The sequence below is a fragment of the Trachypithecus francoisi genome, unplaced genomic scaffold, assembly GCF_009764315.1.
Source record: "Trachypithecus francoisi isolate TF-2019V2 unplaced genomic scaffold, Tfra_2.0 Contig01579, whole genome shotgun sequence".
Classification (NCBI taxonomy): domain Eukaryota; kingdom Metazoa; phylum Chordata; class Mammalia; order Primates; family Cercopithecidae; genus Trachypithecus; species Trachypithecus francoisi.
The window spans coordinates 895,110-1,039,288 of NW_022681442.1; the positions used below are offsets into that span (position 1 = coordinate 895,110).

General features: G+C 46.3%; 1 long non-coding RNA gene across 2 annotated transcripts; it reads right to left on the reverse strand.

Moving 5' to 3' along the window:
- Positions 1 to 19,242: 19,242 nt before the first annotated feature.
- On the reverse strand, positions 19,243 to 111,863 carry LOC117064685. 2 transcript variants are annotated; one of them, XR_004429609.1, is made up of 4 exons: positions 111,366 to 111,863; positions 81,341 to 81,389; positions 50,400 to 50,567; positions 19,243 to 20,087 (listed from the first exon to the last, which is right to left on the reverse strand). It is a non-coding gene; the product is annotated as an uncharacterized LOC117064685 (long non-coding RNA). The 2 variants fall into 2 exon arrangements; XR_004429616.1 differs by lacking the exons at positions 19,243 to 20,087; positions 50,400 to 50,567; positions 81,341 to 81,389 and adding exons at positions 107,797 to 108,071; positions 108,632 to 108,809.
- Positions 111,864 to 144,179: the final 32,316 nt, after the last annotated feature.

Here is a 144,179-nt window from a genome sequence, read left to right on the forward strand (position 1 = left end):
TGAAGGAAATGAAGTGAAAGGAGAAGTTTAGAGTAAAAAGAAATGAACAAAGCCTCCAAGAAATATGGGACTATGTGAAAAGACCAAATCTACATTTGATTGGTGTACCTGAAAGTGACAGAGAGAATGGAAACAAGTTGGAAAACACTCTTCAGGATATTATCCAGGAGAATTTCCCCAATCTAGCAAGGCAGGCCAACATTCAAATTCAGGAAACACAGAGAATGCCTCAAAGATCCTCCTTGAGAACAGCAACCCCAAGACACATAATTGTCAGATTCACCGAGGTTGAAATGAGGGAAAAAGTTAAGGGCAGCCAGAGAGAAAGGTCGGGTTGCCCATAAAGGAAAGCCCATCACACTAATAGCAAATCTCTCAGCAGAAACTCTACAAGCCAGAAGAGAGTGGGGGCCAATATTCAACATTCTTAAAGAAAAGAATTTTCAACCCAGAATTTCATATCCAGCCAAACTAAGCTTCGTAAGTAAAGGAGAAATAAAATCTTTTACAGACAAGCAAATGTAGAGAGATTTTGTTACCACCAGGCCTGCCTTACAAGAGTTCCTGAAGGAAGCAATAAACATGGAAAGGAACAACCCGTACCAGCCACTGCAAAAACATGCCAAAGTGTAAAGACCATTGATGATAGGAAGAAACTGCATCAACTAATGAGCAAAATAACTAGCTAACATCATAATGACAGGATCAAATTCACACATAACAATATTAACCTTAAATGTAAATGGGCTAAATGTCCCAATTAAAAGATACAGACTAGAAAATTTGATAAAGAGTCAAGCCCCATCAGTGTGAAGTATTCAGGAGACCCATCTCACATGCAGAGACACACATAGGCTCAAAATAAAGGGATGGAAGAAGATCTACCAAGCAAATGGAAAACAAAAAAAAAAAAAGCAGGGTTTGCAGTCCTAGTCTCTGATAAAACAGATTTTAAACCAACAAGATCAAGAGACAAAGAAGCCCATTACATAATGGTAAAGGGATCAACAAGAAGAGCTAACTATTGTAAATATATACGCACCCAATACAGGAGCACTGAGATTCATAAAGCAAGTCCTTAGAGACCTATAAAGAGACTTAGATTCCCGCACAATAATAATGGGAGACTTTAACACCCCACTGTCAACATTAGACAGATCAATGAGACAGAAAGTTAACAAGGATATCCAGGACTTGAACTCATCTCTGCACCAAGCCGACCTAATAAACATCTACAGAACTTTCCACCCCAAATCAACAGAATATACATTCTTCTTAGCGCCACATCACACTTATTCCAAAATTGACCACATAGTTGGAAGTAAAGCACTCCTCAGCAAGTGTAAAAGAACAGAAATTATAACAAACTGCCTCTCAGACCATAGTGCAATCAAATTAGAACTCAGGATTAAGTAACTCACTCAAAACTGCACAACTACATGGAAACTGAACAACCTGCTCCTGAATGACTACTGGGTAAATAACAAAATGAAGGCAGAAATAAAGATGTTTTTTGAAACCAATGAGAACAAAGTCACAACATACCAGAAACTCTGGGACACATTTAAAGTGGTGTGTAGAGGGAAATTTATAGCACTAAATGCCCACAAGAGAAAGCAGGAAAGATCTAAAATCAACACCCTAACATTGCAATTAAAATAACTGGAGAAGCAAGAGCAAACACATTCAAAAGCTAGCAGAATGCAAGAAATAACTAAGACCAGAGCAGAACTGAAGGAGATAGAGACACAAAAAACCCTTCAAAAAATCAATGAATCCAGGAGCTGGTTTTTTTAAAAGATGAACAAAACTGATAGGCTACTAGTAACACTAATAAAGAAGAAAAGAGAGAAGAATCAAATAGATGCAATAAAAAATGATAAAGGGGATATCACCACCAATCCCACAGAAATGCAAACTACCTTTAGAGAATACTATAAACACCTCTATGCAAATAAGCTAGAAAATCTAGAAGAAATGGATAAATTCCTGGACACATACACCCTCCCAAGCCTAAACCGGGAAGAATTTGAATCGCTGAATAGACCAATAACACACTCTGAAACTGAGGCAATAATTAATAGCCTACCAACCAAAAAAAGTCCAGGACCAGACGGATTCACAGCCAAATTCTACCAGAGATACAAAGAAGAGCTGGTACCATTCCTTCTGAAACTATTCCAATCAATAGAAAAAGACAGAATCCTCCGTAACTCTGTTTATGAGGCCAGCATCACCCTGATACCAAAACCTGGCAGAGACACAACAAAAAAAGAGAATTTTAGACCAATATCCCTGATGAACATCGATGCAAAAATCCTCAATAAAATACTGGCAAACCAAATCCAGCAGCACATCAAAAAACTTATCCACCATGATCAAGTGGGCTTCATCCCTGGGATGCAAGGCTGATGCGACATATGCAAATCAATAAACATAATCCATCATATAACCAGACCCAAAGACAAAAACCACATGATTATCTCAATAGATGCAGAAAAGGCCTTTGACAAAATTCAATAGCTCTTCATGCTAAAATCTCTCGATAAACTAGGTATTGATGGGACATATCTCAAAATGATAAGAGCTGTTTATGACAAACCCACAGCCAATATCATACTGAATGGGCAAAAACTGGAAGTATTCCCTTTGAAAACTGGCACAAGACAGGGATGCCCTCTCTCACCACTCCTATTCAACATAGTGTTGGAAGTTCTGGTCAGGGCAATCAGGCAGCAGAAAGAAATAAAGGGTATTCAATTAGGAAAATGGGAAGTCAAATTGTCCCTGTTTGCAGATGACATGATTGTATATTTAGAAAACCCCATCGTCTCAGCCCAAAATCTCCTCAAGCTGTTAAGCAACTTCAGCCAAGTCTCAGAATAGAAAATCAATGGGCAAAAAATGACAAGCATTCCTATACATCAATAACAGACAAACAGAGAGCCAAATCATGAGTGCACTTCCATTCACGATTGCTTCAAAGAGAATAAAATACCTAGGAATCCAACTTGCAAGGGATGTGAAGGACCTCTTCAAGGAGAACTACAAACCACTGCTCAGTGAAATAAAAGAGGACACAAACAAGTGGAAGAACATTCCATGCTCATGGATAGGAAGAATCAATATCGTGAAAATGGCCACACTGCCCAAGGTAATTTATAGATTCAATGCCATCCCCATCAAGCTACCAATGACTTTCTCACAGAATTGGAAAAAATCTACTTTAAAGTTCATATGGAACCAAAAAAGAGCCCACATTGCCAAGACAATCCTTAGCCAAAAGATCAAAGCTGGAGGCATCACACTACCTGACTTCAAACTATACTACAAGGCTACAGTAACCAAAACAGCATGGTACTGGTACCAAAACAGAGATATAGACCAATGGAACAGAACAGAGTCCTCAGAAATAATACCACACATCTACAACCATCTGATCTTTGACAAGCCCAATAAAAACAAGAAATGGGGAAAGGATTCCCTATTTAATAAATGGTGCTGGGAAAACTGGCTAGCCATATGTAGAAAGCTGAAACTGGATCCCTTCCTTCCACCTTATACAAAAATTAATTCAAGATGAATTAAAGACTTAAATGTTAGACCTAAACCCATAAAAACCCTAGAAGAAAACCTAGGCAATACTATTCAGGCCATAGACATGGGCAAGGACTTCATGACTAAAACACCAAAAGCAATGGCAACAAAAGCCAAAACAGACAAATGGGATCTAATTAAAATAAAGAGCTTCTGCATGGCAAAAGAAACTACCATCAGAGTGAACAGGCAACCTACAGAATGGGGGAAAATTGTTGCAATCTTCCCATCTGACAAAGGGCTAATATCCAGAATCTACGAAGAACTTAAATTTACAAGAAAAAGTCAAACAACCCCATCAAAATGTGGGTGAAGGATATGAACAGACACTTCTCAAAGGAAGACATTTATGCAGCCAACAGACACATGAAAAAGTGCTCATCATCACTGGTCATCAGAGAAATGCAAATCAAAACCACAGTGAGATACCATCCCACACCAGTTAGAATGGCGATCATTAAAAAGTCAGGAAACAACAGGTGCTGGAGAGGATGTGAAGAAATAGGAACACTCTTACACTTTTGGTGGGAGTGTAAACTAGTTCAACCATTGTGGAAGACAGTGTGGTGATTCCTCAAGGATCTAGAACTAGAAATACCATTTGGCCCAGTGATCCCATTACTGGTTATATACCCAAAGGATTATAAATCATGCTGCTGTAAAGACACATGCACACGTATGTTTATTGCGGCGCTATTCACGGTAGCCAAGACTTGGAACCAACACAAATGTCCATCAATGATAGACTGGATTAAGAAAATGTGGCATATATACACCATGGAATACTATGCAGCCATAAAAAATGAGTTCATGTCCTTTGTAGGGACATGGATGAAGCTGGAAACCATCATTCTGAGGAAATCATCACAAGGACAGAAAACCAAACACGGCTTGTTCTCACTCATAGGTGGGAAATGAACAATGAGAACACTTGGACCCAGGGTGGGGAACATCACACACTGGGCCTGTTGTGTGGTGGGGGAAGAGGAGAGGGATAGCATTAGGAGATATACCTAATGTAAATGACGAGTTAATGGGTGCAGCACACCAACATGACACATGTATATATATATATATATATGTAACAAACCTGCACATTGTACACATGTACTCTAGAACTTAAAGTATAATTTAAAAAAATCCACAAGATACTATGTCTTTCTTTTCTTTTCTTTTCTTTTTTTTGAGACAGAGTCTCACTCTGTCACCCAGGCTGGAGTGCAATGGCACAATCTGGGCTCACTGCAACCTCCACCTTCCAGGTTCAAGTGATTCTCCTGCCTTAGCCTCCTGAGTAGCTGGGATTACAGGTGCACGCCACCACCCCTGGCTAATTTTTGTATTTTTAGTATAGATGGGGTTTCACAATGTTGGCCAGGCTGGTCTCGAACTCCTGACCTTGGGATCTGCCCACCTCGGCCTCCCAAAGTGCTGGACTTACAGGCGTGAGCCACCACACCCGGCCACAAGATACTATTTCACATCCACTAGAATAGCTATACTTTTACAAAGACAGACGATGACAAATGTCGGAAAGGATGTGGAAAAATTGGAATGCTCATACATTGCTGGTGGGAATGTATGATGGTGATATGGTTTTGCTGTGTCCTCTCCCAAATCTCATCTCAAATCATAATCCCCAGGTGTTGAGGGAGGGACCTGGTGGGAGGTGGTTGGATCATGGGGATGGTTATCCCCATGCTGTTCTCATGATATTGAGTGAGTCCTCATGAGATCTGATGGTTTGAACGTGTGGCACTTCCCCCGCCTGCCCTCCTGCCGCCATGTAAGATGCGCCTTGATACCCCTTCACCTTCCATCGTGATTGTAAGTTTCCTGAGGTCTCCTAGCCGTGTGAAACTGTGAGTCAATTAAACCTCTTTCTTTACAAATTACCCAGTCTCAGGTATGTCTTTCTCACAGTGTGAGAATGAACTAATAAAGTTGGTGTGGCTACTTTGGAAACCAGTGTGTTAGTTTCTTAAGAAGTTAAGCATACATTTACCATATGATCCAGTAATTTCAACCTTATGTATCCATACAAGAGAAGTGAAAATATACATCCACACAGAAACTTTTACATGTTTCATTGCTGCACTTTTCATCATACCCCAAAATTGACAACACAAATGTCCGTCAACTGTTAATGAGTAGACAACAGAATACAGTTCTGCAACAAAAGGGAAGGATGTCATATACATGCTAGAACATGGACGAGCCTCAAAACATGACGTCGAGTAAACAAAGTCAGACATGAGAATCTACAAATTGCATGATTCGATTTAGAAGAAATATCCAAAAGGGGCAAAGCTACAAAGAAGGAAAGTAGATGACTAGGCAGATAAATGCACACAAGGGATCATGTTGGGTGATGAAATGCACTAAAGCTGATTTGTGGTGATGGGTGAGCAACTTTGTGAATTTACTAAAAATCATTGACTTATAAACTTGAAGACAGCAACATACATAAAATGCAAAATATACCTCCATTGAGATATTTAAAAACAAACAAAAGAAGTGGTTTAAGAAAAGGTAACAAGTGTCTCTGAAAGTTTTTGAGGATCTGTGAATTGATCCAACCTGTGCTTTAGAAAGAAAACTCCTGTCGTTGTATGAAGGATGGATTGGGTATGAGAGAATGACAGTTTTAAAGCTGTACAACTACTAAATATGACACCTTTCAGTCAAATGCATAATGTGGTATGAAATGTGAGGTTACCTAAGGTCCATTTCCGAAACCCAGGTAATAGACTCGACGAGACACTCTCCTAGCTTCCTAGCCACCCCCAGCTGCAACAGAAAAATCCACCAAATCACATGAAATTAAAGAAAAGTGAAGGCTGTCAAGTGAGGACTTCCTTCTCACTGCCATCTACTCTGTTGTGACGTCTGACAAAGGCGGATGTGGGTTTCTGAATTCACTCCTCATGCAGCAAAATTCTTTTTCCTATCACAGCATATTTTACTGATGTGACAAGTTGGAAATATGATAGTGATGATGTTCTGTGCCAAAAACCATTCAGCAGGTGCCTGAACTTAGCTCACCGTTTGAAAGCTAGAGCCATCTGCCAACTGTAGGCAAACGAGTCCTGAGAAACCTCAATGTGGAGGTTAAGAGTAGGTGATGTACATGCCAATCCCAACTCTGATTTTGACAACTGACTCATTCCAATGCAAATACATTATATGAGTTAAAGGTATGATTTTTTGCAACATCAAAGCTTGTGCGAGCTTGTACAAAGGGACTTTGCCTGCCTAACAATTTCTTGCTTAGATCTCTAGAAGGGAATTGCCATGTCACTTTCCTTTCTTAAACATTCCCTTATCCTGTCCCTCAGCATACTCCAGGCCTAATGCAATCCCTCTTCAGACACTTTGCTGAAGTCATTAACATTTAGATTTTGTTCTTCACTTCCTTTGAACAACAGCTGGTTTTAAGTAATAAGCCACAGCCAGACAGAAACACGCCTTTCCCAGTTTTCATTCACACTGCCACCAGCTTTTATTCACACTGCCACCAGCTTTTATTCACACCACTAGGGAGAGATCATTCCCTCACATTTGTCTAAAATGCAACCAGCATCAATGCAGCTCATGTTTAAGGTTAAAATGAGTAAGGAATAATCTCTTCATTTGAGGAACGGGGGTGTAGGCTTCACATTGCAAAAGAGCTGTTCACAAAATAAGAAGCCATCCTTGACAAGTGGGCTGGATGGGTCTGCACTAAAAACCCCTGCACGTGGGGATAGGAAGAGGGGTGGGAGAGGAACACCACAGGAAAGGATGTGAAAATATAGGGGAGCTGACTGTAAATGCCCAGAGGGCTGCCATCTGGAAGAGTGATTAGGCTCTAGACCCCGAGTATCGAGGCTGAAGGATAGAAGCCGTGGGGGAAACGTGGCCATCAGTCTCAGGAGGTTTTTCCCAGTTGTCCAGCGTCAGTGTGTGAGTCCTGCAGGGGCCATTGAAAACAATATGTTAAGAATAGATAAGGCTCAAGGACAGTATCTCTAGCTAGTTGTACTTTTAATGAACTCTAGTAGGCACCAAGAAGGCAGACAAATAAAAAAGAACTTAGAGACAAGAAACTAAGCAGAAGGTTACATCTGGGTGCAGAAAGTTTGTCTTGCATTGTGTTATTTTTGCTGACGTGGGGTTTATGGACTATAAATAAAGTGAGGCGGAGGCTCTAGGCGCGGCCGCCATGTTCTCTGTTTGTCTTTGTCTCTTGTGTCTGTGCATTCTCCACCACCCCCGGCACGGGCCCCAATAAGTCCTTTGGAAGGGCTCACCATTCAGAAGTCACCAATGGAAATTAGAACAGCCCAGCACCGGAAAAGGTTGGATTTAAATAATCTACAATTTCTCTTCCAACACTGAGTCTATGATCAAAGATGATCTTCAATTCCTTTGAAATATTTATATTACATGATTTTATACTTTTGACAAACCTGAGCATTAAACTAAGGGAAGATTATGTCAATTGTGGATTAAAGGAGAAATAAAAATATATAATTCATGTTAGAAAGTGTGATAAAAACTATGAGTTTATCTTTTTAAAGAGGCAACAAATTATGGGGAAAATTCAAACACATATAATACTTCATGCCAGATGATTGACTTGTTTTCTATGATTTTATCATTAGACAATAGTCAAAAAGGCATTTGCCTCTAACAACTCATCAGAGATTCTTATGATCACTAAAATGCAGGCCACATTTTGTTGGTATATCCTTTTGCTAGTTTTCTAAGGTGAAGATCCTTAAATGTCATCAAATTTGCAAAAAAGTCTGTGAATTCCCAAAATGCACAAATCTCTGCATTTGGCTTTTGGTTTTGGGCAATATTGCAGACCAGACATCTCAGAAACCTTTATTCTGGGAAAAAGAAACACTAGGAATGTTGTGGACTAAACTTATCACAGGAACTAGTCCACACTGCGTACAGCACAGAGCTGGAGGGTCAGGAGGGCAGCAGCCCACCACCTCAACAGTGTGGTTTGCAGGGAAATCTGGGCACCCAAACACATCCAGTTGCCCATGTGGGGCTGCAAGGGGGAGCTGGTGTCAAAGGACATAGAAGGCCAATGGTCTGCCCAGCAGAGGGCATGGGGTTGCTGTTGGACCCTGTGGGCCCGCAGGGCTGGTCATGAGGGACCAGAGCCGAACTTGGATTGCAGGAGAGGGAGGACGTGGTTGTGGCTGCCGGATTCCCTGCATCTGCCTCTCAATCTGACCACAACGGCTTTCACTCTGTTTCCACCTTCTAAAATCACATATGACTTTTTCTTTCAGCCAATTCTATTCAGGAGTCATACAGGGAAGGGAATTATGGGACTACTTCCAGGTCAACTTAGCTAAGTTAACACAGAACAAAACCACTGCAAGGTATTCTACTACCACAACGAATCTACATGGTGCTGGAAAAATACACAAGACATTGTCTCAAGTATGCAAATGAGCTTTAAAAATTAAGGTAATACTCAGAGGCTGCCAACAAAGTCAGTATTTAAAACTAAATGAGCACCACGTCTGGCAAATACCCAGGGTAGATGCTGCCCTCCAGGGACTCGCACCCCTGCAGGGAGGCAGGATAGGAAGCCAGAACCCCTGCAGGAAGGCAGGATAGGAAGCCAGAACCCCTGCAGGCCCACATCCTGGCAGAAAATAAAAGTCAATCTCAACTTCTAAGCAAAGAGAGCAAGGGAACTTGAGTCTCCTGGCCCTGGCTCTGGGCACAACGGGACGCCGTCCGCCAGGATGTGGATGTGTTGGCTTTGAGAATTACCATCTCCCTGTCTGCGTGGCGCAGCAACACGAGCTGAGGTTCAGGTTCAAAGGGTCCCAGATAGGAAGTCTCCCAGGTTCCTGAAAGAAGCAAATCCACATCTTTCCCCTGAAAAGGGGAAGTCTCAATCATAAGGAAAAAAACCCACCAAACAACAAATAAGTAATAAAACAGGGAAATAAAGGAACTTGAGCAACAATTGGGAGAAATAACAAAAAGCAGAATCAGACCCCAAAAGTTCAGATCTTAGAATGTTACACTCGAAATATAAAATAATTATATGTTCTATGAACAAACAAAAGAGAGACAAAATATTAACAAACAATAAGAGATAAATGATCATGCAGATTTAAAAATAAACAGAAAAACTCTTGAAGAAATTGACAATATGTTAAAGTTAAAATACATGGTATTGAACAGACAATTAAACCAGGTACAGAGATAATTGGTGAATGGGAAAACAGATCTCAATAAGGTATCCAGAGCATCGCATCAAGAGACAAAGAAATGGAAAATGTGAAGGAGATGGCAGGCGAGATGCAGAAACCTAGCACACTGCTCATCAGGTGAGAAATCTAGCACGTATCTAATGGAAGTTTCAGAAAGGAATGCAAAGACTGGCAGAGAGGCAGTATTTGCAGATACAATGTCTGGGAAGCTTCCATGAACATGAAGAACATACATTCTCAGAATCACAAACACAATGAATTCCAGAGAGTAAATGAAAAGAAATCTCATTATAGCTTGCCATACAGAAATTATAAAACAGTAAAGTCAAAAAAGTGCCAGGCATGATAGCTCATGCCTGTAATCCCAGCACTTTGGGAGGCCAAGGTGGGCAGATAACTTGAGGCTAGGAGTTCAAGACCAGCTTGGCTAACATGGGAAAACCTCATCTTTACTAAAAACACACACACACACACACACACAAAATTAGTAGGCCATGGTGGAGTGTGCCTGCAGTCCCAGCTACTCAGGAGCTGAGGTGAGAGAATTGCTTGAACCAGGGAGGTGGAGGTTGCAGTGAGCGGAGATTGTGCCACTGCACTCCAGCCTGGGATACAGAGTGAGATCCTATCTCAATAATAAGAAGATCAAAGAAGGTCTTAAAAGCACCCAGAAAGAAAAGAGAAATAATCTAAATTTGGATGACAATGAGTCTGGCAGCCTTCCTCTCAGCAGCAACAATAGTGGCCAGAAAAGAGCAGATTGGTGATTTCAATATGCCAAGAGAAGTTATTCCTCGGTCTAGAGGTCTAGAGAGTCACACCCAACAAAACCCCTAGAACCAGAGCAGAACAAAGACACCTCCAGCTGACAGAGCTTGAACTTACTGGCGATAGAACCCCACAAAGGAGACTTCTTTTGGGAAGAAAGGAAGGTGATTCCAGAAGGAATTTCTGAGATGGAAAATGCATCTGTGAAAAAAGAGAACAGTAACTACGAGTAAATTAAAGCCAGCATTAACTGTGCTCTTTTACCAAAGCAAGACTAATTTGTAAAGTTAAAAATAATAGGGTACAGATTTCTGCTTTTGGAAATGGCAGATTAGAAAGTCTGAACCAGGTCTTCATTGAAACAGTGAGAAAGACTGGACAGAATTTATTTTTAAAATGCATCGAAGACACAGCATCCAGCATTGGAGGAAAAGCATGACTCAGGAAGGTGAGCCCTGGCTTTCGGATCACTGTCTTCCGTGAGGCTTGAATTTTATTCCAGAGAACAAGGCCGAGAAGACTGACAGCCCATTTTACACCAAAAATTAAATCACAGCCACCTGGAAAGGGTAGGAAACCACTTTAGCTTGACAAAATTTTTCTACCTTAATAAAATGTGTTTATGATAATAACTGAAGACTAAGAAATTGAACTGTTATTATTCACAGATGATATGATTGTGTATGCACAATAAAATGCAAAGTTATGTTCAAACAAACCGTGAACGTGAGCAGGAGAGGTCTGAAAAGTTGTTGCATACACATTTAATGTGTAAAGACCATCGATATTTCTACCGAGAGTCAGAGTTTAAAAATACGTTTTATAAAGACACTATTTACAATAATGTCAGATATATCTAGTACCTAAGAATGAATCTAATAAACAATATGCAAGACCTTTATGCGTTAAAAAATGATTGAGAGAAATTAAGGAAACACTGAAGTAACAGAGGAATAAATCATGTTCATTTGATTTAAAGGCAATAATATAAAATGTCAATTTTTTGCAAATTGATTCAAAACAGTCCAATTAAAATTACAAATTTTCTGTTGAACTTACAAGCTTAGTCTAAAATTTAAATGGGAAGGCAAAGGGCCCAGGCTGGGCTGGACGGTCGGGAAGAGGAAGAATAACGGGATAGCTTGCTCCACCTGACGTCCACATTGATTATAAAGCTGAAGTAAGTAACACAAACTGGTACTGACATGAGGATACACATGCCAATGAAACAAAATAAAAAGTGCAGAAATAAACCCACACACAACATATGCAGACACCTGGCTTATGACACAACGGCACTGCAGAGCAGAGGAAAGGATGGCATTTTCTATAAATAATGCAGGACTGATTGAAATGTAGACCTAACTGTGAAAAGCAAAACAGCATCACTTCTCAAAAATAATGTAAGATGGCGTTTTCATGGCTTGGAGTGGGGGATGTTTTCTTAAATAGAAAATAAAAAGTATGAACTATAATAGGATTGATAAGCTTGACTATTTTTAAATTACAAATTTGTGTTCATTAAAGGTCATCATTAAAGCTGAAAAGGCAAGCTGACTGAGAGAAGACATTTACAACGAACGCCATATCCAACAAATATTTCATGAAAACTTCTACCAAGAGTGTGAAAGTGACGGATAATGCAGCAGAGAAAAAATAATAGGAAAGAAAAGGCAATGAACAAAAGAAGGCATTCAAATCATGAAAAAATATGCAAAAGCTTACTCAGTGACGTTCCTAGTCAGGAAATGCAAACAGAAACCACTATCCAGTCCCTAAAAGAGCTGACATAAACAGGGTTCTAGTACCCAGTGTTGATGAGGATCTGGACAAGGGGGAATTCTCGCTTCTACTAGGGGTTTACAATGTTACAAACACTTGAGAAAACTGTTTGCTACCACCTGCTCAAGTTGAGCATATCGTGCCCTATGACCCCAAGAATTCCACTTCCTGGTATCTTCCCAATAGATACACGTATGCACTGGAACCACAAAATAAAATGTGTAAGAATGTTGATTGCTGCAGCATTCAACATTATTAGTATTGCAACAGCATTCTAAACTAGAAATAAACTCAAATGTTTTGCAATAGAATAATGGATATATGCATGTGGCTGATTTATGTAATGAAATACTACAGAGTGTGAAATGAATAAATTACTATGGCTTCACTCCACAAATTCCATCACTTGCCAAACCAGTCCCTTTTGATTATAGATTTAAATATGAATGACAAAACAATAAAACCTTAAGATGAAAATTAGCAGAAAATGGCCAGTCTCAGTGGCTCATGCCTGTAATCCCAGTACTTTGGGAGGCTGAGGCAGGCAGATCACTTGAGGCCAGGAGTTCAATCCGAGCCTGGGCAACTTGGCAAAACCCCATCTCTACTAAAAGTACAAAAATTTGCCAGATGTGGTGGCACATGACTGTAATTCCAGCTACTCCAGAGGCTAAGGCACGAGAGTTGCTTAAACCCAGGAAGTGGAAGTTGCGATGAGCCGAGATTGTGCCACTGTACTCCAGCCTGAGTAACACAGTGAGACTCTGTCTGAAAAAATATATATATATATGTCAGGTGCTCACACCTGTACTTCCCGCACTTTGGGAGGCCAAGACAGACAAATCATGAGGTCAGGAGTTTGAGACCAGCCTAGCCAACATGGTGAAACTCTGTTTCTACTAAAAATACAAAAAAAAATTAGATGGGTGTGGTGGCGGGTGCCTGTAATCCCAGCTACTCAGGAGGCTGAGGCAGGAGAATCTCTTGAACCCAGGAGGTGGAGGTTGCAGCGAGCCAAGATTGCACCACTGAACTCTAGCCCAGGCGACAGTTCAAGACTCCACCTCAAAACAAAAACAAAAACAAAAAGAAAGAAAGAAAGAAGGAAGGAAAGGAAGGAAGGAAAGAAAATAGCAGAATATCTATTAATTTGAAGTTGGAAAGCATTTTTAAACAAGAAGCAAAAACACAAAGGAAAAGAGATACATTTGATTATGTTAAAATAAAAACACCTGCTGATAAGGTACACCATAAAGGATGGGGCTATGTAGCAACAATTTTTTTATTAACAAAAATCTAGAATATATATAAAAAAGAACTTCTCAAGTCAACAAAAATATATAATCAACTCAACAGAAAAATAAGAAAAAAATCTCAAACACATCTTCTACAAAAAAAAAAAAAACCAAAAAACATATGAAAAGGTGCTGAGCTTCACTAATAATCATGGAAATGGGGAGCCAGAACCATAAAGACTATCTCACACCCACCAGCTCTGGAAATATTTTTTAAAATCTTACAGTAGTAACTTCTGACAGGTAGGAGAAGCAATTGAATTTTGGGTGGGAATGCAAAACGATGCAGGCACTTTGAAAACAAATAAGCATCCTCTCATTAAATTAAAAGATAAGCATACCCTATGCCCTCAAATACACACACACACACACATATATATATATAAACAAATTATATGTATATTATATATACACACAAATTATATATATTATATATACAAATATATATAAAATATTTGCTTATATGCAGCAGGAAACAAGTTTAAGAATATTTGTAGAAGCTATTATAGTAACAAAAACCTGAACATAATTCACTGACAGAGAAATGGGTAAACAATTTCATCCCCATTTAACAGAATGCTATAAAGCAGTAAAAATGAAGGAACGATGATTCCTTCCATTCATCACCATGGAAGAATCTCACAAACTTAACATTAAACAAAAAAGCAAACCACAAAATAATACATATAGTGCAGTGACAATTATATGAAGTCAACAATTTTGCAAACCAAACAAAATGCTGTTTAGGAATTGGCACGTGTGTAACCAAAAAAAAAAAAAAAAAAAAGAAAAAGAGTAAGGATTTGTACCCACAAAACTTGACTCTGATGGTCTCAGGAAGGGAGGATGATGCTGAGGGAGGATGATACCATGGCAGACTTCAAAGAGTTGCTAATGTTCACTCTCATTAATTGGTTGGTGGGTATGTGAGTGTTTGGTTTATTAATATTACATTATACCTATAGTATATCTTCTATATGACTTTTTCTAAAAATGCAATATTTCATAAAACATACCCACTGCATATGTGACTTGGCTTCTCCTTTGATCTCTAAATTTTCCCTTCAGTCTTTCCTTGGCCACCCCTCTTTCTATGGGAGAACCTGACACCAATGTATGTGTCCAGCACTTTGCTCTCGTGGATTTGTCCTGTTTCCAGGTTCCATTTGAAATCCAACGGCTAACTTAAAGCCATGGAGCCCTATCATCCCCTTTCCAGGTTGCGCTAGTTCTTACCTACTGCTGAAACTGATAACAGAAACATCATGAATGTTCAATGATGCGTTGAACAGCATGAAGAACGCTTTTGAGTATGGGTCTCTCTGGGTGTCGCTCACTCCCGTGGAACTCTTTCATTGCTAATAGCAATGTGAGACCCCTAGGGTGATCTCGGAGTTGAGTTTTGATGACATATTTTGAATTCCACATGACCCTCCCTTCCATACCAGTCCCAGATGGTGCACAGCACTAACCGCCTTCGTCACTGAATGTCAGGAATGCTTACACCCAAAGGTAGAAGTCAAGAATGAACTCACTTCTTCACAGGGCACACAGAGAGCCTGGATTGCCTGGGGTTTCTCTGAACCTCAGAGGTGTAGTATCTCTTGAGAATAAAAATAACAAAGATTCAAAGATGGTGCACATGTCCTAGCCAGTAGGCAGAATGAAAGTCTTCACGCTCATCACTGTTGACAGCTGTGGCAGCCCTGAGGAATCTACAAACAGCATCCTGGAAAAGAAAGGGAATGTATAAGGGAAGTAACAGGGAGGGAAGAGGGGAAAGAGAGAATGCACAGCAGCAGCAGGTGACAGGACAGAGGTAGCGCAGGCCGAAAGTTACGGTGAAAACTCTTCCTTATTTCTGTAAGTGACCACGCACAGGAAGGAGACACAGTGGCACAGGGACACAATGCCACAGATGAGATAGGGCGGCTCTGCAAAGTGTCTTGGCTCCAAGGCATCGATGTGCCTCACTCCAGGCTCTCCAAGTCTGCGTGCATCCTGGTGTAGGATGGCCACATCCAGGTGGCCAAGCAAGCTGTCCTGATCCCTGGAGTAATCATGGAGACGGCGCTGCAGACCCCCAGCCTCCCACGTCTACGAGGGATCCATCTGGAAGTGGAAGGAGCAGTGTCCTCTGTTAACTGGGTGGGATGCTATGTGCTGAAGACTGTGAAATGGACACGCGGACTTGTCAGTGGACGTGTAAGTATGGTCTGGGTTTGCCTTCCCCTTGCCGGTTCAGAGGACCCACTCCCTCTCTCTCACGTTTCTTCCATCCCCTCACTCTGCACTCCTTGCAGCGGCCTCTGAAGCCAAGCCAGGGTCCGAGGACAGCGCAAGGACAAAAGGGATCACAGAGCAGGTGTCAGGGAGATTCCCAACAAGTTTCAGGAGAGCTCTGGAAGCAACTGGGCATGTAAGGGAAACGGATATTCGGGAAGAGCTTTGTGTCTCCTTGTTTCCTGAAGCACACAAGCTGAGCAAGTCTCTCTCTGAGAACAGCTTGGATCACTGCTTGGAGATGAGCCCATACGGATATGACATCATCAGGCTATACACAACCAGTTTTATAAAAACATCGTATGTACCTCATGTTATTAAAATGGCTTTAACAGTTGCAAGATTAAACACACCTATAAGGAGATTAGTAAGGGAACCAGGTAACAAGGTCTGGACAAATGGGGCATAAAATCCCTCTTGTCACTTTTTGAGTCTGATCTGCCCTCCGAGACTTGCCCGAGTCTCCCCTTACCTTCCCCTGTCTTGTCTGCAGCCTTGGAGATTCTAAGTCACTGGATACTGGTACTCATTAACGGTTAAACAATTGGCTAGAATCATCCTCCTCCTCACAATTAACATGTTCATGCCTTTAAAAGTTTACCAATGCCCCTGGCCTGTTGACATGATTATTGTAATTATCATTTCCATTTAACACATCGGACCATCCAAGTTCAGAAGGTTCAGGAAAATTCCCCACATCTGCCATCAGTTGAAAGAAGCTGAGACTGAAACCCTGGACTGTCTGACTTCAAAGCCCTTGGTCCCATCTACAGGCCACAGGGACCAGCCTTCCTTCCCTGACTTGACTGCAGGCTCCCCTGGGGCATAACAGGATGCTGGCATTTAGCAAGGGGTTGGTCAAACAGCTGACACTAGCTAAACGCTGATTAACAGAGGTACGATGGGAAGTTTGGGAATTTTAATCCATATAGAACAGTGTTTGGTTCTTCCTTACATTTACTCATCCCAAACTGATGGTGGAGTTCTGCAATATGGACACACTTCATTAAACGCGTATATTAACCGCTGCAACTATACACTCTTTATCACTCAACTTGAAAATTGCAATAATTCTTTTTTATTTAATTGCAATAATTTCTTTTTTATTTAGGCACTTTCTTGATGGCGCTGTTGCTCTTGAAAGGCTTGCAAATGCATCTGGTTTGTAATCGTTTATATATATTCCCACTTTAAATGGACAAATGTGGTGGCTTTTTTTGTTTTTTAGAAGAAACGAATGACTAACAAGCCAACCTTTCTAAGAATTTAGATGGTGTGAGAAGGTTTTCTTTCTTCCTATAAACGGTTTATTTTTCTGGAGTCCTGTATGATACAATATTTTAGTTGATTGAAGCACAGTCGTTGAATACAAAGCTGGCCCTTTACAACCTGCCAAAGGACAAGAGTCAAACCCCACCCAAACGCACATGGACGCAGGGAGGAGAGCCCAGTGTGACTGTCCGGTTGAGTTCTGTGCCCAAAATGCAATATGATATTATCAAAGAGCCATGAAAACTTCTAATTAGAATGTGCAAGAGGACAAACTAGACTCAAAAGGAAACGAAAAATCAAATAGGCCAGTAACTATTAAATAAACAGGACAATGTTTTTGATGAATTGTCTTACAAAAATCTCTAGTCTCAAAAGTTTTGCTGAAGTCTTTCCCATTTTCAGCTGGGAGGATACATTACCTTTTCATAGGCAAAAGATATGAACAGCTCCAAATGTTAAAGTAGCCAACCCTGGCCACCATGCTCAGTGAGCCACAGTGACATATGGAGCAAGGGAAAGTCATGGGGGAGGCAGGTGGAGGTGAGGCCCTTGGAGAGGTCAGGCCACATCCCCTATGACTGGAGGGAAGGAGGAAGGAGGGGCAGGGGACACACCGATAGCCATCCTGGAACAGGATGGGAGGAAGCAGAGACTGGGGAAAGCAGGTGTTGAGAGAGCACCCCATTTGTAGAGGATCTTGAGTGCAGCTCTATCTGTTGTATTAAATGGGCTATCAGAACCCAAGGCTGAGGACAAAGGGCATCCAATACCTCAATACTTCACCTTTTAAAAGAGCTGCAAACAGCTAGGAATAGATGTACCTCATCGCTTAAGACGGGGGCTCGATAGTTCTGCTGCCTCCACCGGGGAGGGGCAGGACTCCCCTGCCCAGGCCCACAGAGGCAGCAGCACAGGGAAGGGGAGGAGAGGAGAGGAGAGTCAAGGTTTCAGAGCTTTGGCTGGGCGCAGTGGCTCATGCCTGTAATCCCAGAACTTTGGGAGGTAGAGGCAGGTGGATCAGTTGAGGTCAGAGTTCGAGATCAGCCTGGACAACATGGTGAAATCCCATCTCCACTAAAAACACAAAAATTAGTGGGGCATGGTGGTGCGTGCCTGTAATCCCAGCTACTCAGGAGGCTGAGATAGGAGGACTGCTTGAACCCAGGAGGTGGAGGTTGCAGTGAGCCAAGATGGTGCCACTGCACTCCAGCCTGGGCAACAGAGACTGTGTCTCAAAAAAAAAAAGATTTCAGAGCTTCGTGCACTCTCTGCCTAGGGGGAGAGTGGGTGGCCCCCTGGGCACAGGGATCCCAGGAGCAAGGGGCTGCCAGGAGCCAAGTGAGAGGGTGTTGGACAAGGTCGGCTGAAGCGACTCCTTCAGGACTGGGAAGGAAGCACGGGAGAGTCCCCTGCTGTGGCCCCCTCCAGGTAATTCACAGGCACCTGCCCGAGGACAGCACTGGAAGTCTGCAGTTTGGAAAGCACCAAAGAAGCAGGACAGCAAGAACCCGCTCAGCAACCAGGTGACTGAGGAACATATGACCCTTTCCCTATGCGTCCCTCCCACCCAACACACAGTGGAGACGGGGACCCAGGAAGGGAGGGAGGAAGAGTGAAAACATTGACCTGCTCCCTCGTGGCCAATGGCTGCAGCCTCACACGGCCACAGGAGGAGATGGACAGAGCTCAGCTTGGACAGTTACTAAATAAAAGTGACCGGAAATCTACTGAATTCTGCCAAACTACCAGCAAGAGGCAGAAATAGGGCTGCAGCACAGCTGAAGGCAATGATAAGAAAACATTAAAATCCTTTTATGTCTATCCCAGAGGGCTGATATGCCAGATATATGTGTTTGGACCACTGGTGAAGGAGAATGGAAAAGAAGGAGGATGGGCAAGTAGAGGGGAGTCTGCATGTGCCTGGGGGCCCCCAGGGGGCTGGGAGTCCATGAAACGATGAGATTCTCACCCCTAAAACACAAAGCCCAGGCTGGACACAAAGAAAGCAAAAAATGTGTAGAATTTATTTGTCAACTATAGGCCATCAGAGAAACAATTAATAATTATGTCTTCCTTTTTTTAACATGGTAACTTAAAGTCAGTTACAGAGCAAGGTTCTATTTTAGACTTCCCATAGACAACACAAAAGCTAGCATGTGCACCATTCCATTCAAACTCTCACTAATTCGAGATGCGTAAGGCTCTCTCTGCATGTGCCTGTCTACAACCTTTGTTTGTCTGAGGGTTGGAGACAGGCTGGTGCAGCAGGTGAAGTGTGATTTCTGGAGCCAGACTGCTGCACTTCAAGTCAAGCCCACCACTGACTCACTGTGTGGTCGCAGGCAGGTTATGTATCAACATCCCACCGCCTGCACGATTTGATCGTGAAGCGCTGGTTGGCGTTGTCTCAGCCTCATTGTGTGGTGTGGCACAAACACAGCTTCAAGGCCCCACTCCCAACTGGATGGCCACCTAGAATGCGCTGGGGAGAAATCCTGGAGCTGCCACTGGTCCCCTAGTCAGGCCATGCAATGAGAGCCTGTTTGTAGAAAGGAGTGAGGTGCAGGACAGGGGCTCTTCAGACGCCCCTTCCCATTGAGGGCAGAGACTTTTGGCCTTTTCCGCAAGTCCATCTCCCCAGTGTCTGCATAAGGAAGTAAGGTGTGCTGTCTGCTTCAGCTTAACAAGGCTTCACAGTGTCTCCCGCACACAGCGCTGATGAAGCTCGCTGGGCTCCAGAACCAACTGGAATGACGTGACTTGGGGATGAGCACATTTCCTGAGATCTGCAGATCACAATGCTTCCGATCAAGCTGGACAATTCTGGTGTCCATTTGTCTGCAAAACCCTGCAACTAAAAGGAAAGACAGAGACTGTTTTGCTCAATTTAGAGTCTACTTGAAATTAATGGAGAACAACCATTCCAAATTCAAACCTTTCGAGGGACAATTTCCATTAAGTCCAAACTCAGCTTCATTGCTGATCCACCGCTGCAAGGAGTAACAGCTGGTGGGGCACTATAACCGCCATTGAACCACGGAGGCCATAAGCTCTAAAAAGGAAACTCTTTTTTTCTGATGGTCACCAGGAGAAAAGGAGAGTGAGTGGCACATTTCATGAAATCTGATCACACTGTGGGCACCCACCAAATCCTCAGAGCTGTCCTGAGAGTCATCGCACGGAGACGCCAGCTGCCAAAAACACTCCTCTCGCCCTCGGTGGGTGAGGCAAGGCAGGCATGATGAATAAGGAGGGTTGAGGGAGGGGAAAGTGTAGCAGGAAGCAGAACACAGGTCCCAGCATGTCCAGTGTGCAGCAGAACGAAGTTGGCGCTCTGAGGACAGGCTGGAGATGATCTCCCTCCGTTCATCAACCATTCAGGACTGAGCCCTTACAGGTGTGTCACTGAGGACATGGAGCAGGTGGCCTGCTGGGGTGCAGCCAGGACCAGCTGTGTGTCCCAGGGCCTGCAGCACCACCTCCATGTCTGGACATAGCCTTCTCCAGGTGACAATGACAAACACGGACATCTCCATCCACTCACACCTCTTGGTGCCTCTCCAAGGTAGCAGTGTTCTGGAAACCTCTCTCCCTCTAGGTCAGCTAGTAAGACAGCTACTGAGGCCTGACACACACCTGTGTTCCTGGCTCCCGTTCAGACCCAGGCAGTGACAAACAGCCTCAGGCACTGCAAGGACCTGGACATGGGGAAGCCTGGCCTGGTGTGGGGGCTTCCTTAGAGGCAACCCAGGTCCGGGTCTCAAACCCCTCTGCTTTTCCTTGCATAAAACCCAGATTAAGCTTCACTTAAATAGAAAAAAAAAAAAAAAGCGTTTTTTTTGAAGGAAGTAACAAAACGTATTTGAGCACAGCAGGAGAGAAAAGCTGGCTGGGCCTGAATTGCAGCCTCTCACTGACCACTCGCAAGCTTCACTCTCCTAATTGCGCAGTTGGCTCTGGTGTGAAAAGGATAGAATGGCAGGCAATGCTCTCAATGTCCTTCCCAGCTTTAAAAATCCCCTGGGACCACACTATTGTCGAAAGTAAAAATACGGTGCCTATGTTGATTAGAAGTATGATTTAGGCCGGGTGTGGTGGCTCACGCCTGTAATCCCAGCACTTTGGGAGGCTGAGGCGGGTGGATCATGAGGTCAGGAGTTTGAGACCAGCCTGGCCAACGTGGTGAAACCCCATCTCTGCTAAAAATACAAAAATTAGCCGGGCGTGGTGGCGGGCTTCTATATCCCAGCTACTCAGGAGGCTGAGGCAGGAGAATCGTTTGAACCTGGGAGGCGGAGGTTGCAGTGAGCCGAGATTGAACCACTACTGCACTCCAGCCTGACCTGGGCGACAGGGTGAGACTCCATCTTAAAAAAAAAGAAGTGTGATTTAAAATGTTTCTTCTCAGGAAGAGCAGTGGGTTTCCCAGTCACTTCGGGAGAGGAGTTTTCAGCCTGAGAGCCACCTTCTCATCCGCCAAGCTTGGGCCTCTCCATCCAGTGAGCGAGATCCCCAGCTGCCAGCCCCAGAACGTTTCTGCTGTTCATTCACTGGCATCTGGGCTCTAGGGACCAGCAATACTTTCCTATTACATCCTCTAACAAATCCAGAGCCTCATTTCCATAAAGGGTTATAGGAGGAGAACCTTCCTAAATTACTCTCCAAAAGAAATCAGTATGGAAATAAATGCCTTCTCGACTTTGGCTTTATCAACTGTGATTTTGAAGCAGGTGGCAATCAGTCTGTATTTATTTTGGGAGAACAGCTTGGACTTGATGTTATTTCCTAAGCACTTTGTACCCTCCGAGGAGACGTGTTCAACATCCATGGGGTGCTGATGTGAATTACCTAGAAGGGCCGCCTCTCCTAATTAGTTTGATTGAAACCTCAGCAAAACTTGACGGGCCCCTCACTTAGGAGATCCCTACGCAAAGTGTTTGCAAGCATGCAAGGTGCAACGCTCCAGTGACAACGTCCAGGGAAAAACCACCACCCATCCCACCTCGGATCCTGGCAGTCGATCCTGGCAGCACCTGCCTCCCAGCCACTGTGCACAAGAAGGAGGTCAAAGCCGTCCCCAGCATCCTGGACCCAGCCTCCTCTCAGGTGTTCCGGGCCTGTCCAACCTGTTCCTCCAGAGATGGGCACCTGCTGTTGGGTTTTCCACGTTTAAATAACTCAGAAAGATGTCCCCAGTTCCCCCTTAGATCTTCATGGCCTTTTCCTCTGTCAAACCTACTCTAACTATAATTAAATTATGACCCACATAATTATTGGATGAATGTTTGTCTTCCCCTACCAGGTGAAGATTGGTTCTGACAGGAACCACGCTTGTCTTGCTCACCTCATCATCCTTGTGTGAGCACAGCGTCTGACATGTAGGAGACACTCAGTGAACAGTTGGTGGATGAATGAATACATGGATCACTCCATCAATCCGTGTGTACAGTGATATCTCTTTGATTGGGTTATTCAATTTTGAAGAACACTCATTAAAATGACCAGGGGACAGTAGAGTCTTTCTCTCTCTTTGACATATTCATCCAGGTCAGAATAAGATTACAATGCACCCCTCCTACAACCCCAATGTGTTTGGGATCCCACAGCCCAGCAAACCCTCTCAGGCTCCACGACAGTGGTTTCCCAGACTCATCCTAGAGGAAGAACCTGCAGCCCGGGGCAGACTGTGCTCCTCACCATCCTCGGGGATGGGCCATGTGTGTTTTGCGTTGCACTGGCCCCTGTGCTGCCTCTCTCCTCATAGGATGCACACCTTGTCCAATTTCCCCTGAAGCCTTTGCTGCCTGTGTTCACAGAGCAATGGAGAAGTCTCAGGTTTTGTGTGAGAATTACAAGATTTACAGCTTAGCAACTAAGAAATGCAAGAAGTCCTTCTGTTACCAACATATAAATGCTAATGGGAGCCGGGCATGGTGGCTCATGCCTGTAATCCCAGCACTTTGGGAGGCAGAGGCGGGCAGATCACTTGAGGTCAGGAGTTCAAAACCAGCTTGGCCATCATGGTGAAACACCATCTCTACTAAAGATGCAAAAAATTAGCTGGGCATGATGGTGCGTGCTGTAATCCCAGCTACTCAGGAGGCAAGGCAGGAGAATCACTTGAACCCAGGAGGTGGAGGTTGCAGTAAGATGAGATTGTGCCACTGCACTCCAGCCTGGGTGATAGAGTGAGACTCTGTATCAAAAAAAGAAAAAAAAAGAACGAAATGCTAACGGGAATAGCTTTTACCTTGTCTGAGCAGAAAACCATGCTTCCCAGAGGTCACCTTTGGGTGAGGACGGGGAGTGGCTCCCTGCCCAGGAGCATTCACAGGCAGTTCACCCCCACGCGATCCCGAGTTCTGACTCACAGGGAGCGCCTCCCCGGTGGGGGCAAAGGCGGATGCCTGGGAACATGCATTGCTGTCACTGCACTGTTTCCTGCGCGTGGCAGAGCTGGAAGGGCTTAGCATGGGGACCTGGTAGCCTCTGTGTGGAGTGGAGAAAGCCTCACCCAAGTGCTTGTGAAGAGCAGCCAGCCTCCACTTCCCTGGCCCTGCACATGTGGCTCTCAGGCCATTTCTGCTTTGCTTTCGGCCATTACTCCATCTCATTTCTACCCACTCTGTTTGCGCCCCACCCTGTCCACCTAAAGGGAGCCCCTGCAGCCCTGTGGATGGCCAGCCTCCTAGAGGCCAACACCCCTCCAGATGTCACCAATCACGCCCTCAGGCAGAGGCCCCCGAATGCCACTCTCACCCCAGCTGCTCAAGATGTGAGATTTTATCCTGTTCATAAAAGGAAAATTATGTTCTCAATAAGAACAACACTTAATATTCACAAGTAAGAAATCACAGCTCAGGCTGCACCACAGTATTGAGAACTTAATAACAGGAGGTTAATAACCATAAAATACTGCGAAGCATTTTCCTGCAGGACTGGAGAACCGTTCCAGCTGTTGACGAGCAAGCGCCTGTTTCTGGAAGTAACCTGGAAGGAGCAGAGACACTGACCACCCGGAGCCTCTGCATGGCTACCCACCTGTGTGGCGGCCATGGAACTCTCTAGTGGAGCTGGCGGGGAGGGGTCACAGATTTGGGGGTTTTCAGGCTACAACACAAATACAAAACAGGATAAGCTAGAAGAATGGGAATCATTTATCATGAAGGCAGCATTAAAAACAAGGCTTGTTAACTGACCTTATTTCTGTGTTGCTAAGTGCCTTCAACAAGCCCACAGAAAGCACCCTGTAGACAGCCTGGGCCCTTGGACAACTCCCCCAGTGCTTCCTCTCAGACACCTGCCTCCAGGCGCCTAAGCCCATTGCCCACCCCTGGCCTCCAGGTGGCTGGGGTGGTTAGAGGCTTCTTTTCTATGCCAGCACCAAGTCTACAGGACCCAGCCCACATATGGAGAAAATGCTGTAATTAATAGGAAACACAGCCACAAAGAACTGATTCTCAACAAGCCTGCTAGAATTTTTATTTCTAAGCCAGCCAATGCTTTTGATGTGGTCAGCTGGGAAGCTGTGGTCCCACCTCCTCTGGTTGCAGACGTTGGCCCCACCAGGATGTTGCGGAGTTCCAGCAAGGAAAAGGGCTGGATGCAAAGGAGAGTGACACCGTGTCAACAAGACTTGGATGTGAGTTATGGAGACTGAGCTGGAGGCACTATAAATTCCTCTGAAGGTCATCCAGAAGGACTTTTGTAGAATGAGATGCCTCGTTCAAAATTCAAAACCCTCTTAGCTATGAGAGTTCGGGGATGTTTGATGAAAATCGTTTTGCTTTGTACTTGGTCGGGAAGAAGCAGTTCTTTGTGCATGCGCGCGCGCACACACACACACACACACACACATGCAAATGGAAGCTCAAGTCAAAGCTGTTTCCCAAGCAGATTCCTGAAATACTCTGAGCAAAAATTTATAACAATTTTAATGGGAAAGTTACCAGCAGCTTCCCACTTGACACCTCTTCACTATATTGGAAGTCACCATTCCTCTGAGCCAGGTAGATTGATGGGCACAGCCACGCAGAATGAGCAGTTCTGCACATCCATCAGCCACAGGGAGAGCCACGCCGTGGCTTAGGGGACATTACTCGTGGTGCCAAACAACTGCTCACAATAAATAGGTCATTTTACTCAAGTTTTGGGAAAGCTCCTCCACCCCAGGCATTGCAGGGCACAGGTTACTAAATACCCACACCAAGCCCAAGGAAAACACTCTGTAGACAACCTGGGCTCTCGGGCAACCCCTACAATGCTTCCTTTAAGAGATCTGCCTCCAAGGGGCCCAAGCCTCACTGTCACAGGGCTGGCCTCCCACTTAGCCCTGGGCAGCTGGCTGCCCTCTGAGTGCAGAGGCCCACAGTGAAGGATCACCCAGGAACACAGCCCATGTCGGCACTGTCCTGTCCTGTGCCGACAGCAGCTTGGAAGCGGCATCTCACTCAAAATGCAACAGGCAAGCAGTTATTACTTAATGAATTCAAGACATGCTATTTGGAGGAGCTGGAGTTTCCACTGTGGAAATGATGAAGGCTGAGGGATGGTAAGAGTGGGCACACAGGCCCTGTGCATGTCTGTGTCCACAGCTCCACACAAGGCATAGACATCTGCTGCAGTCAGGACCACAGAGCATCCGAGCAAGCCAGGCCCTTGAGCAGTCGGGACCTCATGGTCCAGGGAGGTAGAGGGCTAGAGCCTGGTGGGTATGAGGTGGCCACAGCAGGGTGAGGAGGAGAGTGAGCCTGGACACAGGAGCACAGAGCCCAGCAGCAGGTCCACATCTGGTGTTTAGGCTCCCGAGGTACTGGGGCACAAGATCCAGAGTGCACCAAGCTCAGGGGTGGGAATGAAAACCAAGAGAGGAAAATGGGACCCCAAGGACCACACTGGAGCCCCTATTCCAGAGCCAGCCAGCTGACACAACAGGATCCCCAAATGCAGAGGCAGGGAGGAGCCAGTGCAGAGTGCAGTGCCCCAGAGTGTGACCAGCTGCAGAGCTGTGGGGGAGGGAAACAGGGGAGAGGTGGAGGGTGTCCACGGAGGAAGCAGGGACTGGAGACTCAAGACTGGGTCTGTTTATTTCTCATCCGCTTGGTCTTTTGATCTCAGAGCAACAAACTCCCATTTTCTGACTTCTTTTCCAACAAAATTCCTTTTCTTAAAAATGTCGAGCTTAATGGGTCTTATAGAAGCTGGAGCCCTGAGATTTAATCCAGTGTGTTGCCTTCCTCACTCTCTCCCAGTGAGGCACACACACACACACCATATACACACAATACACATTCACACAACATACAACACACATAAATACAACATACACACAACACACACAATGCATACTTACTATGCATGCATAAACACATACAACATACTCATACACTACACAACAGACACACAACACACATGCACACAACACATATGCACATAGGATGCATGCAATACACACAACACATAACACATACATAAACACATACAACACACACACAACAGACAACACACAAACATGCACATACACACCACATGCACACACAACATATATACAACACACACTTAAAACACATAAACATATAAAACACACATATGCATGCAATTCACACAAACTACATGTGTACACACAGACCTGTTCAAAGATCAGCTCAAATCTAAAAATGCAACACATAAAGTTACATCAAATCTGCCCCTCACCGAGAAGGTGGAGCATAAGCCTTGATAGGGTGTGATGAGAATGAAACTTTACCTTTGTGGCCTTCCTCCCCAAAACTTATAACCCCAGTCTAATTATGAGAAAAACATCGGACAAATCCCAACTGATAGGAATCTTGGAAAATATCTGGCGAGTGCTCCTCAAGTGATCAAGGTCATAAAAAGCATGGAGAGTCTGAAAACCTGTCACAGTCAGAGACTGAGGAGACAGTACAACCAAGTAAAATGCAGGATCCTGGGTAGGATCCTGGGACAGAAAAGGGACATTAGGTAAACACCAGGGAGACAGGAATAAAATGGGGACTTTAATTAATAATAATACATCCCTGTTGGTGCATTAGTTTTGACAAAGGCATAGGACTGTACGATTTTTATAAGATGGGAAGCTGGCTGTGAAGTATGCTGAAGCTCTATATTTTTACCACCCTTCTGTAAATCTAAAACTATCCTAAAATGTGAAAGTTTGTTACAAATGAAAAATGTTAAAACAATTACATCAAGCTCGCCATGGCACTTTTGGAAGGCATGCATTCAATCCAGCACTCAGATCATAACCTTCAGCCTGTTCAGATCCTCCTGTCAGTCTGGCTGAAATGAATAGACTCCAGAGGACATCATCACCCCTTTGCTCATATGCCTCTTGGAACTCACAAGTAACCTCTGCTATGGTTTAAATGATTGTCCCCTTCAAAACTCATGCTGAAATTTAATTGCCAGTAACAATATTAAGAGGTGATACCTTTGAGAAGTGACAGACCAGGACGGCTCCACCCTCACCTGGGGTTGATACTGTTATAAAAGGGTGAGTTCAACCCCCTCTCGTTCTCTCTCACCTTCTGACCTTCTGCCATGGGGTGACAGCAAGAAGATCCCTGCCAGACACCAACACCTTAATATGAGACTTTCTAAATTCCAGAACTGTGTGAGCCAATAAATTTCTGTTCATTGTAAATGACCAGTCTCAGGTATTCTGTTAGAGCAGCACAAAACAGACTAAGACAATGTCTAAGGGTATTTATTATTAGGTTGAAGTAGTGGACTAGGATATAAATTGTGGCGTATTATAAATAGTCACATTTTAAAATGAAACTGTTACATCAGACTTAAATGCATCAAATGGATCTAAATAGCAAGGCATTTCATATCCACAATCACCCATTTTAAAAATTCAACAACAGGTTCTACTTTTACGGCCAGAAATTGTACATATTTCTTCCTCTTAAAAGTCTATTTCAATTCCTCTTCTTCTGTAGAATTTTATCCCAACAAAATGTTTATGCTTGAAACCATCATCCTATTATACTTCCCTGCAAGTGAATATTGACACTGTGTGTGTGTGCGTGCATGTGTGTGTGTGTGTGTGTGTGTAAATTTCCAGTGACTATAAGACATTAAATGTTGAGAAAATTTTCTTCTGGACTGAAGTTTTCTACATTACTACTAGTACAAAATTAATCAAAGCAGTAAAAATATGTTATCTGCATTGTGATAGATACATATTAAGCTTAAAACTAAAATTTTATTAGAAGTGTATCATTTAAAGAAATGGATGGGGCTGATTTTTCCAGAAGGTTTATTTATCTTTGAATGACACTATTACTTAAAGCTAGATTGGGACTTAGGCCAAGGATTGATTCTATTTCTGCTTTATTGTTGTGAGGTTTTTTGTTTGTTTGTTTGTTTGTTTTGGCTTGTGTTTTGTGGGTTTTTGATTTTGTTTCTGTTTTTGAGATGGAGTCTCACTCTGTCACCCAGGGTGTGGTGCAGTGGTGTGATCTCAGCTCATTGAAACCTTCACCTCCCAGGTTCAAACAATTCTCATGCCTCAGCCTCTGGAGCAGCTGGGACTACCGGCACGTGCCACCATGCCCGGTTGATTTTTTGTATTTTTAGTAGAGATGGAGTTTCATCATGTTAGCCAGGCTAGTCTTGAACTCCTGGCCTCAAGTGATCCACGCCCCCTAGGCCTCCCAAAGTGCTGGGATTACAGGCGTGAGCCATCACACCTAGCCAACTTATTGTTGCTTTTTAAATAAATGTATAAACTGAGAAAACTTGTTCACCACCAAAAATGTGTAAGTCAGAATGGAGTTTTGTTCTATCACTGAATATTTTGAACTTCTTCCAAGGTTCATGCTTAAAACCACATATCCAGCTATCATTCAATGATAGTGAATTGTACTTATTTATTAGCTCAGCTGCCAGACTAGGACTAGGTCTTTGTCTTGAACCATTGGATTTTCACAAAGGACTCCAGCCCAGTCCTTGGGAGCATTTGTTTTCAAAAAGTAGTCAGTGTTATCTCTTATTGCCCCTGACCAGGTGCTGGTCTTCATAACCCAGGTGTGCACTGGGGTAAAATCCAGGGTGGTGGGGGCCCTGCCCAGGTCTGCCTGTACTATACAAGGTAGGAGATGAGCAAACACAGAGGAGTAACTGCAGCTCCCAGGCTGGTCAGGTTAAGGAGAAATTAAGGATGTGGAAGGCACAGACATTGATCTCTTTAAGTAGTCTATGTGTACAGATGCTCACCTGCAAAGTCAGCATGACCCCAGGAATGCATGACCCTCAGATGCAAATGAACGTCAGCAGCCCATAGACTCCAGGAGCACACAGGCCCCAGAAACACATGGACCCCGAACACAGGGACCCCAAGAACACACAGGCCCCCAGAACAAGGATCCCTGGAGCCCAGTGATGCTGAGAACAGGAACCCCAGGGTACAGAGATCCCAGCAGCACATAGACCCCAGAAACACACAGACCTTGAGAACAGGAACCTCAGGAGCACAGGGGCCCCAGCAGCACACAGACCCTGAGAACAGGGACCCCAGGAGAACACAGACCTCAGAAACTCTGAGAAAAGGACCTCACGAACACATGGACCTCAGAAACTCACAGACTCCGAGAACAGGGACCCCAGGAGCACAGGAACCCCGAGAAGGGGGACCCTAGGAGGACATGCATCCTGAGAATGGGAGCCCCAGGATAACACACACCCTGAGAATGGGGACCCTAGGAGCATACACGCCCTGAGAATGGGGGCCCAGGGAGGACACACACTCCAAGAATGAGGCCCCAGGAGCACATGCACCCCAAGAACAAGGACCTCAGGAGGACACCAGTCCCAAGAATGGGGACCCCGGGAGCACACAAACCCCAAGAACAGGGACCCCAGGAACACATGCACTATAAGAATGGGGACCTCAGGAGGACATGTATCCTGAGAATGGGGGCCCCAGGAAGATGCACACCCTGAGAATGGGGTCTCAGGAGGACATGCACCCCAAGAACAAGGACCAGAGGAGGACACGCACTCTGAGAATGGGGACCCCAGGAAGATGCACACCCCGAGAATGGGGACCTAAGGAGGACACGGACCCCGAGAATGGGGACCCCGGGAGGACACGCACCCCAAGAACGGGGACCCCGGGAGGACACGCACTCTGAGAATGGGGGCCTCAGGAGCACACGCATCCCGAGAATGGAGTCCCCAGGAGCACATGCACCCTGAGAAGAGGGACCCCGGGAGGACACGCACTCTGAGAATGGGGGCCTCAGGAGCACACGCATCCCGAGAATGGAGTCCCCAGGAGCACATGCACCCTGAGAAGAGGGACCCAGGAGGACACATACCCTGAGAATGGAGACACCAGGAGCACATGCACCCCAAGAACAGGGACCCCAGTGTGACTATCACTGTTCAAGGGAGCCGGGCTATCAGAACAAAGAGCCACTCTTTTTCCGGAAGCCACCACCCCTGTACCCTGTGTGAGTGTCCGTCTGTGACACTTGTGGGGTGAGTCCTGAGAACTCATGTCAGGGCCATGGAGAAGGAAATGACCTGGAGAGGAATATATTCTGACAGGGCATCTGCTCTCAGCAGCCGCTGTCCTCTGAGCATGGGCTCCTCCTGGAAAAGCCCCAGCTGCAGGAGCCGGCGGCCGGGAGGTAGGGGTGGGCCCTGCACCTGAGCATGGAGGAGGCTGACGGCTGAACCACCACAGGGCAGGTCAGTGTCCAGCAGCCTGGTCTGTCAAGTTTCTGTGTCTGCACCCCTCACAGGTTGCTCAGCTAGTCCAAGACGGCCCCATGCCAGTGCGAACACCACCGGCTCTTGCCCACCCCACATGAATGGACTCCAGGGAGGGACCCCACTCAGAGCCACCAGGAGGATGCCGCCCACAGAACAAATCACACCCCCTCCAGGAGGCTGCAGCTCGGCAAGCCTAAGAGCCAGCCCTGTTCCCTGCCACGGTGTCCAAAGACCAACGAATTGCTCAAGTATCCCCCCACTGCCAGGCATAAACCAACCGAAATCCCTCCTGCCTCATTTCCTCACATCTTGAGGAGGCAGCGCTGGGGAGATAAATGTCAAAACCCACTTACTGAGCCTATAAAGAGCTCACTGTGAAGCAAGAGGGTCGTTACTTGCAAGCTTCCCCTGGTGCCTGGCATTCGCAGAGAGAGCAGCACCCACCTCTGGGCCAAAGAGAGAGTGGAATCCTCAGGTAATGAGGCAAGATCCCCAGACAAAGAACTTCCAAAGAGGAGGCAGGACACTCGGGGGGCAGAGGCTCAAGCCTTCCTAACTGAATGCACGCCTGAACTCTCATTTAGAGCTGAAACTCTAAATGAACTCTCATTTAGGCACATTTAGAGCTGAACTCTCATTTAGGCACATTTAGAGCTGAAAGGCCAAGAAGGAAATAATGTAGCATCCCCCAAATTCCAGAGCATTATTGGGAATGTCCTAGGCAAGGTAGCAGGGGATGGTGGTTATGGACAGGTGGGGGTCCAAGCCCAGAGGAGTGGAGAGACCACAGTGAAGAGGTCAGGGAAAACACAGAGCGGGTTTTGCTGTCCACAGAGACCAACAGAGGAAAGTGGGGCTGGCTCAGAGGATCCCAGGAAGACCCCTAGAAGGGCAGAGCAGTCAGGTCATCACCAACTCAGCTCTGGAGCAAGTGGCCCTGGACTGCAATCCCAGCTGGGTCCTGGCGGGTGTGAGACTCGGTAAAGGCAAATGACCCACCTCTCTGAGCCTCAATGTCATCCGCTATAAAAGAAGATAATGGGCCTGACGCAGTGGCTCATGCCTGCAATCCCAATACTTTGGAAGGCCGAGGCAGGTGGTTCATTTGAGGTCAGGAGTTCAAGATCAGCCTGGAGCCTGGCCAACACGGTGAAACCCTGTCTCTACCAAAAACATACAAAAAAATTAGCCGGGCATGGTAGCAGGTGCCTGTATTCCCAGCTACTCAAGTGGCGGAGGCAGGAGAATTGCTTGAACCCAGTAGGCAGAGGCTGCAGTGAGCTGAGATCGCGCCATTACACTCCAGCCTGGGCGACAAGAGCAAAATTCCACCTAAAAAAAAAAATTTTTTTTAATTTAAAAAAGAGAATGGCAAGTCCTTGTGCATAGGACCCGGCAAGTATTAAGTCACGTCAGACAGGGTCTGCACAGCCCCACGCATCAGGGGCACGGGAGCCCAGGACGGGTGATTCCAGCTGACGCCCACCAGCCCCTGGTGTGGGGAATGCTTTCCTAGGCTGCCTCCAGAGCAGCGGCGTGGTGCTCACAGCCATCGAGAGCTGCGGGGTCAGTCTGAGGACCTGGCTAAGAAGGGCTCTGCAGAACTCAAATGCAGTTTGACAAATATTCCCTGACACCTGCCCTGGGCCAGGGCTATACCAATGACTCAGGTGCCATCCCAGCCCCTGGGGGCAAATGCTAATGCCTTCTGCAGGCTGTGGGGCCAGGAGGTTGCCACACACCTAGTAGACACAGTGCCCAGGCTCCCAAGAGCTGCGTGGCCTGCTCCTGCCCCTCCAAGACACGCCCAAAGGGCATCTGCTGGCAAAGTCGAGGCCTCCCTCCTGAAAGCCCAGATGCTCAGAGTTGGCCTGGCCCCAAGGGCTCCAAGGAGCTATTTTCCACTTTCTCTCAGCACCCGGCTCACTTACAGCAACAGCCAAATAATTACCAAGTAATTATAGTTAACAGTCCGTAGTTTTGCTTCTGAGATAAAATGTAACCATGGTACTAATTTCAGATGACAAAGGAGCAGAGATACACTCTGGATTTCAGGAATGTGCTCCATGAGAGCCAAAGGCTCTCCCCACACCTGTCCAGCCAGAGGACTGCCCCGCCGTCAGACCCTGGGGCACACTCAGGACTGGCCTGACTCATTCGGCCCAAGAGGACCCTTGAGGCTTTAGTACTAACCAACAAACAAACTCCACTGATGACAGCACAGCAAACCTCCAGGAATCCGTGCATGTCAATTCCAGTGGATTCTGGAACGTCTTCGTAGGCTAATAAGTAATAACAGCCCAATTTTTATGACATCCCATAAGCTTATTTTTGCAATTTGAAACAACTGAACACTGAATTGCATTTTCCATTTAGCCCAGCTACAAATCCCACAATTGCTACTTTAAAAGCTACTGAGGCTTTGTGATGTTGCCTTAAAGAACCAAAGGACAATTATTGGCAAAAAAACAAACACCAAAAAGTAATTTTATGCATGGCAGTCCCTTGCTGCAGAGGCCTCTTAAAAAGAGGCGGGTGAGCAAGGGGAGTGTTGCTGGCTCATTTCCTTTGTCTGGTTCCAGGTCTCCTGACACTCCACAGCCCTCTGTCTGTGCCATAAATGTGGCTCCGGACCACTAAGGACTCAGGCTGCTTTGTGAGGCCCCCTTTGAGCAAAGCATCGTAATTAAAATTCACAGCAGATGCTATTGAAAACATGTAATCTACGCACAGAGGAAAAACAGTGAAACAGAGAAATATACCAAGCCTGGAAAATTACTAAAGAAAATTTCAAATAACAAAACAAACACAAAAAAAGAACATTCCATTAACAGCATAAAATAATTCCTCTTCTGGGACATGCTTGGTCCTTCTCCTTCCACCAGCTCTGCTCAGGCTGGCAGGATGTGCAGCCAGGTGGAAGTAGCCATGGACTCTGCCTTCTTCCTTCCAGGACTGTTTGCCCTGAGAGCTCTTCTCCTTGCCAACGACGAACCTAAATTCTAGAAGAAAACATGACCCACCACACCTGTGCTCTCTCCATCCTTGAGACCCTGCCTGGAATGAGGCAGGGTGGGCAGCTGTGCTCTGGCCTGTCAAATGTGGACTACAGTGAGCCTCCAATCCCAGGTTTTACCCACATTTCCCTCTAAGAGGTCCCTCACCCTCTTCCAGTCCCACTCACCAGTGAAGTATGCCAGATGACCTCTAGGATGAACAACCCCTGAGGCACTAAATGACTGTGTGGAGCCTCCTCCGCCCCCCAACTCACATGGAGCAGTGACACGAGAAAGAAGTCAACTTGTATTGGGTGAGGCTACTTAGGCTTTGTTTGTGGTTTATCTGTTTGAACAGCTGGGGCTCCCATTTGCTCTAAAACACCATCTGCCACCCCACTTATTCCACAGGCTCAAAGACTCACCCTGGTCCCAGCCTCCTCTCTCCTGTCCCTCCAGACAACGCCCAGCGCCACCCGGGGTCTCCTGCTCAGAGGGAGGTGGAGGCAGCATCTGGGGGAGAAGGAGGGGGTATGAACAAGAGCCAGGAGGTCACGTCTGCGCAGGGTCTCTGTGGAAAGGGGGGCTGGGTTTCCCAGATTCCTCCACCTCTCAGAGTCAGACGAATGCTCTGGAGAAGCCATCCTGAGGTCACAGGAGCTCAGCTGGAGAAAATCAAAGTATTTCAAACAGACCAGGAGCCCAAAGCTGGGAGTGCCATCCCTCCCTTGTCACAACCCATGGGGACTTCTGGAGGAGAAGCTGTCCCACCTGCCACACACACTGCCAGGGATCTGGGGTACCACCAGCACCCCAGAAGCTAACCATGAGTTCTGTCCGTGCTCACTGTCTTAGTCTGTTTTTTGTTGCTTGTAACGGGATGCCTGAAATCGGGTTATTTAAAAAGAAGACAAAATGCGTTTCTTACAGTTATGAGGCTGAGAAGTTCAAAGTCAAGGGCCACATCTGGTGTGGGCCTTTTCGCTGGTGAGGACTCTCTGCAGAGTCCTGAGGTGGCCCAGGGCATCACACGGCCAGGGCCTGAGTGTGCTCACGTGCTAGCTCAAGTCTCTATTCTGCTTCCTATAAATCCACCAGCCTCACTCCCATGATAACCCACTAATCCATCAATTCATTAATCCACTAATCCCTGACTGGATTAATCCTTCACGAGACCCAATCACCTCTTTAAAGCCCCACCTCTCAACACTGCCACATTGGGAATTAAATTTCAGCCTGAGTTTTTGAGGGCACAGATATTCAAACCACAGCACTCATCCTGCCCTGGACGGTCAGACTCAGTGGGTGAGTGGCGGGAGGCCTGAGGTGGTGCAGAGCAATGGCCCTGGGGAGAGGACCCTGCGCCCTCCCCAAATCCTGCCTTCGCAATCACCTGCTCCCCTGGCAGAAGGCATGCAGCCCCCTCGACGCTGCCCATTCCCCTCTCGCCTTTCTGCTCGGGTGACCACAACAGTTGCATTAGAAGGCAGCGGTGGAATCACATTATGCACCTAATTCACACTTTTCCGGGAAAGTGCACCGCAGCTGAGCTGCCACCAATGGGAAAATTAGGGATGAGAGGAAGAAGCAGCCTGCAAGCTAAACTACCGACACTGCATTCTGCATCCCAGACGACCTGGTAAGGGGTTCTCTGGGAGAAAGATGGGCTAATATAATTTAAGTCTGGTTTACCCCAAATCCCCCAAATAGCTACTGCTATAAGCCAAGCAAAGAGGACCATCATTATCTGAAAAGGGGTGCACATTTTGAGGCTAGTGCCTGAGGAAGAGTGAATCTTCTGTGTGCTCTCGGTCATCCGGGTCCAGCACGCACTGACCCCACCAGGTTTCCTTTACGACAGAAAGCATGTAAAACGGAGGCCTGCGCCTGAGCAAAAGGCAAGTGCGAGGTGGGGGGTCTCTCTCACCCCACAGCTTCCTATGGCTCCAGGACTTTATATTACTCCTATCACCACTGGTCCTGGGGACTCAGGCAAAGTAAGTGCTAGGCGGGGCGTCTCTGTCACCCTACAGGTTCCTACTGCGCCAGGTGGTAGCATATTACACCTATCGCCCCTGGTCCCAGGGACTCAGGCAACAGCTTGAGGGACTGGCCATCCTCCCCTGGTCTCACCTGCTGGCAAGAGAAGGGGCCAGGTCTTCCTGCTCTCACTTTTCTCAGGCACAGGAATAAAGAGCCAGGAACAGGATTGGAATCCTGCCTCTCCCACTTGTGAGCTGAGGAACCTCTAGCGAATTGTTTGCCCACCTGCGCGTCTCCACAACCATCAAATGGAGGTGATGAGCGCTACCTACACTCTCCCTCGTAAAATAAAAGGAGCCTCTGAATGTGCTCAGAATAGCCCTGGGCACAAGGTGAGCACGTGAACCCTGTGAACTCAGCAGCAGCTGCCTCACTCCTCCCTCACTTAGGTGGGTCTCCTCCGAGACTCCGAGTTCACACACGTACCCACCCAAGACTTCACTGCTCACCCACGTACCCCCGCCTCTGCTTTCTTTCTCTCTCCCACTCCTCCTCCATTACTCGCTCTTGACAATGGAAGGCACAGACCCTTCCATCTCTGCTGGCAATGCTTTTCCTGCACCTGGGAGAATTCAGCTTTCGTGGCACGGCCTTCTAGGGGCAAAGGATGAAAATCCGTTCTTCTACTCTACCCTGATGAGTCCCCTCCCAGAGCCACACGTTGGCGAATCTCATCCTCACCTGGACTCAGTTTCCCCTCTGAAGCCTGAACCCCAGCCTTCCACTGTCTCATCAAAGCCACATGCCCGGGCCGGGGTGCAGTACCCATACCCGTGCACCTGCCTGTGAGCCCTCTGTCTTCTGCTGGGATCTCTCCTCCTTTCCAGTTGGGTTTCACGGCTCATGTGAGAGCAGCAGGGGCTGGGGGCTGCATGTGGGCAACGTCGTGGGCTGAAGGAATGACATGGCCCTGGCAGAGGTAGGAAGTTGAAGAAAGCTGGAGAAATGATGGTTAGTTGGCTTTGCTGTTATTTCTCAAGAATGAAATGGGGGTATCACAAAGAAGAGTTTTGGAACTGGCTTCAGATGAATCTAATTTTAGTGTCTCCCATAAGACACGAAATGCTTAGACACACCCACATTTTTATTTTTTGAATTGACAAATAATAATTGTGCATATTCATGGGGTACACAGCAATGTTTCAAACCGGCCGTGCTCCTCAATTTCGTATGTAGGGAGACAGTGCCTTTTAGGTTGGAAGCTCGTTTGACTGACATCCCTCACCAACTCTCAAGGCCCTAGTCCCTGCCATTATCCCAGTCTGCATCCCCTGCAGGAAGGCCCAGAGACAGACGTGCCCACCACTGGCCCAGGGGCTCTCTTCCCCTGGGTCCACAGGACACCTTCTCCATGGCCCTTCTCTGCCCCTTCCTTCACCTCCCAGCTGTGTCATCCTGGTAAGGACCCTTGATTCACCTTAGGTAGTGCCGCTGCTCATGGCCTGGGGAGTGGTGGGGGCAGGGAGGCGGACCCGGGGGACCCCTGCAGGTCCCCCTGCTGACACTGGGTCTGGCCTCAGGACAACTGTTCACTGAGGTCCAGTGCTTGGGGCAGCCTCCCACCCTCATCACTGACAGCCTGTGCTAATCCCACTGTGAACCCTCACCTTCATTTCCCAGGTGAGAGGAGCTGACCCTGCGTGTATGTCCTGATGAGGGAATGTGAAGGAATGAAGGGTACACACTATGAAGACATGCTCGGTCCTTCGGAAACAATATCTGATTGTTCTTATAGCTTTGCCCTAAGTGCATTTTGTTTGGATAAGTGCATTTAATGGACTTCAACTGCAACAGTTAAAATGTGCAAACATCTAACAAATATCTGCTCTAAGAGCACCTTATCCTCAAAGGCTCTTCACCCAGTCTATAGATAGAACAGCAGCTGTCCACCCCAGCACTGGCCACCTGCCCTGCTTACATGACAGACCCTCACCCCAGCCCACATGGGACATGAGGACAGGATGAGGGTCTGCATGGCCACATCCACTAGAGTGTGGGCTCCTCTAGGGCAGGGTTCCCTAACCCCCAGGCCACAGATCGGTGTTTAGGAACCAGGCTGCCCAGCAGGAGGTAAGCCGTAGCCCAGCAAGGGTTCCCTCTGTATTACAGACACTTCCCATCACTCATCGCTCCTGTTACCGCCTGAGCTCTGCCTCCCATCAGATCAGCGGCAGCATTAGATTCTCATAGGAGCACAAACCTTCCTGTGAACCATGCATGTGAGGGATCCAGGTTGCACACGCTCATGAGAATCTCATGCCTGATGATCTGTCACTGTCTCCCATCACCCCCAGGTGGGACTGTCTAATTGCAGGAAAACAAGCTCAGAGCTCCCACGGAATCTACATTATGGTGAGTTGTATATAATTATTTTATTATATATTACAATCTAATAATAAAAAAAATAAAGCACACAATAAATATGCACTTAAATCATCCTGAAGCCATTCCCTCCCCCGATCCCTGGAAAAACTGTCTTCCACAAAACTGGTGCCTGGTGCCAAAAAGGTTGGGGACCTCAGCTCCAGGGGGCTGCAGTGCTCCTCCCAGACCCTCAGCCCCCAAAGCAGTGCTCAACAAATGTTGGTTGAGTGAATGAAGCAGACAGCAAGTAAGCACTCACTTGGTGGCTGTATGCTGAACAGGGAGGATTTAAAATATTCATTCTTTGTTTGCTTTAAACGGAGGCAGGGCAAACCCTCTGTTTATAGCAGCATAGACCTCCCCACCTTATTTCATTGCATGCTAAGACACCAAGTGTTTTCTAAACCACAATAACACAAATGTCACAACTTGAAAGATCTGGTGAGTCACTGATTAGCCCGGGGCTCTGGCAAGTACCACGTTTTAGGGCTGACAAATGTGGCCATCCCTGGGGGCCATGTGTGGTCTTCAAGCATGCTCTCAGAACACCACGACCCAACCCAAGGTCATTATCCCAGCGGGGCTTTTGCCCACACTCACAACCAGGCTCTCAAAGTACCTTTATATTCTAACCGGCCCTCCTCTGCCTCACTTAAGGAAAATGACTTTTCTCGGGCAAACAGCAACATCAAGCTCTCCCTCTCCCCACTTCTAACGTCACTTTTGTTTACCGCCAGCTCTCACTGCATGCAAATGCGACCATAAATAGAGATACAATCACGGTGGATAATTGAAATTTCAAAATATTAAGAACTTAGAGTTTTAGGGATTTGGTTTTATAATAGAAACAAATAAAATCTTGCCACATTGGCAAATACAAGCTGACAGTTAAGAAATTAGATTTGCATACAAAATATTTCATTTTGTGAATTAATTGGCAGCAAACTCTGCTCCTCATCTGCGGGTAATTTGGTGGAGGGAGAAGGCGTTGAACGTCAGGACTCTTGAAGCAACACAGCCCCTAGTGCGGAAGCTGCCCAGGAAGCCTGTGGACAGGAGGAGGAGCACAGGCTAACCAGGCTGCCAGGCTACAAGCAAGGTTTTTGTTTGTTGCTTATTTTTTAACCGAAAGAAGCCTAATGTTTTCTTCTTGTCTGAAACACAGAAAGACGAAAGCTAAAGTGACGTGGCCGGCCTGTTGCTTTGCCCCAGGAGGTGTCCACAGTTGACCCTCTGGTCTCTGACCTTGCAGATCTGGCCACACCTCAAAATGCAAATCAGCACAGCTCACGTGGGCCATTTGGGATGGTGACAGGGTGATGGGAACCTAGTACAGGAAACCGATGTGACTTTGCAACAGCCCGAGCTCCTGCTCATATGTCTTGAGCATGAGGCCAAGATGCGACTTCTCCAACTGCCCGTCCCCTGTTCCCTCGCGTGGGCAGCCTCCTGGCTCCAAGTCCCCTGGGGAAGGAGCTCCTCACCCTCCACCTCCCCAGCCCAGAGCAGAGCCCCTGCAATGCCTGCGAGGGTGAACTGTAGGTGTCAGCTGGACTGGCTGAAGGATGCCTGGACCGCTGGTAAAACGTGATTTCTGCGAAAGTCTGTGAGGGCACTTCTGTAAGAGATGACCGTTTGAGTTGTAGACTGAGTGAGAAACATACACTCTCACCAAAGTGTGTGGCCTCAACCAATCCTCAAGGCCTGGACAGAATGAAATGTACAGGAAGGGCGAGCTCTTTCTCCTAGAGACCCCAGACCCACCACACCGCGCGGTGCGCTGGCCTCTGTCCCCAGAAGGAGAGGTGTGTCCTGGGCTCCCTCAGGACCCGGCCTCACCTCTCAGCCTGAATTACCTATTGGCTTCCCTGGCCCTCGGGCTTGCAGATGGCAGAGTGCAGGACCTCTCAGCCTCCATCATCCTATAAGCCAGCTCCCCAACACGTCTCCTCTTACCTGTCACCGGTTCCGCTATCCCGCCTCCTGTCCGTCGTATGGTTTCTGTTTTTCTGGAGGATGATGACTAATCTGCCCCTGTGGCTCCAAAGCACAAAGCCAGGCTCCCTGCAGAACTTGCCAGTGACCCATGACCAGGGTCTTGTCCCAGCCCCACTTCCTCTCAAGCACCGATGAGCTGATTAGGCCAGGCTGGCATCAGCACCACGTCCTGGCACAAAGCACCCAGCGGAGACGCTCACTCCTGGCAGGGCCCCGCCTAAAGGTGTAGGCAGGGCTGTCCTGGAAGTGGAAGGAACTGGAGAAAACGGGCAGGCTGAGCACACAATGGGGAGGAAGACTCCGGACACCAAAGATGTCCTTGTAGCAGGAGGACACTTGTTTTCACAGAAGTGGAGCCTGGTGGGTGAGCCTTGGTACTTGATGTAGATCCTTCCTTTCATACAAGGAGGTAAAGGAGTGGGGCGGGGGGACTTCCAAGGGTTCCATCTTCCAGAAGGCGTGAGATGGGGTTCTCATGTCCTCACTTCTGCAGACCTCCCCGTCTTCTCCATTGGTGGTCATATATCTGTGAACCGAGCTTCTCTGGCCAAAGGACTGCCTGTGCCTTCTGCAGCCTGGAAAGGGTCTGGGGGCCTGGTGGGCAGGGCTGCAGGATGGCTGGTCCTTATGGCATGGTTTCTACAGGAGGACTGCCAAGTGTCAGGGGAGGGGCTGAGGCCCAGAGCCAGGAGGGAGCAAACTAGACAAGCCCGTCTCCAGGGAGATCGGGTTTCCCGGGGAAGGCAGATGCACACCACACTGTGGGAGCAGCGGTCAGCACAGGCCAAAGGGGGTGCTGATCTCACATCAGAGACTTTACATGCTCTTATTCATTTATTCATTCATCCATGTATTTATTTCGTATATTTAAGGTATATAATGATGTTCCCACATACACACGGAGTAAATGACTACTACAGTCAGGAAAATTAACATATTCATCACCTCCCACAGTTACCCCCTTTTTTTTTTTGGAGTAAGAGCACCTGAAGTCTACTCTTTCAGCAAATTTCCAGTCTGCAATACCGTGTTATTAGCTACAGTCCTCAGGCTGCACGTTAGACTCTAGACTTCTCACCTTCCATGGATTTCCTCTGCCATTCCCCTGGACCCCCAACCACTCCACTCTCTGCTTCTATGCAGTCAACTTTTTTTTTTTTTTAAGATTCTGCACATAAATTATATTCTGCAGCATTTTTCTTCCTGTGCCTGGTTTATTTCATTTAGTGTAACGTCCTCCAGGTCAATCCATGTTGTCACCAACATCAGGATCTCCTTCTTCCTAAGGGTACCAGGATTTCATTGTATGTATATAGCACCATTTTTGTCTATTCCTCTGTCAGTGGACACTGAGAAAGGTTCCCTATCTGTCTTGGCCATTATGAACAGTGCTTCAGTGAACTTGGAAGTGCAGATATATTTCAACCTACTGATCTTATTTCCGTGGGATATATACCCAGAAGTGGAGCTGCTGCATCATGGGGGAGTTCCCATTGCAGTGTCTTCAGGAGCCTCCACACTGATTTCTGTAATCACTACAAATGTAGACTCCACCAATAGTATACAAAGATTCCCTTTCCTCCACATCCTCACCAGCACTATGTCTATTGAAGTCTTTTGCCCATTTTTGAATCTGTTTATTTGTTTGTGTCTGGTTTCTTGTTGTTTTGATTGTGTTTTCCATGGAGTTGTATGTTCTTTGCTGTGGAGTTCCCTATATTTTAGCTATTAGCCCTTTATCAGATATATAGTTTGTGAATATTTTCTCCTAATTCATAGGCTGCCTTTCCACTGGTGATTGCTTCCTTTGCTGTACAGAAGTTCTAAATTTGACATAGTCCCGCCTATTTATTTTTGCTTTTGTTGCCTGAATTTTTTATGTGAGTCCAAAATATCATTACCAAAACTAATGTCAAGGAGACTTTCCTCTATTTTTTCCTCTAAAAGTTTTGCTATTCAGGCTTTATATTTACATCTTTGGTCCATTTTTATTTGATTTTTGTATTAGGTGTAAGATAAGGGTTCGGCTTCATTCTTTTGCACGTAGACATCAAGTTTTTCCTGCACCATTTATTGAGATGATCCTTTCCCCATTTCTAAACATCATTCCTATGAAAATGGTATCTTAGTCTGTTCTGGTTGTCAACAAAATGCCATAGATTAGGTGGCTTATAAACAACAGAAATTTATTTCTCACAGTTCTATAGGCTGGGAAGTCCACAACCCAGGTGCCGGCAGACTCAGGGTCCTGGGAGGCCCTCTTCCTGGCTCCTAGGACTGATGGTGTGTCCTCGCACGGTGGAAGGGATGACCAAGCTCCCTTGGGCTTATTTTATAAGGGCACTAATCCTACGGATCAGTCTGCCATCCTGACTTAATTCACTTTCTACCTACTAATACTATCACTTTGGGTATTAGGATTTCAACACATGAATTTTGGAGACACATAAGCATTAGACCATAGCAAATGAGAACAGGCAGCTTAGGCTTTCCACAGACGAACTTCCAGCCTGGTGGAGATCCGCCCAGCCTGGAGGCAGATCTACAAATCGATCCTTGATTAATGCTCCGTCTTTAAATATGAAATCCTGCAGGCAAAGAAATTGGGAAATTCCCAGCAATCGGTGTGAAATCCCACTCCAATAGTAGCTCTCCTCCCACTCAGAATTGCACAAGGCATGTGGGGAGGGTGGCAGGGACTCCGCTGCAAAACAAGGGTACCCAGAGCCCAGGATGTATGATGGGCCTGGGCAGGGCTTTCCATGACCCAGAACGGGCTGCACAGTCCACCCTTTCTCCATCAGGAGGCAGCAAAACAAATTCCAGAGTCATTTGTGCATCGAGGTCACATGTATGCATTTGATGTTCATACCAGTCTTTCATAATCACGTTTAATTCTCTTTCCACACAGTGGGCTGAGTCATTCCTTATCACTTTGCTGACAGCAAAATGAAGGCCCCCTTGGTATTTCCACAAACTCCTGGAGCAGGGAATCCCCTGAATGGAGCAGAGCAGTAGGATTTAATTTGTGTAGGAGCTCTGAGTGGAATAACAAAGTTGGGAGTTTGGGGCAAGTGGGTAACGGTGATTTGGTGGTATTGGGGCAAACGTGGAGTGGAGCAGAGGGGAAGGGCACTGGTTCTGGCTGGGGTGGGGGAAATGGAATGGAAGGAGCCCCCAGGAGAATGCTTCTCAGAAGCCCAGGTACAGATGTTAAGGAACCTTCTGAAATCAGGGACAAAATAAAGATGAACACTTTGCAAGCGCCTCAGAGGCCACCACAACCTAGAAGAAACCTCCTACGATGCAGTTCTTCTGGGCTCCTTCCTTCCTGACTCAGAATTTCCTACATTCTCATTGCCACTCTCTTTCACTGAGCAAAATTTTATATCCATAATATTAATCACCTGTTAATGCAGAAATTAAGATGAAGTTGATTATCATTGTTGAACACATATTCAAAATATTTGGCCAATGCCAAAACAGCCCGGGTAATTTCTCTCCATCTAATTACCTCCAAACGCAGCCGGGACTTCATTCCTATTAACACGGAAGCCCTAAAGCCCACCAAGTAAAGCCGAATCATAATTTGAGCCCTTTGTGGAAATAGTGCATGAAACCAGAATTGGCTAGCTTAGCCAAGTGAGCTCAGGACTGAAAATTGGCTTTAATTCTCATTTTCTGAAAAGTAGTCAAATGCCTTTAATTAAAACATATCCCTTGAAATTGGTTTAGCATAAATGATTTTTTTAAAAATCAAACTTGAGCCAGAATCTAATTCTGATATCGCTGAGGGAAGGAAAAGCCACAACTCTGATGTATCTTGAGCGGGGTGAGGGTAGAGGCTGCAGAAGGACTCAATGTGCCTTAAGACCCGCCTCAGGCTGCAGTGAGCTGAGATTGTGCCACTGCACTCCAGCCTGGGCAAGAAAGCAAGACTCCATCTCAAAAAAAAAAAAAAAAAAAGAAAAAGGAAAAAGGAAAAAAAAAAAAACCCAGCCTCAGGTGGCACTTCTTCCAGGAAGGCTTCCTGTTCTCCCCTAGTCACAATTACTATACCAATCCCTCTTCGCTTCCAGGACTCTGTCCTCCCGAGACAGCACTGTCTACCCCTGATAGAATAACAACATTTGTGGTTGTTACGGATGTGACCATCACCGCACAGTGCTGTAAGCTGGGATGGCAGGTGCTGGAACATATGGATCCATTTTTCCAGCCCATTAGAAGATGACCATGAGAACAGGTCACAAGAGCTGATTGGCATTACCAAGGAGAAGAAGTCTCCCAGAAAGGAGCTGCAGTGTTTAGTGATGGCAGGCACGTAAGCAATGGGGAAAGAGAGTGGGTCTCAGGGCCAGCAGTGTGGGCCTCTTCTTCCTCTGCCAGGACTCATGACTGTGGTAAAACTGACAGGTGGCAGGAGGCAGTGGCTGAGCGCCACACCTGTCATGGAGACAGCCATCAGCTAGGCTGGGACACTTCTCTGCAGTCAACATGGTAGCTCATTTGTCTCTTCCAGGTGGTTTACATTTTCCCACCAAAGGATGCACCATGACCCTGCGCAGTTGCAAGAGATCCTCCCTCGGCGTCCTTTCAACTCTGAACAACCCTGGGTGACAGGGGTGCATCCTCAGTCCCGGGGCAGAGACAGAGATCAAGGCTCCCAAGGCCTAGGGGAGCAGCTCCAGGGCCTCTTCTGAGTGCTGGAGTGGGACCCTGAACCTGAGACCATGCAGAGCCTCTCGCGACCTCTTCACACTCCCACTGTGACGATGGTGGGGTTGAGAAACAAATGGCACCAAATCAACCACCCCACTGAAATAGTTCCTTTCTGAGTCCCCTGGAAGGTGTCACCGGAGGACTCTCCAGTATCTGTAGGCAGGCTGGCCACAGCACACGCTAACGTTTTGAGTTAAAATGCAATTTGCATTATGCATCACTGACATGAGCTACCAGCCTCTCTTGATGCCCATTTCATGAGACTTGGACGCTGTGCCCATAGTTTAAGTGTTATGAGATTCCTGTTTGTTTCCGTGCATTTATTTTACATTACCAGTCAGATCTGTAGTAATTTCTTGAGGAGATTTCAATCAAAACCATGATTGTCAATGAAAATACTGTTTTCAGAACAGAAAATACAACATGTTTTCTAGGGACCCAGGCAAGTTACAGCAATTTTCTGCTGCTCACTAAGGTGAGAAACAGGACCACATGTCACTTAGTTTTCATTTTATCGAATGACATCCTGACTTCACATAAACTGTTTTTGCAAATATGATCATGTAATTGGAGCATCTGTCTTGATCATTATTTGGCAAATGTGTTCTTTTAGCACCAGTCCAAATGAAATTTGGGAAATTTGGCTAATCACAATTTAACAGATGTTTTGTCCAGTTCTGTGCAATCCTAATTTTAACAGCCACAAATCCCTCCATTCACTGAGGCTCTAATTGGGGTCTCTCCAGGCCCATAGAGAACGGTAAAGGTGAGAAAATAATAATTTCAGCGCATCTAGTCTTGACCCTGTAGCTTTAATTAATTCAAGTGAAATCCCATTTGACCTTGATAGCAGTAATTATTTAAAGCAAGCCCTGACAAAACATTTCACACTGTGTATTTTTCCACAATCTAGCTCAGTGGCCTCACAAAGCCAACATCCCAAATATTCTCCAGGAAAAGTCCGGTGCTTTTCCACATGGGTTCCAGAGTAAGAGCCCATTTATGCAAAAAAGAAGCTGGAGTTTATTTCGAAGTACCGAAGATGCAAAAGGCAACGTCTTCTTAAATAAGATAGTCTTCTAATTCTAACCGAAGACAGCAGGGGGCCTCGTCTAAGGTGTAATAACGTCGGACCACAGCGGCAAAGACCTGAGGTAAAAACTCAACGCTCCAATTATGCCTTCTGCAGGAAAGCCACCGTGCTCTCTGCTGTGGGCATCATCGCCCAGGTGCCAGCGTTTGCCTCGCTCCCAAGCACTTGTTTAAACCCTAGGTGGTTGGCTTCTCAAAATAAAATGTACATCTCATTTTACTCTGAACAACAGTGAAACTTTTTTTAAAGGACAAAGGTAAGAGAAATTAAAGGGGTGGTAATAACATTACTACAGCTGGAAGTGAATGGAAGAGACACATTTTGATGAAGAAATGAGATTATTTTGGCTACACAGAAAATCTCTAGTCCCCATTGCTTCCACTTAGAACAAAATTGTGTCTCTTTCCACGAATAAATCGAAAGAGGTTTTTAATCATTTTACTTGAAGAAAAGAGCATGGTCTCTCGTTTCCCTGATTTTCAGTAATGGAAATGGCTGCTCAGCCCAGCCCTCATTCCTTAAGCCACTGCAGTGACGTCCTCAATAGCTCAGGGCCTGGAGCTGGACGCCTCGTTTGCATTCAGCCCCCTGCTAACCAGCTGTGTGACCTTGGGTAGCCTCCGTTTCCTTATCCCGAAAGTGAGGAGGGCATGGCACTTGCCTCCAGGGGTGCTGGGAGCAGCAAATTATGCCCAGTAAGTGTTGCTGTTGCTTCATGGAGGGCACACCCAGGAGATACTGCTGGGCAGGTCGCAGGACCTCCTGGTCCAGCCATTCCAAAGGCCCCCCTACTCCACCTAATGTACATCCTCACAGTCACTCCCCATCCTATTGACCACCCAGCCCACTCTCTCCACCACCACGGGCAAGGAACACCAAAGCCTCTGTGACCACATCACAGGAGGAGGAGATGCTCTGTCTTGGGAATTCCTGATGGGCTGTGGTGAGTGGCACCTGTCACCTCCCGCAGAGGGGCCCCATTGTCCCCCTACATGTCCATGTCCCTCTAGAGCCGAGCACAGGTCTGACCCAGGTCAGGCATCCCATCATGTGTGTGACTTTGCAGGTCAGTCTCGCGGAGAATGGTCAACCTCTCAGCCTGAGGTCACACACTCCACGAATTCTCCATTCCCAAGAAAGATCACAAGATGCTTAAAACACTCAAATTACCTAAAATTCACTCTGATTTTTTAAAAATCCACGGGAAGGATATCTGAGTAAATGCATTGAAATATTTCTTAACTTCCTTTAAATAACCACAAAAACACACAACTGGGGGAAAAAATCTGCATCTACCCTAGAACCAAGGAGGCATTTAGTGAAAAGAACCCAGGCCTTGGAGTAGGAACCAGGAGGCTACTAACATGAGGACCTCATTTCTATTATGACCTTCAGTTATGATTCAAGTATTGTTCAAAAGAAGAAGGTCAAAGGGCACCTGAAGGAGTGACCTCAGTGTCCATGACATGCCACCTTCACCAGAAAGCAGAAAGAGGCCCTCACTGCCGCTGCTTCCCTACCAATAATCCCATCACCCACACATCAGCAAAGCATGCCAGTCGAGAAATGGTGGCTCTGAGGGTTCTCATGTCAGAGCACGCTCCTCCCCTCTGACCTCCTCTCATCCCTGAGACCACACTTTCGCTCCCCAGCAGCTGAAAGGAGCCTCTACCCATGGAGCTGTGCTCACCGGGGAGCCAGGCAGAGAGAATGGAGGGAAATCAGAAGCATGGCTGCATGGGGCCCCCGTGTCCATGTTGCAGGAGGTTTGCAATTCTGCTGGCTGTGCAAAGGGCAATGTCCCCTCTTGCAACCCCGCCGGCTGTGCAGGGGGTGATGTCCCTGTTGCAATCCTGCCAGCTGTGCAAAGTTGATGTTCCCTCTTGCAATCCTGCTGGCTGTACAGAGGGCAATGTCCCCTCTTGCAATCCTGTTGACTGTCCAGGAGGCAATGTCCCCACATGGGCATGCCTAAGGAGTCTCAGCGTGTTTCCTGAAGCAATGGGTCTCCAACACTTTCAGCAAAGTTTCAAGTACAAGCTCCTACGTAACAGGCACAGCTGCAGATAGAATGGGATGGTGAAGACCCTCTAGCTTAGAATGTTTCTGTTTGTTTCTGAAAAGCCTCTGGAACCTCCAGGGAGGTACAGATCCAGTTTGAAAACCACGGCCTCTGAAGGGCCTGAGGCGGAGTGGGCACGGGCGCCAGGCCTGCCAGTGCCGCCTGTGAGTCAAAGACCCTCCGTAGCAGCAACCGGTGGCCCTGGGATTCTCTAACCTGAGCCTGAGTCAGTCTCTTTGTCTTTGAAAAACAAAGAAAACAATTCAACATGTGGCTCAGGGTGAAATTCTGTAGCCAGCAAGAGTAAGAATAATGTCTTAGGCATCTGGAAGAAAAAGTCTGCTGAACTATGTTTTCAACAGAGGAAGGTAGAATATGTCATAAAACAGCAACTTCAGGTTTCCCATAGATTCGAGAGCATGTTACAGTAAACCAGACAGAACGGGTACAAATATGAAGAAACTGCAAGGTAAACCAAAATGGCAAATTAAAATCCACGTGGGCTGCGGCTGAGAGCACACCCCATGGCGCAAAAAGAAATCATAGAGAGGTGGGGGAAGAAACTGGTAAAATATTCCAGAATCGGGATGAGAAAAGAGGAATAAAATTAATAGGACAGAACACAAAAACTGACCACAGATTTTCAAACTCACAAAATGGGTATCTCCAAGGAGAAAACAGAACACTAGCAGCCCCCAGAAACTGTGCTCCGCCTAGAAACACGACTCTGCCATGGAGGCAACCAAGAGACAAATCAAAATTAAGGACATAAAAAGAGAGAGTTATTGGATGAAAGAACAAGTGGTAAATATCAAAATTAATTAATAAGTCTTTGCACTTGTCTTTGCAATTATTTTATAAAAATGTATGCAAAGAGGCTTTGTTAAATAAGGAATGTTATGTTCTAAGAAATTACAATCCATGTTAAATTAATGAAATTTGGCAAATGCAGCAGGAAAAGCAAAAGTGCTCAATATTTGGCTTTTACATATAAGGTACTACAAGTTCTATTAGTGCCTTTTAGTAAGTATATTAAGATACCATATTATAAAACTATGTTAAACAAAGATTTTTAAATTAGCACAATTTTAGATTTACAAATCATTTGAGGAAAGAAAGGCAAACAAGACCTACTGTCTATAATTTTTTTAAAAACAGGAAAAAACAGACATCATGAACAGAAATACAAATACAAATGACAAACATGTTATAGAGTAGAAATCAGTAATTGTAAACTGTTGCATTATTTAAAAGATAAATTAAAAACAAAAACCTCCAACCAACATACCTAAAACAAATGAAAAAGAATGTTTAAAATTAAAAAGATGGATAGGTATCTATGAGACAGATGGAGAAAATGAATGCAGAAATGACAATTTTACTAACAAAGAATAATTTCAGAAAGTTTCTCACTGCATGAAGAGGATGATTTTATGTTGATAAAAGTTACAATATAGCAATACAAATGTGTGGTGCTGAAAATATCCTAGCAATTAAAAAGCAAACCACGCTGTAGGTCTAGCTGAAATGGACAGAAACACACCTGAACTAGGAGACTCCAGGCATCTTCCCTATTCCATGAGAGAGTAAATAGAAAACTAGCATGTCACAGACCTGAACAAGAAACTTACACATAAGCCTTTCCAAGAGTCATGTAGTATTTACAAAAATTAACCATATTCAAGTGCTAAAGAAAACCTCAATGACATTTAAGTTAAGAAAGTTTAATAAAATTTAAGAAAAGATAGAGATTATATTTTCTGACCATAACACACCAAAGCTTAACATTAATAATAAAGCTTGTGCCATCAAAAAAAAAGTAAACTCTTGGAAAAAAATAACTCATAATTATTAGGATAAAGAGAAAAGAAAACGAAATACCATAACAGACTATTTATAATATAAAGAAATCAAAATATCACATGTTAAACAATTCATAGCTTTAAATGCTTCCAGGAAGGAAGGTGAGAGGGAATGAGTGGAAAGAAAGAGAGATGAGAAGGAAACAAGAGAGAGAAAGAGGAAGGAAGAAAGGAGAAGAAAAATAGGGGAGGGAAATATCTTGGTATACGCATTAATTGCATTAATCAACTTTTTCTGTGTTCGTGCTGCATACAAAACAATTACAAAATGTCAGTGGCTTACCATGTCAAGCATTCGTTTCTTTCTCATGGGTTTGTAGGTTGGCTGACCTTGGCGAGATGCAGCTGGGGTTGGCTCAAGATGTACAGGTTGGGTTCACAGCTTCTCTGGGCATCTCCCTTCCAGGCTCCAGGTTGAAACAGCAACAATGTCCTGGAAACTCTTCCTCACCTGGAAAGAATATATGTGCACAGAGTGAACCTAAAAGTCCTAAATATGTTCAAAGCCTCTCTGCAGATATGGTATATGTAATATTCTTCCCATTCCAGTGGCCAAAGCAAGATTGAAAACCAAGCCCATGGCTTGTGGGGTGGAAGAGTTTGCCCAGCCCCTCAGTGAGAACAATGATTAAACAATAGCGTATCAAAGAGATGAAATTTTGAATACACCAATAAGCCCAAAACTAAGAAGTAAGGAGAAAATGCACTAATGGTGCCTTCAATGGTTGCACACGTTCAAGGAAATCATAATTTTAAATGTAAAAACACTAATGCACAGCACAGAAAAATCTGGGAGACCGCTGGATTTATTAGAGAAAGCTAATACAATCCTAGTGTCAAAAACTAACAAGGAGAAAAGACAATAACGTTTAAAAATAAAGCTAAATGTCATTAGAAAACACTAGCAAAAAAACAAACAAAAAACAGCAGGGTAGTAACCAAATAATCTTGTAAAATCAAGTAAGTGTCTACACAGGAATGTAGACACTTTAACACTAGAAAATCTATCAATAAACCTATCCAGTCAACAAAGTTATATAAATTGTATTTCTGTCCAGAAAAGCAAGTATCTATTCCTGATATCTAAAAACTAGAGGCATTCTCAATAAAATGGGAAACTAAATTAGGAGACCTTCTGCTACAGACTAAATGTTTGTGTCCCTCCAATACTTAAATATGGAAACCTAATCCTCAGGATGATGATATTTGGAGGTGGGGTCTTGGGGGAGTGATTCAGTCTTGAGGGTGGATTCCTCATGAATGGGGCTAATGCTCCTTATAAAAGAGACCCTGGAGAAGCTTTTTGTCCCTTCCACCACATGAGGTCACAGTGAGACAATGGCCATCTATGAACCAGAAGGCAAGTCCTCAGCAGACATTGAATCTGTGGACACCTTGATCTTGAACTTTCAGTCTCTAGAATTGGAGAAAGAAACTTCTGCTGTTTAGAAGTCTCCAAGTCTATTGTATTCTGCTACAGGAGCCCAAATGGAGACACCTTCTATCATTCCCATTATTCAGTATTTACCCACAAGCTATACCCATTGAAATAAGGCATGAAGCAGGAATCAGAGAATTAAATATTGACAGACAAACAAAATTTACATAAGAGGATTGTTTCATTTTACATAAATTTGAATAATTTAAAATAATGTAATAAAACAGTAATGAAGTCTCACCTTTTGTCTACATTTGCTACAATTTAAAAGTCTAATTTTTGGTTAAAATAGCACAATTCAAAGATTATAAATGGCATGTAAGCTTGGTGCCATGTGGCAGAGGCAGACAGAGATCTGATAAACAGAAGTGCCTCTTATTTCAGTAGCCTGTGAATTGTGCTGCTGCTTATGTGTAGGGTAACTTAATAAGTAGAATTATCAGTTTAGTGGTTGCTAATGTTTTACTTAAAATATTAAAAGTTTATATTCTGGCTGGGCGCGGGGGCTTATGCCTGTAATCCCAGCACTTTCAAGGCCGAGGCGGGTAGATCACCTGAGCTCAGGAGTTAGAGAATAGCCTGGCCAGCATGGTGAAACCCTGTCTCTACTAAAAATACAAAAACTAGCCAGGCATGGTGACGGGTGCCTGTAATCGTAACTACTTGGGAAGCTGAGGCAGGAGAATTGCTTCAACCCAAGAGGTGGAGGTTGCAGTGAGCCAAGATTGCACCATTGCACTCCATCCTGGGTGACAAGAGCAGAACTCCATCTGAAAAAAAAAAGTTTATATTCTACAACAGTGTCGCATGGGTGTCATTTAAACAGTGGTACATGTGCCAAATAATGCAAGTCAAAATCAATCAATTTGGAACACAAGTTAGAGGCAATAAAATGCCACTCTTATTCAAACATTTCATTACATTTTTTCATGCTTAACTTACATTTTTAAAAATACAATAAGCAAAAAACTATTCATTCTGATAATATGTACATGCATTCAAACACAAGCATGCATGCACAGGTGTGCACATACACACACACACACACACATTCCCATAGGAAAATTATGTTCAAATAAAATAATTTTTAAAGCCCTTAATGCTAGCAATGGCTATGTGAGATGGGCATTTCATACATTGCATGAAAAGGTAAATAAACAAACACCTTTATAAAATAATCTGTGAGTATGTAAAGAGAATTTTAAAACCAATTATCTCGTAATTTATATTTTTGAAAAATCAGAACATGGTTTTCCCAGAATGTTTTTCCTGGCCATATTTATAGTAGAAAAATAAAACACTAAAATGAACTATATGCCCAACTAAAAGATAAACAATTAAACAAATTAGAAAACATAAGAGGAAATATTTGGCATCTGTTAGAAATGATGCTCGTTATAAATAAAGAAAAAAAATCAATAAAAGATCAGCAAGCTGTGAAGCAATTTAAAGCGGCCCAATATATGAAGTCCCCTAAGTAGACTGAGCAGGATAACAGCAAAAAATATGTGAATAAATAATAGCTGAAATTTTTCCAAATTAGACAAAAAATATAAGCCTACAAATTTAAGAACCATTTAACCACAGTCAAAAGGAACATGAAGAAAACTACACTAAGACACATGATGATCAAATTACTCAAAACCAGTGATAAAGAGAAGATTTTAAAAGCAACCACAGGGCACATATCAGGCATATCAGGATAATGACTTCTTGTCAAAAAGAATGCAAGAGGGAAGACAGCAAAGCAACATCTAGAAAGAGCAGAAAGGGGAAAATAAAAAAGGTACCAACCAAGAATGCTATGCCCTGGGAAAAAAAAAATCTCAAAACCAAAGGCAAAATGAAAGGTTTCTAGACATAGAGAAGCAGAAAGAATTCATCATCGTCAGCAGAGCCACACTACTACGAAATTTTTTTTAATTGTACTTTAAGTTCTGGGTTACATGTGCAGAACATACAGGTTTATTACACAGGTATACATGTGCCCTAGTGGTTTGCTGCACCCATCAATCCGTCACCTACATTAGGTATTTCTCCTAATGTTATCCCTCCCCTAGCCACCTACCTCCCAACAAGCCCCAGTGTGTGATGTTCCCCTCCCTGTGTTCATGTGTTCTTATTGTTCAACTCCTACTTATGAGTGAGAACATGCGGTGTTTGGTTTTCTGACCTTGTGATAGTTTTCTGAGAATGATGATTTCCAGCTTCATCCATGTCCCTGCAAAGGACATGAACTCATGCTTTTTATGGTTGCATAGTATTCCATGACGTATATGTACCACATTTTCTTAATCCAGTCTATCACTGATGGACATTTGGATTGCTTCCAAGTCTTTGCCATTGTGAATAGTGCCACAATAAACATACATGTTCATGTGTCCTTATTGTGGAATGGTTTATAATCCTTTGGGTGTATGCCCAGTAATGAGATTGCTAGGTCAAATGGATCCTTGAAGAATCACCACACTGTCTTCCACAATGGTTGAACTAATTTACACTCCCACGAACAGGGTAAAAGCATTCCTATTTTTCCACAACCTCTCCAACATCTGTTGTACCTTGACTTTTTAATGATTGCCATTCTAACTGGCGTGAGATGGTATCTCATTGTGGTTTTGATTTGCATTTCTCTGATGACCAGTGATGATGAGCATTTTTTCATCTGTCTGTCTACTGGCTGCATAAATGTTTTATTTTGAGAAGTGTCTGTTCATATCCTTTGCCCCTTTTTTCATGGGGTTGTTTGTATTTTTTTCTTGTAAATTTGTTTAAATTATTTGTAGATTCTGGGTATCAGCCCTTTGTCAGATGGATAGATTGCAAAAATTTTCTCCCATTCTGTAGGTTGCCTGTACACTCTGATGATAGTTTCTTTTGCTGTGCAGAGGCTCTTTAGTTTAAGTAGATCCCATTTGTCAATTTTGGCTTTTGTAGCCATTGCTTTTGGTGTTCTAGAACATGAAATCTTTGCCCATGCCTATGTCCTGAATGGTATTACCCAGGTTTTCTTCTAGGATTTTTATGGTCCTGGGTCTTACTTTTAAGTCTTTGATCCATCTTGAGTTGATTTTTGTGAAAGGTATAAGGAAGGGGTTCAGTTTCAGTTTTCTGCATATGGTTAGCCAGTTTTCCTAACACCATTTACTAAACAGGGAATCTTTTCCCTATTGCTTATGAGTGTCAGGTTTGTCACAGATCAGATGGTTGTAACTGTGTGGTGTTATTTCTGAGGCCTCCATTCTGTTCCATTGGTCTATAAATCTGTTTTGGTACCAGTGCCATGATGTTTTGGTTACTGTAGCATTGTAGTATAGTTTGAAGTCAGGTAGTGTGATGCCTCCAGCTTTGATCTTCTTGCCCAGGATTGTCTTGGCTATGCAGGCTCTTTTTTTGGTTCCATATGAAGTTTAAAGTAGTTTTTTCAAATTCTGTGAAGAAAGTCAGTGGTACCTTGTTGGAGATAGCATCGAATCTAGAAATTCTGAAAGAAGTCCTTCAGGCAGAAGAAAAATGATAGCAGACAAATATTGATCCACAGAAAAGAACGAAGAGCCCTGGAAATGGTAACTACCAGAGTAAGTATATGTGTTTGTTGTTATTTAAATCTCTTTAAAAGAGAACGGTTTTAACTGTTTATAGCATGTATAACAATAAAATGTACGGCAAAATAGCATAAAGGCAGGAGGGAAGAAATGGAAGTGTGTAATTGTAGGTGCTTACACTCTCTGTGAAGTGGTGTAATAACACTTGAAGATAGGGATTCGTTAATGAAGTATATACTATAAACCCTAAAGCAACCACTAACACAACAAAACAAAGCATTACAGTTAATGATCCAACAAAAGGCATAAGATGGAACTTAAAAAAAACACAATTCAAACAAAATGGGAATAAAAGGAGAACAAAAGACAGACAATACAAATAGCAAGAAGGTAGTCTTAAATCCAACCACATCAATGAACACATTAAATATATTGATAAATTTTGGCTCTGTGTCCCTACCCAAATCTCATCTTGAATTTTAATTCCCACATGTTGAGGGAGGTGATTGGATCATGGGGGCAGTTTCCTCCATGCTGTTCTTGTGAGAGTGAGGGAGTTCTCACAAGATCTGATGGTTTTATAAGCATCTGGCATTTCACCTGCTAGCACTTCTCTCTCCTGCCACCCTGTGAAGAAGGTCTTTGCTTCCTCTTCGCCTTCCACCATGATTGTAAGTTTCCTGAGGCCTCCCCAGTCATGTGAAACTGTGAGTCAAATAAACTTGTTTTCTTTATAAGTTACCCACTCTTGGGCAGTTCTCTATAGCAATGTGAAAATGAACTAATATAGTAAATACAATCTAAACAGCAAAAAGCAGCTTTTGACAAATTGGATTTTAAAAAGCAAGATCCAACTATAAGATGAGGGGAAGAAACACACTTTAAACATAAAGACATAAATTAAAAGTAAAGGAGTGAAAAAAGATATATCACATTAGCATCAGTCAAAACAGATGGAGTGGCTACACGAATATCGTATGAAGCAAATTTCAGAGCAGATTCTATTGCCAGAGATAAAGAAGGACACTTCATAATGATAAAGGGTTCAATTAACTGAAAAGATATTATAATCTACAAAGGCTACTACAAGTAATGTGAGTTTAACAAGATTACAGGATACAAAATCATAAAAATTCAAATGTACTTCTATATACTAGCTACAAACAACAGAAAATTGAAATTCAAAAATAATAATACATTTGCAACAGCACAAAAAATGTGACATAAATCTGACAAAAGATGCAAGAGATCTGTACATTGAAAACCACAAAACAGTTCTGAGAGAAATTTTTTAAATGCCCAAATAAATTAAGAGATGTGCCTCATCATATGGATTAGACAACTTAACATGGTTGGCCACCACTCATCCTCCAGTTGATTCATAGATGCAACATAATTTTTATAACAATCCCAATAGGCTTATTTGCAGAAAGTGACAAACCGGTTTTTAAATTCATATGGAAATTGAAAGAAACTAGAACAACAAGAAGAGCTAAGGAAAAGAATAAAATTAGAGGATTATCACTACCTGATTTCAAGACATTATAAAACTACAATAATCAAAAGAGTGTGATACTGGCATAAGGACAGGTCAGTTGAACAAAATAGACTCCAAAAATACATACATATGGACAACCGAGTTTTGACAAATATACAAAAGCTATTAAGTAGAAAATGATGAGTCTTTTCAACAAATAATTCTAGAACAACTGAATATCTCTATGCAAGAAAACTTCAACCATGTCTTATATCAGATACAGAAATTAATTCAAACTAGATAATAGACCTAAATATATAACCTAAAATTATAAAATTTCAAAAGAAAGCAAACATAAAATCTTTGTGACCTTTGATTAGGCAAATATTTTTTAATATGACCATCTAAGCACAATCTATAAAATAATAAATTGGTAAGTGGGACCTCATCAAAATCTAAAACTTCTGCTCTTCAATAGACACTGTTAAGAAAATGAAAGGCAAGGCACAGCTGGGAGGAAATCATTGCAAAGCATACATCTAAAGCAAGTACTTATATCCAGAATATATACAGAACTCTCAAAACTCAACAATGACAACAAAGTAAGGGGAAAAGTGAGCAGAAGTTATACAGATACTTCACCACACGGCATTTACAGATGGCAAATTAGTACATGAAAACATGCTCAATATCATTAGTCATTAAATAATGACCATGTTAAATATAAAGCCACAGTGAGAACCATTCCACACCTACTACGATGGCTAAAATTGAGACTGACCATGCCAAGCCCTGGAGAGACTCTGGGGAACTTGGAACTCTCCTAAGCTGCTGATGGGAACGTAAGATGGTGCAACTATTTTGGAAAAGTTTGGCAGTTTCTTAGAAGGTTAAACATCACCCATTATAGGATTCAGTCATTCTACTCACAGGTGTTTCTCATAAGAAATAAGGGTATTTCCTGTGGGTTTTTTTTATGGGAAATGTCCTCATAAAGACTTGTACCTACCTGTTCATAGCAGCTTTATCTGCAATAGCCCCAAACTGGAAACAAGCTGGATGTCCCTCAGCTGCCGAGTGAGTACATAAACCACAGTGCATCAATTCCATAGAATACTACTCAGCAACAAAAAGGAATTAACTATAGATATACTCAGCAGCATGAATGAATCTCCAAATCATTTTCCTGAGTAAAAAAGCCAGACAAAAAAAGAGTATGTACTCTCTATTTCCATCTGTAGAACACTCTAGAAAATACAAATTAATATATAATAACCCAGAGTATGCAAGTGTTTGTTGGGGAGCAAGAGGAAGCTGGGGAGATGGGAGGGGGATTTTAAAGGGGCCTGAGGGAGCTTTGAGAATGAAGGAAATGTCATTAACTCAATTGTGGTAATGGCTTCACAGGTGCAGGTACATGTCAAAACTTAAGAAATTACACACTTTTAATATGTGAGTTTATCATATATCAATTATACCTTAGTTAAGATATCAAAGTGATGCTTGTGAAAATAGTATTATTTTTAAAATAAACATCCTATAAACTGTTCAATTGCATTGTAAAGTGCTTATGATAAAATGCTATGAGATAATAACAGGAATATTTTCAGATGCTGGTGAGGTTTGGAGCGAATGCTTATACACTGTTGGTGGAAATGTAAATTAGTTCAGCCATTGTGGAAAACAGTGTGGTGATTCCTCAAAGACCTAAAGACAGTCAGGGTGTGGTAGTGAATACCTATAATCCCAGCACTTTGGGAGGTCGAGGCAGGCAAATCACTTGAGGTCAGGCATTCAAGACCAGCCTGGCCAACATGGTGAAACCCTGTCTCTACTAGAAACACAAAAATTAGTTTGGCATTGTGGCACATGCATGTAATCTCAGGTACTCAGGAGGCTGAGGCAAGAGACTCACTTGAGCCTGGGAGGTGGAGGTTGCAATGAATCAAGATCACACCACTGCACACCAGTCTGGGTGACAGAGCGAGACTCCATCTCAAAAACAAAAACAAAACAAAACCAAAACAAAACAAAACAGAAAAGACCTAAAGACTTCCATTCAACCCAGTAATCCTATTACTGGGTATATAACCAAAAGAATATAAATCATCCTATCATAAAGACAAATATATGCATATGTTCATTGCAGCACTATTCACAATAGCAAAGACATGAAGTCAACCTAAATGCCCCTCAATGATAGACTGGATTAAGAAAATGTGGTATATATACACCATGGAATACTATGCAGCCATCGTAAGAATGAGCTCATGTCTTTCACAGGGACATGGTTGGAGCTGGAGGCCATTATCCAAAGCAAACTAACACAGGAACAGAAAACCAAATACCACATGTCCTCACTTATAAGTGGGAGCTAAATGATGAGAACACACGGACCCATATTGTGCAAAAACACACAGTGGGGCCTTTTGGAGGGTGAAGTGTAGAAGGAGGGAGAAGATCATCAGGAAAAATAACTAATGGGTATTGACATAGTTTGGCTCTGTGTCCCCACCCAGATCTCATGTTGAGTTGTAATTCCCAATGTCAGGGGAGGGACCTGGTCGGAGGTGTTTGCCATGAGATGTATTTCCCCCTTGCTGTTCTCATGACAGTGAGTGAGTTCTCGTGAGATCTGGTTGTTTAAAAGTGTGTCGCTCTCTCTCCCACTCTGTCATGTGAAGAAGGTACTCAGTTTCCCTTTGCTGTCCACCATGATTGTAAGTCTCCTGAGGCCTCCCAGTCATGCTTCCTGTACAGCCTGCGGAAGGGTGGGTCAATTAAACCTCTTTCCTTCATAAATTACCCAGTCTCAGGTAGTTCTTTACAGCAGCGTGAGAGGGAACTAATACAAGTGCTAAGCTTAATGCCTGGGGGATGAAATAACCTGTACAACATACCCCATAATACAAGCTTACCTGTGTAACGGACCTGCACTTATATCCCTGAATTCGAAATTCAAGTTTTTCTTTCTAAATCAAAAAAAGTTTGGTTCTTTTTCTGGAAGAAAAAGTAAAACAACATTATGTAGAAAAAAACGGAAACATTAAAATATGTGGGCAGTGCTTGGATCTGAGTGGTGGGCTGTGGGGGTATGTCCCTAAATGCTGATCATTTATTCACTGCTGTTTTTTGTTGTTGTTTTTTGTTGTTGTTGTTGTTGTTGTTGTTGTTTTGGCTTTTTTTTTTTGAGACAGAGTATCGTTCTGTCAGCCAGGCTACAGTACAGTGGCATGATCTCGGCTCACTGCAACCTCCGTCTCCCGGGCTCAAGCAATTCTCCTGCCTCAGTCTCCCTAACAGCTGGGATTACAGGTGTGTACCACCACACCCAGGTAACTTTTTGGTATTTTTAGTAGAACAAGGGTTTCACCATGTTGACCAGGCTGGTCTCAAACTTCTGACCTCAGGTAATCCACCCACCTTGGCCTCCCAAAGTGCTGGGATTACAGGTGTCAGCCACCACGCCCGGCCTGTTTACTGCTGTTTTAATGTGCCTGTGGTGCTTCTCAGGAGTGGGGAGTGGGGTGCTTCTGTGTCTTAAGCCAGGACTGCAGAGTCTGTGCAGAGGTGAACAGTAGAAAGCAACAATGGGGTGCTGTGGCCGGGTCCTCAGTTTCCTCCACACCTCAAAACCCAGCCTCACTCTCCACACCCCAGGTGGGCTGCCACCACTGACCATTCTTAGTCCACCACCGTCTCTGGGATACAGCCCAAACACACCACCATAATTCACTTGTTGGCTTCCAAGTGTGGGTCTCAGACTGTTATCAGGCTTGTGGCTTCAAATTTACCTTCTCATTTAGCATTTTAAGAGATTGATGCCTCCAAAGAAAATAGGGTTTTGCCCTTCAAAAAGATGATAGAGTCAAGATGGGATTTCAGACTTCTGCAAGCATCTCTGATGAGTTTTCCTAGAGTACTAAAAAGGGACCCAGTTAAGTTCCACGAGGCAGCAGCGTGTAAAGGAAAGTCAACCCAAAATATCCCCAGCAGTTCCAAGGCGAGTTTCCCACCAAGCAACTCATGCACTTATTTTTGTGATTGAATTATTAAGCCATACAGATTTTCAACAAAAGTAAAACCACTAAGAAGAGCTAATGGGTAAAGAACTTCACCCTGGGCCAGACACCACACTAAGTTCTTCACGCATGTTTAATCATGTATCCTCACAATTTGCTAGGTAGGCACCCAGAAGACAAACAGAAAAACTGAGGCATGGAAGTGTGAATGTTCTCAGCAGTAACAAGGAGGGCAGCTAGGACTTGAACCCTGGGAGCCACCTCCTGCATTTGCATCCTTACAAAAACACTCAGTGGCTATCAACGTGGCTGAAGCCATGGACACCACAGGCCAGTGCCTTCACCCTGTTGAAATGTGCATCAGGATCGGGTCACCTCCCCTGTCATCTAGCAAAAGGTTGTGCAATACATCAGCCACAAATTGCAAAGGGCAGATGATAGCTTCACCACCCAAAAATCATCTCAGCTTTCACCTTGATCTCTCCAATTGCCATCCAATATCACAGGGTTCCTCTCATCCTCTCTTCCTTCCATAATCGTAGCTCCTTCTCCTGCTCCCATCTCCTACAACATATTTACTGATTTGCTTGACCCAAAAAAAAAAAAGTTTCAGAATTGCTAATCCATACTTCTGTGATACATAACAATAAAAATAAAGCCCCTTAACTAGAGCTGGAAGTTTGTTTAGAGTTATTTTTATCTTTAGCCTGAGGACATAGAGTCCAAATACATTCAGCCCTTCATATCCATGGGTTCAATCCATGGGTTGAATCCACGGATTCAACCAGCCACAGACCAAAAATAGTTGGGAAAAAAATGCATAATTGTGTTTGTACTGAGCATGTACAGATACTTTCTTGTCATTATTCCCTAAACAATACGGTACAACAGCTATTTACATAGCACTTACATTATATTAGGGATTGCACATAATCTAGAGATTATTTAAAGTATATGGGAGGATGTGCATAGGTTACATGCATAGGATGTGCCATTTAACATAAGAGACACAAGCATCCATGGATTTTGGTATCCGTGAGGGTTCCTGGAAGCAATCACCCATAAACACTGAGACAACTGTTCTGTGTTCAGCAGTTATTTGGGTGAGTTCTCCACCGCCTCCCACCCCACTTCAGTATGCTCATCTTATTCACTGTGGAAAACAAGTCACTTCATTTATTTTCTTTTTGTATTCCGTCGTAGATTGTTTACACACCCATTCTTGTTGATTTCATTGATTTTCTTTTTGGAGTAAGTAAAATATTAACATGGTTCCAGAAGTCAGACGGCACAATAGGACTGACACAAGAAGTGTCACCACCCAACCCCCTTTTCTTCTATTTTTTATCTTTCTGCTCAAGCCCACCCACCCCAAGTAGGCGCCAATTTTATTGTATGGGTCTCTGGTTCATCCTTCTTTGTGTGTGAATAATTGCGTTTTCCATTTTTTCATAAATGAACAAATGGATGTAAATTTTTAGTTCCCCTTCTTCTAACACAAAAAGTAACATACTGCATTCTTCTGCACTTTGCTTACTTTTTCGTACGTAATAATATATCCTCATGAATCACTCCCTGTTCTTCCCAGAAGTCTTCCTCATTACTTTTTTTTTTTTTTTTTTTTTGAGACAGAATCTTGCTCTGTCACCCAGGCTAGAGTGCAGTGGTACAATCTCAGTTCACTGCAGCCTCCGCTTCCCAGTTTCCTGCGATTCACCTGCCTCAGCTTCCTGGGTAGCTGGGATTACAGGCACACATCACCAAACCTGGCTAATTTTTGTATTTTTTTGTAGAGGCGGGGTTTCACCATGTTGGCCAGGCTGGTTTTGAACTCCTGACCTCAAGTCATCTGCCTGCCTCAACCTCCCAAAGTGCTGGGATTACAGGCGTAAGCCACCACACACAGCCATGTGTTTCCTTTTTAGATGCACATAGACTGCATTGTATTAATGGTTTCCCTAATATTAACTGACCTTTGCACTAAGAGAGAAAAAACCCACAGCCATAGCATTAGACTCTGCCGGCTGATTTCTGTTTTTATCTTTAATATTTAACGTTTCCTTCCTTGTGATGTCTTTTGGTTTGCTTGGTGATTTTTTTCTAACTCTTTGAAAAGGAAAATTAACTCAGTTCTTTTCTTTCACTTTTGTTTATAAAAAATATTTAAGGCTATACGTTTTCCTCTTTCTGAATATATACTACAAATTCTGATATGCAGTGTTTTCATTACTATTGTTTATGAATTCTTTAATTTTGGTTTGTATTCCTCTTTTATTCAAGTGTAATAGGATTTTAAATTTTCTTTTTCTTTTTTTTTTTTTTTGGGACGGAGTCTTGCTCTGTCCCCCAGGCTGCAGTGCAGTGGCATGGTCTCGGCTCACTGCAAGCTCCGCCTCCTGGGTTCACGCCATTCTTCTGCCTTAGCCTCCTGAGTAGCTGGGACTACAGGCGCCCGCCACCTCGCCCAGCTAATTTTTTGTATTTTTAGTAGAGACGGGGTTTCACTGTGTTAGCCAGGATCTGGCATCCAAGCTGGGGCCGAAGACGAGCTTGAAGGGGTCACCGCCTGGGTATGTTTGAGAGACACCATTAGGGTGCCGCAGGATGTCAGATCCATGGGGGTCCAGAAGGGCTCTCAAAACAAGAAACAGACTCTCTGAAGCAGGCACGTGTGGGTGACAGCACTCATGCCATCTCACGTGGACAGCTGGCTCCTGTGAGGCTGCCAAGCCAGGGGGCACCCACCATGCTGCCAGGGGCATCCTCAGTAAGACTCACGTGGATGTCCCCTGTAATTGGGCAAAGAAATGGAACTGAGTGTCCCTCACCAAGCTGAAGGATTGAGGGCAAAGGTTAGCTCAATCACCCATAAAAGACAAAGGTTGGCATGACAACCAGCTGGTATCTGGGGAAACACAGTCATCTCACCTCTGCAGACAAACAGTGGTTTCACTCCTCATGCAATGCACTGAAAGTGTTCAAAGAAAGGGGGACAGAGGAGATCCCAGGAGGCGCCACCGTCACCTAGGAGAGCTCCACTCCAGCAGTGGGTCTGCGTGCACCTAATCGAGGGAGCTGCGCCCTGCTCACAAGCTTAGCAAGGTGCACAGGGAAAGCCAGGGTGCAGACTCAGGGGTGTCAAATCTGAGCCTGTCTATAGATCACGGTGGATTTTGATAGCATAACACCAAAAAAAAAAAAAAAAAGGCAAGAATCACCATAGTTGGACTGAGATTTTAGCATCTCTCTCTTTCAATAGAGACTCTTCACAGGAGCCATACGTATACGATTTGTGTCGCTAACACCTTCTCCTACTCTGTGGCTTGCATTTTACCCTCATAGTGGTCTCCTTTCATGACCAGAAGTTCTCAATTGTGACATAATCTAACTTGCAAATCTTGTCCTTGATGGATAGAACTTTATTTTTTTTTTTCCTTTTGCATTTCATGTTGAAGCTCACTGTGTGGCTGGCATTTGTTTATGTGGTGAGGCAAGGCTGACTTTTTCCCACATAGATGTTCAGAGAACCCAGAGTTGTTTGATGAAAAAAAAAAAATCTGTACCTGCTCCACCATTAAAATCAAATGTCCACATATGTATGGATTTATTCCTGGATTTCATTATGTTCCTTTTGTCTATCTAACACTATTGTAAATGGCAAAGATTTTTTCATTTTATTTTCTAATATTTGTTGGTAGTATCCAGAAAACAATTAACACTGAAATTAGGGTCCTTACTGAACCACTATCTGTATTAGTCAAGGTTCTCTAGAGGAACAGGACAAATAGTATGGATGAATGTATGAAGGGGAGTTCATTAAGGAGTACTGACTCACATGATCACAAGGTGAAGTCCCACAATGGGCTGTCTGCAAGCTGAAGAGCCAGGAAGCCAGTTCGCCCCAAAACCTCAAAAGCAGGGAAGCTGACAGTGCAGCCTTCAGTCTGTGGCCAAAGGCCTGAGAGCGTCTGACAGATCACTGGTGTAAGTCGAAGAGTCCAAAAGCTGAAGAACTTGGAGCTGATGTTCAAGGGCATGAAACATCCAGCATGGGAGAAAGATGAAACCCGGAAGACCCAGCAAATCTGTTCTTTCCAGCTTCTCCTGCCTGCTTTATTCCAGCCATGCTGGCAGCTGATTAGACGGTGCCCACCCAGACTGAGGGTGGGTCTGCCTCTCCCAGTCCACTGACTCAAATGTTAATCTTCTCTGGCAACACCCTTACAGACACACCCAGGAACAACACTTTGCATCCTTCAATCCAATCAAGTTGACACTTAATATTAACCATCACACTATCTTAAATCTAATAATTTCCCCATAGATTACTTGAAGTGTTTTGTATACACTCCAAATAATATTCAAATAATGACAGTTTTATTTCTTGCAACTATGATGTTATTTTTAAATTTTTCCCTTTTGCACTGGTTATGAATTCTAGCATAATGTTAAATGGAAATGGTATTTTAAAAAAGGACATTCTTGTTTGCTTCCAGTCTTAGGGGAAAATATTTGAATATTTCACTATTTAATATGATGTTCTATGTGACCATCAGGTTAAATTCTATATCTTTACTTCCTTATTTTCTAAGAGTTTTTATCAAAGGCTTTTCCCTCATCTACTGAAATGTCGTGAGTTGTCTTTTTTGTTCTGGTCCCTTGGTGACTTACACTGATTGACTTTCAAATGTTAAATCAATCCTGTATTCCAAAATAAATGTGAGTTGGATGTCATGTATGATCACTTTATTCATTGCTAGACTTGGTTAGCTAACGTTTTGCTGAGGATTTTAAAATCTACATTTGTGAGTGACATCAAACTCAATTTTTATTTTCTTGTAATGTCTTTGTCAAATTTCCACTTACACATTATTTGACTCTTATGAAAGAAATTGGAATCTGCAGCTTCTCTTTTTGTTCTCTTGGGTGGGATTGGAATAATTTATTCCATCAGAGTTTGATAGGATCTGCTGTTGAAACCTTTTGAACATGAAGTGTATTGTGTGTGTGTGTATAAAAATATAAATTTGTCATATTTAATTCTGCAAAGAATACTCAAAGATTTTATTTTCCCCTGGGTCTGATTTTCTATTTGTTTCCAGGAATTTAATAATTTTATCCCAATGTTCAAATTTATCTCTGTGAAATTGCTCCCAGGGATTGGTCACCTGTGATCTGTGTGGTGGCTACAGGGTCTGTGACACTAACCCCTTGGCAGTCCTTAATTCTCATGGTACCAGGCAGGGCCTTGCCCCTTTTCAAAGATTCCACTTTTGCTTCATTAAATCTCTATACTGTATATTTATTTTATATTACACTAATTTATACTCATAATTATTTCCAGCCTTCTACTTTCTTAGGGTTTAATTTGCTTCTGTAGGTGGATTTTTTAATGATTAATTATTAGCTTTTTTCCTAATATGTGCATTTCTTTCCTTCTAATTAGGACACATTAGCTTCATTAACCACCCTCCAACTTGTATACTATTGAGTTTATGTATTTTAGGACTCTATACTTGTTAAAACTCATTAAACATTATTATTATATTCTTTTAAATATACCCACATAGTTACTTTTCTCTTTGTTCTTAGTTCCTGTCTGTATCACTCAACTTCCATCTGGGATCATTGCTCTTCTGCCTGCATAATAATAGTTTGTTTCTATTACTGTTGTTTGTGCTGATATTTTTCTTTGTCTCAAACTCTGTCTTCATTTTTGAAAATATTGTTACAGCATGCAGAATTCTAGATAAGCAGTTATTTTCTTTCAACACTTTAAACATATATTTTTGTTGCTGCCCGTGTTTCACCATTTTCATTAAAATGTCAGCTATCAATCTTGTTTTTCTGAACGTTAAGAAGTGGGTTGTTTTTGTTTGTTTGTTGTTTTGTCTCCTTTTAAGAATTTCTCTGTCTTTGATTTCAGCAGTTTTGCTATACTTTGCTTACTGCAGTTTTCTTAATATTTACCCCAGGTTTTATAGTACTCCTCGCATTTGTCATTTAGTGTCTTTTATTATTCTCACTTTTTGCCTTCTGAGCCCCAATTTTATGTATACAGCTGGGTTATGAGGAATTATCTGTACTCATTCATTGCTTTTTATAAAATTCACATCACTCATCCTAATATTACCAGTTTTCTGTTTTCCATTTTTTATCCATTTATCTCTCAGTGACTGAATTTTGGATATGTTCTTCTGACATATATCTTCAGGGTTACCGATTCTCCTTTTGACTTATCTGATCTGTCGTTAAACTCAGCTACTGAATGGTTAATTTCTATTATTGTACTTTTCAGTTACAGAATTAGCATTTTGGGTTTTTTTTATAGTTCTCAATTCTTTGTCAATTTCTTCTATCTTAATTTTTATTTACATAAATATATTAGGCACTGCTGTTACAAAGTTTTTGTCTGAGAACACCACAGTTTCATGTCAATAATCCTATCTTCTGGATACTATGTAGATCTGTTTTGTTTGCTTATGTTCTTTTGATTTTTGGTTATGCTTTCTTTCCTCATATGTCTAGCTGTTTTCTTTTAATGAAATGGAAAACTTTCATATGAAAAACAGTGGGGATAATTTGAGGATTTGAGTGGTGTATCTTCCTTTAGAAGTTATTCATCTTTTCTTTTAGTTAGCTAAACTAGGGGAACAAGTCATCCCTGATGGCCTTAATCCAATCATGGATTGAGGTGATTTTAAGCTAGTCTGTATTGGTGCCTCTATTTCTTGTTTATCCTTTTCTTATTTTTTTCTTGAATTATAAATCTGTAAGGTCCCAAACCAAAGCCTGAGGGTTGCTGGTATATTTGAAAGTCAACAATCTTATTATTTACTTTCTATCTTGCCTAACTCTTCTATGCTCTTTTATCTCTTTTCTTGCCATCTTTTAGATTTTTTTTATTTTTCTATTTGCTATCTCTATCAGCTTGATAGTTACACATGCTTTTACTACTCTTTTCATGCTTCTCCTAGAGATTACAAAGTGCATCCTTTAGTTATCAAAATTTTACTTCATCTTCTGTCTTCCTAGTCCTCCGTGCCTGCAGAGAACTTGCTTTGCTTCTCAGCCTATAGGCCATCGTTTTCAAAAACTGCAAACATCTGTAGGGTGAAACCCACCCCAAATAACAGGCTCCTCTATATGCTCCTCTCCTTTCCTAGATCTTGATAACTCTCCAATACTTTCCAACAGATTTTTATGTTCTTTGGTAGAACAAAGAACACAAAAGGTGTAGAAACCTGGTAGTTACTTGATTGTTGTTTCGATGGTCTCCAATTTTTTGAGTTTTCAAACACAATAGAGAATATGTATCATGGGGACTTTGGACCTGCCTAATAACGTCGACGATTTATGAAGTTCTCACTGCGTGCTCAACATTGGTCTGAGTACTTACACGTGCTGTTTCACTTAATCCTCATGATTGGCCTTTGAGTTGGGCCATTGTTAGAACCTCACTTCCCAGGAAAGAAATCGAAAGCACAGAGGTGAACCAAAGCAAAGCCTGGCAGAGGCCAGGGCCACAGCTGTGAAGTGGCAGGTGAGCCTGCAAAGCCTGAGCCTGACCTTCGAGTGGCATCTCTTAGCCCCGACGCCAGTTTACTGGGAAATGGTTAAGCATTTTTGAAAAACCACGGATTCCAGAGTGTTAAGGGGAAAAGTAGGTGGTAATGTGTGGTTAAGAGACTTGAACCTATGCACCTGTCGAGAGGAAGAGCCAGAACCCAGGGAGAGGAAGTGTGTTCTGTGTAGCCTCAAACTGGAGCAATAAAGACTTTAATATGAATGAGCCTTTTCTAACTGTGCTAAAACTCCAAATTATAGAAATGCCACTGAGGGGTTCCATGGGCACACTTTACTCAACTGGGTTTAATGGTAACAATATTTTTACAAAAGAAATATGCAAATCCCCCCAACAACAAAACTGCATGGCCTTGGGGTAAACTTGACAGACTGTTACCCAAGTGGCTACCTTGTCTGGGGTAAATAGCTGGGGTTCATCCTCTCGTGCCAGGAAAATTTAGACACACACACACACACACACGAGGAGTTTAGGAGCAAGAAAAAGAGAAAGGAAAACAGCTCTCTCCCAAGAGCGAGAGAGGGAACTTCCCAGAGGAAAAGGCCAGCAGGTGGATGCGCTGAGTGCTGGATTTTTCTAGTCCACCTTGAGGAGGCAGTGTCTGATTTAGGTGGGGCTCACAGATGGGTTCGATCACGTATGACGTTTACATAGCGCTCCGGGAAGGCTGGCCGCCCCACCCTGACCTTATTATGCAAATGAACTTGCCCCTTGGCCGGCGCCATCTTGTCTGCTCCTGACTGTACAGGTGCCTGGCAGAAGGGAAGATGGAGCCGCCATTTGGAACATGATTGGCACAACTACCCGCATCTGTGCCGCAGCTTGATTTTTACAGGCTGCTCTTTGTTAGAAAGGAAAATGATTTGGGGCTGCTTTTCATTAAAAGGAAAGCCTTACCGAGGACTTCCCTACCCTCACTATCTGCCTAAGTCATTTCTTCTTAACTCCTGTATCATTGCTCTCATCCATTACCCAAGAAGGAGTAAAAAGAGTCACATGATGATGGGGAGCCAGCAGGAAGGACGGGAAGTGAAGGCAAAGACTGTAGAACATCTGGCAGGGCTGTGCCTCCTCAGCCAGTGATGCCACCACGGTCATGTGGCAGGTGCCTGTGGGCTCTCTTCCCATGGACGACCACCAGCAGCGGACTTCCTGGTGGGTACACTCCCGAGGCTGGGCAGCTATCTGTTCTTCAACATTGAATATAAACCTGTGTGCAGAGGAGTGATGCACTGTGCCAGCAGCAACCCATTTCAGTGCAAAAGTGACCTGCTTCTCATCTTCCAGGTTCGCACGTCACTGAAATGCCTTGGGTACCAAGGAGGGGGTACGACCAGTGAGTCTGCAAAATGGCATTAGCACGGAAACCCCCACAGCCATCCTGAATATCCCCGTTTCAAATTTCCCCTGGAAGTGTCATACATGGAGATTGAGTCCAAGATTTTTACCTCGATGAACAATTGGAAAATGAATTCTATTATCTTTCCATAGAAAATACAGATGTTCGAGTCCCTTGGCCACTTTTCTGCTGCCCGAGCTCCTGTGACAATGGCATGGTGATACATTCCTGCCGCCTGGGGGAAGCCTGCAGCCACAGGGAACCCAGCAAGGAGATGAGCGGAGCCCTGGCCTCCCCCACCAACCAAGTCCTGGCCTCCCCCACCAACCAAGTTCTGGCCTCCCCCACCAACCAAGTTCTGGCCTCCCCGACCAGCAGAGCCAACTCCCCACAATCTAGGAACCCGCCTTCAAGAAGAATCCAAAATCCACCATGGTCTGGGCACATTGTCTCTGGGGTAGAGAAAAGGAACAGGCCACAAGGAGAGATGATTTCAAGGATGCATCATCGGCACACCCACTTGCATCCAGCATACATTTAATTTCCCTTATTTTGTTGTTGACGTCCACGAGGGCTTCCTGTTCCACCATCTCTGACCCACGGTAGTTTGAGTGACTACTTTGGGAAAATTATACCCCAGTCCTGATGTTTGTTCTTGTACAAACACCCATAGTTATTCCGGATACACATGTAAAACTCGGAGGTTCGAGGGAGCTCGGCCATTTGAATTGCTAATAGTAACTATGCCTCTGTTCCTACCATGGCGGGCAGGGTTATTCCACCACCTGCTATGTGCTGCCCTCAGCTAAGAACAGAACGTGGTGCTGCTGTTCAAATAAAAGAAGAAGTGCTGCACTGAAACCAAAAATGAGAATAATCATTTAAGCAAACGCTGGATTTAAGCAAACGCTGGTGTGTTTTTTATCCTCCAATGCAGTCAAGCAAGATCGCCAACACAATTAAGCAGCTGCTTAAGAGAAAGCAACAAAAAAGAAATCCACTTGCAACCAGAAAATAAAATGGGCCGTTTTTCACACTTTATTCCTGTTATAATTGTTCATTTTCAGTAGGCCCTTAGAAGACTATTTAAAGAAGAGATTTCATCCAGTATGGTCAGAGAGCAGTACTTCTCCATCACTTTCCAGGCTGAAAGTTGGCTTTTATTTTAAACAACACTCAGGGAAACTGCTATGTGACTAGGACGATGGTGGCCAATGCAAGTGGCGGCACCCACCTCCCCTTGTGTGCAGTGGGAAGAGCTGCTCTTTCTCTGAGGGCACACAAGGACGCAAGGGCTCAATTTCTTAGGAGGAGGGTCTGTAAGGTGCTTCCCTTGTTTCTAAGAAGCCAACTTCCAAGGAGGAGGGAGCGAATGCCTGGGAACTGCAGATACGGTAACCTGCAGCCCTGGGTGCCACCCAGTCCCCAGAGCTGAGCTCCCAGACTATGCCAAGAGATATCAGAAGGCTTTGGTCCAGAAGTCCTGCTTCTCTTTGTCCCACCTCCTGTCCCTCCCATGTCATCTGCCTCCCTTCCCCCACTCTGTCCTCTGGATCCTTCCCTTCCTTGTTTAATGGAGGGGAGGAAGGAGAGCCCTGGTGGCTTCCTGGAGGGAACGCTGACTCCTCCCGCCACTGGAATGAATTTGCTCCTCACCCTTGGACACTCTCCCCATCCCGCTCACAGAGAAAACTACGGGCTGCTCCTGATTCGTGGGCCCAATTTGATGCACAAGCTGTGTCAACGCACTTTTCACCTCACAGGTGTACAAGTCTGTGTTTATTAGCAATGCCTGCAGCGTCCACAAAAATAGCAGGCAACTCAGGGCAGTCTAAACGTGAATGTGGCCTGGGAGCTAAGCAGGATTTCACCTTCATCTTCCTCAGCCCAGAGAGTCCAATTTGTACCCATGGGCCAGGCTGGTACCCACTTGGTGCCAGCCAGCGAGAGAATCCACAACCACAACTTGGCACTAGCCTCTCTCCAGGACAAGCATCTGACCAGCTGTTCCTGCATCCTGGATGCCATGTCCTCCTCCTAGAAAGTGCAGTCCCGGGAAGAAGAGGAGAAGCTGCAGGTCAGGGGTTTGCAGGACAGGAGGGGCCGTGATCATCCCCATGCTGGTCCAGTCTCCACACCCTAAGCCTGCTCTCAGGGGAGCCGCTTCTGGGATGAATGCATGAACATGGCCTCCACAGTGCCAGCCTGAACCCCCCACCTCTTTAGACACAGCTTTGTATCCTGGTGAACATCTTCCCAGGGATCTGATCAGAAGCAATTCTTTGGTTTTCCAGTTTTCCCAGGAGGAAGGTGGCCTACCAGGTTGGGACAGATAGCATTCAAACACCAAGGACGACGAGCTCGCTGCCCTCCAGGTCCTGTCGCGTTCTGGGAACCCGAGCGGCTCAAGATGTGGAGCACACCTCCAGAACAGGAGAGTACATTCCAAACCCTTTTCTGACTGGCGCTGAAGAGAGTGCGAGCCATTACCAGCATTCTCTTCTGATATTCTCCAAAGTTTTTAGTAGCTACAAGATTCTTAATTTCATATAAAATATTTCAGAAAAATCAAATTGGCCCTTGTCAAGTGAATTTTGACTTTTAAAAAAGAGTCATATAATTATTCAAACCTTAAGTATCAGTACAGAGCTTGGAAACATTACTTTAAAATACATACTGAATTTTTGGAAGGGCTGCTTGCTGTCACCAGTATTTTAAAGTTATTTCTCCCCGAAGCATGAACAGAAATTTCATAAAATGCAAACGTCAGGACATCTGAACTCGATGAATTTTTTTCTATTACCCTAACTTTCTCCACTTCTTTCCCTCAGCCTAGCCATCACTCTAATTAATAATTAAATAAAGTAAGACTCATCACTTGCTAAATGCAAGCTCTCACCTTGGCAGGAAGCTTATGTTAAGTCTAATGCATTAGAAGTTGAAAAAAAAAATTCTTACAAAAAGCAGCAAATCATAACAGTTGCTAAATTTTCCCTGAAAGGAAAAAATGCATTTTAAAGTAAGTGGGGCCAAATGCGGTGGCTCACACCTGTAATCCCAGCACTCAGGGAGGCCGAGGCAGGCGGATCACTTGAGATCAGGAGTTCGAGACCAACCTGACCAACGTGGCAAAAACCTGTCTCTACTAAAAATACAAAAATTAGCCTGGCGTGGCGGCAGATGCCTGTAATCCTAACTACTGGGGAGGCTGAGGTAGGAGAATCACTTGAACCCGGGAAGCAGAGGTTTCCGTGAGCCAAGATCGTGCCACTGCACTCCAGCCTGGGTGACAGAGCAAGACTCCATCTCAACAAAATAAAACATAGAAAATAAAATAAAGTAAGTGGTATATTTTCTTCCTTCTCCCTAACTTGAAATTTCCCTCAATAAAACTCAGGAGAACAGAGCCCAATATGGCCATCCATCACAGATCAATTGACTTTCTGGAGGCATTTTTCTCCATGAGAAAAGACTCCCATTTGCTCTAATCATTTTGGATTTTTTTGCCTGACATAACACTCGTTTCCCAGGGACAAACTAAATAACCAAGGTCCATGAACTGAATACATTGTGCAGCGCACTGCCTGGACAAGGCAACAGAAAACGTTTTTGCACCAAAAGGCTGGCTTCATCCCTCAACAAGTGACATCTTAAAAGCAAAACTGGAGGACTCAGAAAGCTGTGTTTGCTCAAGAAAGAAAACCCAGTTCACTTATTCTACTAAGGTAATGAAGGAGGCATTCTATAATACAGAACTCTTGTTAGTTTTAACACTTTCTGATAAAACCTGACCCAACATGTCTGTCAGGAGAGGCTAGGGAGCAACGTGGAGACAAATAAGCTTGAAAGCACAGCGGCTTCCGACAGTGCAGTGTGCTCCTCACTGGCCGCACACCCAGTGTGGTCAACAGAGCAGCAGGAGCTGTGGGCGTGGGGCCTGGACATCACTTTTACCAAACCGGTGGCCAGAGTTGGTCTCCTGGCCAAATCAACTTCACGGGCTGGGGAAGCTCAGTTCTGCTGGGCACCCCAAAGGAGGGCACCCTGGTGATATTAGGGAACACTCATCATTGCACCTGAGTTGCTGCCATCGTTCCCAATTATGGGTCATAAAAACCTGACATGTAAGACATTTGAGTTCTCAATGCTAACCACTCAATAACAGCATGGGGGAAGCTTTCATGAAACACCTGCCCAGACCCCTCCCAGGTCAACAAATTCCAAATCTCAGGGTGGAACCCAGCCATCTTTATCATTGCAAAGCTCCAACGCTTTGATTTCAATACATAGTGGGTTTAAGAATGCCAGCAACAGTCTTACAGCCTCCCCCATCCCGCACATGACTCAGGAGTGTCCATTCCTACTTGTGATGACACCACCAAGCACAGCATCTCTGCAAGCTTCAGCTTGAGGCAGAGACTGAACCAGCCAGCATCAGTATCTCCAAGGCAGTGGAATCTCAAACTCCAGTGTACAGAGAATCACCTGAAGTGTTGCTTAGAACCCCATGCTAGAGTGCCCCAGCACCCCCAGTTCTGATCCGTGGCAGCCAGTGGAATCCCCCAGCCCAGGAATCCACATTTTGGCAGACGCCCCACTTAAATACAGAGCTAAGGAGTTTTCAACCTCCCCGTGCTGACTGTGGACAGAATGCTTCTGTTCTAGTGGGTGGAAACTGCCTGAGAACAGAACCCAGCCTGAGGACTTACAGTGGGTGCCCTGGCTCACACCCTCATTCATTCAGCCACGCAGACCTGGACTTAGCAGGTATCAACCAGGTGCCAGGTCGCAGACCAGGGAGGAATCCCGATGGCTTTTCTCCTCCAGCAGCCTCGTGGGTGCTGTGAGCCCTTGCTCATACCAGGGTGCCAGCTAGTTCAGACCAAGGGGCTCAGTGGCAACAGGGGTCCACTAGTCACAGGTTGTAGGCTTGGCCACACTGCTGCCATGAACTCCCCACTGTGACAGAGAACTCAGGACAGCAGAACCTCAGGGTCCACGGAGCTGTGCTCTGGCACAGGGACAACAAGTGGCATTTGCAGACAAAGAGTCTCTGCTCTTCTCACTGGCCATGCCCTATTTTTTCCTTCCCACCTCAACACTGGGCACCAGCAAGCAGAGAGAAGAACAGCAGGTGTTTCTGAGCCAAAGCCTGTCTGCACCGCACGCAGCACATGGTAGACCCTGAACGCTGTCAGCACCATCACTGCTGTGCTATGGTCCGTAGGTGTCTCTTGAGCTGAGAGTTGCCAGAGGTGCCGAGGATACGCTGAGTGCTGTCATTAAGCAGCCCCACCTCCTACCTCTTCCCAACAGGATGGCATTGCCCTCCTCAAGCCAGACTCCGGGCCCTAGTGCCACCAGGAGCCATGCAAGCAGCACTTGCCTGCTCAGGGCATCTGCAATTAGGGATGGGGCCTAGATCGGCATAGTGTGTGTGTGCCCGTTCCCACAGACCGCTGGGTGGCCCAGCCCAGACAGTGCACGGGAGCTCACTGGGCAGCAGGAACCCCTGAGAGACAGTCTCACTTTATACTTCAGGGAATCAGTGGGGCTTCTGCCCTAACTCCACCTGTGCCCACAAAGTCAAGTCCACAGCAGCATCCCAACGTCATGCTAAGTCCACTTCCGCACATCCCTTCTCCAGTCCCAACAACAGCTCTGCCAGGGAGCACCACACATCCAGTGTTGACAGACGAGGAGGCCAGGACTCAGACAGGCTGCCCAGCCCTGGGTCACAAGCCGAGCAGCACCCAAGCCGAGATGTGAATGCTGGCCCAAAGCTGCCCTCTTCCCACAGTACTTCGTGGCCCCAGGAGCAGGTGCAAGGGGCTGAATATGTCCCCAGCAGAGTCATATGTTGAAACCTAACCCCTAAGCGGATGGCATTACATGGTGGGGTTTTTAGGAGGTGATTAGGTCTTGAGGGTGTGGCCTCAGGGATGGGACAGCGCCTTATAAAAGTGAAGGGGTGGCCTATCCCCTCCACACCTGTGGGTGTTTCTCATTAGGTGGAACGAGAGACTTGAGAAAAGAAAAGAGACACAGAGACAAAGTATAGAGAAAGAAAAAAGGGGACTGGCACTCAGCATACAGAGGACCCAAGCCGGCAGGGGTCTCTGAGTTCCCTAGTATTTGTTGATCATTATCTTTACCATCTTAAAGATAAGGGAGTGGCAGGATAATAGGATCATTGTAGGGAGAAAATCAGCAGTAAGATATATGAATAAAGATCTCTGTGACATGAATAAGTTTAAAGGAAAATGCTGTGCCTTGATACGCATATGCAAACATCTCCATAAACCTTTCAGCAGCATTGTGCCAGCAAGTCCCACCTTTTGCCCTAAGGCGGTTTTCTCCTGTCTCAGTAAACAGAACATACAATCGAGTTTTACACCGAGATGTTCCATTGCCCAGGGACGGGCAGGCGACAGATGTTTTTCTCTATCTCAACTGCCAACAACCGCCAAGAGGCTTCTTTCCTGTTGTACTAGTCCTCCTCAGCACAGACCCTTCACGGGTGTCAGGCTGGGGGACGATCAGGTCTTTCCCTTCCCACGAGGCCATATTTCAGACTATCACATGGGGAGAAACCTTGGACAACACCTAGCTTTCCTAGGCAGAGGTCCCTGCGACCTTTGGCAGTGTACATGTCCCTGGGTACTTGAGATTAAGAGAATGGTGATGACTTTTAACCAGCAAGCTGCCTTCAGGCACTTGTTTAACAAAGCACACCCTGCACAGCCCAAAATCCATTAAACCTTGAGTCACCACAGGACATGTCTCTTGCATGGACAAGGCTGGGGGTAGGGTCACAGATTAACAGCATCTCAAATACAGAACTAAATGGAGTCTCTTATGTCTACTTCTTTCTATATAGACACAGTAAGTCTGATCTTTCTTTCTTTTCCCCACAAAAAGGGGCCCCAGGGAGCTCTCGCCCCAGCCTGTGAGGACACAGCAAGAAGGTGGCCGCCTGCAACCCAGAAGAGCCCTCCCCAGAACCCAACCATGCTGGCATCCTGACCACAGACCTCCTGCCTCCAGAACTGTGAGAAGTACATCTCTGATGTTGAAACCACCCAGTCAGCAGGACTTCGTTACGGCAGCCCACATGAACTGAGAAACCGCACTGATATTTTCCGGCTGGGTCTGCGTCTGCCTCTGCTTGGCACAGGCTGCTGTTCATCCATCTCTGGCTGGATGGAATCACACTCAGACACACAGCAGCTGCCCTCACTCACAGCACCATGGTTAAAGTTGGCTCACTTACAAGTATCATTTCTTTTCTTTTACCCATGTATTATTCCCCTCGTCAACCTCTTCTTCCCCAAAATAATGCAAAGTAATTCAATCAGATAATACACTGACAGTAATGCAGAATTGAGGAAGTCATAATTTGAAAGAGGAGAGAGACACCACCATCCTAACCAGGGAGGCCCAGTCTCTCTCCATGATTGTGAATCCAGCTGGACTCCGAATGTCCTGAAGGCCAGAGCAAGGAGGGAAATGAGTGAGGAGCAGAAAGCTCTTCAGAAAACATCCACAGGTGCGATGGCTCATGCCTGTAATCCCAGCACTTTGGAAGGCCAAGGCAGGGGGATCATCTGAGGTCAGGAGTTCTAGACCAGCCTGGCCACCATGGCAAAACCCGTCTCTACTAAAAATACAAAACCTAGCTGGGCATGGTGATGGGATCCTGTAGTCACAGCTATTTGGGAGGCTGAGACAGGAGGATCACTTGAACCCAGGAGGCGGAGGTTGCAGTGAGCTGAGATTGTGCCACTGCACTCCAGCCTGGGCAACAGAGTGAGATTCTGTCTCCAAAAAGAAAAGAACCACAGGGAAAGCATCTCTTCCTGGTGCCTACAGATTGTGAGTGAGCCCTAGAATGACTGTTTTTCTTCCTGTCAAAGGCATTTGCCCCTCCAGACATGAAAGTGATTTGCTCCCAGTGACTGACAGATAAGGAAATAAAAATGACCTGCAAAGACTCAGTTCTTCAAGCCCATTTAGCACGTTGTGGTCACAGAGGGAACCGAACACAAAGGGGAGCATGGGGAACGCAGAGCGTGTACTAACCAGCCCTGGCCCAGCACTCGCACAAAGAGTCCACTCATTCCTACCTGAATAAATGTCTCTGAGCCCCTGTCAACAGGCACATACAGGCCTGAATCACTGTCTCCGAGCACTGTCAGCAGGCACACACAGGCCTGAATCACTGTCCGAGCACCTGTCAACAGGCACACACCGGGAGAGACACAACCTCTCTCTGTGTTGTCTCCCCTCCCGCTGCGAGGGCAGGACACTAAAACATGACTGAGGAGACTCAAATCTGAGGCTTCAGGAAAATGGAGCAAACGGCTCCCTCTCTGATAGAAAATGCTGTTTTGGCCACAGAATCCAAGTAGTTTTTCCACCATTTCATAGAGACCTGGGAACTGATTCCCTCAGTGACTTTGAAAATGACCCGTTATTGTGAAATGTTAGCCAAAATCTTGAGTGGAAATGTGTCCCCAGCATCCACCATTCCAGGAAGGAAGCGAAGTAGAGGGGGATGTGGTCTGGGAACGGGGTCTGCTGAGCAGGAAGGAAGTGAAGTGGAGGGGAGTGTTGTCTGGGAACGGGCTCTGCTGAGCAGGAAGGAAGTGAAGTGGAGGGGGATGTTGTCTGGGAATGGGGTTTGCTGAGCGGGAAGGAAGCGAAGTGGAGGGGAGCATTGTCTGGGAACGGGGTCTGCTGAGCAGGAAGGAAGCGAAGTGGAGGGGAGCATTGTCTGGGAACGGGGTCTGCTGAGCAGGAAGGAAGTGAAGTGGAGGGGAGTGTTGTCTGGGAACGGGCTCTGCTGAGCAGGAAGGAAGTGAAGTGGAGGGGGATGTTGTCTGGGAACGGGGTTTGCTGAGCGGGAAGGAAGCGAAGTGGAGGGGAGCATTGTCTGGGAACGGGGTCTGCTGAGCAGGAAGGAGTGAAGTGGAGGGGAGCATTGTCTGGGAACGGGGTCTGCTGAGCAGGAAGGAAGTGAAGTGGAGGGGAGCATTGTCTGGGAACGGGGTCTGCTGAGCAGGAAGGAAGTGAAGTGGAGGGGAGCGTTGTCTGGGAACGGGGTCTGCTGAGCAGGAAGGAAGTGAAGTGGAGGGGAGCGTTGTCTGGGAACGGGGTCTGCTGAGCAGGAAGGAAGTGAAGTGGAGGGGAGCGTTGTCTGGGAACGGGGTTTGCTGAGCAGGAAGGAAGCGAAGTGGAGGGGAGCATTGTCTGGGAACGGGGTCTGCTGAGCAGTCACTGTGGTGTGGGCAGCTGCTGGAGGGGAGCATTGTCTGGGAACGGGGTCTGCTGAGCAGTCACTGTGGTGTGGGCAGCTGCTGCAGTCACAGTCGGCTACTCCCTCGCAGACGCCCAGGCCAGGAGCAGACGCCCACATGGCCTGATGGATAAACACATATGGACAGCAGGGAGCTGGATGAGCTGGAGTCACAGCAAGAGGACCTGGTCCCAGTGGGGCCCAAAGTGCTTTACAAACCGTCTATGTGGGTCTGCCGCTCCTACCAGTGGACACCGGGCACCTGTCTAGCATTTACAAAGCCCTCCCTCCGGCTCAATGTGACGAGTGCTGAGGAAAGAAAGGCCCCATGTCACCACCACAGAGGCCTCGGGGGCCTCCAGGCGTGGCCCTTGGAGACGGGCTCATCAGCACCTGCTCCAAGTCCTCTCCTTGTCCCCACGGTCACAGAGAGGGCAAGACCACACACCCTGCCCCACGGACGACCAGTACCCTTCAACCCAAGCAAGTCCCGAGGATTCAGCCCATTCCCGACCTCACCTGGCTCCTGGTTTCCTAACATCTTGCAAAGGGAAGAGAATAAGAGCTTCGGCTTGCTTAGTGGGACTGGTTTCCCACGCAGGAGACAGGAAAGCCAGAGGAAATGCTGGCCCCGGGGTCTGACGAGGAGCAGGAGAGGGTGGGGAAAGGCTTTCTCACTCCTGGATCCCTCGGGCTTGCCAAATTTCAGGCCTAACCTGGAAGCCTTGAGTACGAGGTGAGGGAGAAATAAATCACCTGGGGGCCGACCCCTCCCTCCCAGCAGGGGTGGGGCAGGGGGTGCTGCCCGGGCCTTGTCTTCTGCTGACCTCACACCTGCCCCTGCTCAGAGTTGAGAGGAGCGTGTGTGAACTCCGAGGAAAACCTCCACTTAGAGCCTAAGGCTTAACTAAGCCTGAGGATACTGTCAGCTGCTACAGCCCTTCCCAGAGGCAGAGAGTCCCTGAGATGACTCTCGGACCCAGGCCTCCAGCCCTCTGCCCTCTCCCAGCTCTGATGCACCATCCCACCTGCTGCCTCACACCCAGAGGCGCGTCTGGGATGCTCACAGCCCACCCGTCCAGGCGCTGCGTCTCCCCTCTGCCCTCTCCCAGCTCTGATGCACCATCCCACTGCTGCCTCACACCCAGAGGCGCGTCTGGGATGCTCACAGCCACCCGTCCCAGGCGCTGCCTCTCCCCTCTGCCCTCTCCAGCTCTGATGCACCATCCCACCTGCTGCCTCACCCCAGAGGCGCGTCTGGGATGCTCACAGCCCACCCGTCCCAGGCGCTGCCTCTCCCCTCTGCCCTCTCCCAGCTCTGAGCACCATCCCACCTGCTGCCTCACACCCAGAGGCGAGTCTGGGATGCTCACAGCCCACCCGTCCCAGGCGCTGCCTCTCCCCTCTGCCCTCTCCAGCTCTGATGCACCATCCCACCTGCTGCCTCACACCAGAGGCGCGTCTGGGATGCTCACAGCCCACCGTCCCAGGCGCTGCCTCTCCCCTCTGCCCTCTCCCAGCTCTGATGCACCATCCCACCTGCTGCCTCACACCAGAGGCGCGTCTGGGATGCTCACAGCCCACCCGTCCCAGGCGCTGCGTCTCCCCTCTGCCCTCTCCCAGCTCTGATGCACCATCCCACCTGCTGCCTCACACCCAGAGGCGCGTCTGGGATGCTCACAGCCCACCCGTCCCAGGCGCTGCGTCTCCCCTCTGCCCTCTCCCAGCTCTGATGCACCATCCCACCTGCTGCCTCACACCCAAAGGCGCGTCTGGGATGCTCACAGCCCACCCGTCCCAGGCGCTGCCTCTCCCCTCTGCCCTCTCCCAGCTCTGATGCACCATCCCACCTGCTGCCTCACACCCAGAGGCGCGTCTGGGATGCTCACAGCCCACCCGTCCCAGGCGCTGCCTCTCCCCTCTGCCCTCTCCCAGCTCTGATGCACCATCCCACCTGCTGCCTCACACCCAGAGGCGCGTCTGGGATGCTCACAGCCCACCCGTCCCAGGCGCTGCCTCTCCCCTCTGCCCTCGCTGACGCCTCCTGGTTTCTCCCTTCTGTAGAATGTCACCCTCCACCTGGGTCCTGTCAGACTCCCAGAGCCGCCCCCCACTTCTCTACCAGCCTTACCCACCTATGCAGGGGTTTGCCAAGTGCTACAGTCCTGCGAAGTGCCTTTACCTGCTCCTTCCTTCCAGCCCCAATTTCGGCAGCTCATCTGCTCCCCCAACCACGATGACACTCCCAGCTCCACGTTTCGCTTCACTTCATCCGGCCCATACCTGCCAGAGCTTCCTAACGTCTTATAATTATTATCATCTCATCAGGCCTCCTTTCCTGTGAAAAATCTCCAGCCTGCCTGGCCTCTACCTGCCAGTCCCAGCAGGCCCTTATCTCAATACAGTCCCAAGGAGATCTCCAGCTGTGGCAGCCCCCACATGTAAATCCCACCCACCTCCTGTGAGCAGCAGGATGGCAGAACAGCTTCCTTGAGTGGCCCTCTCACAGGAAATACTTACAATGGTGCACGAGAACTCTGTCATTTTAGTGCTGGCTGCATACAGTATTCTGTGAAGACAAAAACAATATGTAAATAGGAGCCAGGGGAGGTAACACCAAAGCTGGTCTCGCCCTGGGGTTTCTGCAGAGCCTTGGGAGCCTGGAGTTTCTCCTTTGGTGGCTGCATGGGACACACATGGGGGCAGCAGACAAAACCCAAGGACCACTGGTTAATCCCAAGGGAGGTTTCCATATTAAGATAGAACTCAGAGGGCTGTGTCCACCTTTACACACAGCAAGCAATAACCCTTGCTGCACAGAAAACAAATAAATGTGCTTGTCTCAACTCTCACATGGGGGAAGGAGAAAAACTTTCCCAGAAAACCACAAGACAGTCCTCTTCCAGGTCTGCTGTCTGAATTCACTGTAGTATAGATCAAAAAACTTCAAACAGGAAATTTTAATTACATCGGTGCCTAGTGGAAATGCCCCGGACAATAGGAAGAAGTAAGTGTGCAGCCTCTGGAGGAAATAAATCTCAACCCACCTCTCAAAGAAGTTCGTGGGTAGCATTGAGGGAAAAGAACAACCTGTCTCCTAAGTAAGAAGATAAATCGCGTGAGTGCAAAGCAGCAGAAGCAGACATGCACACGTTTATTATGATTGATATTTTAAAGAAATAAAAGAAGAAAGCTGCAAACAAGATGCACAAATGATTTTTTAAAAAGAATTTCTAAAGATGAAAAATATGATGATTAAAATAAAAAGCTCAGTGATCTCCAGGTACAGGAAGTTGGAACGGAGGCATCATTCCACCTGCCCAGTGTGACTAAAGACACTGGACGTTGTTCTTGGAAACACACAGAGTTTCTGAAGGGTGCAGAAAAGACAGATGGATGAGGGACCCCGGGACCTGAAGAACAACAGAGTGGTGAGTTCTCAGGGCTTTCTTTCACTTTACATATCTCAGACTTCAGGTGGAAGCAGCCAGCAATCTGGAAATACCCACAGGTACAGACAAAGAAAGCCCCAACCAAAGTTTGCTCCCTGCAGGCAGTGGATCAGGACAGAGGCAGCCTGGAAAGACAGAAAACTTTTAGGAGCTCCACTCTAGCTGACTATCACAGAAAAAAATCTGTGTCACCCCTCCCCCACCCACCACCCTGGCCATTGATACTAGCCAAGGCCAAGTGGGGAGCCTGGACTTCCACTTTCACATGGTTTGATGGAGGTGCCTCACCTCCCCACTGCAAGATGGTGTCAGAGAAGACCTCATAGGGAGCTGGGACATTTATATCCAGAGGCAGAAGAAGGACCCCTTTAGGATGTCCATGGAGCCCCTAAGGGGAGCCTAACCTTCACCTCACCCAGCAGGAACAAGACACTCTCCCCTCCCCTTCTTGCTATTTGGGATTTGGCAAGCCCGAGGGATCCAGGAATGAGAAAGTCCTTCCCCATCCTCTCCTGCTCCTTGCTAGGGTGGTGTCAGAGGACACTGTCCTAGTAGAGAGTCAGGAATCTTACCAGCGTCCAGTGGAAACAAGGCTGGCCCTCCTCCCCTGGGGCCACATGGGGAGAAGTGATGAGGAACTCCCACACTCCACACCCGAACGAAGCAGTCATCAGTGGGTGCCTAGTGGGGATTTGAACTTCCACCCCAACCCACAGTCATGAGGCGCAGCCCCCTAGAAGCCAACAGAGCTCAAATAGGAAGCCTGGAGTTCCAGCCTCACCTGGCAATAACAGGACAGCTGCCCCTTTTCCTGCCAGAGTGGCATCAGAGAAAGCCAGCTGTGACTCCTGTTTCAAATAAGATTCAGAGTCGTACAACATAGTACCTAAAATGTTCAGGATCCCATTTTTTTTTTAATCATTTATGATAACAAGAACCAGGAAGCTCTCAAAGTGAATGAAAAGAAGACAATCAATCCGTGTTTAACACTGGGGTGATAGAGATGCTAGAATTACCTGACAAAAGACTTTTTAAAGCAACCATCAAAAAATGTTTCAGACATGCTTGAAATAGAGTCTCATATAATAAATCAAAAGTCTTAACAAATAGAAAATGTAAATAAAAACCAAATGAACACTTTAGAACTGAAAAAAATATATAGTGGTTAAAATGTTAAAAGCCCAAAGGATGGGCTTACCAAGAGAATGGAGGGAACAAAGGAAAGAATTAGTAGAACAAAAGAAACTGCCCCATCTGACCAACAGAGAGAAAATAGACTAAAACAGGTGAGCAGAGCCTCGGGGACCTGCGAGGCTGTAACAAATGTCCTAACATGGATGCCACCAAGGACAGGTGGAAACAGAACTGGAAGTAACAATCGATGGAAACTTCCCACATTTGGCAAAAGACATAAACCTAAAACTTCCAGTGCTAAGCAAACCCTAAAAGATAAATCCAAAGAAATCCATACAAAGCCACATTATAGTCAAGTTTCCAAAAACTAATGAGAAGGGAAATATCTTGAAAGCAGAGAAGAGAAACAGCACCTTACCTCCAGGGGGAAAACTATGGGAATGACAGTGGATTTCACAGCAGCAACTGTGAAGGGAAGAAAGGAAGCACCACACATTGTTCAGTAACAAAAATTCTCTCTCCAGTGAACATATTTTTCAAGAATGATGGGGAAATAAGACCTTCTTGGAGAACAGAAATAAGAGAATGTTGTTGCCAGAAGACCTATTGAAAAGAATGACTGAAAGAAATTTTCTAAACAGGAAAGAAGAGAATCAGGGGACTTGGACTATCAGGATGGAAGAAAGCACTCAGCATGCAAAAGCATAGGCAAATATATTTTATTTTCTTCTCAAATCTTGTAAGTTATGTTTGAGGGTTGAAGCAAAAATCATAACTCTGCCTAATGTGGCTCTGAATACATGTAGAGAAAATTTTAAGAAAAGTATATTATAAATGAGGGAGGGTAAAGGGATAAAAGGAGAGGTGAGGTTTCTTATACTTTACTCGAACTGATAAATGGCCCATACCAGTGGACTGTGACAGCTTATATAATACCTAGATAAACCAATTTAAAAGGCTATACAAAGGGATACAACCAAAAATACTATGGTTAAAGCAAAAATAGAATTCTAAAATATTCTCATGGAAGCCACAAGAAGACAGAAAAAATAGCAAACAGAGAAATAAAAAAAAAGAACAAACAGAAAACAAAAATTAAAATGACATTGAAATCCTAACATTTCAATATTTACATTAAATGAAAGTGGTCAAAATACACCAATTAGAAGAGAGAAATTGGCAAAGTATATTTAAAAACATGATCCAACTATATATTGTCTAAAAGAAACTTACTGCAAATATAATGAAATAAACAGACTAAAAGTAAACAGATGGGAAAAGACATTTCAGACAAGTATCAATCAAAAGAAAGGAGTGGCTATGTTAATTTCAGACCAAGAATACTTCAGAGCAAAAAAAATTACCAGAGATAAAAAGGAATATTATGTAATGATAAAACAATTCACCAAGAAGACATAGCAATCCTAAATGTGTATGCATCAAACAGCAGAAATGCAAAATTCGTGGAGTTAAAAATTGATAGCACTGACAGGAAAAATGAACAATCTACATTGGAGTTGGCAATTTCAGTACCCCTCTCTCAATTGTGATAGAAAAATTAAACATAAAATCAGCAATAATACAAAAAAGTTTAAAATACCACCAAGCAATATAACATATACAATATTTATAGAACATTCTGCCAAACAACAGCAGGATACACATTTTTTAAGCCAGTCAAATTTAACAGCAGGGGGGTTGTATACCAACTTTAGTGACACTGTTAATAAGTTCTGATGGCCTATTACCATCAGACCAACAGAATACACATCTTTATTATGTGTCCATATCATAATAGGATACATCATGGGCCATAAAACAGATCTCAACAGATTTAAAAGATTGTATTCTTCAACCACAATGGAATCAAACTAGAAATCGATAGCAGAAAAATAGCACAAAAATATAGAAACACTTGGAAACGAAATGACACCCTTCTAAATAATTCACGGTTCAAAAGAACATTCTTAAATAAAATTTTATGCTGAACTGAATAAAAATGAAAATACAACATATCAAAATTTGTAGGACAAAGCTAATGCCATGCAGAGAGGGAAATTCACAGTAATAGATGCTTATATTAGAAAAGATGAAGGGTCTCAAATCAGTAATCTAAGCCTACATCTCAAGCCCCGTGATAAAGAAGAGCAAAATAAATGAAAGCAAGCAGAAGGTGGAAAGGTAACAATAAAGATAAGAGTAGAAATTAATGAAATTGGAAACAGAAAAATAATAGAGAAAACTAATGAAGCAAAGAGTTTGTTCTTTGAAAAGATCAATAAAATTGACAAACTTCCTAAAAGATTGGCAAAGAGAAATGAGAGAAGACACGAATTACCAATGTCAGGAATATCACAAAAAATCTTGCAGACTTCAAAAAATAATAAAGGAATAAAACAAAGAAATCTCCACAAGATACATTTGAAATCTTAAACAAAATGGACCAATTCCTCAAAAAACACAAACTACCACAGCTCACCCAATATGAAATAGATCATTTGAATAGCTCTGTGTTTAGAAAATTGAATTTCTACTTTAAAAAACTACCCCCCAACCCCCGCGGCAAAAAAAAAATAAATCTCCAGATCCAGGAATTGCATTACTGGGCATTTATCTCAGAAAAGTATAGTAAAGGGAGAAGTATAGAATAATCCACTGAAATTTTAAGTTCACACAAAAACACATCCACAAATGTTTACTGCAATTTTGTTTGTAAAAGTCCCAAACTGGAAACAAGCCAGATGTCCTTCAGTAGGTGAATGGATAGGCAGGCTGTGGTGCATCCATTCATACCATGGAATACTTCTCAGCAATAAGAAGGAATAAACTATTGATAACAAGGAAGAACCTGGATGAATCTCCAGAGAAGTATGCTCCGGAAGAAAGCCAATCTCAAAAGGTTATGCATTATACTATCTCATTTATAGAATTCTCAAAATGACAAAATTATAGAACTGGAGAACAGAGTGGTGGTTGCTGTTATGCCCAGACCGTTTATTCCCCGAAGAAGAGCACCAGAGTCCAGAGTCAAAGCCAAGCGGCAAGGATCTTTAATGCAAGTTCGAACTTGGTCCCTCCATTCTACAACATACAAGAGGGCCCCAAACAATGCGTGCGCTTGCTTTTTATAGCTTGAGGTAAACAGGACTTGTCAGGTTACAGAGGAACAAGGCATTTCTCTAGGCTACAGCATTACAATTGGTTTACATGTTAATGTGAAGTTATGCTTTTAGCAGCCTTCTTATCGGTTCCTGCGCTTTTACAAACGGTTGTAACCTTATTGGAGCTTCCCCAGGTGTTGTTTTTCTTAATGTGTTTGTGTCGGGCAGGCATATGGGGGGATGTGATGTGCTCAAGGCTGTGATGTGTTTGTGTCGGGCCCAGGAAGTTGGGACAAAATAGAGGATTGTTTGTACTGGGCCCAGGACTAAGATATGTGGCAGACACTGGTAATTAGAGCAGGACAGAGACTTTCACAACGTTTGTCCTTACAATGTCTGGAGTCTATAGATAACCTTAATCGGTTAGGTCCGGGGTCGATCTTTAACTAGGCTCAGGGCGCCGCCCGGGCTGTTTGCCTGTGGACTTCATTTCTGCCTCTTAGTCTCTTCATTTGATCTCTTTCAGTTGCCAGTGATCAGGTCTAAGGTTGCGGATGGAAGTAGGCATGGGCCTAAAAGGGAAACCTGAGGGATCCGGTGGGATGGAAATGACTGTATCAATGTCGATATCCTGGCTATAACATTGTACTATGGTCTTTCAAGCTCTTACCACTGGGGAAACTGGGTAAAGAATATGCGTGATTTCCCTGTATTCTTTTTTTCCAACCATATATGAACCTACAATCATCTCAGAATAAAAAGGTTAATTAAAAATGACTCAATAATCGGATTAATTGGTGGATTAAATGCAGATGAAGAAAAAAATTAGTGAACTAGAAGAGAGATCCAGAAAAATCATCTAAGTCATATTATGGAGCTAGCAGAATCTCAATATGAAAAGCAGACAGGGACCAGAAAGGAATATTGCAGGCCAATTTCACTTGTGAACATAGATGTAAACTCCTACAGAATATTATCAAAGTGAATACGATAGTGCATAAAAACATTCAAAAACACGTGGGCCTCTCCTCAGAACTCTCTGAATGTTCTTACAACTCGAAGAACAAATGAATGTTCTTACAGTCTGTCTTCCCCCAGAATAAGTAATCAGAGAGAGAAAGAGAAGAGGAAGAGGAAAAGGAGGGAAGGGGGAGAAAAGAGAGAGCCCAAAGCCATGGTGCACTTTACAACCTTATCCCTGGATTCACACACTGTCGGTTCAGCTTTCATCTTTTCATCAGAAGCAAACAGATAAATCCAGTTCACTTTCAAGGGATGGGGAGTTAAGCCCCACCTCTGGAAAAGAGAAATATAGACTAATCTGTTGATATAATTTACGACCATCACGATATGACCTGTGACAGCAATATAAACACGAAGTATCCAGAAATAAACATAACCAAATAGCCATAAGCCTCTTTTGGAGGAAGTTACAAAACTTTATTTAAAAGAGCTGAAGAAGACCCAGAGGAGGGATAAAGACCATAGTACTAGACAGGAAATCTCAAGGTTCCACAGAGCTCGTTTCTCCTCACCTTGATGTACCATCCAGTGCAGATTTAACCCAAATCCCCAGGAGACTTGTTTTCCATATGTATGGAACTTGAAAAGATTATTGTAAATCATACATGGAGAAATAAATGGCCAAGAATAGCCAACATACTCCTGCAAAAGGATACCATGGTGATCAGTGTTGGGCAGGGCAATTCCTTGAACAGATATCAAGACTGACTGCGATCCTGAAGCATCGCATGCCTTTAGAGAAGGCAGGAAACCTTGAAGGCCCCAGCGTGAAGATGACATGGATCAACAGGCTCTTGTCCCTGCTGGGGGAAAGCAAAGAGCTGCTTCCTTTTTGCTGAAAGTTTGACATCACCTAATAGGTTAAATGTGTCTCTATCAAAGCCCCAGCAAGCAAAGGCGCCTAGGCATAGGCCCTTGAAAAGCTGCTGCCCAGTGCACCAGAAGATACGTAGGAGAATGTCTGGAGCAGTGCAATTCACAGGTAAGACAGGCAGAATACACGCAGATGCCCACCTACCAACAATAAATGCAGTATACTCAGACGAGAGAATGTTCTCCAGCCGTGAAAATAGATTTGCTATATGCACAGACATGGATGAATCTCAAAATCACCACATCAAGCAAAGGAAGCAAACAAATTCCAGACTGTGCAGTTGCTTGTGTGTAACTTCAAAAAGAGAGAAACTAAGCAGTCTATTGTTTAGAGACACACATAGAGGTGGGGCAACCATAAGGAAGGACAAGGGATTCAGTTGACTTTGAGGGCAGTGTTTAGCAGGTAGAGAGTTGGAGAGAGAGACAGAGGGAAAGGTGATCAGGGTGGAACACTGGGAGGCAGGATGACCAACTGCCCGATTTTGCCAAGAAATGAGAAATTTCCTAAGGTTTAGAAATGGGAAATTTCCTAAGATTTGGAAATGGGAAATTTCCTACGGTTTAGAAATTTCAGTGCTACAACCAGCACAGTCTTGGGCAAAGTGGAACTACTGGCTACCCTACACCAAAAGCTTCTAAGTTTCCAGAACATTCTGATTTGGCCCTGTGGCTCTTTATCTTACCATTATTTTTAAACTAGATGTAGCAGGTGAAATGGTACCCCCCAAAGATATATCCACATCTTAGCCCCCGTTACACTGCGAAGTGACCTTATTTGGGGGGAAAAAAGTGTCTCTGCAGATGAAAATAAATGATGACTCTGAAGACGAGATCATTTGGTTAACCAAGTGAGTCCTAAATAAAAAATAAGTATCCTTATAAGAGACAGAAGTGGAGAAGACACAGAGAGAAGGAGAGAGCCGTGTGAAGATGGAGGCAGAGTCTGGAGCAAGGTGGCCACAAGCTCAGGGACACCTGGAGCTCCCAGAAGGGCAGGGAAGCCTTCTCCGCTAGAGCCTCCAGAGGGAGCGTGGCTCTGCTCACACCTCAGTTTTGGACTTGTGGCCTCCAGAATCATAAGACAATCAATCTCTTTTGTTTTAACCCAGCAGGTTCATGGTCATCTTTTGTGGCAGTCACAGTGAACCAATTCACTGAGTGCATATATTTTTATACCCTGTTTTGGTTACATAATATATTTTAAAATAGAAAGAAAAATTTTGACACCGCCCCCCTCCCCCCCTCCGCTTCCTTCCAGGTAGCAGCTCTCACACACCACCCCTCCCACCACCCATGCCCCCCACCAGTAGGTCTGCAGCGCGTGTTTGAAAGTCCCCTATTTTGGCTTCTTGTGCGTATGTAAGTAAATGCTTCTAATTTTCCCTGTCAGATGTAAATATCCCTGAAAACACCAATCAAGACTTATGCAATGCTCATACCCCGCAGTGTCTAGACCAGTGTCAATCAAACAATAGTGCGCAACCAACGCTGCTGAGCGAATGAATCAGTAAATTAGTGTCAGCAAAACTCTACGAGGCAACAACCAAGCCGGGTGAGACTCCCGATGCACATCGGAGGCCGGCGGCCCCTGGCACATCCTGCAGATGCAGCCTGGAACCAGTAGGCTGCAGTTCTCAGCAGTGTCCGGTCTGCCTTCCATCTTCCATTTCCAAATTGCCTGCTCATCCCCCGCCCCCTGCCTGCCCTCCCATTTGCTGTGTCTGCATCCACCTCTGAGATGCTGGTGTTCACCACTCAGCCATGGTATTTCTTATCCCATGAACCACAAGCACCCATTGCAGATGGTTCCCAGCACTGTCTGTGGATTCTCATGGCCAGCATGTGAGGTCTCAGGCTCCAGGTTTCCCCTTTGCTCACACCCATGTCTCCCAGGCTTGGGCAGCCCATGCACAGTTATTAGGATAAGCCAGAGAGGCCAACAAACCTCAAACCTGTGTCCCAAAGACAGTGAGAGCAAATGGCTGGCTCACTTGTGGACAGGGACACTGCAGCAAGCCCAGGATGCCACAGCTGCCTCCACCTCCTCGTGCAGCACATAGCTTCTGTTTCTGCAAAAGCACTCGTCACCCTTCCCCACCAGGTGCTGCACAGCAGCCCACCTGCAAGACTTCACCAGGCTCCCTGCCTGGCTTCCAGGTGGGCTCAGCCATTGGGAAGCCCTGTGAGGAGATAGGAGGGAGGAAGTAAGGGAGGAGAGAGAAGGGGGAGTATTTATCCACACTACCCATCCTTGCTCTCTGCCTGCAGGGCTCCCGCCGACTGGGTGCTTTCCTTGGGTGATGGACACAGCTCCCGCAAGATTCCCCATGCCCCTCGTTTCCACCAGCTGTTCTTCCCCCTTCTCTCTTCAATCCACAGCATGGTACATGCCCCATGATCCCATGTCCAGCACAAAGCACCGTGCCCTCCCCACACTCTGCCCACCTTCACATTATCCTCTTATTAAACTCTCCTTAAATTCCACAAACTGAGGATGCATCTGTTTCCCACGAGGACTCAGGCTGGCCCAGCACCTGCGACGTTCCCCAGGAGGGCACATGGTGGGATCTCACCACCCTTCCAATCTTCCAAGCCAGTGGGGCACCAGGACACACTTACTCCCAGGTAGGGCCTCAGGATACCACAGGCCAGAACTTAGAGAACAAACTCCTGGTCAGAGATCATATGAGCAGCGAGAAGGAGCAGTGGGTTCTGAGAAAGGGGAGTGGACAGGCTGCCAGGATCCCCATTCAGGCCCCCTAACCCACCCATCTTAACCAGGAGAGCAAGGCCCAGCCAGGCAGTGAGGCTCAGCCCAATCTGCGTGTCCCAGGACTGCAGTCTGCTCTGCCTCCCAGATACCGTGTCCTTACAGACATTGAATTGGCATCACCAGTTCAAACCCTAGCCAGTGAGATCTGCTAGGAGATGGGGACAGTGAAGAGCTGAGATTGAATCTCAGGTCAGAAAATACCAGCAAACCACCCAGGGGGGATTTCCAGTGAAATTAGACATAAGATGGACTGGGAGTTTCTGGGGCTCCAGTGGAGAAGGGCAGGATGGCAGCAGGACCCACCAGTGCCGGAGTCCTGGCCACGACCACCTTTGCTCTGCCTGGGGCACAGTTAATGATAAGAAAATGATGGCATCCTGCTTTGGGATCTTGGGTGTCCAGGGTAGGGAATTACACGAAAGGATTCTATTTTTGTCATTTGTCATTTATATTAACCAGCAAGTCAATGATCTTATACACACACACAAACACACACACACACACACAAAATTGTCAATCATCCCTTGTCCAGACACTCCTTAGGAGAGAACCAAGGCCATTCTCGAGTCCAGCACTTGCCTGGCCTGGGCCCTGAGTCCACAGAGCCAGATCCTCTCCTGGACCTCACATGTCAGAATTCCCTCCTGGACGCCTGGCCCGGATCCACGTCATCTTCTGCCTCACAACAAGCAGTGCACTTCCTGGACATGAAGTCGCTGTTCATTAACAGAGGCCAGGGAGCGCGCTCAGTTTGATAGGGAAGAGTTCAGGGAAGAGTTACGACGGCCACGACTTCATCTCATGAGAGAAGCAGCTTCCCAGCAAAAAGTGATGAATTGTGTCTGCTGTGACTTCTCCTGGGAGTAAACCAGATGACCTGGGTCCCTCAGCAGCTCCCATCATTGAACCTGTTCGAAGCTTGTATTTGGAGTTGAAGGGGTTGCTGTTACTGAACAATAACCACACACAAATATTTGTGAGGATTTTAGCAGTGATCAGTGACTGCATCTGAACAGTCCCGTTAGATGACCCCAAAGCATAATTAGCCTGTGTTAGATCATCAGGTATTACCACATTTAGCTAAACTTTGGAGGCTAAATTTACTACATATTCTGATTTTGACCTACTTCAAGTAAAGAAGAGATACAATTGTTTACAAAAATGAAAATTATGTCCCCACAGATTATTTCTGCTTGTTAAATGATTATTTCTTCCCATAGAGTAAGTTTGGAAGACTCTAAGAACAACCACAGGACAAGGCATTGAGCATTTACAATGGGACAGGCACTGCACATTCTCATTAACCCTCATGAGAAAGCCACAAGGCAGATAACACCAACATTCCCATTTCATGGATGAGGAAACTGAGGCAGGCCAAGACCGAGCAGCTGCTCGAGGAGGCAGAGCCAGGACCTGACTGTGGCCCTTTGCTCTGTGAGCTCACAGGTCTAGTCCTCACTCTATGTGACCAATCTCCTGAAAGACCACACCCTGTCTTTCCAACATGCAGTGGGGCCCTGCCTCTGAGCCCAAACCCCCTGGGGGGAATTATCCCCAGAGCGAACACGGCAGTGGTGCCCCCATCACGACCTCACCAAGGAGGCACCGGTGTCTCACATTGAAGCATCCCTTCCTGGAGTTTGAGTCCTGACCAGAAGCATCTCAGGACCTTCCCGGATCCAGCCCCCAGGACCGCTGCCTCATCCCAGGTTTCTTCATCCCACCACCACTTTATGCAGACAATTCTGATTCCAAGAAGGGACCATCCCTTGAGATCTGGCACCAGCCTCCACATCTCTGGGTGGAGACCTACACCGATGAACCATCTCACCATGCTCTGAGCACGTGTACCTTTCTCCCTTCTACAGCTCGGGTACCTCCAGAGAGCACGAACCACAGCTCATTATTTTTGCATCTCCAGAACCTGGAACAGGTCTTGGCACAGAGAAGGCAGCGAGCGTTTCCCAGTGAATGAATAAAATATGGAGTCTGGTGAAATTCTTGCTGTAGGAACCAATGATTATGTAGTTGGTTCAGAAAATGGTGCATAAAAAATGGAAATATCCTCCATGTTTCTAAGATAAAAGCCTCCCTTTGGCCGTGGCCTGGACCATCCACATGGGCCTGGTTGCACAGGCATACCATAGACCTTTCCCGCACCTCTTCCCTGCTCTAGGCTGAGCCCGGCCACAGGGGTCCTAAAGCGACATACTTCCAACAACCTCCAGGTGTGTCTGGCCACATGTCATCCTTGCCTGTCAGAGGCCATGCCTCTGCTGTAACCCCAGAATATTTTGAATGCTTGTACTCGGAAAATCCAGATAGCATGGAGTGACCCCAGGACGCACTCCCACAGCATCCCCATTGGCTAGATGTCCATCTGCAGGACATGATCCCCTTCCACACCCCTACACCCATGCTGACACCCACCCATCTCAGGACAACCAGTTCAAAGGCAGAGAGGTCGAAGCAGGAGCCAGCGGCCCTGCCTCAATATATAACGGCCAGAGCCACCCGCTCCCCGGCACCTGCTCTTGGGGCCTTCAGGCCTCTCTGAGCAGCCAGGGATATGGAGGCAGCTCTGGGTCAGCGATGCAGAGAATCTGGAATCTTCCGGCTCTGTACCCAGGGCCCACTTCTGCCGCACAGCTGGGAAGTACTTGTCTCCAGGCTTTCGAAGTGTACAAGAGTCACAAACTCCTGAACCCATTCTATACTGCTGACCCAGGAAGACTAGACGCTTGGATGACTTTCCACTCACTGTGCCATGGGTCTGTGCAACACACCATAAAATCCATGGGATTTTACATCAGAATGTTCTGCAAAATAAATAAGAAAATAACTTTAGAGTCTGAGGGCACCACTACCGTAAATAAAGTGTAAGATGTAATGAGTTTACTGAAAGCTAAATGTTCTGCCTTTTCAGTGTGCTTTTCTGCCCTAGGGTTCAATCAGCCAGCTGTCCCCTCCAGCAACAAAACCCTAATAGACTGAAACTGTCAGATTGCAAGACTGCATGAGTGATGCAGTTTACTCATATAAGATGCCATCGATAATACATAAAAAGTATCTAATTCCTAGACCCGAATCTAAGGAACTCGGAAGGAAGCTTGTTGGATGTTCTACAAGTGTGGGGATTCCAGATTCATGCAGAAAAGGCACAGGGTGAAATGCTGCAAATGGCTTAAGAGGAACCCCTTCCCTTCCATCCCATGTACTAGTGGAGTCATCACGCAGAAGGTTGCTCTCTGAATGAACCGGAAGGACACTTTTCTCCATCCTCATCCTCCTTTGATCACGATTAGACCGTGTGGAGGGAAAGGGCCCCGCATCCGTCAGCATGCTTGACTGACAGCAGGCAGGCCTTGAGACAGGCCCTGGGTCCACAGGAGCACAGGCAGCCAGCGACTGTCCTGCCGGCTCAGGCCAGGGCTGCCATGTCACTCAGAATCCACGGGGAAACGGTGGGGCCGGTTTGAGCCAGGGCCGCCGTGTCACTCAGAATCCATGGGGAAATGGTGTGGGGCTCACAGTTCTGTAGGTCCAGCAGCTCCTGGGCTTGGCTGCCCTAACCACGTCCTGGAAACTGTGGATTTGGGAGGAAAAGAGAAACAGAGCTAAATGGTCACTGAAAATTACCCATTTCATCAAAAAATTTCCAAATTCAGACCCCAATAAATTACCTGGGATCTGGCAGCTGCTGTGCACAGCATATTAAGGGATCGACAGAAGTCTTCTTCCACCCTTCCTTTCCATTATTCGCTTGGAAGTGTCCAACCAGGGTGTGGGCTGCAGGAGCCACAGACAAGGCCAGGCTGGCACTCTGAGGCCAGCTCCACCACCCCAAGGCTGCTCTTCTGAGCCTGGTGGCCTTTCCCTGAGCAATGCACCCAGCTCACCCCTCTGACCGTGGCCTGTGGGGGACTGGGCAGGGACCTCAGGGAGGGACACATATGCTCAAAGGCCCAACCTGGGTCGGCTTCCCCTTCTGTCCCTGCCATTCCTTCCCTATCTTTGCATTTCTCCCTGCAGCTGGGAACAGTGTGAATGCACGCTTCCACCCTGTGCCCATGGGGTTCCTGAAAGCTGGCGATCTGGACTATGAATTTCCAAGGTGAAGAAGTTCATCCTTCCTTCAGTTTCACTTTCCTGAAAGGCCTCCGGGCAAACCATGGCCAACTCAATCACCTTTCCTAGAGTGCCAGGCTGGAGAGCCTGGGCTCCTCTCCCAGAGAAAAGACAGCTGTGGGGCGTGTCTGAGCTCACATGCAGGGGGCATGGCCAGACACCTGGGGCAAGTGTCCGGGAAAGCACCAGCACTGAAGCTCCACCAGACTGAGTCACTGCCACCTGCCCTGAGCATCCCTGTGTCACCTGGCTGGTTTCCCCACAAACTGCCTTCTCACTGGTCCTCCTGGGGGAAGATCGCCCCATGGAAAGAGGCTTCTAAATGGGCCACTAGCCCCAGGAAGCACAAGCTCAGTCTCTACAACACTTGGGTTCGCCGTTTTGAAGCACTGGTTTGAAGCACGTGGCTTGATGCCACATGGCTGGTTCACTACAGCATTCAGAGCGCCCTGTGCAGGCCCAACACCTAGGAGGTGCTCAAGAAACATGAACCGTGCAAAACGTCACCTCACGCAGGCTATGGCAATACCAGAAGCAAGCCTGGCCGAGTTTTACTTTTTGTTTAATTCTTTACTGCAATCATACATAAAACAAAACAAAGGCAATGAAATGTAAAGAGAAGAATGGCCACCGTAACCATCATCCACAAGGCTGAAACAAGGCTTCTGTCTCTATTTTGCAGACGAGCCCCTCCATCCAATAGTACAATTCGTTGCTTGTATTTATGGAACAGAGCACCATCACATACCCCACACCATAGCAAACCCTGAGCTTGCTCTTTGTAAGCATTGGAGAGCGATTATTTTCTTACATACACATAAATGCATGTGCACTTACGTACACAGTAAATACATTTTTGCTCACACAGTATGCACATGCGTGTTCACATATACACAAATGTGTGTACACACATAAATTCATATGCTCACACACACAGGCACCTGAACACATACATGCATGCAAACACACACAAATCCATGCATGTGTGCATGCACACTTAAACACGGTTACACACAACTACACGTACCTACACGTACAGACAAGGCTCTGGGGAAAAGCGGCTGCTTGTGGCATGATTGCTGAGATTTCTCTGGATCTAAATTGATACTGCCTCCTGTGTCAGAAGAGTCTCGTGCCTACAGCCAGACAGACTGAGGAAATGCCAACCCTCTGTCTTCCAGCACAGCCCTGAAGCCAGGCTCCACCCCTCTACACTCCAAAAAGGGGCACATCCAAAGGTTGGTTCAAACCAGAAAATGCTTCTGTGCTTCTTGTGTGTTATCCCTAGGTCAGTCTTTATTTCTCCATCTATATGATAATATGCCTCAACTTTGCTTCTTATAGAAATGTTCAAACATGCATGAAAGTAGAGAAAAGCATCAACTCAGCCCCTCGCATCTATCACTGCGGATCCAGCCCCACTCCACGTCCATGCTCCTGTTCTCTCTGCTCTGTATCAGTTGAGGCAAGTGGAGAGCCAACAGACAAGGTGGAGCAGGGCAGTCCTCCTCAGCCCCGGGGCTGCATCCTGGCTTGGCCTCACCAGCCAGCCGCTGAGCTGAAATCGCTTCTCCCCCATAATCCAGATGACAATGTCCACTCCCAGGGCCATTTGAGATTAAATTTTAAAATGCACACAAGGCTTCATGCGGTGTGTAGCACCTTATAAGCATTTCATGAACAGTAGTTAAAATTAGTAATTGTATTGTTAGCTGTACTTCCAAACACCACAGCACAGACAGCAGAGGAGCTAGCCCAAGGTCACAGGTCCATGAGGGGCAGATGGGCTGGGCCCCAAGATTCTGCGTCTGCTCCTCGGGCTCAGGAGCGGGAGGAGGTAGCTTTGTCTTCAGGCCCTGAGGCCCCTTGGATTCAGCAGAAGCCTAAGAAGCAGAGCCGTGTGTATGTTAACTCCGAAATGTTATGCTGAAAAACAGATGCATTCTTGAGGCATTTTCATGAGTTTAGCAAATGCCTGAAAGGTACCTTCTATGAAGTATGAAAGTCCAAACGCAATTTGTTTAACTCAGTTTTTAACTCTCAGGGAAGCGTTCCTTTCTCAGCACTCTGAGCCCAGTTATGGTTGCGAAATCCCGGCCCATCTTCCACCGAGCGGAAGGATCCCTGCCCACCTTCCTCAGTGTCTGCAAGGAGGAGGGCTTCTCTTCAGAAGGGCCAGGACGGCCCCGCATGGGCAGGTGCCTCAAATTCCCTGTGGCACAATTTCTTCTGCTGAGCATTCCACCCTGATGGATTTGACAAGAGCTGTCCCCGGGCTGCAGCGGGAAGAGGGATGAACCCACACGTGAGGGCTCCTGACTTCAGACAAGGGAAGGAGGAATCCAGAGATTCACAAGAGAATTAAGCAAAATCAAGCATCCTAGAACCCTCAGCATGGGTGCCAACCAGGACCTCAGTCCTCAGGAGGCTACTGGGGAGGCAGAGAGAGGCTTACCCACTCACAGAGCAGATCTGAGCCTGGAACACACCAGCCAGCACGGGGCCACACGGGGTCCCAGACCTGCGTCCATTGCCCAGGGTCCATACCCAGTGTCCACACCCAGGCTCCACACCCAGTTTCCACCACACCAAGGGTCTAAACCCAGGGTTTACACCCAGTGTCCACACCCAGAGTCCACACTCAGTGACCCACACCGAATGTCTACACCTCATGTCCACACCCAGAGTTTACAGCCAGTGTCCACTACGCCCCGTGTTCACCACATCCAGGGTCCACACCCAGTAACTCACTTCCAAGTACCACACCCCGTGTCCACACCCAGGATTTACACCCAGAGTTCACTACACCCAGGGTCTGCACCCAGTGTCCACCACATCCAGGGTTTACAGACAGTGTCCACCACACCCAGGGTCCACACCCAGTGTCCAAACCCAGGGTCCACACCCAGTAACTCACATCCAAGGCCCACACCCCGTGTCCACACCCAGGGTTTATAGCCAGTGTCCACCACACCCAGTGTCCACCACACTCAGTGTCCACCACACCCAGTGTCCACCACACTCAGTGTCCACCACACCCAGTGTCCACCACACTCAGTGTCTACCACACCCAGTGTCCACCACACCCAATGTCCACCACACCCAGGGCCCGCACCCAGTGTCCACACCTGGTGTCCACACACAGGATTCACAGTGTCCCACACCCCTGTCCACACCCAGGGTCCACACCCAGAGCCCCACAGACAGATAACGAGGGAGAGACCAGCAGACTCCCAGGCAGCGATGTCTGAACCCCAGTGGCTGTGCTGTACCCCATGCTCTCCTGCTCTTCCTCCTTCAAGCTCAAATCTTTTATGATGTTTGCTCTTGTGAGTGGTTTATTAATTACTCTGGAGGGGCTGGGATATAGGTTGAGAGATTGCGCAAGGAAGTCAGCGCTCCTGGATTAAATAAAGCACATCCTAATTCTGTATTTCCAGCCCTAAAGTGAGTGTTGTTCCAGTATGAGCTGGGGAAACATTTATTGTTCTGAATGTATTTACCTTAGAAAATGCATTGCAACTGGATCCGCTGAGCCCTGGCTCTGCAGCCAGCTGTCCCCACACAGCAGTAGCTGGTTTTACAGGGTAAGCCAGCGCCCAGCACTTAGCACAATTCCCTGACCACATTAAACATTCAGTAAAGACTGGGTGCACAGAATCCTAATGCCGTTCATTCTCATAGGGCTTTACCTGGCTCAAAAATGGTTCCTTAACCACAAATTCATTTCAAGAGACATGTCCAATGAAATTAACATTCTCCCTGCGACTGGAGATCATTCCTCAGTCACAACCAAGCTCCCTGTACTTAATGACATGCTTTTAAAAAAAATGATGGCTCTAGTTAAAGTTGAGTGGTCATTTCATTCCCAACTCATCTTTATGGCTCTTAAAGAATGTTTAAAATTCCTTGAGCTGAGCCTCAGGCTAAATGTGAATTTTTTAAGAAAGTAAACAAACATTGAGATTCCCATTTGGGAATTAGTGAGGAATGAGCAATTCACAGCTTGGTTTCAAAGTAATGGCTCAGACTCCAGCTTTGGCAGAAGTTGGAAAATGCAGACTGGGCCCTTTGAGAAAAAACTTTTTTTTCCTCCAAATAAATAATTGTTTGAAAGCAAGTGAGGTGGTAGGCAAAGTAATTCTTCCAATGCAAGGCTCCAGACAGCAGGAAGAGGCCCCTGGGAAGGTCCAAATCAAAAAGCAAGCCTAGGCCGCTGGCATGTAGCCAGGACCACCAACAGGGAGCGGCCCCCAGGCCATGGACTCTCTGGGCCCTGTCACCAAGCTCTGGGCTGTAGGACATGTACAAGACCCTGTAGGTCAATGTCCCAACTCAAAACATACTCCTACAGGGTCACCCCCTTTCTATGTCAGGAGTCACACTTATATAATTGGTTATTTTCTTATTTTCCTAGATAATTTGAGACATTAGACCCGCAGTTCTCAACAATAACTGCACACCGGAAATAGCTGGAGAGATTAAGAAACACAAGGCCTGGCTGTCGCCCACAGAGGTTCTGATTTAGTTGGTCTGGAGTACACCTGGTTGCAGCATCCCAATTCGAATGTGCAGCCGTAGCCAAGAAATCCCTTGTTAAAGGAATCCATGAGTTACCAATGCCAGCCAAAGGTGAGCCCCTGGAAGGAGAGCAGGAAGGAGGAGAAAGAGGGAGAAGAGGATGAGGAGCAGCTTGCAAAACACCTTACAAAAGATGTATCAATGGTCCTAGACCAAATCCCCTGAGGATCAGAAGAAAATTTCCCAGGCGTCCTTCATGCTTGAGAAGGATATAATAGGAACAGAAATGCAATAAAAATAGTCACTCAAAGGCAAGATTATCAAACAAGGAAATAAGATGAAAACAGAAATTGCAGATTCCAGGAAACAAGTTGACCCAAAACACCATCATTACAGGAATCCTACAGAGAGTCAAAACACTGAGAAAAGAGGACACCCGCAACCAACACCAAATTAGTGACTCAGGAAAAAGGCTGTGGTCACCACGGTGCAGGCCAGTGCAGACATAGCAGGGAGTGAAGCAAAGAGAGAGAATTGACCCCAGAGACAGCGATAGTCAAGCATAAGGAAAACTGGCTCCCCAAAAATGAGCCCAACCTGTGGAAGCAAGGCAGTGCAGGAGAAAAGGAATGATTCACAGAAGAAATGCCTTGTGATTCTACAGCTCATATCATGTTTCAGCATCAAATTATACAGAACAATCTACCAGACATATCCTGGTGAAGGTCTTGATTTTCAAGTTGAAAGAAATGATTCTTGAGGCATCCAGGTAGATAAAGAATTCACCAACAAGGCTGAAAACAATCAGACTGGCTCAGAGTTCTCCTCAGCCAAAGTCTACTCAGTCTGTGGGAGGCAACGGGGCAAAGGCTGCAAAGTGCCCAGGAAGGGAGCGTGAGACACCAGGATATTCGCTCCAGCTAAGGTCATTTAACATCAAAGACAATGAGCAGGTACTCTCAAAACTGCCCGAACTCCAGAACTCAGGGACTGGGCAACACCCATGGGCCCTTCTCCAAAGACCTGCTCAGTCAGAAAGTTCAGGAGATGAGAAAGCCGGCAGAAGGGCCTTCCTAGGACTTCGTGCTGGATGCCAGGAAACCAAGGAGAGGCTCTACAGAGTGCTGAGGTGAGGACGGAAGGCCCACTGCAGGTGCAGAGTGCATATGGAAAGAGACAGCGTTTCCATGCTCCCAGGACCTCAGGGAGTATGGTCACTGGGTTCTTCTAAGAAAAAAATCACTGGCACCAAATCTCACAAACCATGAAATGAATAAAAACGACCTAGGAATGGAGATGTCTTCATTAAAGCCCTGGTGAGGAAGGGCAAGTCCACAAAATACAGAGCTGAGACTAAACATCTACGTGAAGTCCAGTTACAAAGTGATTGCGCGGGCTATGAGCTTTGGTAACATTCGAATCATAGCTAACAAAACATTGAAGGTGGGGGAAGGAGAAAGGAACTGTGGCTACATCCATTCCTGTGTCTTTCTTAGTAGAGAATGGGAAAATGAAAACACATGGTTAAAACAGTATGTCTCCACCCTTACCATCTCTCACAATTATTTTCAGAACCTGGGAGGCATCATTGCATCACCAATATCTCTTCTAATTAAAAACATGCATCGGAAATCCAGCAGTCACTTCAGCTTTGCTTTCTGTTGTTGTCTTCATGTAAAATTGAATGGGTACATACGTTAAAAGATGGCACATATCGGATCATCTCATGTCATCATATATAGCAAGCGACCTACACCAGCCTCCCTGCTCCTGTGCGCCATGGATGGACTCACCAAATGTTACCCAAGTAATAGGCAAGTGAGTCAGTGCCTTTTTTAACTTTCTAATGCATATTTCTCTTTATTGCTTAGCTCTTTAGAAGAGAATATGTCTGGCTAGGTACGGTGGCTCATGCTTGTAATCCCAGGACTTTGGGAGGCCAAGGTGGGTGGATCACCGGAGGTCAGGAGTTTGAGACCAGCCTGGCCATCATGGTGAAACCCCATCTCTACTAAAAATAGAAAAATTAGCTTGGCGTGGTGGCAGGTGCCTGTAATCCCAGCTACTTGGGAGGCTGAGGCAGAATAATCACTTGAACCTAGGAGGCAGAGGTTGCAGTGAGCTGAGATCATACCACTGTACCCTGGCCTGGGCAACAGAGCGAGACTCCATCTCAAAAAAAAAAAAAAAGGAAGAGAATATATCACTGTTCTGAATACAGTCAAGCCCAAAAGGTAAAGCTTTTTCCACTAGACAAAACCTATAGAGTACCAATTGCCCAAACTGCCCCCTGTGGCTTCATTCACCTCCAAGTGGAGCCCTTGTCCTGCCTCTTCCTCAATCCCCCAGGGCCCATTGCCTCTCCCATCAGTCTACACCCCTGCCTCTGCCCTCAGACAGTGAGTCTTGGGGGTCTATGACTATGGAACCTCAACCTCCTCAAACAGACTGAATACAGGCTGGTTGGTGGAATCCACCCCCTTTCCTTCACTAATCTCTACACTCCCCAAGAACGGAGATGGCACCTCTGTCTCCAAATACCTAGGAGACTGGCTGGTGCCGGATACATGCTTTAGTGAAAGTCAGTTAAAAAGTCAGTCACAAGGCGACTTATGAACTCTATGCCCATGAATATCACAGTGCAGCCAAAAGTATTTTCTCATAATATTTAAAATACAAAATTGATACGGTAAATATTTGCTAAGAGCTTATTTTCTATAAATAGAGAGAAAGTTTTCAATAGTTAAAAAAAGGAAAAAAATGTGTCCTGCCATTTTTCGGAAAAGATGGACCTCAAGTAGCAGGAAGACCAGAACGGTGCAAATGAGGGGCAAGTGCGCACGAGCCACACCTGCGCCCGCTCACAGCCAGGCCCTGCAACCTGACCTGGGTCTTTTCCCCAAGTGGTATTTGGCGCAGCCTAATTGTGATCAGATGGGAGGTTTCACAGGTCTAGCTGCATCCTGGGAAGATCTCCCACCTGTCTGGACCAGAGCACAACCTCAGAACACAGTTCTGGAAGGACGTGAGGCTAAGGAAGGCGCCACGGGGCCCTGGAAATGCAAGCCCCAGGGTCTGGGGTGGGGCCTCTCACGGTCAGCTCCTCCAGCACCAGGCCGGTGGGGCAGGCCAGGTCTCACTAACGCAGGCCTCCATAACGACTGCTTCTGCACTGGCTGAGTGGTTAAGTTAAATATTAAAAACTGAAAGAGCCAGTGCTCGTATTCAAAGGCTGGAATGTAACAGAAGCCCACCCAGAGCTATGCCTAGGCCTTTCCTGGGCCTTAAAGCATGACAAAATAACGAAGGAATTTTGTCCTGTTATGCTTATCTGTTGCATGCATAACAGATATGCACCTGTTAACAGGACCCATTTAGGATTAAACAAGCTTTATTGTGGGTCTGAAGAAACTCCCCAGGCCTCCACAAGCAAGTTGATTGGGGGTCTGAAGGAAATCCCTGTCAAGCGCATCTGTGTGAAGAGACCACCAAACAGGCTTTGTGTGAACAATAAAGCTGTTATTCCCTTGGGTGCAAGTGGGCTGAGTCCGAAAAGAGAGTCAGCGAAGGGAGATGGGGAAGGGATTGCTTTATAGGAGTTGGATAGGTAATGGAAAATTACAATAAAAGGTGGTTACCTATTGTTAGCAGAGGAGGAGGTTGCAAAGTGCATGGTGGAGAGATCATAAGACTTACTGTCCAGAAAAAGAATGTCACAAAGTCGACTGATCAGCTAACGTAGGGCAGGGACAAGTCACAGCAGTAAAATATTGTAATTTCAGTTAATCAGTTAAGGCAGAACTGGCTGTTTCACTTCTTTGTAGTTTCTTTGGCTGCTCCAGACTTCTCGGCTCCTGCAAGCCACCTGGATGTGTATGTGGAGGTCACAGGGGTTATAATGGCTGAGCTTCGGCTCAGAGGCCTGACACTCCCCAGACCTCCGTGATTTAGCAGGAGACAAGGGTAATCACCCCAGCACCTGGACCTATTTAGCGTAGTAAATTTACCCAGGCTCCAGAGGAAGGGCTTCAGCACTCAGACCCCAGTTATACATTAGAGGTTAATCACTTATGTCTTTAGATGAATATACACTTACACATAGACATATAGCTTTGACGGTATATAAGCTCTGGAAAACTTTGTAATTTTGAGTTGGTCTAGCAATATTTTCCAGGCCTTCTCCCTGTAACCAGTTACAGAAATAAAAACTCCCTCCTTTCCCAGTTCATCTGCATCACATTACTGGGCCTCGAGAATAAGCAACCGACCCTCCATTTGTTCAGGGAACACTGTCACGCCGGGGGAAGGGACACTCTGTTTCCCAGTCACTGTCCACCCCTTGCCACGTGGCGGCCTTCATGCCTGAGGCCGGAATGCTTCTCTAGAGGTGGGGTGAGGCCATCTGGAGAACAAGGCATGGCCCCCAGGGTGGCTTGGTGGCTGAAGAGCAGTGAAACTGGGGGAGACCAGAGTCCCGGGGTCCACCAAGAGCTGAACCCGAGGTGGAAGCCCATTTGTCCTGGGATGCTGAGCAGGGCCCAGTCCCATTCACACGTTCTGAACTATTTCCCCTGGACGGGGTTGAATGGCACCCCCGGGAAGTTGGTGCCCACCTAGAACCACAGAATGGGATCTTATCTGAAAATAGGGTCTTAGCAGATGTTTTGTGTTAAGATGAGGCCATACTGGATTAGGGTGAGCCCTAAATCCAATGACTGGTGTCCTTATAGGAAGGCCACGTGATGGCAGAGATGGGGGGGACTGCCGCTGCCAGCCAAAAAGTGCCAAGAACTGCTGGCCACCGCCAGGAGTTGGAGAGGCAGGAAGGGGCCCAGGTGGAGCCGCCAGCAGGAGCGCTGCCCCGCCCACGCCCTGATTTCAAATGCGGCCCCAGAGCTGTGAGGCAACAGGTGTCTGTTGTTCTAATCCACTCGTTTGTGACACTGTGTTAAAGCCGACCTAGGGAAAGACCCCGTGGGGAGGACGTGTGGAGAGACAGGGTCCGTAGGAGCGTCTCAGAGCCTGCGGCTGGGGACGCCGGGGGCAGCGGAGCTGGCCGGAGTCATCCCTTCCTCTCCACGGCTGCTGCGCTCCTCACTTCTCCAGCAACATCCACAGCTTTCCGGTCGGTCCAGCTCTCCAAACCTGTCTATGCTATTTCAGAGCTCCCATGGCTACCCACGCACGCCCCCGCGCCACCCCATTGCAGCCTGGCCCCAGCTGGGAGGCAGGACCCCCTTTCTCCCAGCCTGTTCCCGGGCATTCACAGGCGTGCACACCCTTCGTCAGGGGCACTCAGCCCTTCCCATCGGACTCTCTCAGTCTTCAGTGCCACCCTGAACCCACTGCTGCCCTCAACAGTGCCTTGCTGGGACCAGCTGGGACCAACACAGACCATGCCCACACCCCATCGGTGGGACCGTCTAATTGGCCCCAGCATTTCCGTGATGAAAACTGCCTGCACCGTTGCAAACCTTCCCTCTCACACCTTTGCCGGGCCCACCTCCCTTCCCAGGCCGGCTGGCAGCCCAGGGGTGGGGGTGGGGTTGGGCTTGGGGGTGGTGCACCCTTTAGGGCGTTCTTTCCAGGGATGGGAGGAGGAGGTGAAGACGCCCTGATCAGTTCTTCCAATCCCATCCTGCTGGGCTGAGGTCTGGCGGGAGCCCACACAGGTGAGTTCTGCTCTCCCCTCTCACTTTTGCACGTGGGTTGTCTGCAGTCTTCGCTGCCTCGTGGGTGTGGCCATGCAGCTGGGGTGTGTGGCATCCTAGGGTGGCATCTAGCTTTTCTCCGACCCATTATTGTTGGTTGAATTGTGTTTATTTAAAATAAAAAAAAAAGTTGGAGCCCTAACCCTCAGTAACTCAACATGTGACCTTCGCAGACAGGTCTTTGTGGAGGTAATTAAGATGAGGCCATTAGGATGGGCCCTAATCCAATGTGACTGGTGTCCCTATAAAAAGAGGAGATGGGACAGAGAGAAAGGCACAGAGGAAGGACTGTGGAGACACCGGGAGAAGGCCACGCAGCAGTGGAGGGTTACAGGGATGCAGCTACTCTGAAGGACGCCGGGGCCACCAGAGCTGGGAGAGAGACAGGAGGGAGATCTTTCCCGGGGCCTTCGGAGGGCGTGTGTTCCTGACACCTTGATTTCAGACCTGTGGCTTCCCAGAAACATGAGACAATAAACTCCTGTTGCTCTGAGCCCCCAGTCTCGGTACTTTGTTTCAGGGTTACTAACACTCCCCTGCCTGTCTAGCAGCATCTCTGAGAGGCTCGGGGTGGCTGTCTTTAGCCCCTGCAGTGGGGACCACACCAGACCCTCCCTCAGCAGCCCAGGCCAGCCTCTCCCCCTCCTGTTCCTCACTTGGAGTCACAGGAACCCGCAGGGTGTCCCCTGCCTGCCCTCTGAGCCTGCAGGGCAGCAGCTCTTCCTCTTCTCCTGGGCACAATAGTTCCTGTGTCCTCAACTGCTGGCGCGGCCTCAGCCCTCCCAGGTCCCCAGCAGAGGGAAGACACAGGTGTGCAGGCCACACGTCCCAGGTCCATGTCTTCCAGAGCAGCTCAGGTGCAGCCAGCGAGCTCCTCCGGCCGGGGCTAGGGGGACGCAAGCCCCACTGCTGGTCCTTCTCTAGGACACCTCCCCAGGCCACTTCCTGGCTTCCAGGGTGGGGCTTGGGAGTCCAGTCTTCCCTCACAGGTTGGAAGGGGAAAGAGAGTTCCTCACTGCCATGGATCTTGGTAAGACCAAGGACACTCCACGGACTCCCAGCCCCTCTCCTCCCCTTGTACCTCCAGATCACCTTATTCCCAATGCCTCGCCTGGAAAGGGGCTGCAGACATGGGCCCCCTGCAAGTCAGTGACCCTGAGCTGGAGGCACCCACCCTCCCCGTGTCTTACCCTCGGTTCAGGGAAGAAGAGTCTGGGCTCTCAGAGGCTTCCTGTTAGCACTTGGCTTGCTCCCCATTAGCCTGTCTGGGTTAAGCACTGAAGGGTGCTGAGGGTTTCGTCTGCACCGGAGGGTCCAGCTGTGCCCAACCCTTCACCAGGCAGGCCCCTCACTCCCTGCCCCTTTCAACAGGGCTCTTCTGCCCGGGAACCTTCTTGGTGGCATTTCCCTTCACACGGTTAAGTAGGTTAAAATAAAGGCAAACGGAACAAGCCTCTGAAGTGCCGTGGAAAGATGCCAAAGAAAATCAACTACGTGCTAAGAGCTCGGGATTCTCCTTTAGGAGCCTACAATATGCTGTCCAAATGGTGCCCGCCTTTCCAGTCCATTACTCCCCATCACTGGCCCATCATGCAGACCTCAGCTCACTGGGCTGGGGAGCTTTATGTCACCGCAGGCCTCAGAAGTTATCAGGTAAAGGGCGCCCTTCTGCCAAGCTCCTGGGCTGGAAGTCCTGCTGTGTTTCCCGAAGCCCAGGAACTCTGCCCCCGCTGTGGACAGCAGGAGCTGTAAGAAGAGAACAGCAGCAGCACCCCCAAAACACCAGGGGGAAGGGGATAGATGGGGGCTGGGCAGGGTATTCCCCCAATGGCGAGCTAATGGAATGGAAGTGGCTTCCTTCCCATGAGGCCGGAGCAAGTGACCATGGTCAGGAGGCAGGGGATGCTGCATTGCCCCTGAGACTGGGACCTGCCTGGACAAAAGCCCCTGGTCTCCCTCCCCAGTGTCACCCCCCACACAGGGGACCCTGCCTGACCGCAGATGTACAAACCTCATGTCAAGGCTGCTCCAGCAGGTTGGGATGGCCAGACCTCAGCGAGGGTCTCAGCACAAGAAGGGGCAGCTCCACGCTGGGTGGTCCCAGCCTCACTATCACACATAGTGCAACTGACCTGCGCGATAGGCTGTTTCTCAGCTATTTGGAACATGAGAGGACTTTGTGCTTTGACATTTTCATATGCAGAATTGCAGAATCCAACAAACAGGACCCAGTCGGGTGTTTACTTAGAGAAACAAATGCTCTGGCCACAGGTCTTTCTTTTTCTAAAGCAAACAGCCCCAGGATCCATCATACTCCAGGGGCAGCGCTCAAAGCCTGGGCTGTTGAGAATGCGCGCCCTGGCCTGTGGTGACGGCTGTCAGATGGAGAGGGGCCCCACGCCACAGCACCAGCAGCAGGGCCTGGGGGCTGCCCAGGGGAGAGCTCCATAAGGAGCATCATGAGCATAGTGGGTCCATTGACAAGGTGCAGTCCCCAGGGTGGTGCCTAACGACAAAATGACATCATGCCAGCTGCCAAAAAAGGAAAAGTGATCAGAGGCGAGCTTGTCAGAAAAGCTTTGAACTAGGTGACTGCACCAGACATCTCAGAGGAGGAAGAGTGCCTCCCCCTCCTTGGGACTCCGACCTGGTGCCCTGAGCTCATCACCCCTCCTCTCGTGGCCCATGCTGTCAATATGCAGGGCCTTTTCCAAATGACAATGGGCCCCAAGGCTTTGGGACCACGTTTGACACCTCCCCTTTACACAGTGCCCATACCGCCTTGGTGTTCAGCTGCTGGTCAGCTCCATATGCCCTGTGGCCCCTGCCCTCCCAAAGCCTGTGAACAAATGCTTAGTCCCAGATCAGAGTCTATGGCAATCTGGGATGTGAGCTGAGTGGCCCCTGTCGTGAACGTGCACGTACACGGACATTTTGTCAGTCTGCACCAGTGCATAAATGTTGCTGCATTTGCCGGCTGAGTGTCACCAGGCTCCAGGTCCCATTACACATCAGGAATTGTGTCCAATTCTCCTGGATATGCTGATTGGACCTGAGGGATCCCTGACTCAAGCTCCGCCAAACAGACTTACCTCGTAGAATTTGGATTTGGGATGGGAAAGGGCCTGAGGGATCCCAGGGAGGCTGAGACGAGCAAGACATGGCGTGTTGGAGAGCCAGTTTCAGAGCGAGCCTGCAAAGCTGCCAGCCAAGGTTTCCCTTTGGAGCAAAGCCAGCTCCTGTCCTTCTGGCTTGGCTTTTCCTAGGGTTCTGGGAAGAGCAGAAACCTCAGCATAAACCCCCTTTTCATGAGCTATTGCAATGGGTTTCTGTCCCTTATAACCAAGTGACTCCTGACCAAGAGGTGCCCTCCTGCCACGTTCTCTCTACGGCAGCAATGTCTGGCACTGGGTCTGGATGGTTCCTGCACTACGATTAAGCTTTATGACCCCTTAATAAAGGAGGAGGCAGTGGAAGCAGCCTAAGCCTGGCCGTTCTGCTTCTCCAGCTCGGACGCTAGGTCAGAGGTGACTGGGTGTCCACTCACACAGGCAGCCAGGAGGAAGTCAGGGACTGGTCCTTCTGCAGGCGAGCAAACCTGGACCTGCGGCTGCCTGGACACCCAGGCACGGTGCTTGGTTCCCATGCAGGCTGAGCCTCCATTCAAGCTCTGGCCCCAGTTTACCAGTTCTCAGTGTGACCATTGCCGGCCAGTACTGATGGTTCCCACACAGACCGGGGTGCCCAGCAGAGGCAAGCCTGTTCCAGCCACACGCACGCTGGCAGAGAGGGCAGCTTCCAGCAGATGAGGGCCCTGGAGACACCTGGCCCTGTGCCTGGCAGCACAGAGACAGTGGCGTTCATTTTCTCCAAACATCGTGAGTCCTTCTCACGTGCTCTCCCTGGTGCCAGTGAGGTGGAGTTCTCCCAGCTTGGCACTGCTGGGGCCCTGGGGGCAGGGCCACCCCGACTCAGCAGCACTGGGGACCACAGGGCCCAAATGTGTTCAGTGCAGAGCTTCAAACAGTCGGAGGAGGCTCTGCAAGTCCCGAAGGAGAGAAACAGGCTGAGCCTGAAGCAAAAACATCTGGCAGGGCTGCGGAGGGCAGCAGAGACGATGCCCCAGGAAGGTGGCATGGGGGTGGCCCTGACGGCTGGCTGAGACCACGCCGGTGGGTGTGGGGGACCTGCTGACAAACCCCATTGTTACCAGGGAAACAGATCTGCCCTCAGTGCACCTCCCGGGGCTCTGCACTAGCAGCAGAATTTAGACAGTGGTTAGAATCTTTTCCTCTTTCCTCCCAAAATATTTTATTTTTCCCACTTTGGTCACTATTTCTAAAAGACAGTTGCCTATTTCTATGAGGCATTTTTAGTGTCCTTCACACGGGAACCACATCTCCAGGGACAAGTCAGGGCACGGCCTCGATGCTGGAGGACATCTTCCGAGGACGATGGGAGGGTGGGGCACACGCCTCCAGCTCTCAAGGACACCACATTTGTGACAAAAGCAGGAATAAAATGCAGAAAGTGTCTTCCGGTGCCAGACTGGGAAGCCGGACAGGGAGCTGGAGAACTTTGGGGCACATGCCCAGTACCTGGATCACCTGGGCGCTTCCCTTTGCCTCCTGGCCTCCCATTCCATAAAGGCTCACTGATGGAGGAGGACTGGAGGGTCCTGGGATTCCCCCGCACAACCAGTCAGATGGGAGGGCGATACTCGCTCCTATCCCAACGCCCATGCGTTGGGAAACCAGGTGCAGAGGCGCTGCTCACCACTGAGATGTGGGGCCAGTGTGTGATGTGTGCGGTCTCTCTGTCTCTCAGTAGAGCAGGGAAAAGCTCTTCACGGCCAACTCCTAGGGAATTAGAGAGGGCACCACTAGCTGGGCACCCACCGTGGGCCAGCTGCTGGTAAACCCTGTTCATCCCTTAGGTGATTCAATTCTTATGACTGTCTCTTAAGGGGTTGGTCTGTTTACTGCCACTTCATAGCTGAGGACTCAGGCTCAGAGACGTCTGGTCATTTGCTCATGGTCACACAGCTTAGAAGCACTAGAGCCTGGATTGAATTCCAGGCTACTCCGAGGCCAAACCTTAGCTCCTCTCCCCATGGCAGCTTATGTCCACATAGATTTATCCTCACAGCTGTGATTCTGTTCAGAGGATGCACAATGGACAGACGGTGTGAGCTGACGTGGAGCTCAAGGACACTGGCCAAGGCAAAGCTTTGCTCTAAATTCAGTAACCATTCATTGGCTGAGAGCACACACAGACGGAAGAATGTCACTCCTTTGTCACCACACAGAGATTTTGCCTGAACTAAGTCAGGCAAATCTTCCAAATCCCGGAACCCCCAGGCAACGCGACTCCTCTCCTGCACCCGCATCTGCTCCCAAGAGCTGACAACCGTCCACTTCTCGGGACCCAGAAAAGAACCTGTTTCAACAAATCAACCTCTTCATTCATTTGCTTCAATCTTCTTGTAAAACTAATAAAAATGCAAAGTATTACCATAATTACAGTTTTAAAATTACACCAAAATAAGTGACATAGTTCCCATTACTCATATCATTTTTCAGAATGATATAAAAGATAATATTTACTATCTAGCAGTCATAATGAAAACGAATCTTTTAAGCGCTTAATGGATTTTCTGATACAACTCAACCCGCTCCCCCAATTATTCTTAAGCAGCTCCAATTTCAAGTGCTGTCCTTACTGTAGCTGACGTCAGGAATTCCCAGACGGCACTGAGGAGAATATGGATTTCAGGAACACAGTGACAGCGGCTCAAATCACATCACCCATGAAGGCTGCACCCACCTGCCAGCGCCTCCCTCAGGCTGCGATGCGAACCAGGAGTCACCACGTCGAGCCATCTCTCTGCTTGCCTGTGAATCCCACCCTGGGCAGGGAAGAACTTGCCTTCCTCTGATGCCCTGGGAGCTCTGTGGTGCTGCGGCACATTCCAGGAAGACAGCCAGTCAGGAGGGAGGGTCACAGGCGGGGCCGGGAGGAGTCCATGTGCTGGCTGCCTCATCCTCTTTTCCTCCCACAACGGGCCACACGGAGCTCACTTTGCCCCAGCCAGTGAGTGAGGTTTCTACCTGAGGTTTTTACTAGGGGCTGGTCAGGCAGGTGCGCTAGTAGATCTGCCAGGACAGGAATAGGCAAAGCTATCCCCTATTAAACAATTCCTCACTCTCCAATGTTAAATAGAGATGGCATTCTAGGGGAACCAGGAGTCACTGCTTGAATGTGCCCCTGAAAACTGGGAGCACTCAGACCCTATCCATAGACCACTGCCCACTGCCCAGCCAGCTGCCCGGGCCCCACCTTGAACAAGGCAGTGCCTTCTCTGATTGCTTCCCCGACCACTCTATTGTTGGAGCACAAAGGCACAGGCAGGCAAGAGGACAAAGCTCTGGGGCCAAGCCCTACAGGCAGGCATTTCAGGCCCTAGCAGCGAATTCCCAGCCCGAGTCCCTTCAGTTTCCAACTAAACTGTCTTCCAAGGACTGGCGTCATCGGGGTGGCAGCAGGATGACTGTTGCAAGATGATCCCTGAAAAGAGCTCAAGTTTAACGCTGTGCTGCCCCGAAACCGCCACTTGGCTCTCCTGGGAAAAGCGCTGTGTTTCCGGGCACTGTGGTTCCACTGAGCTTGGGGAATGTCCTTGGCTCTAGTCTTAGACTGAAGACCCCCTGTGGCAGTGATGTCATCCATGTGGCTGTCCCTGAGAAGTGACTCAGAGGGTCACTTGAGGAAAAAACTGTCACTTGAGGAAAAAACTGTCATTGCAACAGGGTCTGTAATGAGGGTCTATAATGAGGAAAATAAATGTGTATGGTAAATTTGGCATTTTCCTTAAAATCCCCAGCAGGCACTAACTTCACTTGTTGTAGCAAACCCAGCTCTGTATCCAACCAATGGCATTATTCAGTTTTATTGTTTTTCTCTCAATTAAACATTGCTGACTGGGGCCAGTTTCACTTAGGAGGGAAAAACGGGTTTAATGAGCTGTTAAAGGCTTATCTATGCGCAGTTACAACTACTTTCAGCACCTGATTATTTCCAACTTCAGAAGCTCACCGTGTCTCACACAGATCATCACTACCCATCATTTCACAATAATCACATTGATTCCAAGGTGAAGGGATTACCTTTGACTTTTAATGCCCTACGGCTTTATCAGTATTTCTGAATAAAATTTTAGGATCCACACAAGCCTTAGCCACTGGAATTTCATGCACACTAGTGCGAATGTTCAGTATTTCCAACTGGTCATGCTTTTTGGACTAGAAATCAAGACAGACATTGGAAGGCAGTTTAGAAAAATGCTGTTAGAAAAATAAGGATGCTGATGATGCCTTTTTTTGTTTTTGAAGAAAGCTGTTTCCCATGGAAATGAAGTTCCTTTGAGAAACTGAATGTCTCAGTGCAGAGAGGGCTGCATAGCAGCCTGACTGCTCTCTGGAGAAAGGTCCGCTTGCAAGGTCGGCTTGCAGCTGCATCTGGGCACTTGGGTTTAAGGTGGGTTCCCACCACTCTCTGTGCCAAAACTGCACATACAAGGAGGTTGGTGCTGGATGTCAGCTTTTCTCCAGGAAGTCTGGAACTCAAGTGCCTGCTGGGAAGAGGGCACTTACCTGACCAGCCCCTAGTAGAAACCTCCCCCACAGGCTGCTGCATTGTTGTTGCAGGGAGGAGGGAGCTCCGTGTGACCTGCATGGCAGGAAGAGAAGAGAAGGAAACCAGCACGTGGACTCCTCCAGTGCCTCCTGTGTCCCTCCCTCCTGATGGGCTGGGTGTACTCTGTGCTTCTGTGCTGCCGTCATCCATCCTAACCATGAGTCCCAGTGAATCTCTGCCTTTGGGGGTGATCGGAGGCCCTGACACAGTCCCCGTCCCCTAACTCGGGTCTGGCTGTGCGCAGGTGATGGCCCTCTTCCCCAACAGCCTGGCCATGGGTTTCGTCCTGCACTTTCTTCTTGGGTTCTAAAGCTGAGGAGCTGTGGGAGGAACTTCAGCTGCCTTGCACCTGCTATGCCCTGGGGCACCCTGGAGTGGACACCTCCTTTGATTCTGCTATAGAGCATAGTCTGTTCAGGTTTCCAGGCCAAACCAGCCTTCTACAGGATGCCAATCAAAAAGGCAGAGCCCCTCCCTCCCAGGAGCTGACCGTGGCCCCTCTACCTGGGAGGAGGGATGATGGCTCCCTCCTCAGAGAGACAGAGCCTCCTGCTTAGCAGTCAGGGCAGGCTGGCTTACTGTCATTGCTGTGAGAAAATGGCAGAGGCAAGAAAAAGGAACCTGAGATAAGAGTAAGACTGCAGCCACAGAGGGGAGCTCGGTGCAGTTAGGGGTGACACGAGCCGTGTGCTCGTGTCCCCAAAATGAATAGGTTGAAACCCAACCCTCAAGGTGATGGTGTTAGGAGGTGGGAGTTTGGGGAGAAGACCAGGTCGTGAGAGTGAAGCCCCCATGGATAGAATCAGTGCCTTATAAAAGGCACACAGAGGGCTCTCTCGCCCTCTTTTCTCCAAGCGAGGAGGATCTAGGAGAAGGCAGCCATCTGCAGCCTGGAGGAGGCCAACCCTGCTGGCACCGTGAGCTCAGACCTCCAGCCTCCAAAACGGTGAGACGGTGATGCTGGTGGCTGATAAGCCCTCAGTCCATGGGACTTCGTCAAAGCAGCCCAAGCAGACTGACGGGAGCAAGTCCCGGTGCCCTAATAACACAACCTTCAATTGGCCCCAAAGAGAAAACACGAGACACTGAGGCCAGACAGCCCAGGAGGATCATCAAGAAGGGGACACAGGAGCCGGGAGGACACAGGGGAGCAGCAGGGGAGAGGCGAGAGGGCTGCCGAGGCTGGCTGGGGTGTCCTGTCTCAATGGTGGAGGAAGTGGTGGGGAACAAAGGCCTCCCTAAGGGCTCCACGCTAGATTCTAGTTTGCCGGCTACTCATTGTTAAATACACGCACACATTTGCTGAGAGCTTGACTGTGTTACTTCCCATCAATTCTTTTTTTCCTTTAAGATCTGGAAATCCAATTGGCTAACACAGCACGAGGTCAGCACAGCCAGGTCCAGGCCTGCACTGCAGCTGCAGCCACACCATCGCTGCAGAGCTGACACAGGGATGCCCCCACACAGCCAGGGATGGAGGCCGGTTCCCCAGTGTCGGCCCAGGAGGCCAGGCATCTGCAGAGCCTTCATCTGGGCTGAGGCTCCCATGGGAATGTCAACAGCACATCCTCAGGCTCCTCCCTTTGAAGCACATGAGAGAACAGACACACCAGCCCCCCCGGAAGCAGGTCAGGAAATAATGTAGTGGAATAATTGATAACAATGTTGATACATTCCTACACCTTTGGAAACACGTCTATTATCACAAAAAATACAAACATAGTCTGAGCTTCTATCAGGGGCTAAAGCAACTTGCCGCCTCCTTTCAACCCACAGTGAACAGGGGTATCAGCGGGACAGCAGGACCCTTCGAGTGTGTGGAATGTCCCATGTCATCCTACAAAAGTGTGGGGCTGAGTGTCACATCCCAGCACGGCACAACATCAACAGTTTCCTGTGACCTCCAAAGGAGGCCTGAGACAGAACAGAAGTTGGAGGTTACCTCCAACATCCAACTCACCAAGTAGGAGTTTCAATCAAAGGAAGCCTGTGCCAATATGTTTCTGTGTCCGTTGACGTGTGAAGAAGCTCCTGTGGATGGAGACGGAAGATGAACTCTGTGGTTCTTCCAGCAGGGGACTTGGTGGAGGCCAAGTCTTCAAGTCTCCAAGTGAGGGGAGCACAGTCGTGGGTGGGTTCTGCACTGGCTGGGGATGGGCATGTTTTGTGGAAATGCACTCTTTTCTTTTCTTTTTTTTTTTGAGATGGAGTCTCACTCTATTACCCAGACTAGAATGCAGTGGTGCAATCTCTGCTCACTGCAACCTCCATGGGTTCAAGCAATTCTCCTGTCTCAGCCTCCTGAGTAGCTGGGATTACAGGCACCCACCGCCATGCCTGGCTCAGTTTTGTATGTTTAGTAGAGACATGGTTTTACCATGTTGGCCAGGCTTGTCTCGAACTCCTGACCTCAGGTGATCTGCCCGCCTCAGCCTCCCAAAATGCTGGGATTCCAGGCGTGAGCCCCTGGGCCAGGCCTGGACATGCATTCTTAAGGCATTGTCATGGAAGCATGTCTCCCCCATGGGCTGGAGGAGCCTGGAGAGAAAGGGGCTGCCTTTCCAAGTGGCCCTGTTTATGACAGTGGAATTTAGAATTTGCAGCTGAATTTTCCAAGCTCTGCGATTCTTTCTTTCCTTTTCTTCCCTGTCCATTTCATTACTTGTAGCACAGACAGAAGGAAAAAAGCTGAAGAAAAGGACAAGATGCAAAACTGACCACGCAGATTACTCCTCGTACCTGCCATAAAAATTGCGTGGCAGAGCTTGCAAGAAAAGGCACTAATGAGGTTTGGGGTCATCAGCGGCTCCCTGCCTCCCGGAGAACAATAACCAAGACTTCATCACATTATCCTAAACTGCGGAGGAACCAACAACTAAATGATAATGATAAAAAATAATGACTATTTCCCTGTTAAGTGCTCATTTCAATATCGCACTCTGAGTATTCTATGTTTATGCATTTCAGAAACAAAAAATTGATCATTTATGAGTCAGACAGGTCCAGATACAGGGGTGGAAACATAATGAATTAAGATGACATGTTTGCTGACTCTGTGCCAAGTGTGGATATATTTCGGAATAACTGTTGTGTCTACCATAATTTAGGAGAGAAGGGCCAATTGAGCCTTCACTGCATAAGGTCATGTATTATTTCACCAAAAGTTACATCTTAGATTGGAAAGTATTTATAAATATTAAGCAGCACAAAATAATGAAGCTATTATTCCTGGGGAATGAAACGTGTTTCCCCACCCCCTCCGTACTGCCTAGGAGATGTCGGAAGATTTGATACAGAAGCCATTATGAGAACATAATGTGTTTGCAATTAGACACTTGCATGGAATCCAGATCCCACCACTAATTCAGAGTTGGGTCTTCAGCTAGGCTGGCCTGGGCTGCCTCTGCCACAGACAGGAACAAGCCTCTATGCAGAAGAGCCTCCAAGGTGGAGGATTTGAGTCTTTAGCACAGAGCCCAGCACTGAGTAAGCACTCAAATAATGACGAGAGGGAGACATTATCTCCTATTTACGTAGAACGGCAACCCTCCATTTGACATCTTGTACCAGAGTCTGCATTTCTCTTAAAGATGACCGTGGCTTCCTGTCCTCTCTTGTCAGAGAAGCTGCCCCTTTTCCAAGGTAACCGAGTTTGCCTCAAAGACTTCTCTTCTCAAAAGCAAAACGCACTGGCTGGCATGCCCTGGCCTGTCTGGTGCCCCCACAAAGAACGTTCACTAAAACATCCCAAGCTTGAACCCCCAAGTAATACCCAAGACCCTGATTCTGTGGGTCCCGAGAAGCTGGTTCTGGGACCGGAGGTAGCACCGAGATGGGATGGCACATTCATCATCCTTTCCCCGTTGGTCACTCGCCAGCTACTCGGGCAGTAAGGGGTCCTCTGTCTGTGGTGGCCACGTTCGCAGGAGGTCCAGGTGCCAGCGGGCCTTGTCTTCCCGGACAGGTAGATAAAGAGTAAATGCACGCTCTGGGTATCTGTTACCCATCGTAGGTTCTACTTACCCACTCTTCTAGTAAGTGTGTGTTGTATGTGTGCATTTGCACACACATGTGACTAGCTCCTGATGTCAAAGTCATTGTTAATGATGGATCTGGTCAAGGAAGTGTGGAGGCCTCTGGTCTACAAGGAAGGAACTGGCTCTGGGTGGTTGACTCTGTTCCCTAGTCCACTGGGATAATTTGCCATCCTAGAATACCATAAACTCCCTTCCATGTGGTTTCTGTGTGTGGCTACTGGAGGGGGGCAGCTCTGGACACCCCCTGCCTTTTCCCCCTGGGGATGACACATGGCCTCCACTCTGGATGGGTCCCTCTTGTCCTCAGACGGTTCCTCTCTGGCCCAGGACTGCTGGACTTTCTCCCACTTTCCTACGACGCTTCTTTCCTGCTTGCACAAAAACAAGTCCATCTCCACACATCAGAGACGGGAACATAGCTGAGAAGGGACTGAAGACTCAACGAATCCACCGCTTCTGAAGCATGTTCTGCCCTGTTCGCTCCTGTCTGCTAGGAGAACCCCCTTTACACACACTCCACGTTAACCTTTTCCTCTTGTGCTTCATGGTGACTTACAGCATTTGCAGACTCATTTCTGCCCCTTAACCTTCGGCTTTTTCGTCTTCCCATCGTCACATTGGCTGACGGTGCCCTGCCAGCTGGCTCCTTCATCCTTTCCACTCTGTCCTTGCCCTTCAGGAAAGGATTGTCTCTTTCTGGCAACAGGAAGGCTGTGTTCAGGGAGAGGGATGCTCCAAGCCACCCTCATCTTTTCCCGCTTCGAGGCTGAAAGACATCAGTTGCCCTGCAAGGAGTCCTGGTTGCAGTTATTGGAAAATAACACCAGGAACCACAAGAGGTTGCACAGGTGGTGGGGAGGCGCAGACACACCGCTGTTGCTGTTCCACAATGGAGCTGAAGCCTTTTAAGTGTCTGAATTCACCTTAATTTTTCCAAATTTCACGTATTTTTAGGGCTTTGTATTTTTATATAGTATAAGGTATTATCGATGATGACGATTTTTGCTGTGCTGATAGTACAAAGGAAATAGAAGGAATTATCCATGGGGGCCCTTTGGATGGATGCAGGCTGTGCCCCCAGGAGTGCCAACCGAGGCCTTGAGGCTGAGCCAGGTAGACATGTTACCTGTCACCTGCTGGGCCACCATCTCCCTCATTCATTTTATTTAGCAAATACCTTCTGAGGACCTGCTTCTGCCTCTGTCATGCGCCGATCCAGGCTGTTGTTGAGCAGCCCAGATGGGGGTGGCTGGCAGAAAGTGACAGCTTCAAGCTCTGTTTCCGCCTTAGCCCCTCACGCTGATCCCCACGTGGCTCTGCATTCCCAGCTCTCATCCCTCCTGCTTTTATGGACGGGACATTTAATGAGTCTTTAATCCAGCCTAATTCTCCCCATTTAGGTCACTATCTCCTTGGGAAAGCTGCTTCATGCTTGGAAACAGCCAGAGAAAGCTCTGGTCCTGCCCCCAGACCCAGCCTTCCAAAATCGCCATTTATCCCCAGTTCTCCAGCCGACACCAAGAACTCAGGGAAAGACTTGCTGCCTCTCTGACTGACGACTTCTCCAGGGAAGCTATGGGTGGCACCCAGGCTGACACAGTCACCACGGCTCGCTTGTGGACAGGGGATGGACCCCCAACAATTTGTTTCCAAGAGAAACACCAACCCCGTGCTTGCCTCTGAGAGCTTATAGATACTGATATGTTACCTGCATGAAAGCTACCCAAGATTCTATGGCAACTGAGCCTGACTCCTCTTCATTTACCAGCATTTTCCTATGGGCAGCACTAACCATGTGACAGAAGTCCATGAACTGTACGAGCAAATTCACACTGGACTCCTGGGGTTCACTGCGGATCAGTAAAGGTCACTCTATGCCCCAAAGAGTCCCTTAACACCCAGATAGCACCAAGACAGAAGGCAATCAGTCTTGCTCAACGGGCCACTGGGTCTTCCCAGCCGCCCCCCCCAACACACATACACATGCAAACATGCACACACATACATTTGTACACATGCAAACACACACATGCACATACATGCATGTGCACACACACACATAAACACACAATGCACACACACACATATGAAACACACACACTTAAACCTAGAAAGAGCAAGAACAAAAACAGCTACCTGTTCACAGACTTTTCATGAAAGAAGGACCATTAAGATCACTCCATGAGGCAGAGCTTGCAGTGAGCTGAGATCACGCCACTGGACTCCCGCCTGGGGGACACAGCGAGACTCGTCTCAAAAAAACAAAAAGATCACTCCATGATCTAACACCGTGCACTTAAAGTGCCTACTGCAGAGCCTGTTGCAGAGCCAGCTGTACAAGGATGCTTCTTTTCTACATTCGGTTAAAAACAGGTCAGAAAATTCACATCTAGTATAAAATTATTAATGTTTTCCACAGAAGTTGGTATCTAAATATTCAAACAGACCCGAGGCTGTTGCCCGTACACTCCATGTCTTTAATCAGAACAAGGACAGCCCCGTCTCATGTCACTTCTCCCGGATGAGCTAAACCCCAGGAAGCTGAGAGCACCTAGGGCTAGGGCTTCTGCAAGGAGTAACCCTCATACATGTTCACTCCCAATCTTACATTTTCATTTTGCAGTGCAGCTACTCATGTTTCCCAGAGATGAATAAACAGTCTATTTCCTTAAAGGCTCTGCTTGTCCTCAGAGACAGGTGCCCAGGGGTACAAGCAATGGAAACCTGACAAATGGCCAAATCAAGAAATCAAGAGCACTTTGGGGAGTCAGCGATGATTTCCTGCACACAGATCAGCATGGGGGCGGGGCTGAGTGGCTGCCATGCGGCCCGCTCCATCGCTGTTAATGTGATGTGACGAGGCTATTTCTCTCCCCCAGTCAGTGACTGGGCAGTCGCAAGAGACTTGACTCAACTGCATAAGTCAGTCCACTGGAAATTAAGTATTAAACAGGGCAAAACAAACCTTGTCTTTGGTGCTGAGACACATTTTCAGAGGGAAAAAAGTCTTTGTGGTGAAATAGCTTCAAAACAACTCCATGGTGTCAAACTCTGCTGCAGTCCTGTGGCGAACAAACCCTTGTCCTAATTTCTTTCCCATTATTTGGTTGCATTGCTTTTCCAAGTTGAGATTGGGGTGTAAATAACACACAGGCCAGTGCACTGATGGAGCTCCCCACAGCTGCAGGTGTCTCTCGTGAATTTCTCTTGCTCCTGATTTCAGACTTCACCCAGTTCTTCTGGAGGATAGGGAATGCCTCAGTTCCCACTTTTAGAGAGCTGAAAGAAAGCCAAATCGAAAGAGTGAAACTCTTGAATCCTCAGAGCAACCCGGAGCAGAAACAGAAATGCAAACGTGTCATTCTGCCGTTTATAGTAAGACTCCCATTATGAAGGGAAGCTGAAATGTTTAGAACAAAAGATTTGCTCAGTGTAAGCATTTGCTGAGCAGCAACTGTGCACCAGGCATCGGTGTTACCAAGAGGGATATGACATGGACTCTGCCACAAAGAGCCTCCATTCGAAGGGAGGAGACAAACCGGCACCATGTGAGACAGGAGGTGTAAGTGCTGAGATAAGAATGGAGAGACCAGGATGGGAAAGACATGGCTGGGCAGTTATTGTCTAACTTAAGTTAGAGGAAGGACGAGAAGAATGCCCGCAGATCCAGAGGGAGTGGAGATGGCAGTGGTTTATGGCAGGGGACCAGCAGGGACAAGGAAAGGAGCCCACAGGTCTGGAGAGATCAGGCACAAGCCACTATTCTAATCCCAGAGAGTAGCATTGATGGTGGTGGAGCAGACAGCAAAAGACAAAGTTGGGAAAAAGAGCAAGACTCGGTGACTGAATAGATGGGAAGAGGAATGGGTGAGAAGGAGAATTCGAAGATGACATTGAGGTTGGGTCTTACATGAATATGATTCCTCATCCAAGACAGAAAGTCAAAGAGAAGGGTCAGTATGAGAAATGTGGCATTTGAGGTGTCATTAGGGTATGGACAGGTACGTCAGCCAGGAGCCCAGGAGACAGATCTCTGTTGGAACTGCACCTCATGTGGGAGTAAATCACTGGGATCAGTGGATGAGAGGGTGTCCACGTAGAAGTGGACCACAAATGGAGCTCTATGCCACTCCCTACCCATAGCACGTGAGAAGGAGGGGAAGGGTGGGCTGAGACAGTGAGAAAACTAAAAAAGTCTCATCAGAAACATGTGATGCACCAAGAGTCTAGACAGCAGCTGGATAAGTGCCCTGTATGGTAACGACACAATTGTCCCTCCAATATCATTCAGCATCTTCCATGATAAAGGGACCAGATGATTGGGTCACCCTAGTTGGGCAATCAACTCCATCTGTAGGCTTCTACTCTTCTAGGTGCTGTGAGGGACACAAAAGCATCACTTCCAGGGTCAAGGACCCACCATCTAATAGGAGACAAGACTTAGACACATGAAATATATTGATAACAGAGGATGGATATTCTGGATTCATGTCTAAATTTTTCAGAAAGAAAACACACACACACACAGCAGGTTGGAATTTGGTGAGTTTGTAAAGGAAGGGAGGTAAATTATTTAAAGAAATGGCATACAAAGATAACCAGAGGAGAACAATAAACTACTAGCAATAGGGTAGTTTTAAATTCAGCATTAAGAATAATCACATTAAATAGAAATGGTCTGAAAAACAACTAAAAGACAGAGATGATCAGACAATAAAGAAGTATGATCAAAATATATGCAATCTACAAAAAACTCACTTTGAATGTAGACAAACATACATATATGTATAAAATTATATGATACATATACATGCTAAATGCAAAAGGATGGAGAAATATATACTGTATAAACACTAATAAAAAGAAAGAGACTTATCCTGCTTATATTAATGCCAGAAAAAATATACTACAGAACGGGGACAATTACCAGAGATAAAGAAGGACATTACATGAGAATAGGGTCAGCTCCTCAAGAAGACATAACAATCCTAATGGTCCATGCGCCTAACAACAAAGCTTCAATGTACATGAAGCAAAATCTGAGAGAACTGAAAGGCAAAAGTACACAGATCTATAAAGAGAATTGGAAACATCAGTGGCTCTCTTTGAGTAATTGAGAAAACAAGTGGACAAAAAACCAGCAAGGATATGGAATATCTAAATAACACCATCAGCCAACTTAACCTGACTGGCACTTATAGGACATTCCACACAATGACAGTGGAATCACATTCTTTTCCAGATTAAATTAAATATTCATTAAGATAGGCCATATTCTGGACCTTAAAACCTCAACAAACATAAAGAAAAAAAATCATACAAAGTAGGTTCTCTAACCCAAATTAAGTTAAACTAGAAATCAATAACAGAAAGATGTCTGGAAAATGCCTCAAAATGCTAAATTAAATAACACACTTCTAAATAATGTATGGGCCAAAGAGGAAGTCACAAGGAAAATTTGAAAATATCTTTAAGTGAATGAAAATAAAAACACAATGTTATCAAATGTGCAGGATGAAGCCAGGGCAATGCTTTAACAATAAGGTCACACAGAAAGGAAAATGTCTCAATCAATCATCGAATCTTCCACCACTAGAAAATAGAAAAAGAACAAGTGCAACGAAGGAGAAGGTAGAAAGTAATAAAGAGAAGCACAAAAATTATAGTCTGAAAACAGAAAAATGATGGCAAGAGAAATCACTGCTCTTTTCACTGTATACTCTCAAGACCTCAAGACCCAAAGCTGGGCTTCCAGCCCAGCTGCTTCCCTTGAACAGAACCAACAGGTCCCTCACGTGCACTCATCATCTTTCTCCCCAGCTGGCTCCTCTTTCTGGGTTCCCACCACCACTCCCCCATCACTCACCCAAGCCCAAATCCTGCAGGTTGTCCTTTTCTTCTCTCTCTCCAACCTCCACCTCCACACAGGTACCAAATCCTATTAATCGTATCTCCCTAAAGCTCCCCTTCCTCTCCATCCCTATACATACCACTCTGTTTCAAGCCTTTACCTTCTAACACCCAGTAGTCAATGGCCTCCTAAGTGATGCCCCAATCCAGCCACCAGCTCAGACTGCAGCCTCCAGGATCTCCTGAAGGCAAATCTGACCAAGGACACATGGTTCAGTGTTTAATAGAACTAACAGGATTGAAAGTGGAAGGAGCCCACTCCAAATGCAGGGACGGATGACGCCTAAACTGCTCTGCAAACAACACTGCCAAATGTTTCCACTCTGGCACTTAGGAGAACTGCACCTGTGATTAGTAACTGACATATTTTCTTAAATCCAATACATAGTGCCCATCAATAAGCCACAATGCAGCAATTTCTGTTAAAGAAACCAAAAAGTAGTTTTCAGTCATTTACTTCACACCATGCTAAGACCTTGGGTCTAAAAAGGCAACATAGAATGACATCACATTTGAAAATGTCAACTCTAGGTCCCAGAGCTGCTGACGCAGGAGGGCTGGGGGCAGGCCTGCAGCAGGCGTCTCGCCATGCCATATGGGTGGATGCACATGGAAACACATGGGATATGCTTCTACCCAAAGCAGCAGCTCGGTTTTGGAGTTGCTGTTGTTTTTCTTTTTTAACTGAGTTAAACTGACTATTTAGCTGAATGATCAAGGGTTTCTTTTTTGCTTGCTTGTTTCAGTTTGTTAATTTTGATGGTGGAGAGGCAGTTAGACTAAATTGGTTATCTTAATGTAGGTGTTGGCAGGGAGGGATCGGCAGTCTGAGCACTGTTAGGCCCACACAGCAGCCTTGACCCAGGCCCTAGGATGTATTAATATCTACAGAGCCCAGCGTGCAGGCTACGGCCCACACCCTGATATACGGTGCAGCTGGTATATCACGATGACTTCACAGGACCCAAGAATGGAAACCTGTGTCTAAGTTATCAATAACCAAAAATAGCTCACAGGGGAAAGGCATTTTTTAAAAAACTGAAGAGAGGCTGGGTGCGATGGCTCATACCTGTAATCCCAGAACTTTGGGAGGCCAAGGTGAGCAGATCACTTGAGCTCAGGAGTTCGAGACCAGCCTGGCCAACATGGTGAAACCCCGTCTCTACTGTAAATACAAAAATTAGCCAGGTGTGGTGGCACACAACTGTAATCCCAGCTACTCAGGAGGCTGAGGCACAAGAATCACTTGAACCCAGGAGGTGTGAGGCTGCAGTGAGCTGAGATTGTGCCACCGCACTCCAGGCTGGGCAACAGGGCAAGACCCTGTCTCAAAACAAAACAAAACAAAACAAAAAACTGAATAGAAAAGGAAAGCGAAGAACCATCAATCTAAAGAAAGCTTTATTTGGTCCAAAGTTAGTTATTTTCACCTTCGACTAGCTTGTACTTAGGTGTCTGTCATCGACTGGACCTATCTGTTGAAAGTGAACTCCGTCGCTGAGAGCCCCTGCTACCTAACCTACAACAACCTTCATTTTATCCAATGTCAAGGGCTACATCCATGGAAGAAAAACCAACATCAGGGGACCCAAACTTCCAGAGATGCCTCCATGGGCAAGGAGAAGAGCTGGAGTTCCCCTGGCTCACATGTCCCCAGCCTCCCCTGACATCCCCTGTCTGCTCCCTCTAATAGCGGGGAAGAAACTAGGTATTTATTTGCATTTCTGTGAGTCAAGCAGGAGCTAAAGCAGTGTTTTCCGGTTTAGACAGAAATGTCAACAGAGCATTCTTGAACCTGCTGGAGTCTATCTGGATCACAATGGAAACTGAAAATTACATATTTGAACACACCATTTTGTAGCTAAAATACGTGCATATAGCCAAGAACATCGACTCCTTGATGTAATGGTATATGATTCAAGTAATAAAATAGAAGCCAGACTTTTGGGAGATGTGGCCGTGCCATAGACACAGACCCCAAACTCACTCAGGCCTCAAGTCCAGAGCGCTCCACTTCCCTACTCCACAGATAACCTGCAGGACATGGTTCAGAGTGAGATCCCTCAGGTCTCCCTCACCCCACTGTGCCCTCTGTGAATTGCAGTTAGGTGGGGCAGAGGTTACCAAAGTGGGGACGGAGGTGCTCTCCATGTGGACATGCTTCCTGGTGTCAGCAGGAAGAATTCAATCCTAGAAGTCAATAAACAAACCCAATACCACCCTCATCCCTCGCTGCCCTGATGGAGGCGGAAATAAGAATGGCTTTCAGAATAGCGGGGCAAAAGAAAGGAACAGTATGCCTTCATTCTAAGACACAGAGATTAGGACTTTAATTTAAAGGGGATCATACCCAATTTTGGAGGAAGAAACTGCCAAATAGTCTGAAGGAACAAAGGATATTGAATATTGATCATTTAGACGAACACAGAGTGCTAGGTTGTTTTTTGTAATCATGTGTGGGAAATCTTCGCTTATGGCCTTGTCCTACATCCCAGATCAGGGTTCTCCTTGCATTCTCATTTCATTACGGTGTCCTAATGTGTCCCTGAAGATAACTCCGACCACACTGTGCATAGAGCTCAACAGTAAATTCAGTGCGTTTTTCCCTGAGAACTTTAGAACCAGAAAGAGGGTCTTCAGCGGCCTGGCAGGTGGCTCCAGTGACCTCTGTGGTGTCTGCCGGGCCAGGCCTGTGAGGTGTGGGTTTATGAACACACATGAAGAGCAGATGGGACGTTTTCTTCAAAATAAGTGAAAATTCTTTCCTCGTTGTCTCTCTACCTACTCCACCAGAGGAAAGGCCTCACCCCTCCAGGCAGCATAAAGAGAGGGTAGATGTCAGCACAGGAAGAGGCACCTGCCAGAGCAGCCCAGCCTCCATGGGGGGCCCTAGGAAGACACAGACAGGCAGCAAGAATGGCTTCGCATGGGCTTCGCTCCAATGACTGGCCGAAAGTGCTGCACTGAAGATCTGAGGAGCCCAGGAGAGGATGTTACTTAAGCCAAATCCATCAGTCATGAATGTTCCAGAAAGTAGACAGAAGGCATATTGATGAATAAGAACAACGCTGTAAGGAACATGGCTGCACTGCAGCCGAGCGGGCATAGGCCGAGGTAAATATCCTGTGTACTCAGCGAGTTTCGAGCACAGGTGTGTAACTCCACTTGTTATCACAGCCATGTAGCCATAACATGGAAGGCCATCACTTGGCTCTAAGCCACTACTGTTTGTAAAAGGTATAACTGCCCTGCCTGCACCATACAGGTGCTCTTGGGCTCGGCTCAGTTCTTGGGCATGACTCCACACGGTTCTTGCTGCTGGCACCCAGAGAAAGAGAGAGCCAGAGCTGTCCATCTTGCAGATGGACCGAGGGGAGCCAGGGCACGGCATGGCTCAGCATGGTTCCACATGGCTCGTGGTCATGCCCAGAGAGAGAGAGTTAAGCTGCTGACCCTGAAGGCAAGGGAGAGCTGGCGGTGCAGCTGTGCATGGGAGCCGGCTGCTGAGAGGAGCCACAGAACCGGAGCAGACAGCCGAGATAAAGGCAGACAGTGTAAGAGAGCTGCTGATGAGAGAGCTGCTAGTGAGAGAGCTGCTGAATAAAGCCACGTCTCATTTACCTGCTGTCTCTCGAGTGTTCTTCCAGCTCCCTGCACCCTGACCACCCACTCCCCTCAGACCTCAGCTGGGGCTGGAACCTGACAGACTCCTACTTTCACGTACTTACTGTGTGCCAGGCAGTGTGCTCAACACTTCCCATGCACCAGCTCCTGACTGCCCAGTGCTGTGGGAGAAGGGCACTGGCATTGTCTTCTTGACACAGACAGGGAAACTGAGGTTTAAAGGGGTGAAGTTCCCTGCCTGATGTTACTCAGCTGCTACCTACCAGAGCCAGGGTTCTGACCAGGTGACTTCCACAGTCCCTCCTAAATCCAGGGCCCTGAGAATGGAGCTATTCAGCCAGGGCACTGCACAGTACAGGGGAGTGGAGCCCTTGGCACCATCTACAGACACTGACCCCAGTTGAATCTGGACACATGAATTGGTCTGAGTGTCCCTGTCCTAGGCTGTTGGGTTTGCACAGAGATCTGACCTTGGCCTTCTTCTGTCAGCTGCTCCAGAAGCTGCCCTTCAGTTTTTATCCATTGCCACACCATTACCTCCAAAGGATCCTGACCTTTAACCTTGCCACCTTTAATCCTGACCTTTCCCACAATCCCAGACCCATATTTCTAACCATATATGGAATGCCCAACAGGTGCCTGAAACTTAGCTTGGTTAAAGGTAACCCACCTTATTCCCCCAAGTCTGCACATCACTCTCCTCAGCCATCAGCCATCCCAGCCAGGACCCACAGTCACCCCACCCCACCCCTGTCCCTCTCCATGTCTTGAGGCTGCTCTAGAAATATCCGTCCACCCCACCTCACCCCCACCGCTGCAGTGTGCATCTCCATCATTCCTCATGGCCCATCACCGGAGCCTTCTACCTGTATCCACTTCAACAGGGCCTCCACACTCAAAGGTAGCTACATCTTGTGATGTTGGAGGTGGGCTTTGCATTGGTGAGAGGAGACCACACACACACACACACACACACACACACACACACACACACACAGGCATTCAAGTTATATGGGGCTCCTGACACAGAAATGCTAAGGTCATCAAACCACCCAATGCATAGACAGATGCACAAGCTTCCCTAGTTTCTGAAATCTCTAATGGAGGCGGTTGGGGGGGGTGGGGACACACAGCTGCTGTTGATATCACCACAAATTAGCAAATTAGGGTCTTAATAGACCGAAGAACCTAACTCTTCTTGTATCAAGCTTCCTTGATGCTGGGAGGTCTGTACCACTAATTACGAAGGACTTACACAAATCATCTTGCCCTTCATGGAAATTCTTGCAGATCTCAAACAATGTCATGGTTCTCAAGGCTCATGAGGCCTGCATCACTCCTCTGACTCCAGGGAGCAGAGTCAGGGCTGGGGCATCTTTAAATAGCACCTCCAACTTCCTGGCATCCCAGAAAGCTCCCTTCCCCACGGGTCCTGTGTCTCACTTAAGCCTCTTTTAGCTGGCAAGTTTGCTGTTGAACCGGTACCAAGACCTTCATTGCATCCCCCAGGATCTGATAAGTGGGCATTTGTCAAGAAACTGTGAGTCTTATATGTATAGTTTCTATAATTTGAAACTGATCAATGACTCCCATTAAGTTTCTCTATTCTTTTTCTAGCATAATTATATTTTTCACCCCTTTTGAATATCACCTTGGACCTACAGATACTTACAGATTCAGCTGTAATCACCAGGGCCTGTCATAATTTTGTTTCTGAAGTTGAAATTGCCACATTACTTGGTGATGTCCCCTCAACTCTGACTCCACTGTCACCATCTCCCCATATTTGAGTGCATCCTTGTTTTCTCAGAACAGATGTTCCAGGCCCATCTTCGGTTCTCTTCCTCCAAATGTGGGAGTCAATAATTCTTGAAGTAGCCCTGGTTCCTTTTAGCAGAAAATGGCACGAGACGCCCACATCTGAGCCCCAGGAGGGCACAGTAGATTGTGTCACATCAGAGCAGAACAAGCTTCCCTTTTTAAAAGGCTATAGTTTCATGTTGATATTTTCCATTTACCTCTCCATTTACGGAGCACATCCGAGGGCATGCTCATTCCTCCTTCTGAATAGACTTTCCGGTCTTTGTCCATTGCCTTGGACACACTGTTACAGAGCCTCACATCAAGAAGGGCTTAAAAACTACTGTGAAGCCAAAAACTGTGCAAGACTTCACTTTCTTGTCTCTGTTTGACCCGTGGGTCAAGCACCCCGGACTGAACTTCAAAGTGTGAAGTCTAGACAACCTCCCGTCATCACCTCTCAAGTTTCCACTGAAAGAAAATGAAATTCCATCCTCTTCAGGGCACAGGGTATTGAGAAAAACTTCTGAAGCTATGGTAAAGAAAACAAAACTACAGACACAGCACCCTTGAACTCTTCATTCTCGTGAGCCGTGATATCGTTGCTTGTCTGTTATCTCATGTGGGTTGGTGTGCATTCCAGTTTCTTTTAACTGTTGGATAAATACAAATACTTTACCAGTCCATCATCAAAAAAAAAAAAAAAAAATAGCACTGTCGGAAAATACCACAAGGTAATGGTCATGAATCTATCGCAATTTTTAAAACTTTACCAAAAAAATTTAAGATTACCATATCATTTGCATAATTACATTGGGGTTCTAGAAGAACCAGATTACAAAAGATATCCAAACTTATTTTCATTATATTTTTCTATTTTAATTTTGTTTGTTCGTTTGTTTGAGACAGAGTCTCGCTCTGTCACCCAGGCTGGAGTGCAGTGGCCCAATCTCAGCTCACTGCAAGCTCTGCCTCCAGTGTTCATGCCATTCTCCTGCCTCAGCCTCCCTAGTAGCTGGGACTACAGGCACCTGCCACCACGCCCGGCTAATTTTTTATATTTTTAGTAGAGAAGGGGTTTCACCATGTTAGCCAGGATGGTCTCGATCTCCTGACCTCGTGATCCACCCACCTCAGCCTCCCAAAGTGCTGGGATTACAGGCGTAAGCCACCACACCTGGCTTTTAATTTATGTTTAGATTATATCTATACAACTTCAGTCACCAACCAAGTTAGAGGTATAGTTTGACGTTTCTCACAGAAACTGACATAGGAACTTTGGAACATTACAGCCTTGGAAAATTATTGCACAAAACATCCAAATAATTGAATGGAATGAAATATACCAACCCATACCCCTAGTTTTGTGTAATAGAAATAAAATTTATCTGGGTAAATTGGTAGATAGAAGGCAATAAAATACCAATTACGGGTACAGTCCTGCCAAAATCCAACCCAGCCCTGAGGCGCTGACATTTCCTCTTGGATCTAGATGGGGCCAGGGAGCTGGGGTGTCCCGACTTCCCACGTGCTGCTGCTGCTGCTGCGGGTCCTTGCGGCTCCCCCAGGATGTAGCTGTTTCCTACAAGCTGTCACTTGGGGCTGGCAACAGTGACCGGCCCCATTCTGTGTGTCAAATAAATGCTGGATGATGAGATGTTCCTGGGGCAGTGACCACTTGCTGAGCATGTTCACACCTAAAATCATTTAGGCAGGAGAGGACTGGGAGTGTGGAAGGCTTTGGCTGCCTCAGGAAGGGGTCAGAAGGCTCTGCTTTGGGAACTGAGCTCCCCACAGAGCAGTTCTCCTCAAAGCCCACACCTCCCTCTTGTGAGAGTTGGAGAACACCCCTCCCTCTTCACCTTGGGGAACACCCCTCCCTCTTCACCTTGGATGACATCCCTCCCTCTTCACCTTGGGGAACACCCCTTGCACTTCACCTTGGATGACACCCCTCCCTCTTCACCTTGGGGAACACCCCTCCCTCTTCACCTTGGGGAATATCCCTTGCTCTTCACCTTGGATGACACTCCTCCCTCTTCACCTTGGGGAACACCCCTCCCTCTTCACCTTTGATGACACCCCTCCCTCTTCACCTTGGGGAACACCCCTCCCTCTTCACCTTTGATGACACTCCTCCCTCTTCACCTTGGGGAACACCCCTCCCTCTTCACCTTGGGGAACACCCCTCACTCTTCACCTTGGATGACACCCCTCCCTCTTCATCTTGGGGAACACCCCTCCCTCTTCACCTTGGATGACACCCCTCCCTCTTCACTTAGGAGAACCCCTCCTCCCTCTTCACCTTGGATGACACTCCTCCCTCTTCACCTTCTCCTGCCTCCACCCCTCCGACTTCCCTGAGCTTGGTTGGGTCTTGATTGTGTCAGGGTGGGAGTTTCACGCCCCTTTAGTTTGGGGTTGCGGGGACAAGCACCAGCGAGGCCCCCTGGGCTTGGCTCCCCCAGCTCTGAGGGAGCCTTCACCTGCCCCTCCACCCACTCCTGCCTGTCCAGCTGCTGGGCCACACCAAGAGGCAGGAAACTCCCCTCTCTCCCAGAGCTCAGAGACTTATAACTTCTCATGAGTCTCTTTTCAGTTTTTAACCACTTTAGTGAGGTCTGATTGACATACAAAAAACTGTGAATATTTAATGTGTACAACTTGATGAGTTCAGAGACAGGTACACACCCGTGAAACCATCCTCCCAGTCTATGCTGTAAGCATATCTGTCACCTCCAGAAGGCTCCTTTTTACTTATTATTGTATATGATAATTTCACATCAGATCTCACCTAGGAGCAAATGTGTAAGTGCACAACACAGCACTGCTAGCAGTAGGCACTGTGCTGCTCAGTCGGGCTCCAGGACTTACTCATCTTGGTAACAGAACCTTGGTACCCACTGACTCCGGATTTCCACCCTCTGATTCCTAAGTGTGACTGTTTTAGGTCCCTCACATTAGTGGGGCCCTGTCGTATCTGTCCTTCTGTGCCTGGCTTATTTCACCTAGCACCAGGTCCTGGTTCATCCATGTTGTTGCAAACAGTGCGATTTCCTTCCTTTTTAAGGCTGAATAATAGTCCATCATTTGGATAGACCACATTTTATTTATCCATTCATCTGGGCATCCAGCCTCTTTTCCTTAACTCCCCCTTTTCAGATTAAAATTCATACCTCTTTTTATGATATTTCTCTGCATTTTAAAATTTCAACTTATAAGTACAAGTATCTTTAATTTTTTTAATTATACAAAAGGAATGAGAGCTGGTCAACCTTTTCTCTCCACTCAGAAACCACAGAAATCATGAGCAACTGCAAAGCAAGTTGTAGAGAGAACAAAGGAGGGAGGCGAGGCAGTGACCCAGAGACTCCTTCCCCAGATTCCTGGGTGTGCCAGAAACTTGGGACAGGCCTGGGCTGGGAGCACAGCCAGCCCTCTTTACTTCTTGTGGCTCCAGTCAAGCAAGGATGACTTTTCCAGATAACATTATTCTAGAAATGTGCAAGGCGGGTAACACTCTTCAAATTTTCTCAGGACTACTTCAATTCAGTATCATAGGGAACTGTGCATTATCTTAGGAATAATAAAATATACATTGTTAACAGCTCTTATAATTAGATAGCATTCAAAAATTCTGCCTGGACAAGCTACATGTTCGTATTTACCTTGAAAACAAATCAAGCCTGTAATCCCAGCACTTTGGGAGGCTGAGGCAGGCAGATCACGAGGTCAGGAGTTCGAGACCAGCCTGGCCAACATAGTGAAACCCCGTCTCTACTAAAAATACAAAAAATTAGCTGGGCATGGTGGCGGGCACCTGTAATCCCAGCTACTCAGGAGGTGGAGGCAGGAGAATCACTTGAACCCAGAAGACAGAGGTTGCAGTGAGCCAAGATTGCACCATTGCACTCCAGGCAGGGCAACAATGTGAGACTCTGTCAAAACAAAACAAAACAACAACAACAACAACAACAAACTCTGTTTTCAAAATTTTCAAGGCCCTTTACTCTGATCGCTAGTAAAAGAAAAACAACCTCAATTTACTTGTACCAATCACAGAGCTGCAAAACTGAGGTTCTTTTATAAAGAACAGAGATTAACTGGCACGCATGAAACTCTATTTTCCCCCAAGTTGCACACCTCTTTTTTATTAACCACTTTATATTGTTCTACCTGCTTATTTGTCTTTTTTTTCTTTTTTTCTTTATTTTATATTAAGTTCCAGTATATATGTGCAGGACGTGCAGGTTTGTCACATAGATAAACATGTGCCATGGTGGTTTGCTGCATCTGTCAACCCCTCACCTAGGTATTAAGCCCAGCATGCATTAGCTATTTATCCTGATGCTCTCCCTCCCCCTGCCCCACTGCCAACAGGCCCCACGTGTGTTGTTTCCCTCACTGTGTCCATGTGTTCTCATTGTTCAGCTTCCACTTATGAGTGAGAACATGCAGTGTTTGGTTTTCTGTTCCTGCATTAGTTTGCTGAGGATGATGGCTTCCAGCTCCATCCATGTCCCTGCAAAGGACATGATCTTGTTCCTTTTGATGGCTGCATAGTATTCCATGGGAATACCTCTTTTTATATCACACAGGGAGCAACTGGCCTACGAAAGCAGTCATCTTCTCACCAACTGGCTGCACCAGTTCCCATTTACAAACCTGGGCAGGTCTGTGGCTTCTCCCAGGATCATCCAGCACCTGTCCAGATGGTTCTCCCTATCCCGAGTGTTACCAACTCGGGGGTCAGCACTGCCCTGCCCCAGCAAGGGCAGCTGGGTTCTGGTCCTAACCTGAGGCCATTCCTTATGGCCCTTGGCCATCTGTAGTGGTCCAGCCTTGACCATCCTCCATGTCGTCTTCCCTCTTGATGGTGTGGGTGCTGCTCTAAGGGAGGGCACTCTGCCTTATAAAGACCTCAATTAGATGCCTCTTTCTCCTTTAAAAAACAGAAGGTGGCTGATGTTATCTTGCTTTTTCTTTTCATTGCAGCTCTTAATGGTATAGAATGACCCTGATTTTATTTGTATAGGAAATTTATAAAAAGCAGGTTAACCAGAAAGCACACACTAATCCCACACTCTGCAAATCTATTTCTTTTTTTTTTTTTTTTTTGAGGCGGAGTCTCGCTCTGTCTCCCGGACTGGAGTGCAGTGGCCGGATCTCAGCTCACTGCAAGCTCCGCCTCCCGGGTTTACGCCATTCTCCTGCCTCAGCCTCCCGAGTAGCTGGGACTACAGGCGCCCGCCACCTCGCCCAGCTAGTTTTTTTGTATTTTTAGTAGAGACGGGGTTTCACCGTGTTAGCCAGGATGGTCTCGATCTCCTGACCTCGTGATCCACCCGTCTCGGCCTCCAATCTATTTCTTGAAGCTGCAGTGAATCTGCCCACTCTCTCATCAGCCAATATTTCCAGTGGGGCCGCAATCTGCACTGACTTCAATTATCCGTGGGCTGGCACAAGGCCCTGGTTCTACCGCCCTGATTTCCCACAACAGCCCAGCCAGTAGGCTCCTTTCCCAAGGCCCTGGTTCTACCGCCCTGATTTCCCACAACAGCCCAGCCAGTAGGCTCCTTTCCCAAGGCCCTGGTTCTACCGCCCTGATTTCCCACAACAGCCCAGCCAGTAGGCTCCTTTCCCAAGGCCCTGGTTCTACCGCCCTGATTTCCCACAACAGTCCAGCCAGTAGGCTCCTTTCCCACAGACTGGGGATTTGCTTCAACTGGGACTCACTGGGAGGGTCAGCGGGGGCGTGATCCCCAACCCTGCAATCATTCTCAGCATCCTGTGTAGATAGGTAGGATGTTATTTCCCAGGAAGAAGGTCTCCAAAACCCATCCCATTCTCACGGAGAAGCATGCGCCCTCCAGGACTGCCTCTTGCCCACACTGGCTGATTCAGAACTGAGTGCAAGGAGCCTTTCCAGAGGTAAGAGAGACAAAGTCAGTCTCAAAGCCTGTCTGCTAATTGTTCATCTTGCTCTCCAGGAAGCTCCCAAAAGGACAGCCCTTGATGGACAACCCCAATTCAAGAGGTCAACACAGAGCAGCCGCCATGGCAGAGAGGCATGGTCGGGCTGGGCTTGGTCTGCTTTGGTTGCACACAGTATGAACTGTCTTTATCTTCCTCCCACCATGCCAACACATTATATTTTCTTTAGGCGCACTCAGGCAACAAAAATGTTAAGGCAATGACAGCATAACCAACCCTATGGCATTTTTTTTTTTGCAAACATCATAGAATTTAACATCACTTTGTTCACTTGCCACTGCACAAAAATATCAACTTGGCACTCAGCAGCCCCGTGGCGATGTGCATATGAAGGCACGCACTGAAGCCCACCGTGCTCCATTATTCAGCAATCAGGGCTTTATGTCGGAACGAAAACAAAAAGCACCACAAGCCCCGGGCACCTCTAGAATCACAGCTGTTATCATCCTGCAAGGCTCCCCTCAGACATCAGGCTGGTGATGCAGGGCTCATGATGGGGCCACAGTCAGAAGGAAGGCAAAGGTGACTTCCTAAGGGCTGTCTTCTCTGATGTATTATTCATGGACTTGAATCCTGGGACACACATCCGTTTTTCACCCGAGGTCTGTGCAGTGGGAACCTAGGGACCTCGAGAGGGAGATGGCCATCTGGGAGGTCTGGTGACAGGTGGGAGAGGCTTTTGGGATTCTCTTACCAGAGGGAGCCAGCCCAGGGCCTCTCTCCAGAGAGTGGTGGAAACCACATGTGTCTTGGCTCTGGGTGGCCCAGCAGAGGGGCTGATGGCCCAGAGCCCCTTTCTCAGATGCTACTGTGCAGCAGAACCTTGAGGCCAAACCTCTCAGACAGGACCCTGCTCAACTTGTGAGAATTCCCCAGCTACTAAGGACATCCCACCTACTTTTGAACGTGGAGCCCCCATGCCCTTCAGAAAATTCCCCCAAATTCCACTAGTTTCTGAAACAGCCACATTCCATTTCAGGCACTCACGTGGGTCATTATCTCAGTTGGGACCCCCCAGAGCAGAGACAGAGACAGGCTCTCAGGAGCTGCTCCTAGGAAGCAGGAGTGGGCAGAGGGAAGCGTGGACAGGGAAGGTAGACAAGCCTAGAGGTCACACTCAAGGTCTCTGCCACCAGCAGCAGGGAGAGCTCCCCAGAACCTCCTGGAACTACCCACCTGCAGCACCAGGGCCCCAGCGTTTATCCCTTTTCCCCGCTGGAACCTCCCCACAGGGGCGAGTGTTACTAACACCAGGCATTCTGCAGGTCATTTCAAATAAGCGCCACTTTCAGGGCTGCCCCTGCTGGCCGGGCTGCCTGTCTTTTCCCCTGGAAGGGGCCAAGTTGCCCTCAGAGAGCAAGGCCCCGCACCTTTTGCGCATGTACATGAATTCCCACACATTAGACTCTGATTTTTGCAGTAGATGCATTGCAGACACCCAGTCTCACCATGACACAACCCCTGGGTGGAAGGAGCACGGGGCCTGGCAGCCAAGGATCCCAACACCCCCGGCCCCCAGGCAGCCCAAGCCTTGAGGATTCTAGAGCCAGCCTTGCACAAAGAATTCACTGGCATGTGTCACTTCTGGAACACATGACTGTCTCAGTGGAAGCAGAGCAGAGGGGCCAGTGAGTCCTGGAAGGCTGGCAAAGCCCGGGCTATACACTGTGGTTGTGCTGACCAACCTCTAATGGGGCAGACTGGCTCAGGCACCCCCAGGGTCACAGCCCCTCTGCAGGGCAGAAACACTGTCACGAACACCCAGGTATCACTGCTCACCTACAGTGGATATGGTGGGTCAGCAACACATGAGCACTGATGAAAGCACACGGCCATTTATGGAGCAGCTGAAGGTGCAGACGAGGAGTGCTGGAGGGTGTGCAGAACGCGAGAGCCCCCTTGCAGCCAAGGCCAAAGGGAGAGATCAGAGAGAACGTGTCGGCCGGGCACAGCGGCAAGCAAGGTCAAATGCCACTCAGAGGCCCGGTGACAATGACCACCGCAGCAAAAGCGAGAACAGCAGTTTTAGCACAGAACTTGCGGGACGACCACGCGCCCATGTGCGGACCAGCTGCCTGAGATGTCTATCTCATTTGTTGCTCACGGCAGCCCTGTGGTAAGAATCACTTAGGTCGCCACACTGCAGATAAGGAGAGCAAAGCTTGCAGAGGCTGGCTGGCCCAACATCAGCCGGCTTGCACCTGCCAGTCCCAGAATTTGAGCCAAAGGGGTCCAGGTCCAGACTCACGGTGCTTTCTTTGTCACTGTGCTGTGCAGCCTCTGTTCAGGATGAAGGTTCAAACAGCCCTCAAATGGAGAGGTGATGGTCACCAGGGACCCTGGCAGAGCAGGGGGCAGATGGAACTGGGCCGAGGGGCTCATAGAAGTGGAGAGATAAAGAAAGGGTTTCTACCTTTCCAAGAAAGTTGACAATGACGAGGAAGCATGAAATTGGGTGGAAGTGGAGCCAGGGAGCATCTTCCATTTCGATGGAATGTCATGAAGAAAGAGAGAAGGCCAAGGTGTGGCATAGAGAAAAGAGAACAGAGGCAGGTGGAATGAATCCAGACCAGTCTCCCAGGGGCAGGCTCCTCCTGTGCTGTGACAGAAGGAAGGAGAAGGGATATGCGTGGTGCACAGAGGCGTAGGAAAAAGAAGAAGTTCCAGAAGGCAAGTTCCCTTTTCTGTCATAAGTTTGGGGGTGAGAGTTGAGCTCAGAGTGAGTGTGGAAGCTGGACAGGCCAGAGATTTTAGGAGAATGGGACAGATTTGAAACAGCCATTGCAGGAGAGGAGAATAAACTGGCCAGAGAATTGTAATGACATTATTAGGCAGCTCCCCTGGCCCAGCTGCAGTTAGAGGTCTTAAATTTATAATGAATTTATTACTTACACCACCACCAATCCCATAAAACATTTAAAGCTCACAATCAAAGGCACAAATCCAGTTGAGATTTACAAGCATAAGCAGGTGCAGGGTGAGGGGGAGAGGGCTGTATCAACAAATGGGGAAGGCCAGGCATTGTGGCTGACATCTGTAATCCCAGCACTTTGAGAGGCTAAGGCAGGTGGATCACTTGAGGTCAAGAGTTTGAGACCAGCCTAGCCAACATGGTGAAACCTCATCTCTACTAATAATCCAAAAACTAGCCAGGCATGGTCCACCTGTAATCCCAGCTTCTCAGGAGGCTGAGGCAGGAGAATCGCCTGAACCAGGGAGGCAGAGGTTGCAATGAGCCAAGATAATGCCACTGCACTCCAGCCTGGGAGACAGAGTGAGACCGTCTCAAAACAAACCAACTAATGGAGGAAGCTAGAGCATGACATTGAACCCTCTGGTTCCTGAATGCCCAAACAACCACGAAAAGCTTGTTATCTGCTTGCAAGCATATCTATCTGCTTAATACCTCCTTAGCCTTGAACACCGAGAACAGTTTATTACATGTCTGTTGTTTTTATTAAGAAATTTGTTATGAAATTTAAACAGCAGTGCTACAGAATCCCTGAAATATCGATGAGGGAAAAACACACTCAAGATTCCACCTTTTACAAGAGGCTCAAGAGCAGGTATGTCACTCACAGCATTTCCAGATGATGCCAGGATGTTCTGAAGGGCTACTCCCATCTCAGTCCTAGAGCAATGGGGAGGACACAGCATGGAAATGTTTCAGGAAGCTCCCCCAGGAAGCAAAGCCACAGTACCAAAAACATCCCGTCTTTCAGGTTGTCTGATAAACCAAAGACAGACATCAACCAACACCAGAGGAAGAGGTGATCCAGTCCCCTTCAAGGCCAGCGTTTATTACCAAATCCTGATTAAGGATCAGCGACACTGTGAGACCTGCTTGAGGCCTAAATTCAAAGCTTTGATTCCTAGCCCCACCCCTGAAGATTCTGATTCCGTAGTAGAGATGGTGGTGATGACAAGGACAACAGCCGGCACTGCTTGATCATGTCCTGTGTGCCAACCACTAGCATGATTCTAAGTCCTTTGCCCATCCCACTTTCTAGGCGAACACACTGAGGAAACCTTTATGTGAAACAAGGTATCCAGGGGAGTTCAACAGTCAACTGGGTTTGAAGACAAACTGCTTTACAGTCTTTTCCTCTCTCTCTACCTCGACCTTTCTCTCTCTCTCCCTCTCTGTCTCTCAATGATCAGCCCTCTAAGTCTTATCTGTCAGTGAAAGTGGGGAGGCGAGAGCAAGCATAAGAAAGACAGAATGTTTCAGGTCAGCTCAAGCATTGCTTGGTGGGCAATGGAAGCAGCCAGCCAACCCACAGGAAACAGAAATGCACCTTCCACTCCGTAGTGTGGTGCCTGTAGCAATTGCTATGGAAATGGAAGAACTGTTGAACACCAGTGAGTATATTCACAATATTTACCCACGTAGGCATTGTTCACGGTCGTAAGGGGTGTCGACCATTACGGGTTTTGCAAGACAGGGAAGCAAACTTGTTGTAAAGAAAAATACCCAAGCCTTGTCTGGTAAATTCAGGCAAAGGGCTCCAGAAGGATGGTGCCAGCTAACCCAGCACTCTCTGAGAAGGAGAGATTATGGAAACGCATGTCAAAGTATTAATGTTGTCATTGCATCTCTAAGGAATTATCCTAAGGATGTAAGATTGGCTAAAATGTGTTTAGGAGATCACCTAAAGATCCAACTATAGGAGATTAGTTAAAATCCATGCAGTTTTTAAAATAATGTTAGAGAGGTGTAACTTACTTGCACAAATTTGCTAAAAGGAAAATGTTTCTGATATATTAATAGGAAAAACAGCTTATAAAGCAAGATGTAGAGCTTTCAATCCAAGTAGGATGTAGTTGGTTGCCACCAGCCAGGGGCCCCACTGTAACAATAAGAATAAAAATAAATACATTTTAAAAATCCATGTTCTTAAAATACCATAGACTCATGGTAGTAATAATGTCTAGATGAGCAGCTATCCCAGAGCAGGCCTTGTCCTTCACAGGGCTGATAACTGCCAGATGCCTTCTCCAGAGAGGCATGGGGTGCAGGCTGAGGATTTGGGGTGCAGGCTGAGGATTATTTGGTTTGGTCTCCACAGAAAGACTTTAGTGGAAAAAAGAAATACCAGCAGAGCTGTTGACAGTCACACAAGCTGGCAAGATGAGCAAAATCTAGAAAAGGGGAAAAAAACTGCTCTCAATTTAAATCTTCAGGGCATTTGTTAAGTTCTGGGGCAACACTAGAGGCGGGGGCCCAGGGTCAGAAGCCTCTGCCAGGAGACTGAAATAGCCTGCAGTTACAGAGCGCTGACAGACGAATTTCCACTAGAAAAAGAGGAACTGGCTAAAACACAGAGCCGGTACCCCCTCGCTAAAGACCCAAGATCAAATCTCAGAAGACAGAGGGAATGCCCCGCATTGTGCCAGAGCTGAGGTGATGGACACCTGTAAGCCTCCAGATCAACATCCCAAAAGGGCCACGCCCAAGAAAAGAGGTGGAACGGAGTTAGTCTTACTGCAACAGCAACCCAGCTCAATTCCTGACTGATGAGCCACTCAACCTGAAGAAATAAATAAATAAATAAATAAATAAAATTTTTCCCAGAGGAAATTAACATCAGCTTCAGCCTCTCTGGTTCTTTTATTTATGATGCCTGGAATACACTAAAAAATTATGAAGAGGTAGAATAAAGTAACCAACAATTCAGAAAAGAAAAACATATACACAGATCCACAGATTGTCCAGATATTGGAGTTCACATGCAAAGATTTCTAGATAACTACAACTAATGTGTTAAAGAAAATCTTGAAAGTCAACAAAACAGTGAAAAGGCTGAGAAATATTTAATCTATGAAAAGACACAAATCAAATAGACATTCTAGAACTGAAAATAAGGTATTTGAAATTAAAATGTACTGGAAGCATTAAAGACAGACCATACAGAGAAGAAAATTGATGAACTCATGGAAATGTCAACTAAAAACTTCAGAGGGAAAACAAAACAAAGCAAAAATCAAAAGAGAACAGAGCATTGGAGACATGTGGAATACTGTCACATGTCAAATGGTCTAACATGCATGTAATGAGAGTCTTAAGAGATAGGGGAGAAATAATGGGGCAGAAACAATATTTGAAAATACAATGGCTGAGAATCATATAGAACTGATGAAAGCCAATAACACGTAGATTCAAAACCTCAATGAAGCAAGAACCAGAGAGACAAAAACACGTCAACAGAGAGTAAAAAGGTGATTACTAGAGTCAGGGAAATGGGTGAGTGCAGACTGAAGGGTCCAGACTTGCATTTACATAAGATGAGTAAGTTTAGAGAGCCAACACACAGCAAGAGGACTGTAGTTCATAGTATTTTATTGTATCCTGAAAATCTTCTAAGAGAGTGGATTTCGGGTACTCTTAGCACAAAAAAAAGTAACTGTGAGGAAAGGGATATGTTAATTTGCTTAACTGTAGTAATCACTTCATTATGTATATGTATCCCAAAACACCATGTTGCATGCCTTAAATATATATAATTTTCAATGGATAGATAACAAGACTAACAGCTAGATCCCAAGCAAGAACAACAAAGCACAAAAAAGAAGAAAAAAGTACCACTATCATGAATTAAAAGGGGACATTACTACAATCCTGCAAATCTTAAAAGCTAAAGGACATATTTTAAAATTGTATGCTAAGGAATTTGAAAACTTAGATGATAAGAACAAACATACAATGGAATGGCATTGGTAAATTGCTGACAGAAACAAATAATCCCAACTAACAATTCTGTACCTAGGGAAAAATCCTTTAGCAACGAAGGTGAAATAAAGATGTTTTCAAACCAATAAAAACTGAGAGTATTTGTTGCTAGAAGATCCACATTGCAAGAATAGTAAAGGGAGTTTCTAATGGCAGAAAGAAAAGGATTCCAGATGCAGGTACGGAAATACGTAAAACATCAAAGAGCGCCACAGGGTAAACATGTGAGTAAATATCCAAGAATACGTCCGGCTTCACACAACACTCACAGCAGTGTCTGAATGGATAGCATATGCAGAAGTAAAATACATGAAAATTATAGCACCAATCATGGGAAAAGAGTAAATAGAATTAAAACTGCCACAGCACTCAAATATAAATAGGGAATGGTTAGAAGTATTGAGGTAGGCTGTCATGAGTGAATGAGGCATTTTACAATCTCCAAAGGAACCACTAAAATAATACTGAGAAAAATGAGACCGTGGAAGACAAAGTGAAATAAAAAAATAATCGATTAACCCAAAGCAAAGCTAGAAAGAAGAGGGAAAAAGGTGGAACAAATTGAAAACAAATGGTAAGATAACAGACTTAAACCCATCCAACAACAATATCAGTACTTACGTGAAATATAAATAGGATAAACACTTCAATTAAAAGACAAAAATTGTCAAACTAGATAAGAAGCTTAAGCCCAGTTGCACGCCTTTTACAAAACACACTTTAAATAAAAGACAGAGTTAGGGTGAAAGTAAAAACATTGGAAAATATACATCATGCAAACACCAACCAAAATAGCTGATCTGACTCTATTAATGTCAGATTGTTTACATGTTATGTCAGATTCTATAACACTCTCTATATTACTAGAGAAAATTTGGAATATTTCATGTTGATGAAGGACTAAAGGTGAAGCAATTTAAATTTAAATGTGTTTGCATAATCGTTTGTTAATAAACACAGCTTCAAAATATAGGAAACAAAAAAATGGTAAAACTAAAAAGATAAAAAAGCAAATCTACAATCACAATTGGAGTCTTTAGTACACCATTTTCTGTTATTGATTAAACAGATGAAAATTAAGATTTGAATTAAGATTTGAACATGATTAATGAATAGGACCTAACTGGCATATACAGAACTTTACACACAGCTGTAACAGAATACACGTTCTTTTTAGATGTACATGGAACATTAACCAAAATAAATCAATCCCCTGGGCTGTAAAGCAATCCTCAACAAATTCAAAAAATTAAAATTTTACAGAGGATATTCTTTAATGACAGTGAACTAAAAATAAAAATAAATAACAGAAAGATAGTAGGAAAGCACACAAATGTTTGGAAACTAAACAATAATCCAAGGGGGAAGATTAAATAAATTACAAGGAAAAATATTTTGGAGTGAACAAGAATGAGAATATAAATATTAAAAATTGTGGCATGACACTAAATATCGGAGGATATTGATTGATAGCCCCAAATATACATATTGAAAGAAGACAGGAAGAAATGATTGAAATCCATTCTCTAAACTTTCATCTCCAAAATCTAAAAGAACAGCAAATTAAAGTGAAGAAAATAAATAATAAAGATAAGAGCAGATAGTGAAATTAAAAGCAGATATACAATATAGCAAGGCGAAGCTAAGTTATGTTATTTTAAAATAGTAATAAAGCTGAAAAAGCCCTAGCAAGAACCATGAAGCAAAAAGGGGGAAATTAGCACTATCTTCAGTGCAAAAGGGACATTACTAAGATTCTACAGGCATTAAAAAGAAAATAGAGGGTATTATGAAAGATTTTATGCCAAGGAATTAGGAAACTGAGATAAAAAGAAAAAACCTCTTAAAGAACAAAACCTTCAAAAACTGGCATGAAGAAAATTAGAAAATGTAAGTAGTTGTATATCTGTTTTTTAAAATTGAGTCAACAGTGAGAATCTTTCCCATAAAGAAAACTCTAGACTCAGGTAGTCACTGGTTAATTTCTCCAAGCCTTTGAAAATAATACTGGGCCGGGCGCGGTGGCTCGAGCCTGTAATCCCAGCACTTTGGGAGGCCGAGACGGGCGGATCACGAGGTCAGGAGATGGAGACCATCCTGGCTAATACGGTGAAACCCCATCTCTACTAAAGAATACAAAAAACTAGCCGGGCGAGGTGGCGGGCGCCTGTGGTCCCAGCTACTCGGGAGGCTGAGGCAGGAGAATGGCGTGAACCCGGGAGGCGGAGCTTGCAGTGAGCTGAGATTGGGCCACTGCACTCCAGCCTGGGCGACAGAGCGAGACTCCGTCTCAAAAAACAAAAAAGAAAGAAAGAAAACAATACCCATCTGAAAATGTACTTTAAGAGAAGAAGAGAACGAGGACTACTTCCCAATCGGTTTCACAGACGAAACATAACCTCAGTACTAAAGCGTGACAAAGATGCTAGGAAAAGAAAATCATAGTCCAGTTCTTTCATGAACACAGATGCAAAAATCCTAAACCAAATATTAGCAATTTTAATCTCGGGACTGTAAAAGCATAGTATATCATGACCCAACAGGGTTTATTCTAGGAATACAGGATTAAATTTAAATACCAGTACATGCTTATTCACAATAATAGGGTAAAACATAAAACCACAGAATTGTCTCAACAGATGAAGGAAAGTATTTCTTAACATTCAATACCCATTCATGACTAAAATGCTCAGAAAACTGGGACTAGAAAAGCTCTTCTTAAATACAATAAAGTGTCTATTTTCAAAAGCCTACAGCTAATAGTGAAATAGCCAGCACTCCCCCAGCGAGTTATGGTCACACATCATCATCATCACATTTGTTAGATGCTGAGCTGGAAATATTGAGCCA